Source organism: Talpa occidentalis, unplaced genomic scaffold (assembly GCF_014898055.3).
Source record: "Talpa occidentalis isolate TD23 unplaced genomic scaffold, MPIMG_talOcc4v2.1 talOcc4.16, whole genome shotgun sequence".
NCBI classification, from domain to species: Eukaryota; Metazoa; Chordata; class Mammalia; order Eulipotyphla; family Talpidae; genus Talpa; species Talpa occidentalis.
This window is the reverse complement of record NW_023601653.1, coordinates 76,195,853-76,331,550: the sequence shown is the minus strand read 5'-3', so window position 1 is coordinate 76,331,550 and position 135,698 is coordinate 76,195,853. Positions and strand designations below refer to the sequence as shown.

Here is a 135,698-nt window from a genome sequence, read left to right as displayed (position 1 = left end):
CCTTAATGCCCTGCAGATGGCACCACTGACAAGGAGTTTTCTGACCAGATGAGGTGAAGTCTAATTTGTGAACTTTGCCTTCACTATCACCTTGGAACCGAGCCTAAAAGATACATGACAAACAGGAAGTGACAACCTGACACCCCAACATCCATCTTCTTGTTACTTTTTGTTCTGTCCACTCCTGAAAGCAGCTCAGTCTTGAACTAGGTCATTGTGAATCAGGCAACCACAGGAAACCCCACACCCAAGAACTCGACTTCAGCTCCTGCATCAGGAGTGCTTCCTAGAGTGGGGTGGGTATGAAAAAATGGCGTTGGGGTCTACAGGTAATAAGAGAGAAGCATGTTGCCATATCAACCTGAACTTAATGTTGGTACAAAGTCAATAACCACCTGATGATGATGACATAACCGTGTAGATATTGATAAGGTGTTGTGAGGGCCAGCTTCCTCCTCTCTCTCTCATCTGGTCCATAAATGGAAATAGATGACCTATTCCACCTTTCTCCCAACTGACCAACCCATCTCCCAACTGACAGCCTGCTGTGTTCAACTGTGATGGAATCAAGATCTTCACATCATTTCTGCCTGGAGCCATCATGATTCCCTTTGCCTATAATATCTTTTTAAATCAAAACTGCCCCTGCCAGCTTTGCCACACTATGTCATGTAATTGCCCATAATTTGCCGTCTTTCTCACCTCTTCAAAGGCTTAAAAATGAGGTCAGACTAGGAAAGATAACTTACTAAATATATATAAAGATCTTTTGAATTATTCATAACAGGGGCCTCCCTGGTGGCCCAAGGGGTTAAGCATGGCACCGTGTGAAGCTATCCGCAGCCACTGCAGCATGAGTTCGATCCCTGCCCAGAGAGCTAACCCACATAGCACAGCAGATCTCTCCTGTCTCACCTGCTGCTCCCCTCAGCAGTGTATTTCAGTCAGTCTGCCTATTCTGTTCCCTGCTCTATCTCTGGTGAATCCTCTCACCCCCCACACCTCTGGCCTATACCTCTGTTCTTGTATGCATGAATAAATAAATCTTAAAATAAATAAATAACTCAAAACAGACACAAGCCAAATTCCAAACATTTTACTAGGGTGTCAAACTGGATAAAGAGATACTTTTTTCCCCTTTGATGGGAAAGATTGTTAAAACAATATAAAACCTTGATAATATCACTACTTTCTAGTGTTTGCTAGGCAGTTCTGTCACTGACCTCAAACATCTAAGTTTAATTTTAGGGAGAGAAAAATAATTTGAGTAGAAAACAAAGCATTTAGGGAATAACAAAAAGCCAAAAATTACTTATAATGACAAGCAGTATTGTATATGACTTTCTTAAAAAAAAAACTTTGCCCTAGACCTAAAATAAGTTATACTATTCTGCTTCATAAAATATTGAGTTTTGTAAAAAGCTTCCCCAAACCTGCATCCTTAAGAGCTGAAGAACATCTAGGAGAAAATGATCTCCTGAGGTCCCACAGGGGTGCAGGTGGGATGCCCTCTGCTAAGAGGTGTGGCCACAACACTGGAGCTCTGCAGAGGACAGGAAACATTGGCGAAGCAGAGTGTCACAAGAACATGTTGGCCTTGTCATCAAAAAAAGTTTCTTTTCAGTCTTTTACTTTACTAGTAAAATACAGTCCCGGCATTGGAACCCACAGGGTACTAGCTCACATCAGCCATGGAATTAGGCCAAATATTCCATTTGGGGGACCATCGAGGTTATTCATGGACAGATACCCCAGGCTGGGAGTTCCTGACAGGGGTCCCAGCACTGCAGTCCGTGGGTCCTCTCTTGTAATATATTTTTTAAAGATTTATTTATGCATACAAGAGCTGGGGTACAGGCCAGAGATGCGGGGGGTGAGAGGATCCACCAGAGACAGAGTGGGGAACAGAACAAGCAGACCGACTGAAACACACTGCTGAGGGGAGCAGTGGGCGAGGCAGGAGAGGTCTGCCTTGCCATGTGGGTTTCTCCCTGGCTGTCCAGGGATTGAATTCATGCTGCAGAGGCTGTGGATTTCTTCATAGTGCTGTACTTAACCCCTTGCGCCACCAGGGAGGCCCTCTCTTGTAATATTTAATGTTTTTTAAAGTCTTCTGCTTTTCTTTCAAAGTACTATCATATTTTGGAATTAAATATTTATTCATGTGAATATTTAAATAATATGTTTCCCAACAGATTTCCTAAGTTCCATGTCTGTTTTGTTTACTACTGTCATCACCAACCCAGCTCAGGTGCTCAGTGCATGCTTGGCACTCAATAAATATTGCCCAAGAATGCATTTTGAGCAAGAGAAGAGATTTAATTTTTCATTTCTTGTCCCATTTTTATGTTTACTGGAATACAGGGGATAGGTTGGGAAATGTCACCATGGGACATACCTGACGAGGGGCCTGTCCATTCAATCTTCCTGGCATAGTTTTGGGAATGTTTTCTTTTTCTTGGAGCTGCTGTTTGTGCTGTCAGCAGCCTCTTCAGGTCCTACTGAGTGGCTCCTCCTTGAAAGAGAATTTCCTCTTTTCCTTGGCGATAACCTTGTTTCCTGTCTGTTCCTGGTCACTAACTGGTTCCTCCTTGGGGAACGATTTCTTCCTCTTGGGAAAACTACTGCCAAAGTTCTCTTCAAGATCACTACTAACTAGGTTCTCTTTGGAAAAAGTTTTCATTTTCTTCAGTTTGGAGAAGAAAATGAATGGGTCTAGAGGGCCTCCCTGGTGGCGCAGGGATTAACGACAGCGCTATCAAGCTATCACCAGTCACTGCAGCACTAAGTTTGATCCCTAACTGGCCAGGGAGCAACCCATATGGCTCAGCAGACCGCTCCTGACTCTCCCGCTGCTCCCTTCAGTAGTGTATTTCAGTAGATTTGCCTGTTCTGCTTCCCACTCTCTCTGGTGAATCCTCTCACCCTGCACCTCTGGCCTTTATCCCAGTTCTTGTATACATAAATAAATAAATCTTTTTTAAAAATTGTAGGCCTTTGCACAAGTTATTCAATCTCTTTGAACTGATTCATCAGTTTTTTATAGGGTCATCAGTATTTTATAGGGTCCTTGTGACACTGAATAATCTATGTAAAATATCTGCTGATGTTTAGCACTTAGTAGAGGTTCAATCTGTATGAATTCCCTTCACTGTGTTTAAGACATTGAAATTGAACTGTGTTAAATATTGGGGTTGGAAGGAATTACGAGAATGAGAACCCAAATACAACTTTCCCTTCAAAGATATACCCTTCAAAGAGAACCCAAATACAACTTTCCCTTTATAAATGGTTATAAAAGTAAACACTACAAAAGATTTAAATAATAGTTCAAAATAACGAATGTTAAGACAGTATGTAAATGCCTAATTGTTCATTACCCACTAAACTATATAGCTGGATGTTGCTTTAGGAATTTAGAGGTGGAAATCCTTTCAGGAAGGAATAGAAGAAAAGACAGTATTTGGGTTGAGTCTTAGATGCAGATAGAATCTGGACAAAGGGACATTTGGTAAGTTTAAAGAGGCTGTATAGTATCTTTTTGTGTAGTGCTCTGAGGACTAATTCTGTAAATAGAATTTAAACAAAGGCTCAAGGACTTGTGAGCAGATAATGTGGATTGCTTCTGAGCTTCAAACTACTTTCTCTTGAAAGTCTTTCAGATTCTTTTTCTTTATTTTGAGCTTGAGCTTGTCTTATGCAGTTCCAACCTGTTTTTTTAAATTGACATTTTAGCTTTTAAAGTACATTTGTAAACATTTGTACAATCTGATGATAAGTCTCTAAGTAGAATCTATTTTAACTAGTTATTGTAAGATTAAGGTGTGACTCAGGTGATGTCATAACATTTTGTAAATCGTAAACAACTTAGATTAATAGATTGGGAAGCAATCTGAAGGGTTTTCTAGTTTTGCAGATATGATCTAGTGTAGCCCAGGATGAGAATGCTAGAACCAGAACCCAGTTTTCTAATTATTAGCAGCAATTCTTGCCACCTTTCTCACTATATTTGCAAATATTTGAGTACCCACTTGTATTAGGTACCAGGCTAAGGTTTAAGGAAATAAACTGTGTTCAAGACAAACATGATTCTTTCCCTTTAGGAGCCTATGAAGGAGAGAGAGAAATTGAATTATGCCAACTTGTAATAAATAATATGACAAAAATAGGTTTCTTTAGGTAGAACAGTGGAGGAAGATGCCTCCCAACATGTAACATTTATACTCAAACTTGGAAACTGTAGCCAGCCAAAAGTGAACTGAGAACGAGAGGGGGAACTAATGAGATCTTTTGGGTGAAGGAAACACTGATTGCAGAACCCTGAGGAAGAAAGAGCATGGTGGGTCTACCAGGAAGTGATGAAAGGCCAGCGTGATGATGGTGCCAAGTTGAAGCAACAGAGGGACTACATCAAAGGTCAAAAACTCCAACGCACAGCTGGGCTTGTAACAGGAGCCCCACAGCACCTAGAGACTGTGAACCCAAGGCCAACTGGATTCAAGGTCCAGGGGCCTCCTGAGTGCTGGTGGCATAGCCCTGGGCTGTGCTATGGCAGTTCCCAGGCCAGCCTGGCAGGCTCTGAGCATCAGCCTGTGCACCAGTTGCTTGGACACATGTCCAGTTTTGCTGTAGGGGCCCCCTGCACCACCACACCTGGCCCCCCTGAAGCTGACTCTGGGTGCGGCTCCTTTGAGCCAACTGTGAATGAGACCACCTGACCTTAGCGTGGGTCAGGTCTGAGTACACTACCAGGGTTTCACTTTTGAATACAGCACTGGGATTGTAAACAGATCAATCAAGTTCAAGCTCTCACCAGTGCCATTCAAGGTTTTTGAAACCATTCAGGATTGTAAATGAACCAATCTGAGTGGAGCTCAATCTGCACCAGTCAAACAGCTGGGATTGTAAACAGACTGATCAGGCTTGAAAGACAGGGGCTCTGAAGAAGATTATCAAACAAATCAGCTGCCAGCTGGATTGATCATCAGACCTTTTGCAGAAAGATTCTTCTTTTTTTTAAAGATTTATTTATTTATGCATACAAGATCTGGGATGCAGGGCCTCCCCGGTGGCGCAGCGGTTGAGCGCTGGGTTGCGAAGCTGCCCGCAGCCTCTGCGGCGCGGGTTCGATCCCCGGCTGCTCCCCAGCCACCGGAGGAGGGTCCCACATGGCGCGCAGACCTCTCCTGCCGCCCGCTGCTCCCCTCAGCAGTGTACTTCGGTCCTTCTGCCTGCTCTGCTCCCCGCTCTGGCTCTGGTGAATTCTCTCACCCTCCCGCGCTTCTGACTGTACCCAGTGCTTGTATGTATAAATACAGTGCTTGTATGTATAAATACATAATAAATAAATCTTTAAAAAAAAAAAAAAAGATCTGGGATGCAGGCCAGAGGTGTGTGTGGTGGGGGTGGTGAGAAGATTCACCAGAGACAGAATGGGGAACAGAATAGGCAGATTGACTGAAATACACTGCTGAGGGGAGTAGCGGGTGAGTCGGGAGAGGTCTGCTGTGCCATGTGGGTATCTCCCTGGCTGGGGATTGAACTCGTACTTCCGTGGCTGCAGAGAGCTTCATAGGTTGCGTCTTAACCCCTTGTGGCACCAGGGAGGCCCTGCAGACAGATTCTTTCGGAAAACTCATCAGGACAGAGACTGAGACTTCTGCAGACTTTGAGACCTCATAGACCTTTTCAGAGACCATCACAGAGACCTGACATCTGCACTGCCTTCAGCCCTCTAACATTGTTTGTAGAGAGCACTGTAGGTCAGCACCCAGAATCTAAAAGAGCTGTCTGCTGTTGGCCTATGCTAACAGATCTCAAAGAGCTATAACACTGATGTCTCTGGCACTAACATGTACTGACTGGTGCTGATAGGCCCTGCTAACCTGTATCCAGCCATCTCTGAGAGGTGTCCACTAACTCTCATCCTCTGGCACTGCCTCCTAGTTCTGTTGCATCCAGCACCATCCACTCCAGCATTCAGTGCTGTCCAGCCCTACCTTCAGACTGCTGCTATTGGTTGCTGTGCTGTCACCTCAGCAGCCCCATCTGTGATCACCTTCAGCTGCCACCATGAGTTGAATCCTGAATCCTGATCCTCTGATTACTGGTGTGCCACCAGAAACAGGTTCTCATCAAAGGGATACTGCTGTCTTGCTCAAGGAGTCTTTGTTTTGGACTATAAGACACTGCAGACACAATGTAGGTTAGGACAGCTGGCCATTTGTGGCCTTAGAAACTTCTTTTCCCCAATCTCCCCTTTGCTAGTAAACCCAGCTGTTGTTGCACCCTGAGCCTGAGTAGTGTTTTGCAATTGTGAGCACAGGAGAGAGAACCCACAAATAGTGATGTCTCCTCACCTTGGCACTGTTTTAGTCTGATGATGCAAATAGAAAAAAAATCACTGAGGTCTAAGTGCTTATCAGAGTGATAGGGGCTGTGGAAGACTGGAGCACATCCTACCCCATCCACAGAGTCATGCATAGGTCCTTGCTGCTCTGCTCTGCTAGCTCTTCCATTTATGAAATCTGAATTTTTAAATTGTCATCTCCTGATTTGTAAATGTTCAAATTTGTTTAAAAACGCTGGGAGTCAAACAAAATATAGCATAGTTTAATGCAGTCTAAAGGCCACCAGTTTGCAACCTCTGAAGGCTTACTTTAAGGCAGGTGATTTTTAAGTGCCTATGACTGCTTTTGAGGAATATTGAGCAGGAGCAAGAGCTGAGTTGTGTTTTAACAACATCATTAAAACACGTAGACTGGTAATAAAGATCGGAGAATAGTTAAGCCTCAAGGCTACCTCTCTCACAGAAGCTTGCTGCACTCCTGTTTTTATCTAACACAATCAATAAGCCAAAGCCACACCTCCTCGTAGCTTCCCTTTCTTGCCCCCAGTCAAACCTCCTCCACACACTGTGTGTTGTTTCCTAAGATTTTACTGCAAATTATTGTGAAAACAAAAAAGATAGAAATAACTTGTCCCGAAGAAGTTACAAGGGTACAGAACTCAGTTAATTCTGCCCCTGACCCTAGCTGAGATATTACTTGGACACGGTGTAGACCTTTAGAAGGGCCTCTAGTCTTCACTAGGGGGGACTTTGCAAAACTCAGGTCTTCTTTTGAGTTTCCCTGTACTGCTCCCTCCAGTTTAGAGGAAGGGCTCAAGGGTTGTTGTGATACTAAAATGATTAATTCTATTAAGTGAGCGGCGGCACATCAGTGGCCTGTTAAAGTCTGACTCAGCCCCGCTCGGCAATGATCCCCCGGGGACACCTCCTCAGTTCCAGAAGGGTATTTGTCGTTCTCGCTGCAGTGTCCTGCCGCACACACGACGCCTCCCACAAAAGCGGTCGCCTAAAAACTGGAAGAGGAGGGGCCCCTCCGCGCGGTCGCCTAAAAACTGGAAGAGGAGAGGCCCCTCCGCCCCCCCCCTTCCCCCCCATAAATGCCTTTTCAGGAAAAACGCCGCTAAGGACCTGGGTCACCGGGCAGCGGTCTGAGACCCTCATGGTGCTCTCACACCTGCCGGCTGGCCTAGTGTCAACGGTTCGTGTCACCTAAATGGTTCATGTTCACTGTCAAACCAAAATCTTGGCTGCTACTCAAACCCAGAAATCGTAGCGTTTCCACAGCAGGAGAGGAAGGAGACGTTTGTTTAGTTTTGGCCTGAGCACCCAGAGGCCCCAAGGATCCCGCCTCCTTGCACCGGACCAGCCTATCAGCTTCCTCTCGTGGTGAGTGGCAGCTCTCCGGGAGCCAATGAATTGCTTTCCCTGGAAGGAACGCGCTCACTCCTTGTGACGTCAGGCGGTCGCCCGTGAGCTGGAACAAGGACCCGCGCGTCCCCGCCGAGAGCGCGGTGGCGGGTGTTTGCGTTGAAACGTGACTGGGACCCAGCCTTAAAGGGGAGGGGCGGGGAGGGGGGCCGGAACCCTTAAAACCGGGAGGCTGGTGCCTGCCCCTTTAAGGGCGGGGCGTCGGGGCGTCTGAATCTGAGCTCGGGATTACCCCGAGTTTCCGTCGCAGGCGGCGAGAGGCGGCTTCTTTCTAGGCTGGGTCCGGGTGCTTGGCGGCGGCGGCTTCCCCCCGCTCGTCCTCCCCGGGCCCGGAGGCACCCTGGCCCAGCCATGCTGAGCAGAGTATGGAAGCAGCTGACTACGAGGTGCTATCCGTGCGGGAGCAGCTCTTCCACGAGAGGGTCCGCGAGTGCATCGTGAGTGCGGGGCCGGGGCGCGAAGGGCAGGACGAGGCGGGGGGACGCGCGGGGGTCCCGGCGGAGCTGGAAGTTCGGGTCGGGGGGTGAGCCTTCGGGCTCAGAGCGCCGGCAGACCCGGCCGGGACTCCGGCTCGACGGAGGAGCGGGTGCCCGGGCTGGGAACCCACGGGGCGAGCTGCTGGGGAGCTGCGCGATAAACAAAGCCGGTCGGTTTCCGTTCCTCCCCTCCTCACGCCCCTCCCCCAGCCTCCCGCGGCCCCCCCCCCCCCCCGAGGTTCTGGGCGTGAGTCTCCAGGAGTCGGAGACGCTGGTGAGCGAGAGAGAGAGAGAGAGAGAGAGAGAGAGAGAGAGAGAGAGCGCTTTGATTGGGGGAGGGCTCACCTGCGTTTCCCTTTGAACCCCAGCTGACGTTTCATAAAGGGGAGACACACTAACACCCTGAACTTGATGCCTGGAAAGACGGGAGGTGTAGAGGTGGCGGGCGGGGAAGAACTGGGGGGCTGGTGGGCCTCCCACTTTGCAAGAAAGGATTTCTTACTGAAGTGGATTTTAATGTGTAGAGATGGGCAGCTAAGGTTGCCCCCCTTTCTCCCCCTATTGATGTTTGTTAGAAACCCTGCAACTTCCCAGATTTCTCCTGTAAGTGGGCCCTCATTTTTCCCCTACGCACACCCCCGCCCCCACCCAAGTACTTCAGAGGGCACTTCGATGCCTTCCTTTACTCCCTCACTGCCGCTGAGAGCAACAATTGAACCTATCACAGGCCAGTGGACTTCTCAGTACAGGGCTAGGGGCACCCCGTGGAGGTTAGGGGGCGTCTCCTCTTTCTCAGGCCTGCTTTGAACATCACTCTCCTTTCTTCTCTGACTTCTTCCTCAGAGCTCCCCAGGATAGCCTCACTCAAATACTAAATGGAAAGGAAAGGGGAAAGATTTGGGAGAAGTGTTAGTGAGTGGGGGGTACCCATTGTTGGGGTTATCCTTCTTTTTTCTCAGTTGGAGCCTTTGGACTCTAGTCAGCTCTTGGCAGCCTCAGATTGGAGTAGGGGTAAAGTGAGCCAGGACATAACTAGATCCTGTCAGGACTGAAAATTAGGGCGTATGTCTGCTCATGTGTGGAACTCCAGATCTGCTTTCAGGAAGCCTGCCTTGTGTGTTCACTAGTGGATAATCCACATGGAGGGTTGGATATTCTGGACTCATGCCCAGGCCTTGAGACAGTGTAGGGCCAGAGGCCCACATTCCTAGAGAACAGGGAGAGATGAGACCTTGGACAGAGAAGCAGCCTCCTGTATTTCTCCCCCATCCTGTAATCCTATTAGTTGAGGACATCAGTGCTGGCCAAGGACAGCTTGAAGGCATCTCGTGCCTCCCCCACCTGGCTCTCATCCTCAGCTCTAGTGTATGACCTAACTTCTGGAACTGCGTGGAACTCCAGCCTGACCTTTTGAGCCCTCCCACCTTCCTGACTGTTACGCAAGCCCAGGGCAGAGCACTAGGCTATAACAATCCTGCAGTTACAATCTCACTGGCTCATTCAACTGCTTTGTAAATGTTAAAAAACGACAACATTGTATTAGAGCCATGATTCTCCTGGGGTCTCTGTGACTTCTGGCCTCCTTGAGTAGATAGTTGTGTGCAGGTTCTCTGTGGGGCCAGCTCCTTGAGAACTGGAGGACCCACAAGACTGATCCTACCTACCTTCTTGGCCTACTTCCAACTCAGTAGTATCTCTTCTCAAGACTCTCTGACCATGGAGACAGCCTGATCAGAGTCCCCCCTCCTAGACAGCTGGAGCTGACTTGGGATTGGGTGGGGGCACTTGCATGTGCCAAGTAACCCAACCCAATCCTGCCATAACTGTTGAGTGGAAGTCTAGGCCCAGGTGCATGGGGCAGGCCCTGAGAGGACTGGAAGTCACTTAAGGTGGGAACCAAGGCTTGAGAAAAGGGCTGATGCCAGCTCTAGAAACTTTGTAGATGTCTTGCCAACTAAGGGTGCTGTTAGAGGTAAGGGATTATGAAGTGCTGGCCTGGCCTAGAGTGGGCTTGATATCTCAGGCCATTGAGTAACACAGAGGTGGAAAATCTGACTTGTTCTAGGAACATGAGTCCTACTTAATTCTTGCCTGGAAGGTGAGTCGAGGTGGCAGTGGAGTCAGGGTAAAGGGAGGAAGAGTGGATGGAGGACAAAGCAGACATCCCCTACCTCCCCTCAGACCTGCTTCCCTTTCCAGTAACATAAACCAGAGGTATAAATTCCCTCTGGTTCTGCGGCCTGAGGCATATATGTGCGTCTCTGGTAGTTTTCTGTGCCCGTTTACCAACCAGGGTTTGACTGAAGCGTTGTCTCTTGGGCAGACCCTCATGGGGCTAGACATGTGCTGTTTCCCCAGGTGCAGGGGACAGCCACTGCTTTGTGTTTCTTTCTTTCTTTTTTAAAGATTTATTTATTTATACAAGCGCTGGGGTACAGGCCAGAAGCGCAGGAGGGTGAGAGAATTCACCAGAGACAGAGTGGGGAGCAGAACAGGCAGACGGACCGAAAGCACTGATGAGGGGAGCAGTGGGCAAGACAGGAGAGGTCTGCCTCGCCATGTGGGGATCTCCCTGGCCGGCCAGGAATTGAACTGGCGCTGCAGAGGCTGTGGACAGCTTCACAGCGCTGTGCTCAATCCGCTGCACCACTGGGGAGACCCTGCTTCGAGTCTATGATTAGAAGGAAGTACCAGATAGAAGATGGGACCCCAAAAAGTGTGGGTCCTTTTTTTGGGGAAGTGACCCGGTGGAATTAACAGAGAGACCATCTGGGCTATAGAATGTGCCAGGGATTAGAACTTCTCACTCCAGCTCACACTCTGCCACAGATCTCAACACTTCTGTTTGCGACACTCTACATCCTCTGCCACGTTGCCCTGACCCGCTTCAAGAAGCCTGCTGAGTTCACCACAGGTACCTGTGATTTCCCTCTCTTTCCTGTCCTCTGCCAGTGTTCTTGTTGTCATGGGGCCAGCCTCCGGGGAATGAGCCAGTCATGCCTGCTGGGAAAGGAGAGGTGGCTGCTCTGGAGTCTTTGTCTCTTCTGCTTCCCTTCTGCCAGTCTCGGTGGAAGTGTCTTCCACTAGTAAGGCCATTGGGAAAGTTACGTAACCTTTCTGACCCTCAGTTTCCTCTTCTACAAAATGGGCCTGAAAATCTCTCCTTAGTCCATCATCTTTGTGTGGACCAAATGAGATGGCTCATGTGGAAGCCCTATGTGACCCCAACATGGGCAACTGCAGGTGAATGTTGTCCTGTGCATGAGCTCACGTCTCCTTTCCCTGTGCCTCTCCATCCGGGACCAGAGACCGCCCTGACCAATGAGGTCCCAGTTGCTGGTGATGGTGGCTGTTGTTTTCATAGAGACCCTAAGAGTGCTCAGATTGGAACTTTCCTCCCTGTAGGCACTGTGTGATGGGGTGGGAGAGGGCATATTTGCCTCAGTTCCTGGCTCCAGCCTGGCCAGATCGTCCTGGCCCTGGTCCTTCCCTCCACATGACTTTATAAACCTCCACCAAACCCTGGGGGCCTGATCTATGACTCTCCCCTGTCCCTCCCCTCACTTCCCTTCACTGCACCCAGCCACTGATAAAACCAACCTCACAGAACAGTGTTTTGTATTTTCAGTTTGTGGAGAGGAGCCTGTAATAGGAGAAATTGTGGGAAGGAGGGAAATGGGGGGATTTCTGGCCCATAATCTCTCCACCTAGGACCACTAATTTCTAGGCCTCCACCATGGCCAGAGAATAGGGGTTGATACTGTGAGCACTCTCAGAGCTGCTGTCCAGCTCTGCCTCTGTGGGCCCAGGCCCTTCTCTGAGGGAGCACCGAAGGGGCGGACCACATTATTGCTGACTCCTAGAGCTGCCCACTGATATCCTGCCTCCTCCCTTTTCCTCTGTCTCTTGTAGTGGATGACGAAGATGCTACGGTCAACAAGATTGCGTAAGTGTCACTGCCTGAGCACCTGGCGCCAGCAGCTTTAGAAGCTGGGACCTAGTAAGGCTCCTGGAGATGGGGAGAGAATGGGATGTCACACAGTGAAGACAGAGTTTGTCCTTCCGCCCCACTTCTGGCTTCTTCCGGCTTTACCACACTCTGGGGATGCTTGGAAAAGCTGTTCTTCCTGTCCTCCTGGTTAGGTCAGGAGCAGCTAGGAGCCTCGTGGCCAGGAACTGTCAGCTGTGGTTCCTGAGTCACCCAAAATGGCATTGGGGATAGAGAGGGTCAGGATGCAGATTAATGGAAGCAACCGGGGCTGGGGCAGGTAGACCCCTCAGGGCAGACATGCTGGGTTCTGAGAGGATTATTCACTAGCATATACAGAAAAAAATAGATGACCTCTCTGGGTCAACCTCACCCCCCTTGATGGATCAACTAGATAAATATGTCCCTTCTTTTTAGCTTTTGCAACCTAGGACTCAGGCCTTGGCTGTGAAGCTGGATTTCAGCTCTCCTTTTCCCCACTTTGCCCTTGTGCAGGCCATCGCCACATGGGGTGACCTTGCTCTTACTCAGGGTGAAGAGGCCAGCTTAGAAATTCACATCCCTGAGCAGAGGAGAGAAGCTGGGCCCCTTAGCTTTGGCACCATGCCCAGTGTGCCCTATAGGCATGTGTGGGAGGGCCACATTCCTGGGGGCAGTCTGGGCAATTGACATGACAGGTGACTAGGTTCCGGTGAATGCCTGAGGTGTGCCCATCCCGTGTGCCAAGGCTTGCTTGGAGTGGGAGGAGGGGTGGAGGCAGGGGGCGGGGTGCTGGGTGCTCCTCCCCTATGTCTGTCACTGCTGGTCCTAGGATGAACCACAGGTGCTTGCAGGGAGGAATGCAGCTTCTTGGGCCCAGTGAGTGTCTGAGGTAAACAAGGGCACTGTGTTCTTCCTTTTCCCCATCCAGGCTTGAGCTCTGCACATTTACCCTGGCGGTCGCCCTGGGTGCTGTCCTGCTCCTGCCCTTCTCCATCATCAGCAATGAGGTGCTGCTCTCACTGCCTAGGAACTACTACATCCAGTGGCTCAACGGCTCCCTCATCCATGGTGTGTGGCTCCTGGTTGCAGCTTGGAGCGGGGATAGGGAGCAGACAAGGTCAGGCAGACCCAGGCAGCTGTGGGCTAGTCAGTCACCTGTCACTCCTCTCCCCCCACCACCACAACAGTCAGGGTGGGCTGGGCACCGCCTTACTAACCATCTCTACTTTTTCTTTTTTTTTTTTTTTCAAATTGTGTAGCCTTTTTTTTTTTTTTAAGATTTATTTATTTATGCATACAAGAGCTGGGGTACAGGCCAGAGGTGTGGGGGGTGAGAGAATTCACCAGATACAAAGCGGAGAACAGAACAGGCAGATAGACTGAAGTACACTGCTGAGGGGAGCAGCGGGTGAGTCAGGAGAGGTCTGCTGCACCTTGTGGGTAGCTCCCTGGCCGCTGCTGGGATTGAACTCACGCTGAAAGCTTCACAGCGCTGTGCTTAATCCCTTACACCACCAGGGAGACCCACTAACCATTTCTACTTTGTCTTTTTTCTCTAGGCCTCTGGAACCTTGTTTTTCTCTTCTCCAACTTGTCTCTCATCTTTCTCATGCCCTTTGCATACTTCTTCACTGAGTCTGAGGGCTTCGCTGGCTCCAGAAAGGTGAGCAAGGGATCGATCAAACAATCCAAGTAGGAAACAGAATTCCACTCAAATGGTTCAACTGAAGAAATTTTAATGAAGAGATTTTGTAGAGGTTTAGTGAGAGTTAAAGGGACCAACAAAGAGTTTGAGGTGCTAGTGACAGCAGGAAGTCATAAGGATCTTTAGCCCTATGGGAACAAAGGAAAGAAATAGTTTCTGGAACCCATGATAGTTGATGCCTGGGGGGTGGGGTTACCCAGCAGGGGAACTATTTTCTTAGGGCCACTGCCAAAACCATAGTGCCAAAAGTGGCAGGAAAAATACCCTGACTACCTTTTTCTATCTTCCACACTTCTGCTCTTCCTGTTCATTGGGAAAGTGGAACAGAAAACCAAGGGACAGAGAGATTTATGTGATGCAGAACTCGAAGGGCGGGGTCAACCTCCCAGGGAAAGACAGGGCTAGGGAATGGACCCTGGAAGGGAGGTTGCATGTGAGGAATATCCAGCATAGGGGAGGGCCCTAGGATGTGGGGTGGGAGGACTTATGAGTGTAACTCAGAGGAATAAAGAGGGAAACAGCCTCCCCTGTCTCCCAAATCCAGACCTCTGGTTCCCACAGCTAGGCTGCCATCCCCCAGGTCCCCTTCCTTCCCCACGCTGGCCTAATGTTACCCCCTTCCCTGCTCACCTCCTGTAGGGTGTCCTGGGCCGAGTCTACGAGACTGTGGTGATGCTGGTGCTCCTCACATTGCTGGTGCTGGGCATGGTGTGGGTGGCGTCAGCCATTGTGGACAACAACAAGGCCAGCAGGGAGTCGCTCTATGGTGAGAGGGCCAGCTTCCTCCCCACTCCAGGCTCTGTGGCGCTTCCGTTGATGGACGTCCCCCTGCCTGCAACAGTGGTGTCCCTCGAGGTTGAGAATATTAGAACACTTTCTCTTAGCCTGAAGTTTTGAACTTATAGCCTTTGGGCCAAATCTGACCTGCAGAAATGTTCCATTGGGCCTATGCAATGATTAAAAAATGTGTGAGGGCCTCCCCGGTGGCGCAGCGGTTGAGCGCTGGGTTGCGAAGCTGCCCACGGCCTCTGCGGCGCCAGTTCGATCCCCGGCTGCTCCCCGGCCACCAGAGGAGGGTCCCACATGGCGCGCAGACCTCTCCTGCCGCCCGCTGCTCCCCTCAGAGGTGTACTTCGGTCCTTCTGCCTGCTCTGCTCCCCGCTCTGACTCTGGTGAATTCTCTCACCCTCCCGCGCTTCTGACTGTACCCAGTGCATGTATAAACAAAACAAACAAACAAACCAGCAAACAAATAAATAAAGCATGCCTCTATTAAAAAAAAAAAAAATAAAAAATGTGTGAGTCAGTTGCTGACTTGTTAAAGTTGGGAGGTTTCACATTAATATCCAGATTGCATTTTGCTCAACAGGGTTGAGGATTTGACTGCATAGTCCCTGGTGCTTGGGACCTCTAGTGGTGTACCTTTTAAGAGGGGCTTAAAATCGCCATTTTCTTGAATCCTTCACACCCCATCTTCTGCTGACGCTGCTCAGCTTTCTCTTTTGCATACCTGCCTCACCCCTGTAGTGTATCCTTGTCTAGTCTCTGAGTCCTGTTAACTCCTAGTAAACAGGAGGAGAGAGTTGAACTAATGTATCTTTTTTTTTTTTTTTTTTTAACCCCCTAGACTTCTGGGAGTACTATCTTCCCTACCTCTACTCCTGTATCTCCTTCCTTGGGGTCCTGCTGCTCCTGGGTGAGTGTTCAGATTCTTGGAGGGATGGGCATGGTCCTTAGACAAGAGGGACAGGGTGGCCGAGAGGGACTGGAGAGATGAGAAGTGGGGTGAGGAGGGGAAGGGTCTGGTAAGTGACTGGTCCCCGTCCCCACAGTGTGCACTCCGCTAGGTCTCGCCCGCATGTTCTCGGTCACTGGGAAGCTGCTGGTCAAGCCCCGGGTATGTTGTGCCCCTTGCCCTTTGATCCTGAGAGGTCAGTTTCCTTGAGGCTGGAACCATGAAGCACCCTGTGGCCTTCGTTGGTCCCTGACCCCTTGGCCAGGTGCAGGGACCTGGTTCTCATCTGGAGCTGGTCACCGGACACACAGGGCAGTTGGGGGGGACTTCATGGGTTAGTGGAAAGAAGGGGACAGTGGAGCCCTAGGATGAACAGGATTCTGCCTGGGTCCTCGGGATCGTGTTAGTTAGTCCCTTGCTTAGTGACAGTTAGTCCCTTGCTTCCCCCTGCCCAGCTGCTGGAAGACCTGGAGGAGCAGCTGCACTGCTCAGACTTTGAGGAGGCAGCTTTGACCCGCAGGATTTGCAGTGAGTTGCAGTTCTGCCTAGCTGGAGGGTGGTGGTGGCTTAGGCTGGGCTGCAGGACTGGGGGCAGCACCACCTCTCTGCCTTCAGATCCCACCTCCTGCTGGCTGCCGCTGGACATGGAGCTGCTACACAGACAGGTGCTGGCTCTGCAGACCCAGAGGGTCATGCTGGGTAAGTGGACCGCTGGGAATAGGACACCTAGGTCGTCCCCCGAAGAGCGGCCCTTTGTTTCAGGCCTTGCTAACAGCTTCCTATCCATGTGCAGAGAGGCGGCGGAAGGCTTCAGGTTGGCAGAGGAACCTGGGCTACCCCTTGGCCATGCTGTGTTTGCTGGTGCTAACAGTGAGTGTGCCAGCTTTAGTGGGCATGGGTGGGTGGTAGTCCCTTGAGTACTTCAGGCCTTCTCAGGAAAGTGGGGGGAGGATCATCAATTACAGCTGTTGCCTCTCACTGAGTGCCTCCTTTATGACCTTATGACCTTCTGCGTGTGGAGCACATCCCAGTTTTGTAAATGAAGAAACAGAAGCTAAGGACTTAGTCCAAGACCACAAAGGGCTACTGAGTAGTAATGCAAGTTTGCTTGGGGGTGAAAGTAAGGGTTGAAATCCAGTCCGTGCCTCCGCTTGCCACACCCTGAACTTGGGAGTAAATCTTACTGCTCTGGAGGACGAAGTGCACATTTCTATTTGGCCTTTTTACAATCCTTCCTCCTGGAGAAGTGCATCATGCAATACCCTTGGAGGTGGTCTCTTGCTTGCACCAGTCTTGAGGGGGTCCCACACGACTAATTAGAAACTAAAATTGTTGGACCAGAGTGTCTGCTGGGTCAACTCTGGACAGCTGTGAGTGGGACAGACACGGAGCCTGTGACCTTGTCTCACACAGGGTCTGTCTGTGCTCATTGTGGCCATTCACATTCTGGAGCTGCTCATCGACGAGGCAGCCATGCCACGGGGCATGCAGGTTTGGGGCTGCCTTCATGCTACAGCTTTTGGGGAGGGCCTAACACAGCTGGGGTGAGGGGGGTCAAAGCTGAGGCTCAAGGGAAGGCTGGGTGCTGGGTGGCTCTAGAGGTGCGGAGTGCTCCTCAGTGACCTACTCCATCCCTTAGGGTGCCTCCCTGGGCCAGGCCTCCTTCTCAAAGCTGGGCTCCTTTGGTGCCGTCATCCAGGTTATACTCATTTTGTATCCTTTTGGAAACCCACGGTTGCCTCCATTTGGCAAACATGTCTCCTGGTACTCTGGGCAGGGCTGTGGTGGGAGTGATGGGGAAGGGGGCAAGTCTTCACCAAATTAGGGTTCAGAAAAAAGGATAAGACTGAATTTGAAAGGCGGGCTGGGGGCAAAGGCCCATTTCCTTTGAGATGAAGCTTTTGTCTGGGAGCTGGCCAGTTCTTCCCTAACCACAGCAGCTACCTGATGGTCTCCTCAGTCGTGGGGTTCTATAGCTCTCCACTCTTCCGGGGCCTCCGGCCCAGACGACAGGACACAGCCATGACACAGGTAAGGGGTGGTGGAGGAAGCCTCCCCCAGGCCTGCAAGGGCAGTGGGTGCTAGAGCTCTGTTACTCTCACTCCCCTTTCTTTACTCCCACTCAGATAATTGGAAACTCTGTCTGTCTGCTGGTCCTAAGCTCAGCGCTTCCTGTCTTCTCTCGAACTCTGGGTAAGTAGTGAAAAGAGGAAGGAATTGCCTTTTTTTTTTTTTTTTTGAGTACCTATGGGTGCCAAACTGGTACTTCATGCTCAGCCTTCTCTCATTACCACAGCAAACCATTGAGCCAGTATTGTCCCCAATATACAGATGGAGACACTGAATCTGTCTGACATGCCTGTACTAAGGTTCATAGTGCATTCTTTTTCTGCTTGTTACATCCCACAGCCTCACCCATTTTCATGGTAAAGAAGCATCACTTTTCCCCAAATATTCCTTTGGGGTAGATGATCTAAAATTCTCATTTTCAGGATAAGAAACAGAGACCAATTGATTTATTCAGAGTTGTGTAACTCATTTGAGGCAAGGCCGGGTTGGAATCCTTACACCCTAAACCCCAATCCAGTGCTTTTCCCACACATTGGAGCTATCAAATAATATACTCAGTCATCCCATCTTTAGAGCTATGATCTAGCATTACCTAGTAAGGATGTTCGAGAGTGTAAGTAGCTCTCCCCAAGACAGTTCTGTTTGGTTCTTAAGCTCATATTCTTTCCAGTATATCGTTTGTACTTCGGCCATGGGGACTTAGTGAAACCAGGCCAGTCTGTTCACCAGTGGTTCCTTTAGGTTGGGTGCAAAGGAATATTTTGTTTAAAGGAGGGGAGCGGGCCCCAGAATTTTGATTGATGATATTACTAGTAAGTGCTAGGTGAGCGTTAGAATAGTGCCTGGCACAGTGTCCTATGTGTGTTGTCTCAGTTCATTCTCACACTCCCATTATTTTCTGTACCATATAGTTGAGGAAACTGAGATACATGTGTTTATGGAATTAGCTCCATCATAAGGTTAGGTATGAATACGGAGTTCGGATAGGAACCAAAGCAGCTGGGTCAGAGACTGAGCTCTCTGCCTCCAAACTGCTCTACCAAAAAATATTTGGTAACCAGCTTGTAAGTTCCTGCCCCATGAACAAGTATCAGGCCCAGAGAGCCAGAGGGGACCTCATTGGCAGAGAAGATGCCAGAGCGGAAAGGGAACTTGGCACAAGACTTAGCTGCTGAGGCTTCGGGTCAGAGCTGCCCCTGAGCAGGCGCTTAGGAAGTGGGAGTAGCAACTGCATGGGAGAGACTGACCAGTCGGTTGCAGTGTAGAGAAGTGGCCACCAGGAGGCAGCAGAAAGCTGGGCCCGGAGCCCCTGAGGGTCTGGGGAGCCCACCGCCCATCATGACCTTTGTACTTTAGGGCTCACTCGCTTTGACCTCCTGGGTGATTTTGGACGCTTCAACTGGCTGGGCAATTTCTACATCGTGTTCCTCTACAATGCAGCCTTCGCTGGCCTCACCACCCTCTGTCTGGTGAAAACCTTCACTGCAGCTGTGCGGGCAGAACTGATCCGGGCCTTTGGTGAGAGGGACTAGAGTCCCAGGGTGGGGGGTGGTTGTGAGATGGGGGTGCTCTGGGGCAGTGCTCATCTCTGCAGGGGAGATGGCGTGCCCTGCTTTGTTGGTCATGTGCCTTATTTACCCATTCTGTGGCTTACGGAGGTCTTATCCCTAAGGACTGACCCCACTTTTGACTGGCCATTCCCCTCTTCTCCAGGGCTGGACAGACTGCCATTGCCTGTCTCTGGTTTCCCCCGGGCGTCTAGGAAGACCCAGCACCAGTGATCTCCAGCTGGAAGTGGGAGGAAGAAAACTGGACACTGCCATCTGCTGCTCAGGCCTGGGGGGGCACCCAGGGAGGGTGGACTTCAGGACCTGGAATCTGAGAAGGGTGGGTGGCATAGGGGACCTGAGTCATCTGCACTGTTGCATAATCTGAGCCAGAGTTTGGGACCAGGCCCCTCTGCTTTTCCAGATTTAACTGGGCCTCAATACTGCGGGGGAGTGAGGGGGGGCCCGGGGGACTGGGTATAGCTCCTGGTCCCAAATCCGTTTACACATCAGTCTGCCTCACTGCTGTTCCGGGCCATGCCTGTAGCCATGTTTACATGATTTGATGTGCAATAGAGTGGGGTGGGGGCAGGGGAGGGACTGAGCTGGGGGCAGACTTGGAAGTGAACTGTCTCCCTGGCCTCTGGCCCAGAAGAGCCTAAGCACTGTGTTATCCTGGAGGTGCTTTGAACCACTGGGGAGACAAGGGCACAGGGAGGAAGAACCACAACCGTCAGCAATAAAGTTGACCCCAGGGTTTGTTTGGTTTTTAAAGGGCCTGTCTATATCTGTTTGCACGATCTTATTCCTATCAGTCCCGAGTCTACCAGCTGAGAAACAGGGATCCTTTCCCTTATTCTCCGTCCTGATTCTTAGTGTCCTTTGGGGACTTGGGTGTGGTGTTAGGGCATACGATAAGGCATTGGGAAACTGCCTACCGTGGCCTTAAAACAGATTGGGCCCCTGCTTTTCCTTATACCTCTGGGCTTGTAGCCTTGTTTGGATATTGGGGATAGATGGGCATCTGTATAGGAATAGTAAACCCACACACACCATTAGCCCTCTCCTCCCTGACTTGGCTGTTGGATGTAAAGTAAAAGAAGTGACTGACTCACAAGGGTTTGTGATTTCTAACTCGGAGAAGAACCTAACTCCACCTTTCCTGAGTCTGAGTACCTTGAATACTATGCAAGACCCCCGCTTCATTGGGGGTAGGGACACATTTCTGCTGAAGGTTATGCAGATTGTGCATTGCACAACTTCTAGGGGTACCATTCGCCTCTCCTAGTAGTCACTTAGGTATAGTTCCTGTGGTTTTTCTCGCAAAAGGCGGTCAGGCATTTTGAGGAAAGGCAGCACAGAGTTGCTGAGTGCTAGCCGTGGAACAGAGTGAGGGGTGAGTATGGAAAACGCCAAAAAGTGTTGATTACACAAATACTTACTGAGCACTTCATGCCACGGGGATACATGGTAAACAGGTTTGTGCTTAAGAACCGCCTTGTTTAGCAAGGACAGATAAGTCTCCTACTGTACCACAATGCATGGCAGTTCATTGTTGATTCTCAAGAAAACAGGTTGGCATTAGGAGGACATCATGGAGGCTTCTTAGGGAAAGCGATTTTTAAATGATAGATTGGTAGATGAAGCGTTGTGGGGTCAAAACTTCTGAGATGAGACCTGAGTATCTTAAAGCAAAGCCCCAGGGGGCCCAGGGAGGTAGAAAATAAGACAGTTAGGTAATAGCCTGTTAGACGTTTAGAACCCACTGCCCTCCGCAGTTTCCAGCTGATGGTATTCATTTGAAAAGAAGCAGCTATTGGGGGTCTGGCAAGGATAGAAGAGGCAAGAAAACTTTGAGGTCATAAACCAGACTGTAACTGAAACTTCCTGATTGTGGGGAAGCGCCTAGTAGAAGCCTGCGAAGCTACCAAGGAAGGGCTGGTACCCACCCCTTTCAGTCCTGGTTTCTGGTGAGTGAGGAGAGGTGGAAGTGGGGGAGCTTGGGGAGGGAAAAGGAGGCTCTGATTGTATGCCCAGAGAAATCAATACTTTATGGATGATAGCAGAGAACGCAGCCTGTTAAGGTTGGCTTTGGGAGAGCAATGATCTAGTTGAAGTATCAGGAGGGAGGTTTGGTACCAAGCTAAGGTTTGGGGGGGGAAGGATGCTTATCCAGAGGCGAGGACTGTAAAGCAGGTGTCGGCTTGTGGAACACGCGAAAGGGACCAGCAGTGACCGGCTAGAACCCCCGCCCCAGGGGGAGGGGGCGGGACAGTCCTGGGAGAAGGGCGGGGGGCGGGGCCAGGGGCAACTTAAGGCGGAGCCCAGGCGTTCTGGCGTTGCCAGAGCCAGGCAGCAGAGCCAGGGCTGGGCTGGCACTCACCCACGACCCCCCTTCCCTGCTTTGATGGCCCGCCGGTAGCAGGTTCCAGACCCCCAGGGACATGCGGGCAGGACGGGCGGCCGCCAGGTGCGCAGAGCCACAGGCGCTCTAGGGCACTCGGGGGGCAGCTCTGCCTGCTGCGTTTTCTGGTGCCTGGGGACATGCCCAACTGACGGGCGAGCGGTGAGGACAAGAACGTTCTCTTGGGCCCCAGTCCGCTGCATCCATGGCGCTGCCGGCCAGTCTAGTGCCCCTGTGCTGCTTGGCACTTCTGGCGCTGCCGGCCCAGAGCTGCGGGCCTGGCCGGGGGCCGGTGGGTCGGCGCCGCTACGTGCGCAAGCAGCTCGTGCCGCTGCTCTACAAGCAATTTGTGCCCAGCGTGCCGGAGCGAACTCTGGGCGCCAGTGGGCCCGCGGAGGGGAGGGTGGCAAGGGGTTCCGAGCGTTTCCGGGACCTGGTGCCCAACTACAACCCCGACATCATCTTCAAGGATGAGGAAAACAGTGGCGCAGATCGCCTGATGACCGAGGTAAGGGGGTGCTCTCCCCACCTGGGCTGGGACTCTGCCACTTCTGCTCTCCCCCAGCAGCGGGGGACGGTGAGCCGGGCTTCACCTATAGACTTTAGTTTCAAAGACAATCCCCCCCCCCAAAAAAAAAAAAAAACCAAAAACCAACAAACCTGCAGCTGGATTGAAGTGATCAGGAGGGATCCCACTGGGAGAGACTGGGATGGGAGGAGGAGGAGGGACTAGTGAGAGTGAAGCTGGGAGAGACGGGGAGGGCGGGGATAGGAGGATGGCGGCAGGCGAGACGGGAAATGGCTGAGGCGTGGACCGGGGGTCAGTTACCGAGCCAGGCAGGAAGGGCTGGGGTGAGCTGGGGGCCAGAAGCGGGCCAGGCCGCAGACAGAAAGCCCTACCCTTAGCTTGCCTCCCGACGTGATTGTAGAAAAGCGGGGGGCCAGAGGCTGCAGGGCCTGGGAATGGGGTAGCCAAGGGTCAGGTCATTGGGCCATCCACCTGAGGAGGGGCTGAGTAGGAATTGCCTTTGGTGTGCAGGAGGCATCCTAGAACATCCTGGAACCTACAAGACTATTTTGGAATATAAACAACTGTCGGGGTAAAAAGCAATTTTCTATTAGAAGAATAGACAGGTCCCCCCGAAATTAGAGGGCTCCGTAGCCCTCAGGTTCAGCTTATTTCAAAGGCTTTCTTTGGAACGGAAGCGTTTATAACATTCAACTACCATGTACTGCGCATCTGTCTCCTGCAGACCAGATGTCTCCTCCTAACCAGCCTAGGGTGAGGTGAGAACGCTCTGGGCGAGGGGGACCCTCTTTGGCCAGTGACCTCAAACATAACGGAAGCAGGCTTGGAGGTCACGTTCTTCCACCCCCTCGCCTCTACTCTACAGCTGAGCGCTGGGCCGCAGGAGAAAAGCGATTTAATCAGAACCTCACAGTTCGTGGCGGCGTGGCCGGGACCAGAATTCAGGATTCCTGGTTCTGAGTCCCGTATACACTTTCCATTACACCACCTAATTGTGTACGGAGTGGGGCGGTGGGGGTAGAGGGAGGAGGACGGATTTCCTCTGATTAATTGCCATAGTTTTCCAGGTTACTTTGTTAGGAAAACCTGTCCAGGGGAGAATTCTTGTTCCTGCCCTGAAGACTGTTTCCTACCCAGAAATTGGAAGTGGATCCTCCTCCTCCCTTTGGCCATGGGCTCCTGTGGCCTTTTCCTCTGGCTGCTCCCTGCGACCGAGGGCCAGAACATGGGGCAGGCCCGGGAAGGGCTCTGATAGGCTTGGGAACCCCGTCGGTCCTGCTTATCTCCCACACCCTGCCTGCAAAAGGCCTCCATTGAGTTGGCTCTGCGCTGGGCTACTGCCCCCGCAGGTCAAGGCCTCAGGGCCTCCCTAGGGGACAAGACGACAAAAAGTGGGAAGGAATTACCCCGTTTGCTATCTTCTCCCTCCCCTCTTCTCCAACCCCGCGGAGGTGTAGAAGACTCGGGAAGACGGGCTGGGGTAACGCATTCCTCAGGCGGTTGGGAGAAAACCCAGTCGGAGGTGAGCGGTCCGCGGGGCCGGAGAGAGGAAGCTGTCCTCGCGGGCACCTCCTCCCGCCGGGTCCGCGCTCTGGGGCGCGCCAAGGTCTCGGGCTCGCCGCGCGGAGATAGCCGCGTGCCCTCCCCCGGCGCGGCCCAGCTGCCGCCCGGCGCCTCCTCGCCTCCTCCCCTGCAGGGGGCCCCCCAGACCCGCGCTGGGCCGCCCGCCCTTCTCAGGTGCCGCTCCCACGCCTCTCGGGGCCGCCCCGGCGCGGAGCCGCGGCGCTGGGGCGTGCAGGACCGGCAGGTCCTCGGCCAGAACCGGCGGCCGCGCCGCGGCGGGGGAGGGGCCGGGGCCGGGGCCGGCTTTGGGGGCGCGGCTTTCTGCCCTTTCCTCTGCCCGAGCCGCGGCGGCTGAAAAGCGCCTTTGTGGATGGAGCTGCTGAGTCCGCTGCTCCCGGCGCGTCCCCGGCCCCGGCCCGGGATTCTCGCTCGGTTAAGTCATCCCGGAGAATGGCCATTGTGCTGGCGCGGCCCCCGCCGCCCCGGCCTTTTTCCAGCAGCCTCGGCCCCGGGTGTCTCTGCCTGGGCACCTCGGGGGGCGGGGGGCGCGCGCAGCACGAAGGGGTTAATGCTGGGGGCCCAAAGGAGGCGCAGGAGGAAGGAAGGAAGGGAGGAAGGAAAGAACGGAGGAAGGAAACGGTGCCCGGTGCCAGGGAAGGCCACGAAACAAAGGATGAATCAGGCGGAGGGAGGGCGGCCGGGGGCTGGGGCGGGGGCCGGCTCCGCGGGCAGCTCTCGGGGAGCCGGGCCGCCCAGCCCCTCCCGGCCGCGGGGCCACCCGCCCGCTCCAGCCCCGGCCGCTCCCAGAAGGCGCAGGACGAGCGGCGGGCGCTCAAAGTGGGGGTGGGGGGCGCCAGGTCTGGGCACCCCTCTGGGCCTCAGAAATGTCCCCACAGCTCCCCCTCGGAGCGCCGGGCGGGCAGAGCGGCTGGGCGGACACGCCTATTCGGATGCTCGGCCCCCACCGCGCTCGCACTGGGCGGGAGGAGGGCGGGATGGGGAGGCAAAAATCGACCTGCCCCCAAGGTCCCTCGCGCCTCCCCCGTGGCGGTCGCGGTCGTGGAAACCGATTCCCCTTTGCCCCCCAGCGCTGCAAAGAGCGGGTGAACGCGCTCGCCATCGCCGTGATGAACATGTGGCCCGGCGTGCGCCTGCGGGTGACCGAGGGCTGGGACGAGGACGGGCACCACGCCCAGGACTCGCTGCACTACGAGGGTCGCGCGCTGGACATCACCACGTCCGACCGGGACCGCAACAAGTACGGCCTGCTGGCGCGCCTGGCGGTGGAGGCTGGCTTCGACTGGGTCTACTACGAGTCCCGAAACCACGTCCACGTGTCGGTCAAAGCCGGTACAGTAGTGGTGGGTGGTGAGACCCGCCCAGAGGGGGCCCCTTCGGAAAACCGTGACGCGCAGCCCTCTGGCCACCTTAGCCAGACCAGGTGGGCCTCCGTGTTGTCCATCGCCCCCTTCCGCCCGGCGTGGGGCCGGAGCCTGGGGCACCGCCTGGTTGTCCCCCGCTTGGCGAGGTCCGCGCTGGGTTTGACCCACGCCTTTGAGAATCTGCCCCCACCCCGGGTGGGCACCGCAGCTCTTGAGTCCGCCCTCTCCACGCTTGTTCCCCGCAGATAACTCCCTGGCGGTCAGGGCCGGCGGCTGTTTTCCGGGGAACGCCACGGTGCGCCTGAAGAGCGGCGAGCGGAAGGGGCTGCGGGAGCTGCACCGCGGGGACTGGGTGCTGGCGGCAGACGCGGCGGGCCGGGTGGTGCCCACGCCCGTGCTGCTCTTCCTGGACCGGGACCTGCAGCGCAGGGCCTCCTTCGTGGCTGTGGAGACCGAGCGGCCCCCGCGCAAGCTGTTGCTCACGCCCTGGCACCTGGTGTTCGCAGCTCGGGGGCCGGCACCCGCGCCCGGCGACTTCGCCCCGGTGTTCGCGCGCCGGCTGCGCGCTGGGGACTCCGTGCTGGCGCCGGGCGGGGATGCGCTTCGGCCGGCGCGCGTGGCCCGAGTGGCGCGGGAGGAAGCCGTGGGCGTGTTCGCGCCGCTCACAGCTCACGGGACGCTGCTGGTCAACGACGTCCTGGCCTCGTGCTACGCGGTCTTGGAGAGTCACCAGTGGGCGCACCGCGCTTTTGCTCCTCTGCGCCTGCTGCATGCGCTGGGGGCGCTGCTGCCGGGAGGGGCCGTCCAGCCCACGGGCATGCATTGGTACTCCCGGTTCCTCTATCGCTTGGCCGAGGAGCTGCTGGGCTGAGCGCTGCAGGCCAGGCAACCTCCAGCCGCCCCTCCTCGAAAAGCTGGGCCTGCAGGCAGAGATCCGGGGATGTGGGCAGCTGACGATGCTGATGGGGAGGGGGGGAGGGAAGGGGAGGGGGGAATGTGGAGGCGATGCAGGGAGCACCTGGGTTAGGGACAACCTCCTGCCGAGAAGAGGTGATCCTGGGTCCCAGGTAGGTGAGGGTGATGATGGGCGTCTTTGACGAGCACTGTTTAGTCTCTTCTGCCCCAATGCCTCAGTCCTACCCGATTATTTTATTTTCTATTTATAAATTGTAATATAATGATCTGCTTGCCGAGCCTGGCAAGATGAGGAGCTGGGGCACGGCGGGGTTAATACTGTCTGATAATCAGCCAATCTGACAACTGACATTTTCCTACAGGTGAGCTAATAAAGGGAAGGCTTCCAGAAGCTCGTTGGAAAATATCTCTATTCAGAGGGTGATTCACCTCCAGAAGGGAGGAGAGAAGGGTCTGACCTGGAGTTTATACCCTACTTCCGGCTCCTCCCTTCTTCCTCAACAGGTCTTCCTGCTCTTCCTCCCACTGCAGATGGGGGGTTCCACTGGATCATCAGCAGAGACCAGAAGAGACATGCCCTGTTCTAGGCGGCTGGTCTCTTCTGTCATGCAGAAAAGATCAAGAGTCTGCCCACGGGGTTGCATACGGACTGTCAGAGGCACCAGGGCTGTCCAAAGAGTGAAAGACTCCTGCACATTCCAGTCACTGTTCGTGGGGGCTGGGCAGAGTGGGGGGGATCAGGCCATTGTTGATATCAATGCTCAAAGAATTCTAGCCCCTTAATGTTAGCCTGCAGTCCTGCCCCCTCCCCAGGCCAAGAATCAGCCTAGTCCCCATCCTACCCTGGTGTCAAGGTCTGGATAGGGCTAACTTCCCCCGCCCCGGGATGTAACTGGACCAACCAGTGACCAGCGGGAATCCCTATAATTCACAACGGATGTCCCCACACAGACTGCCAAGAGAAAGAACCTGAACAGAGGTCTGAAACCCATCCGTAAGGACTGCTTGCAGGAGTGTCTTTAGCCCTAATATATTGGGAGCCAGTTGGGGGCAGGAAATTAGCTTTCCAAGCAAAGGCTCCCTTTCAGATCTCCTGTTCTGGTTGTTGTTTCTACTGGCTCCTCCACACCCACACCCCTTCCTGGACAGTTCTGCTTCCTGACCTGGTGTTTCAGGGACCTTTGGGTCCCAACTCAGTGGACACCTATAATCTAGGCAGAATTAGGAACAGAAGCTCCAAGCAAGTTGGACTGTTCTGGAAGGGGACCATCTAGGGTCTGAGGGGTGATAAGGGTGGCGGAAGTTGGTGGCACAACCCAGAGTCCACCCATCGCTGGAGCAGCAGCCCTGTCCCTGCCTGCATATATGCTGACTGCCCTCTGGCGGCCATCAGGATTGGTTTCCTTCAGATCATAAGAAAGAGACCTGCTATAAACAACAAGCAGGCGATGGACTGGGCCTGTGCAGTGTGGAGAGATGGTGGGTGGAGCTTATTAAGCTGTGAGGTCTAAGCTACAGGTGTCAGGCTGGGAGGAACCCACCTGCCTCCGCTTGGGAGGAACCCACCTGCCTCCACTTGGGAAAGCCCTTCCAAACCAGGGCACCTTTGCACTCTTCATGGCTCATTTAGCTCTGTGGCTTCTGGACATTGGAGGTATAGTAGCCTGTAGTCGTCCAGAGTTCCTGTGCATTCCCCTCTTCTCCCTCCCTCTTAAGACTCAGGAGGTGAAAGCATTCTTAGGGTTCCAGGTAGTACTTGATAAAGGTAACATTTGGTTGCAGGCTGAGTTTTTTACCTTTATTGTCCTTTTCCCAGCCATTTGCCTCACACTATGCCAGGAGCTTGTTGCCACCTGTCTCCCCAGTTCCTGATCTCAAAAACACACTCCAAAGCTGTGGACCTTTCCCTACTTTCTTTCTAAACTTGCCTTTTTATCCCTCCATCAGATCTTGATGTCCTCCTGTCATGTCACTTCAGGTGATGCCCAGTAAGATAAACTTAAGAGTCCTTCTTTGTTGGTGGGCTCCTTTGACCCTTTCAGGTAAAGTGTATACTGTAAAGCTCTGCTGAAAATAAGGCCTTAAGCCATAAAACCAGAATAGTGCTGATTCCTAGCACCTTGGTAAGGGAGATAGTTAGAGATAAGAACTAACTGGTTTCCCTTAAACTATATCCTGTAGCCTACTTCCCAGGCCTGAGGCTCACTTCTTACCTTTGACTTCCATTCCTTATTAACTTTGTCCCCTAGAGGCCCTCCTAGCGCCTTTAAAAAAAAAAAAAAAAAAAAAAAAAAAAGGCACCACTTGCCCTCAAGCAGCATTTCATTTCCTTGAAGCAGGCCAGAAGGGCACAATCACTTGGCTACACATCTCCAACTGCAACACTTTTCACCCACCAACTAGGCAATGAGGATTAGGGAAAGGAAAGACCTGGAGACAATATTCCTTGGCAGATTGTTAATGAAATGTGTGTGACTGCTGTGCAATCTGGAAATGTTTTCTATACTCTGCATCCATTTCTCACTGCCTTTGCTGCTTTCTGCTTTTTGCCTCATCACGCTACTAGAAATGTTATCACTTGTTCCCAAACTTTTGGAGAGTTGTGTTGTCCCTATAACCTTTTTTTTTTTTTGTGTGTGTGTGTGTGTGTGTAGAAGAACTTGGGTGTAGGCCAGAGGTACAAGGAGTGAGCGAATTCAGCAGAGACAGAGTGGGGAGCAGAACAGTCAGATCTACTGAAATACACTGCTGAGGGGAGCAGTGAGCAGAGACAGGAGAGGTCTGCTGTGACATATGTGGGTTAGCCCCCTGGTGGGGGTTTGAATTAGCCCCTATGCCCCCAGGGAGGTCCTGTCCCTATAACTTTGATTTCAGAAATGTGCCATTCTTCAGAAAGTGCTATGTGACAGACTAGGGTTTGTTTTAAAACAAGTATAATTTTAAAATCTTGTTTTGAGATAGTGCAGAGTTTCGTTGTAATCCTGGCAAATCCCCTCTGCATCTGGGAAACCAGTTGAGTACCACTACTGAAAAGTTAAGGTGACCTTTTATTGCTTAGAATCCAGGCTTTCCCCCCATTTCTTCCTTCAAGCAGAGTTTATTGAACACCTGCAGAGTAAGCACTGTATTAGACACCGAGAAAATGCACAAAAGGTTAAAAAACAGCGTCTCCCCTGGAATACACATAGAGATACAAGATTGTCAACTACCAAAGCAACACGGCTATTTAGTCAGGATGGGTTGAATGTGTATGTTGGGTCAGCGAAAGTCTTGTGGAGAAAGTAAGGCCTGAATAGGATGTTGAAGCATGTATAGGTGGGGGGTACCTAGAACATTCCAGGCGGAAGTGACATCATGGACAAGGGCTTGGAATCTGGGATGAAGATGTGCAGTCTGGTTATTGCTGGAGACCAAGAAGTATTAACTATATGTTGTCAGTGTTTCCTGGGAACTTACTACCTGCCAGGCCCTCTTCTAGCATTTCATGTGCATTCTCATTTATTTTTTTTTATTTTTTTTTTTTAGAGGCATGCTTTTATTTATTTATTTGTTTGTTTGTTTTGTTTATACATGCACTGGGTACAGTCAGAAGCACGGGAGGGTGGGAGAATTCACCAGAGCCAGAGCGGGGAGCAGAGCAGGCAGAAGGACCGAAGCACACTGCTGAGGGGAGCAGCGGGCGGCAGGAGAGGCCTGCGCGCCATGTGGGACCCTCCTCTGGTGGCCGGGGAGCAGCCGGGGATGGAACCGGTGTTGCAGAGGCCGCGGGCAGCTTCGCAACCCAGCGCTCAACCGCTGCGCCACCGGGGAGGCCCTGCATTCTCATTTAACCCACACAAGAACCCTATGAGATCGTATTCCAGATGCGGAGACTGAGGTAAAGAGAAATTTAAGTCACTTGACGAAGTTACCCCAGCGGGTAAAATGGTGGAACTTGAGGAAGAATAACAAGAAATAAAACTGCCTTGATGGATGGAGCCGCAGCCTATTGGGTCTTTTTTTTTTTTTTTTTAAGATTTATTTATTTGTGTATACAAGAACTGGGGTACAGGCCAGAGGTGCAGGGTGGTGGTGGTGGTGGTGGTGGTAAGAGGATTCACCAGCTCCCTGGCTGGGGATCAAACTCATGCTGCAGTGGCTGTGGATAGCTTCATAGTGCTGACAGTTAACCTCTTGCGCCACCAGGGAGGCCCAGCCAATTGGGTCTTAAACTGTTTTGACTTTTCCTCATTCCTTTTATGGAGTCACTAATAAAGTCCTACCTTCTGACAGTTATTTCTTATTTTCATTGACTCTTTTTCTTCCTACCTGGATCACAGACTTCCCCAACTAAAGCTACCTAGACATCAGTTAAGGAAATAAATAGATAGGTGCAGGTTTCTGGCAGGAATCCATGGCAGGCTGGTGTAAGACTTTTGGTTTCTTGGATAAGAGGAGAGGGGAGATTGAGTTTTGTTATGGGCTGAATGTGTGTGGCCCTAACTTCAGATTCCTGTTGAAGATCTGTGTGGCTATATCAGAGATGGAGCCTCTAAGGAAATGATTAAGGTCAAATGAGATCCTAACAGTGGGGATCTTATCTGACAGGATCCTACCCTCATAAGAAGCTTGCTTTGTGTCTTTACTCCCACTGAGGAGAGACCATATGAGGACAGGAAGAGAGCTTGCATCAGAAATCAGTTAGCCAGAAACTTGATCTTGGACTTTTTTTTTTTAATTTAAAGGTTTTTTTTTTTTAAAGATTTATGTATGCATACAAGATCTGGGGTATAGGCCAGAGGTGCAAGGGGTGAGAGGACTCATCAGAGATAGAGTAGGGAACAGAACAGGTGGATCTACTGAGATACACTGCTGAGGGGAGCAGTGGGCGAGACAAGAGAGGTTTGCTATGCCATGTGGTTAGCTCCTTGGCCAGACGGGGATCGAATTTGTCCTATAGAGGCTGTGGATAGCTTCACAGTGCTTACACTCAATCCCTTGCACTACCAGGGAGGCCCAATCTTGGAGATTTGACTTCCTAAATTCTGAGAAAATAAATGTATAGATGTTTAATACCACCAAGTTATAGTTTGTTATGGTAGTCTTAGCATATTAATATAAGCTTCTAGAAATGTTTGAAATAAGAAGAGGTCAAATCTTGGGCCTCCCCTGGTGGCGCAGCGGTTGAGTGCTGGGTTGTGAGGCTGCCCGCAGCCTCTGCAGCACCAGTTCAATCCCCGGCCACTAGCGAGGGTCCCACAAAAAAAAAAAAAAAAAAAAAAGAAGAGGCCAAATCTAAGATAGGATCTTTACTTAGTGAAAAATAATCAACTCTACTTGAAAAATGAGCATTTCTTCCTCCCTGGTGGCGCAAGGGCTTAAGCACCTCACTATGAAGCAATCTGCAGCCTCTGCAGCATGAGTTCGATCCCTTGCCAGCCAGGGAGAAACCATATGGCGAGGCAGACCTCTCTTGTCCCGCCTGCTGCTCCCCTCAGCAGTGTGTTTCATTCAGTCTGCCTGTTCTGCTCCCCACTCTGTCTCTGGTGAATCCTCTCACCCCCCCCACATCTCTGGCCTGTACCCCAGCTCTTGTATGCATAAATAAATAAATCTTTAAAAAAAATGAGCATTTCTGACCAAAAGCTTGACTGACATGCTTAGCCTTGGCTACTTTTGTGGTCCCTGCTTATATGAGAGGGAGTTTGGAAGCTCTCTTCTCTAGCTGGGAGACTGAAGCAGTTGTGTCTGGGAAGAAAGCTATGACTGGTCAGGGTAATTCCCAGTGAGGGATTTGTGGACATTTGGCACATTCATACCCTCCTCCCCCTGTTATTGTCTGTATATGTGATTTGTGTGTATATTGATGTACACAGATGGACATTCTCATGAGAGCAGTTTCTCTTCAGTATGAGTTTACTGCCTACTGTGTGTCAAATGTGCTGTGCCAGGGGATGGAACAATGAAGTCAGACATGGCTTTTAAGTTTATCTGGTAAGACAGGAATAGGTGGAAAGGAGGCTCTTGGGTGTGGTGAAAGAGATAGGAAGTGACATTGAAACTGAGACTGGGAAGACAGGTCAGAGTTGTCCAAGCAGAGGGAACAGTATGTGCAAAGGCCTGGACTTGGGGGGCAAAAGTAAGATGAATCTGAGGAGCCTCAAGTTCAGGATAGCTAGAGGGATATGTGACACACTTTAAGGATTTTCAATTTTGTTCTGAAGATGAAATACAATTGTAGGATACAATTTGGGGCAGGTGAAAGGAAAATTCAAGCTTACATTTTAGATAGGAAATTGGCAATTGGATGGACTTTTTAGGTTTTTAATCTCTAAACAGTGTGGTCCACAGCAGAGCATGTGAGGATTGCTCATTATTTTTTTAAAAAAGTATTTATTTATGCATACAAGAACTGGGGTACAGGCCAGAGGTGCAGAGTGAGAGGATTCACCAGAGACGGAGTTGGGAACAGAAAAGACAGATTGACTGAAATTCACTGCTGAGAGGAGCAGTGGGGGAGACAGGAGAGGTCTGCTGTGCCATGTGGGTAGCTCCATGGCCCTGCCAGAGATCGAACTTGTGCTGCAGTGGCTGCCAATAGCTTCACAGTGTTGAGATTTAACCCCTTGCACCAACAGAGAGGCTCATATTGCCCATTCTGATCACACAAGTAGGAACTGTCTCCATCCCCACAGAGAACTTGTTTTGGGAGCAGGTGGTAGGAGGCAGTATAGGCAGCATAGCATGACAGTTAGGACAGAAGCATGACAGTTAGGACAGGAACAGAACTGAAGGTGATACACTCAGCCCTGCCTTTGCTTCCCTATGAAACCTAATCCCAAACAGTCTCTCAACTTCACTCTTTGGTACCATATAACCTGTGAACACAAGTGTCTGATTTCAAACCACATGAAGTCTACTAGAAGTTCTTGAAACTGGGGACTCTTTCTGCAATTCTCTTCTGCTTTCTAGCGATTCTTTCAGCAGAGTCTTGCCTTCATTTGGAGCTGGTGGCCCTAAATTGAGACAGAGCTGTGACCCTAAGAGCCAAGTTTGGGCTGAATATTGCAGCTGCCCAGCGAACAGCTGGTTAAGCCTCGAGCAGCTGTAGCAGCTGGGATTCCACCAAACATTTGAGCTGGGATTAATCCCATTTCCTCTACACACATCCCTTCCTTGTTCTAGTCCCTGGCTTGTCTATAGTATCTTGTAGAATCTTTGAGACTAGTCTATCATAAATCTCTCCATGAAATAATGCGGAGCCAAAGTCACCCACCTTCCTCGTCTCTTGGAGGCAGCTGACCCAAAGCACCTTAGAACTACCATAGGAAAGAGGGTGTGAGTCTTCCTCACAGAGGGACGCCTTTCCCTCATTCTCTTCATCCTTTGATCAGCTAATTAGGATGGGTTACTCTTTGAAATTTCCTTTTATTTATTATTATTATTATTTTTAAAGATTTATTTATGCATACAAGAACTGGGGTACAGACCAGAGGTCTTGGGGGTGGTGTTGAGAGGATTCACCAGAGACAGAATGACTGAAATACACTGCTGAGGGGAACACCAGGCAAGTCAGGAGAGGTCTGCAGAGCTATGTGGGTCACCTCCCTGGCTGGGGATCCAACTCGTGCTGCAGTGGCTGCTGATAGCTTCATAGTGCTGCATCTTAACCCCTTGTGCCACCAGGGAGTCCCCTATTATTATTATTATTATTATTATTATTATTATTTTAAAGATCTATCTATCCATGCATACAAGAACTGTGGCACAGGCCAGAGGTGCGGGAGGGTGAAGGGATTCACCAGAGACAGTGGGGAACAGAACAGGCAGACTGACTGAAATACACTGCTGAAGGGAACAGCAGGCCAGACAGGAGAGGTCTGCTGGGAAATATAGGTAGCTCCCTGGCCAGCCCAGGATTGAACTGATGCTGTGGAGGCTGCGGACAGCTTCACCGTGCTGTGCCCAATCCCTCAGGCCACCAGGGAGGCCCTATTTATTTATTTTTTTAAACTTTGAAATTTCTCATTTTCAATAACTGTGGGAATTGTCTAAAGATGAAGGAGCTTCTTTGATGGGGTGAGAAGGTATATTTCCTTTATCTTTGAAACTATACCAAGGCCTGGAAACTTGGTGGGAGTGTTGCATGAGATTCAAACATAACACTGGTGGTTGTAACTTTTAAACTGTCATTGCTTCTCACTTAACTGGAATTCTACAGTTAAGAACAATAAAGCTGTATATTCTTGGTGGTGCTTTTTCACCAGCTGTGTGCCCTTGAGGATATTACTTTGTAAGAAATGCCAGAGTCTACAAAGAGGTGCTTCTAGGGGGTTGGAAAGGAGGTGTTCTGACATTTAAACAAAGCAAATTAACACACAAAGGGACAAAGCTATTCCTCCCAGATTCATAAATGTTTTCACAAATATTTATTATGAATCCTGCATTGTATTATGCTAAGAATTTCCTATGTTTCAATAGAAACAGGGATTTTAGCAGATTCAATTAATTTAATTAGGTTTTAGCTTGGGCTAGTGACCTGATTAAATTTGGGTTTTAGAAAGGTCACCCCTTCCTGCTAATGTTGGCTGAGATAAGGGATGGTGAGGGAGATAGAAAGAAAGGATAACTTCAAAAATACTTACATATGGGACTGATAGGGTCTGATAGTTGATTGGATGAGAGGGGGAGTGAAGAGTAGAAAGAACAAGATTTCACTGAATTTTTATTTTAATGTATATAAAATTAAAGAGAAAGTAATTGATCAGCCAATATCAACCTATTAATTTAAAGTAGAATGTGACAATGCTCAGCTAAGCAGAATTGTTAACGGTGTGCCCAGCATTATCTTGGGGAGGGATCCTGTGCTGAACGTGGTCCCCTTGCTGGGGGAGGGATGCTTTCTCCAGTCTCTACATGACCTTTGAAATGCCGCCCCCAGAGGTGGTCTTATCTTCTTATCCTACTTTCTGCTCATCAGGCAACAATCTGGTACCTAAATACCAGGAAAGGGAGTGCCCTACATACAGGACACATATCCTATCCTGCATGCTGGGAAGGGAAAACAATGGCCACACTTGTGTGGGGGGACCCATGTCAGCTGTGAGACTTCTTTTTTTTTTTTTTTTTTGATAGAGGCATGTTTTATTTATTTATTTGTTTGTTTTGTTTATACAAGCACTGGGTACAGTCAGAAGCGCGGGAGGGTGAGAGAATTCACCAGAGCCAGAGCGGGGAGCAGAGCAGGCAGAAGGACCGAAGTACACTGCTGAGGGGAGCAGCAGGTGGCAGGAGAGGTCTGCGCGCCATGTGGGACCCTCCTCTGGTGGCCCGGGAGCAGCCGGGGATGGAACCGGTGTTGCAGAGGCTGCGGGCAGCTTCGCAACCCAGCGCTCAACCGCTGAGCCACCAGGGAGGCCCAAGAGACTTCTTGAGCACTTGAGCCCTTAGAGGTATTCTAAGCAAATCCAGTCCTTATGTCTGCTAGACTGAGTGCTCTCCCCAAAATCATTTTCTCAGTGACATCCAGGGAAGGGGTCAGATGATCTGTCTTCCTCTAGGGTATCCCTCTAGCTAAACTATGAACTCATTTTCAAACTGCTATTAATAACTATTATAATGGCTTTTATGTAATGACTACCAACTCTTTCTTTTTTTTTTTTTAAAGAGGCATTTATTTATTAATTTATTTATTCGTTTGTTTGTTTGTACATGCACTGGGTACAGTCAGAAGCGGGAGGGTGAGAGAATTCACCAGAGCCAGAGCGGGGAGCAGAGCAGGCAGAAGGACCGAAGTACACTGCTGGGGAGCAGCGGGCGGCAGGAGAGGTCTGCGCGCCATGTGGGACCCTCCTCCTGTGGCCAGGGAGCAGCCGGGGATCGAACGGCGCCACAGAGGCTGCGGGCAGCTTCGCAACCCAGTGCTCAACCGCTGCGCCACTGGGGAGGCCCACTACCAACTCTTTCTTAAGGTGGGATAGGGATATCATACATGTGATCTCATTTATTTCTTACAACAGTTGTGCAAAAATGAGTACTTGAGCACCTCCCTGGTGGTGCAGGGGGTTAAAGTCTCAGCGCTATCAAACTATCACCTGTCACTACTGTATGAGTTGGATCCCAGACCAAGGTGTGGCAGACCTCTCCTGACTCACCCGCTGCTCCCCTCAGCAGTGTATTTCAGTAGAGCTGCCTGTTCTGTACCCCACTCTGTCTCTGGTGAATCCTCTCACCCCCACACACCTCTGGCTTATACTCCAGCTCTTGTATGCATAAATAAAAATAAATCTTTTAAAAAATGAGTACTTGATTCCAGAGGGATTTAAACAGGTCACAGGAAGACTGTGTCTGTGTTCCGAGGCTGGTAGCCCTGGAACTCAATCTTTCTGCAGATGACAAATATCCTCTATCTTATTTTTCTAACTATATTTTATGAGAGAAACGGGCTTAGAACAGTTAAGTAAACTGCCTGAGATCATATAGTGAAAAGGTCAGGATTTGAAGCCAGATCTGATTGATGAAAAGTCCAATGTTCTTTCCCCAATATTTTGCTGCTGTCTTTCTGGGTGGTAGTCTCCCTAACTGTAGTACAGAAAAGTTGTGCTGTGTCAGAGCTTCTCAAAGTGTAGTCCCCAGAGCAGCAACCTCATATCACCTGGAAACTTATTCAAATGCAAATTCTTAGGTCCTGCCTGGACCTCCTGAGTCAAAACTCTGAGGTAGTGCCCAACAACCTTTGCATTAAAAACGTTCCAGATGACTCTGAAGTGGATCCCAGTTTGAGAGCAGTTATACTTGATCATCACCAAGTTCATCTAGCTCTAATAGGTTCAATTCAACTATTTTGTAAGTTGCTGGTTGTGGTCTCTGGATTGAGCAAGTTCCCCTGAGAAGAACTAAGCACTTCCTATTTACACTATTTCCCTGAAATGGGTTGGTTTATCATACCCTGTGCTAGCAGAAAGTCAAGAGTAGAGGAGAGGAGAATCAGACACCAGGAACATGCAAGGAACATGCTGTGTGTTCTGGTTATTTTTCTGTGGCATGGCTGTGGACTCAGGCTAACTGGTCTATCAATATGTGAACATCTCAGATGTGCCTCAAAATCCACCTATCAGAAAAGACCACATTAATTCAATACTCTCTCCACACCATCATTAAAAACGCCTTTCAGTGACTCCCTGGTGGCACAGGGGTTAAAGTCTCAGCACTATCAAGCTATCGCCAGCCACGGTGGCATGAGTTCAATCCCCGGCCAGGGAGGTGACTCACATGGCGCAGCAGACCTCTGCTGTCTTGCCCGCTGCTCCCCTTAGAAGTGTATTTCAGTCAATCCACCTGTTCTGCTCCCTACCCTGTCTCTGCTGAGTCCTTTCACCAACAGCCCCCTCTGTACCTTTGGCCTACACCCCACTTTTATCCCAAGGATGGAGGACATGTGCAGAGAGAAAGAAGCCTGGCAGGTAGCTAGTCCCCAGGCCCCATTCCCAGTGAGCTTCCAGCTCATGGTAGCCATATGAATGAGTCCAGGAGAGACAACAGAAGAATTCTAATTTCACCCAAGGAATCCTAAGAAAGATTACATTACTGTTGTTTTAAACCACCAAGTTTTGATATAGTTTGTTATGCAAGAATTGATAAATATCAAGTCATCTGGGAGATGAATCCACAATTGTTTCTCCATCAAAGCTGGAAAACCAAGAAGCCCTAAAGACCTGTGTAATAGAACCCATAATTTTGCTGCAAACATAGTAAAAATATTTTCACTTTTCACAGAGATACTTGAAACAGTTTTCTGAAGGCATTTCAGGCATTTTTGTCTTAAGTTGTTGGAGACATAGCAATATGGGATGCAGTCACTAGAAATTTTGTTCTAAGCACATTTACCTAATGTTAGGATAGTTTGCTTCCTTTATTTAATGCTACGTTGGTGATCTTTGTATATCTGTCATCTTTGCAAAGTAACCATTTATGCAATACTTTTAAGGTGATTGAGATTTAATGAACAGATATCTTGGTTTCTGGATACACAGGTCCTATAGATTGGTTCAATAAACATTTATTCCTAATCACCTTCTCTTTTATCTTCCCTTACTGTAGAGGTTGGGAAAGAAAACACTACAGTTTTTCAGCTAGAGATCACACAGCTAGAGATCATACAATTTTGTTTAAGGAAATGTAAGTGAAAATTTGCTGTGAAATCTTCTCTTCCTGTATAAAAAAGAAAAAGCCAAAAGCTCTTTGTCTTAGTTCTTTTGTTTTCTTCCTGACTGAAAACAAGAGAATTGGAGAATGATTAAATAAAGAGACTATACAAAGGTATGGGCGGAGTATAGGGAAACCAAAAAGGCCTACAACTGAACTCCAAGGTGAGTAATGGTGAGGTTGTTACTAGAGCAGGCCTGAGGATGAGCAGAGGAGCACTGGAAACAGAAAGAGATATGTTTCCAGAATGTGTGTGTGTTTAGTGATCTTTAGGGGTGGACACAGACACTTTCTTCTTCTATCTGGTCTTCTGTAAGTGTTCCCCTTTGGCTGACCCCCAGGTCTGCCTTCTGGACACAAATCTGGGTAGAAAAGGGTGAAGAGTTAATCTGGAAAGATAAACAGCACAAAAAGCATCTCTTATTTATCTGTATCTTATTTATCTATATGCCCACTGTTTCTAGTGTGCAACATAGTGTAAGAGAGCCTACCACAAAGTAGGTGACGAATACATTTTTACTGAACTTAACTGAATCCAGTTCTTTGTTCTGTTCTACAGAGCTTAAAACCCAACCTGGAATCACCAAAAACTCACTCAGGTCCAATAACCCAACACAAAATTGCTAATCTGCAAGGAATTTCCTTTACTCAATAGAAAAGGTATCTGGGTTCCTTTCTGAGGTAAGATTAAGAAGTGACTCTATTGAAACAGCTTTTGTACATCTGGACTTTTTAAAGCATTATATGGTTCTATAGTTTTACAAAGCCATTCTTCTAGTACAATCTAATTCCTACATACCAATTTCATTAGGTGGCCTTCCAGAAGAAATAACTGGGACTCAATCTGAGTTTCTACACCTGTAAGAAAAGGGTGCTAGAGCTAACATCATTCAAGTATCAGGCAGCAGCAAATGTCACTTTGTCAGGCTTTCTAAGATATTATATATGTAAAAAAGAGGAGTTTCACATCCTAAATTACTCTCTAGCCCATTAATATCTTGTTCCCCCCCATTGCAATTACTACTTTTTAAATTATAATTTACTGTCTACTTCTAGATTGTTAGTGTTCTCCCAAAAGAATATTTGCTCCTTGTCTGTGTTGCTCACTGCTCTATTCCCAGCATGGGAATGGTACGTGGCAGTTGTTTGACAAATATGTGTTGGTAAAGGAATGAAAAATACCAATTATCAACCTAAAGATTGTTGTGAATACTAAATGAGATAATGAAAGGCACCTGGCACAAATCAGCACTCTAAATCTGGCTATTTTTTTCCCTCTCTTCCCATCCCTTACCTCTTATATATAACAAATCCTTTAACAAGTCAGTTTGACCTCAGCCTCAAACATATCCTGAATTTTCTATTTTAGTCAAGTCACCTTCACCAGAAATACAAGTAACAGCCTCCTAGCTGATCTCTGTGATGACCCTTTTGCTCCTGGCCCCATCAAACCTGAATCCATTCTACACAACCAGGGAGATCTGTTAGAAACATAATCCAGATCATGTCACACCCCAACTTCACCATTAAAACTTTCTGAGTACTCAGAATAAGCCCAAACTTTTACATGACCTGGACCCTGCCAGTATCTAAGAGTTCATCTCCTTTAGCCCAACTGGTCTCTCTCTCCCCTGGAAACTAACAAATTTATTTCCATTTTAGCACTTTAGCACTGAAGGAGTCTTCTGTTGGAAACTTCTACTAGCTGGTTCCTTATTGTCATTCAGACCTCAGTTTAAGTGGGGGCTTCCTTTGAGAGGAAGTATAGCTAATCTAAAGTGGTCATGTCTTTACACCACCTTTTATAGTACTTAACTAGCTAATATTTCTTTGTTTATATGTGTGCCTCTCCCCACAAGTTTTAAGCTTCCAGAGCACAGAGAGCACGTCTGTCATGTTTGTTAATCTAGGCCCAAAGCTGGAGCAATGTCTGTAATATACCGTATATGCTTAATATTTGTTGAAAAAAAATGCATTGAGAGATGATAAAACCACATACAACACGGCTACAAATTCTAATTTTCCCAAAAATATGAATTGCAGTCCCGAAGTTAGATCCTGGATGGCTATGGAAACTTGACAATAAAAGATCTGGATCTGGGGCCTCCCTGGTGGTGCAAGGGGTTAAAACACAACCTATGAAGCTGTCAGCAGCCACTGCAGCATGAGTTCGATCCCCAGCCAGGGAGCTACCCACAAGGCGCAGCAGACCTCTCCTGACTCACCTGCTGCTCCCCTCAGCAGTGTATTTTAGTCAATCTGCATGTTCTGTTCCTCACTCTGTCTCTGGTGAATCCTCTCACCCCCCTCAAACCCCGCATCTCTGGCCTGTACCCCAGCTCTTGTATGCATAAATAAACAAATCTTTAAAAAAAAAAAAAAAAGATCGGAGCTGAAGGCGGGGGAAAGAGAAATATTTTGGAATTTTGGCCTTCCCCCCACCCCCAGCCAAGGACTCCAGAGATCTTGCAAAAGAGAGGCCTACAATCTTTGGAACATAAACTCTAGTCCAGCCACAATGGCTATTTTCCATCGACGATTCTTCGCAACCACTTGTGCTCGGCTGCAAACGGCAAACACCTCTAGGACCCCGGGTTGCTTTCTGTTTCTTTATGAATGAACCAGTCCGGGTCTGCGCACGCGCATCCGCGGCTCTCCCACTCCACGTGAGGCCCGCCCTTCCCTCCCGCGGGAGGCCCCGCCCCTCCCCGCCGGCTGGACCAATGGCGGCGGGCCTCGGGGGCGGGGCCGGGGCGGCGCGCGCGGCGGTTCCCGGCGCCGGCTCCTCCGCCCGGGTCTCGCTGTGTTGTGATCACGTGGCCGGCGCCGGGCGCGGCGCTCGTATTGGTTTCCGTCTCCCCGGCCCCCGGCAGTTTCGGGGTGCGCGCCTCTCCCGCGCTGCCGCCTCTGGCCGCCTCTTAGGGCGCTCGGCCGGCGCGTCTGCGAGCCCGGCGGGCCGGCGGCGCCATGGCGCTCGTGCGCTACAGGAAGGTGGTCATCCTGGGGTACCGCTCCGTAGGTGAGGCGGGGCGCGGGCGGGCCGGGGGCGCGCTCCAGGGCCGGGCCCCGGGAGCAAGGGTGGCAGCGCTGGGAGCGGGCGCAGAGCGCGCTGGGGAGGATGGCGGAGGGGGTGTTGGAGTGTGCTGGGGCGTGGAGGCTGCAGGAGGCGGGAGCATGAAGGGTTAATGAGCGCTTGGCTGCAGGAGCATCAGAACGGCCCCAGCATTATTCTGGGAGGTAGGGTCAGGCTTTCCCGACGGGGTGTGGGGAGCAAGTTGCAAGGCGCGGGTGCGTGGCGGTTCTGGTGCAGGGTCGCCTGGATCTTCCCGGGTGGGGCGGGGAAAGGCCCCGCCGTTGTCGCCAGGGTGCAGAGGCCAGGGTGAGAATGGGGGGTGATGGAAGGGTAGGGTGAAGTATCGCACGGGATGCGCCGCCTGGAGTGCTAATTTGGGGTTCCCCCTTAGTTCTGGGTCACAGCTGGAAAAAGACAGAGAATGGATGGCACGGGTACAAGTATCACTGTTTCCCGCAGGGAAGACATCTTTGGCACATCAGTTTGTGGAGGGCGAGTTCCTCGAAGGCTATGACCCTACAGTGGAGAACAGTGAGTGGACTTTTCCTTTAGGGATGGGGTAGGGAGGGTTTGGGGGCCCCATCTCCGACTCCATGATTTGGGAGTTGCCTGGTGCTAACAGGTTTATTTAACTAGACATAAATCTAATCCCTTCTCTCAGTATCCTGTTCTCTTGGTGGAGCTAGAGTGTGGATTTTGAAAGATACTGAGTCCAAGAGGGACACAAGGTACTAAGTCTAAGATTCACAGGCAGGTGATAAGATAATAAGAACCCTAACATGATCTCTTCAGAAAACTCCCTGGAGGCGGGCCATCTCTGTCACTTCCAGGGCTAAGAAAGTGTGGGGGCACACACTGCTGGTCCTGCAAGGCACCTCACAGTGAAGTTTTTTTTCTTTTCAGCTTACAGCAAGATAGTGACTCTTGGCAAAGATGAGTTTCACCTACACCTGGTGGACACAGCAGGGCAGGTACCAGTTTGGGGTAGGGTATCTGATCAGTCCTGGGAGATGAAGTCTGGTAACCTCTGCGACTCATCTGTAAAGTAGTATTAAAAGAAAAGCATTTTAATAGCAGCAGTGTGCAGCACTTTATTGGAGCTACTCTATAAATACTTGTTGAACAGTAGTCACTGGAATAGGATGCATCCCAGGGAGAGTCCCCAGGGTCCCCAGAATAGTCCCACTAACTTGCCATCTGAGTGTTGTGGACTTAGGTGTTGATGTTTCTGTTTCTTGTCAGGATGAGTACAGCATTCTGCCCTACTCATTCATCATTGGGGTCCACGGTTATGTGCTTGTGTATTCTGTCACCTCTCTGCATAGGTAAGTGACGAAGATTGCCAGTAAGGGATTTGGGGTATCTGAGTTAGTTCCTAGAATAAGGCTGTAACTCTGCTTCCTGTGTTTAAAGCTTCCACGTCATTGAGAATCTGTACCAGAAGCTGCATGAAGGTCATGGGAAAACTCGGTAAGTGGTCCTGGGGGATAGAGTCGCAGTGTGGACATGACAGGATAGAAGCAAGTGAAGGGGAGTGTTGGTCCAAGTTTGAGGAGGCTGAGATATACATCCTGTCTGATGGGGCGCTCTCCAGTTCTGATGTAAAGGAAGTTGGAATCCATGGGGAATAAGAGGGAGTCCTGTAGTAACTGTTATTCTCTTACAGGCTGCCAGTGGTGCTAGTGGGAAACAAGGCAGATCTCTCACCAGAGAGGTATGGAAATCTCTGTAGCTTAAGGTGAAGCAGCTGAACTACGAGTCAGTCAGGCTGTAGTTCTGACTCTGGCATTGACTTGAGCAAGTCAGTTCACTACTCTGTTTCTAATTTGAAGGTTAAGACAAGATAACCCCTCTATTGCAGAAGCTAAGATTTTTTTATTTCAACCCTCAGTCCTAGGCTTGATTTCCTATATTTTTCTCCTTCTCTAACCTTCCTCTGAAACCTCAGGGAAGTGGGGGTAGATCAGAGGAAGTCTAGAGTCTAAAGATTTTGCAAAGAACATGGGTTATTGTTAATCTTCCACCTTCATTTCCCATATTTGCTTCTAGGGAGGTCCAGGCAATTGAAGGGAAGAAGCTGGCAGAGTCTTGGGGTGCAACATTTATGGAGTCATCTGCTCGAGAGAATCAGGTGCTGGACCTGAAGATTAGACGGGTGGGGGGCTAGCAGTATTTTTCTTATGGTACTACTTGGTGGGGGAATAGAGAAGGGGTGGGATGTTTACCTTTGGGCTGGGTGTTATTAGTAGTGAACTAACTTTCTTTTTTTGCCCTGAATCTATGCCTTGTAGCTGACGCGAGGCATCTTCTCCAAAGTCATCCAGGAGATTGCCCGGGTAGAGAATTCCTATGGACAAGAGCGCCACTGCAGTCTCATGTGATCCATTCGGCATAGAATAGCTGTCTTGATTTTGGACCTGGCACTTGCTAGGTTCCAGCAGGGGCAAAAACCACAAGACTTCATGGTTATGGTTTCTGGTGTGTCCCTGGCCCTCTGGGCATACCCTCATGTTGCACACTTTACCCAGGCTCCAGGAGTCTGGTTATCAATGTTTACAAAGGGGCAAGGATGTCTCATGGGCACTGACCTCTAACCCTAGATGAGTTGTTATAACCTGCAGGGTTGGAATATGATTCTTGGGCATTGTTTATTTAGGACCCAGTCTCCTATGTAGGTTTTGGGTGTGGTGGGTGAGAGGAGCTTGGATACCCGAAGTGGAGCTGGCTCCCTAGGGTTGACAATGTATATATGCAAATAAACTGAGGAATCTTTTTTTTTTTTTTAAGATTTATTTATTTATGCATACAAGAGCTGGGATACAGGCCAGAGATGCAGGGGGTGAGAGGATTCACCAGAGACAGAGTGGGGAACAGAACAGGCAGACTGACTGAAATACACTGCTGAGGGGAGCAATGGGAGAGACAGGAGAGGTCTGCTTTGCCATGTGGGTTTCTCCCTGGCCTGCTGGGGATGGAGCTCGTGCTGCAGAGGCTGTGGATTGCTTCATAGTGCAGTGCTTAACCCCTTGCACCACCAGGGAGGCCCTAAATTGAGGAATCTTTTTATCATTTATTTCTCTGCCTCTGGGGAGAGCTGTGGCCAATATCCTTGTTGATGGCCTTTGATGGAAAATCAGGATTAATTCTTTCTTCCTACCTCATTTCTATTCCTTACTCCTCACTCACTCCGGATAATTGCCCTAACACTCACTTTTCTACTGGCTTCTTGCTATAATGTAAAGGTACCAGTTGGCTGCCACTCCCATCCAAATTTGTAGGGCTTCAAGGATCCCCTTAACTACAGAAACACCACCCTCTAGTGGCCAGCTCCCACATGTTGCCCTGGCGTCCATCCTGGGGCCTTGGCATTTGCTGGAACTGAGAGAGGGTAAGGTTTGGAGAGGAGGAAGGATGCATCTCATTTCTAATTGAGGAGTGGAGAGTCAGGGACTAAAGTGAATTTGGCTTTCCCACAGTTAAGTAAGAAATAATGCCCCTGCTTTGTATTAGTCTCCCTGCCCCTCCATGTCTCTGGTGTCTTTCATTAAAATGGATGTCTTTTGCTGTCTTTATGCTTTTGGTAATGACCTTTGCATACCTTCCACACCTCTGGAGTTGTGCTACCTTTTTAAGGTATTAAGCCCTTAAAAATTGCTTCTGCCCTTCTTTATTGATCCAGCAGCTCAGTAGAATGGATGGATGTGTCAATGAGGAAGGTTTGTTCTTATCTGCCTCTACTTGTCTTGCCCCTCACCCTCACTCACTCCAGCCCTAGGGTTTATACCTCCTCCAAGGACTTATAAGGGTTACCTAAATAGTAATCATCCACAGGGAAGGCACAGACTTCTGCCAACCACGGAAGTCTGAGGTAACTTTGTTAGGGAGAGCTGACAAAATCTAGGTGTGATTATTAGCTGTGACCTTGTTAGCACTGGGCCCCAGGCTGGTTAGGCTTACAGGTGGGGATGATGGTTTGACATGCTGGTTTTCAAAAGTACTGCCAGCTGCTTTTGCATCTCTGACCCAAAAATCTAAAAAGTAATAGGGGCTGCTGGAAAAAGCATACTCCAGAGATCGATCTCAGTAGTTAAGGAATCTCTTTAGGGTCATCATTACCCCCTCTCCTTACATTTAGATTAAGTCCTTTTGTACATCTGACCTGGATATACAAAAAAAGCAGGAGGGACCAACTCTCCTGCTACCATTTCCATGAGGTCTCAGAAGGGCACATGCCTAGATGTTTTCTAGAAGTATATTAAGCAACATCAGGGTTTGATAGCAGTAAAGAATAGTGCTTACTTACCGCCTTGGGGTAGCTGTGTGACCTTGGGTAGTTATTTAGCATCTTTGAAACTCAGGTCTTTGTTTATGAAGTGCAGTTAAACCTTCTTAATTAAATGAGGTGATCATGAAATACTTAGTATAGTTCCTCATGCACAATAAACCCTAAAGAAATGGTGGCTATCTGGTGAGGGTCTTTTCCCTGCGTCAGAAAGCAGGTAGCACACTTCCATTTTCCAATGTCTCTTGGAGAACTTATTTTACTTCAGCTGGGGCAGGTGTGGGATGACTGCTGGACTCTTGTTGAAATAGATGTGATGTCAGTGCAGGGCACATGCTGTCATTGTGTGGCTGGTGGAGGACAGATCTAATCCTGATCCCTCCTATGACTATGAAGACATTTAGGCCTGTCCAATATGGAAATAGCCTCATATCCAAGTCACATAAAGCTAGTTTGGTGTAAGTTAGTATTAAAACTAAATAAAAGTTCCTTAGTTGCACCACCTCCATTTCAAAGTGTTCAATAGCTACACATGGCTAAGCCATATTAATGTAAATATTGTGCATTTCTATCATTGCAGAAAGTTGTATTGGACAGCCTGAAAGCCTTTTCCCACAAAAACAGTCCTGCACCTGATTTGCTTGTCTCTTTCCATATCTTTCTTTAAGAATTCCCCCCTCATTTATTTATATATATATATGTATGTGTGTCTATGCACATGAGTACACACACGAACACACATCCCTATACACACATATAAATGCTAGGAAAGCACCACCATTTGTATGAATCAGGGCTCAACTTACTAGCTGAGGTTCTCTGGGCAATTTAACCCGTTTTAGCGCAATCTCATCTGTAAAACGGAAATAATTACATGTTACTCATAACGAGGAATAAATAAGTACATGAAATATCTAGCACATGCTCTCCTCCTGTCCACTCCGTGAACCCAGTGGGTAAAGTGAATGCAGAAGGCATTCAGTTTCTTACCCAGATTTATGAGGAGCTGGGTGTTTGGGGATTTTGTCTAGATGCACAGTACCCCTGCCAGGTAGCCTCAAGCTTCCAAGACACATCCCCTCTGTTTACCTAAAAAGGGGCTCGGGCCTCGAGTATCCCGAGAAACTGGGGCTAGGAATAGGTACACCAGGGAAACTCCACATGCACATTGCGATAGGGCGGCGTGTGTGGGGGTGACTGTGGGACACTGACAGTCCTTCTTCCTCACTAAGGGGTCTGAGATTCAGAGGAACGACTAGGGGCTCGTGCCGGTCGGCCCCGAGCCCGGCGGGCGCTCCTCCTCAGCAGCCAGGCGCCCTGCCTCACTTTCTCCATTCGAGGACTCCAGTTCCCAGGATGCCGAGCAGCGGCCAATCTCCAGCCTCTTCTTCCAACCCCCTCCCGGGAAAGCCTGCTCCCGCCCGAGGGAAGGGGGCAGTGGAGTTTCAGGGACCGCTAGCGCCGAGGGAACAGAATCAGAAAGTGGCCGGAGTCCTCGCTTCGCGGCCCGGGCGGCCGGGGCGGCCGCGGGAGCGCGCGGGCGGCGCGGAGGGGCAACTCAGCCCCACGTGTCGGCGCGGCGGCCGGCCCGGCGCGGCAGGGGTTAACCCGCGGCGGAGGGATCCGCGGCGTGTGCGTAGAACTGCAGAGTCACAGCTTTTCGTCCGATAGGGCCGTCCCCCTCCGCCGCTCCGCTCCAACACAAAATAGGGCCGCGTCTTCTCCTTTCTCCCCTTTTCGAGTGGGGTTCCCCGGGCAAAAGGCCCCCCTGGATCTCGCGCCGGAGGCTTCCTGGATCTCCACGACCGCTGCCGAGATCTCGGGCCGGGAACTCGCCCCTTCGCAGGAACCACCCTCCGGCCGACCAGGAGGCGGAGGGGGGAGGCGGAGCGGCCGCGCTGCACTACTTTCCTCTCCGGTTGCAAATGGCTGCCTCGTTCCCCACTTTCCGCTCAGTTTCCTGACCCCCCGGCGCCGGGAGCCGGGGCCGGGCCATGCACCTCTAGGCCCCCCGCGATCGCAACCAGCCGGGGGTCTCGGGGGCGTAGCGGATCCGAGCGGCCAGGCCGGGGGCGGGGCAGCGCCCGAGGCCGGAGGGGAAGGGAGGCGAGCGCGGGGCCTGGCGCGGCCGGCGGGGAGCGGGCAGAGGGCTCGCGCCGCCCGCCCCTTCCTCCTCCGCGCCCACCCGCCCTCTCCCTTCCCGGGGGGGCGCGCGGTGGGGGGGCGCCCAGTCGCGGGGGGCGCGCTCCGGGCCGCGGCGCCCGGGCTGGGTGTGTGTCAGGCGCAGCCCCGCCGCCCCGCCGGCCCCGCTTCGCCGTAGCGCTCGCGGCCCCGGGCGCCGGCCCGGCGGGGAGAGGGGCGAGGGCCCGGCCCCGGCCCCGGCGCGCCCGCCCGCCCGCCCGCCCGGCGCGGCATTCCTTCCGGGCGGCGGGGAGGCGCCTCGACGTTCCATCTGGAGCGCCTCGACGTTCCGCCCGAGCCCGGCGCGGGCGGCCGGGGCGCTGGCCCGGCCTGCGCCTGAGAGGCCGCCCGGCGACGCGGATGCGGAGCCTGCTCGCCCGAGATCAAAGCCGCCGGTGCGCTCTTTGTGTCCGCTCGGGATTCGCCGCCCTGGGGCTGCCCATGGAAACCTAGACTGCTGGACCCCGCGGCAGCGAGCCCCTCTTTGACTTCGTGCCCTTTTTTGGGGGGGGGGGAGGGCGGCCACTCCGAACTGGATTTACCGTTCTTGGCCCCTCCGAGCCCCCCCGTGCGGGGGGCGTCTGGGATCACTCTGGCGGTTGGAGGTCGGGGAGCGGCCCGGGCTCTGGCCATGTTCTCGGATGAAGATTTCTGGACCGCCCTGTGAAGAGGTGAGTGAAGTCCGCCGGCCAGGGCCCAGAAGGGGTTGGACTGGGGGCATAGCCAGATGGACTATCTTGGCCGGAGCTGGCCTTGAGGTTGGAGAAAGGGGTGCCAGAGCAGAGGAGGGCTCCTTTGGCAGGGTCTGTCAAGGGAACCTGAGCCAGTTGCCTCGACAGAACCGAGGCCTGGTGTCGTGGGGTGTGTGCCTCTTTAAAGACGGGGTGACCGGGGGGGGGGGGTGGGGGGTGCTCAGGGAACCAGGGGAGTTTGGGAACCCGGCCAGATCGTCTCTCTGCCGGTTTATTTTTTGTGTTGGGGGGAGCTCTCCTAAAGTAGGACCCCAGCCCTGATGCCAACCCCGACCCCAGGTGACCGCTTCTCTCTCGGGGTTCCTTGTGAGCCTGGGGAACAGAACAACTTGGGGTGGTGGTAGGAAGGTGCCACTGCTAAGTCAGACTTACCGCCAGACTGGACTTTAAGGTTGTTTTGGCCATCCCTGGCAAAAAAAAGTCTTTGGGAAACTCAAGAAACCCAAGATCCCTAACCAGGCCTCGTTTCACCCGGCAAAGGGGAGAGAGTGGAAATTGACTAGAGAGATGAAAAGGGGTGGCTGAGGCAAGAAGGAGGTGGGTCTGGGGGCAGCTCTGGTCTTGTTCAACTTTAAACTACCCGGGTCTGGGCCAAGTGACCCTAGTGAGGCCTAGTGCTGTCTTAGCCTGCTTTGCCTCCCCTCTTTGGATGGACATAATCTCTAGGGGATTATAGAGGACACCGTTGAGATTTGCTCCTGGTGAATGTGGCTACAAAAATGGCTTTTGTCTCCTGCTTTCTAGGGGCCTGGTGGGGAGAACTGGTTGCCATAAGTCCCTGGCCAATCCTGTAGGCCCCTCCCAGACCTCTCCAACCCCTTTCCGTTAACAGGGACTGTTTGTTAACTGACCCTCTGATCCTGTCCCAACCCTGCAGATTAGAGTGGCCAGTACCTCTCTGGAGGAGAAATGATCTGATTAGAGCTGTTTCTCCTGGAGCCCATGTTTCTAGCCCTGGCAGGAAGTGTTAGGGAGAAGGGGTGTGTATGTGAGTGCATGGAGGGTTCAGGATGGACCTCATTCCTCTGGACCCTGGACTGGGACAGCCCCTCTCCCAGCTGTCATGCTGCCCTGCAGGGATTTGACTGGTGTGTTTTTGCTCCTTCACTCCACCCCCTCCAACATATATAGTTCTCTTTGAATCTAGTTGGAAAGGGGAAAATAGGGGATTTGCCCTTGAAAGATTTCTGGGTGGTTACCCCTGAGGTTAGAGGTGGTACCGGGTGATAGACGGAAGCTAGCTGTCACCCATGCTCTGTCCCTGCCTTCTATGGAGAGCCCCTCCTGTTGTCTGTCCCCAAAGAACTTCTCAGGAGGGACCGCTGATTGTTAGCTGGGACTAAGCCAGGATGACCCAGGAATGGACTGGAGGGTCTAGAGGGCCGGTGTTGCCATTTGTTTTCTTCCTGGAGGTCTGCCCCAGAGTGGGGGTGGGGAGAGGTATGGTTTGATTCTCAGGCTGGGAACCAGGAAGTCCTGAGTCCTACAGAGGAGCTGTTCACTCAAGGGCCTGCTTCAGCCTTTCACCTCCCCAAGCCTCCATTTCCCCTTTGGCTGGGAAAACTGAATGAAAGCTGTTAGTCTGGGATGGAGGCAGGGAGGAGAGTGGATTGGGATGAATTCCTGCCTTTCTCCCTGTTGTTTTGGACCCCTTAGACCTAGGACTACAGGAACCAGCAGTTTTACTCACTAGATCTCTGCTTCTATGAGATCTCTAGCTCCCCAAAGGAAGCCTGGCCAGGCATTAGCCCAGTTTAGATCCAGGGGAAAAGAAACCTTGGTGTATAAGTGTATTTGTGGTTTCTGGCTGTGAATGATGGGACGGGGGAACCTGTGGTCTTTATTTGTTTAGATCTCAGGGGCCTGCTAACTGGGACTTGGCATTGGGGTGCAGGTGCCAGACTTGCAGGGACAGGGGAATAAACATCAGGACACCAGGCTTCTTGGAGGTGCCTTTATGTTCTTTTTGGTGAAGCTTGGAGGACACTCTACTTTTCACTTCTTGATCTCTTATCTCCTATGGGCCCACCAACAGCACTCTGGCTTGGAAGATGTTGGTACTCTCTTCCAGGGCTGGGTGAAGGTGGGTTCTGGACTTCCCCAGGCAGTACCAGCCTTACTAGCTGGATAGGCTGTGCCTTGGGGGAGGCAGAGGAATTTGTTCCTTTGGCCTTGTGTGAGGCAGTCCTCCCACCCACTGTATTATCACTGTTGCTTTTTATTTCTTGCTGTTTGTGACTCCTTTAGCCTCAACTTTGAGAGCAGAGCAGGTGGGAGATCTTTAGGGGAATGTGGTGGCAAGATACAGTAAGATGAACACATTTGGGAAACTTTGAAGTCTTCAGGGTGTGGTCAGGCCTTGAATGAGTGAGTAGGAAGAGGGACCTGTCTGGTCTGCAGACCTCCGACTCCTGCTTCCCATAGATGGCTTCTAAGGGTCCCTTGAAGTTCCGGAGCAGCTTTTCTGAGTACTGCTTGCTTTTCAATTGTAGTTATGTGTCAGGTTTGGGAAAGAGTTGCTTTGAGAATGGAGGTAACAGTATCAGGTGATACTTTACTTTTCCACCTAGTGCATGTGTGTGGGGAAGTAAAATAATTTCCTTTCCTGTGACATGTCACAGAAGGTATGTTACCAGTCTCTGAAAATGGAGTGTGAGCTCTGTTTCCCCTCACACTGGGAAGGGAAGAAGTAATATTGTGGTTCTCAGTTAATTGATTTGCCTGTCTTGGGCACTTTTGAGGGTTCCCCATGTCTCATCTGCTCCTGTCACTCAACCCCAAGTGGCTGGCTGAGGTATTTGGTATTGGGTTTGTCCTTACTAGGTTGGTGTGGTACCTTTGGTTAAACAAGATAGGAAAAGGTGAGAAATAAATATCTCAAACTTTCATTTAGCATTTTGTTTTAGAGATCTCCCCACCCCCAGCCCCTCCTGTAGGAATACTATACTTGCTTTCTTTGCCTAAGCTCCTGCCTTTTCTTACTGAGAGCTGCTGGCACCTATTCCTTTTTCCCTTCTATCAGATTTCTTTCCTCTTCCTCACCTCTAATTCTTCTTATTCTTTACTCCTGTCTTTTTTGTACTGTGCTTAGTTCCCTCTGAGGGTTAGGAAAATATACCCAAAGGTTTAACTTTAGTTTGTTGGCATAAGCAGGCATATCTTCGAAGAGGGGACCGTTACCACCGCCCCCCCCCCGCACCTCCCCCTCCACCCCCCCCCCCCCAGTGTGTGTGGAAACCTTGTTTGACAGAAGAGGAAGGAAGCTCCTCTATTCTGCTGTGTCCTGCCCTGTTTAGAACTCCGAGTGGTGGTGTGCTTCCTGAGACTACAACTCCCAGCATGCCTAGCTTCAGGCCTGGTTACACATGCTCAGTAACTCCTAGGGCCCACTTCTGTTAACTACTAGAGACATCTGAGGAAGAAGGGCAGTTGGCGTTGCTAAGGGCAACAGTTAAGGCCTTCATACTGGGTGGAGGTCAGTCATGTCAGGCCAGTGGGTAGACATGAGCAGGATTTGGATAGGCCATGGGTGGAAATTGGGGAGTTTTTTCTGTTGTGATTGAGATAACCTGATGGAAACCAGTAAAAGTAGAAGAGATACATCCATAGACAGGCTTTAGTTCTAATAATGTGTTTTATGTCCTGCAATACCCCAGACTCTGTTTTTGGGAGAGGGATTTGGGCCAGACTACCCCTCGGTTGGCACTGACACGCTTCTAGGATGGTAGCTTGACTTGAGACTTGAAAAAGGCCAGGGGTGTAGGGCCCACCAGAAGCCAAGAACTCAAGAGATGAGGCAAAGGATGATCCTAGAGACAGACTGGGTGTTCTTCTTGATGGGTGCTATTTCCCAGAGAATTCCTACACAGGAGGCTGGCAGTGGGTCCCCTGAGAATCCAGTGGGAGAGGAGAATATGGTCTTTATTTGGGGAGGAAGTAGGTTGTGGGATAAGAGTTAGAATGATTTTCTTTATCATTAGTAGAGGAGTTTGCTCTGATTTCTTTGGGGTATAGATACCATTATTGCCTTTGTTCTAGGATTGTGGGGGAAATGGGGAGACTTTCTAAAAAGATATCTCGACACTGACAGGTCTCCCCGAGAGGGCCCTGCCCAGTCGGAGAGAGGGATGGACAGCCAGAAGCTGCCTGGTGAGGATAAAGATTCAGAACCGGCTGGTGAGTAGGGCAATGTTTGCATTTGCTGACAGCTTTCTCCTCTCCCCAGGCAATCTTAGATCTCTGGTCCTGGCACAAGGATAGGTGTTAAGTCTGTCTAATGTATTGGTAATTGAAGGACTTTGGGGACAAAACTGAAATGCCATCACTGTGATCTCCCAGGGGTTTTGGATAATAACATGGGTCTGATGAGTGTGGGCTAATACTAAATAGAAGATGATGTGTGTTTCTCTGTTCATTCAGCTGATGGACCTGCAGCCTCCGAGGAGTCAGGCACCACTGAGCAAGACCTTCCCAACCCACACGTGGGGGAGGTCGCTGTACCCAGTTCTGGGGGTCTCAGGCTTCAGGAGCCTCCCCAGGACTGCAGGTAACTAGTTTGGGTAACATAGGGTATGGAGGGAACATGATTTGAGAGTCTGGGGCTTTCAAGGAGGAAGGTTTAAGAAAATGAGTATTTGGGAAGCATGGGTATGCCAAATCTTGGGGTTGTTAGGGGTGCCTGTGGGCAGGGGCCCTGGCATGGTGCTGATGCTTGTGTGTCCACAGTGGGGTTCCAGTGCGGCGTTGTGCTCTCTGTAACTGTGGGGAGCCTAGTCTACATGGGCAGAGGGAGCTACAGCGCTTTGAGTTGCCGTTTGACTGGCCCCAGTGTCCAGTGGTATCCCCTGGGGGGAACCCAGGACCCAATGAAGCAGTGCTGCCCAGTGAGGACCTATCACAGATTGGTTTCCCTGAGGGCCTGACACCTGCCCACTTAGGAGAACCTGGAGGTAAGTGAGGGGAAATGGACTGATTTGAGCCAGAAAGGGGGGTTGAGGGTGGTCCTAAGTCAGTGATCATCTTTTTTGTTAATTCTTTTTACCTGCCTCTTTCTCCCTACAAAGGGTCCTGCTGGGCTCACCATTGGTGTGCTGCGTGGTCGGCAGGTGTATGGGGGCACGAGGGCCCAGAACTATGTGGTGTGGACAAGGCCATCTTCTCAGGGATCTCACAGGTGGGGCTGGCGCCGAGGGATAGCATAGGTGGAGGGTGGGCTAATTGGGGCTTTAGGACCTCCGAGTTGGGCTAGAATGAGAAGGGCAGCGCTCTAGTGCCTGTCCTATTGCTCTGGAGAGAATCTGCTGTTGCTGAGGCTTTGTCTCCTCCTTGGCAGCGCTGTTCCCACTGCACCAGGCTCGGTGCCTCTATCCCTTGCCGCTCACCCGGATGTCCACGGCTTTACCACTTCCCCTGTGCAACTGCCAGCGGTTCCTTCTTGTCCATGAAAACACTGCAGCTGTTATGCCCGGAGCACAGTGAGGGGGCTGCGCATCTGGGTGAGAAGTCCTGCTCTTTGGGCAGAGAGCACATGCGGGGCCAAGTGTGTCTGGGGTTTTTCTACGCTGAGTCCTCATGGAAGTTTGTAATTATATACTGTCAGCCTGCTCCACTAACAAAGATGTGAAATTTGTCAGTCCAAGGGGCTTTGACTGTCTTGTTACCATGGTGTCTGCAGTGCCTAGAACAGTGCCTGTTCTAGGCATATCCTAGGCAAACACTCAGTGACTATTTGGTATTTATTCTTTGTCCATGGGTTGTCTGTTATGCAGACAGCACTGTGCTAAATCTTGCAAGGAATCTGTAACTTAGCTGTGTTCTCTGTCCCTTCCCACTGCAGAGGAGGCTCGTTGTGCAGTTTGTGAGGGACCAGGGGAATTGTGTAACCTGTTCTTCTGTACCAGCTGTGGGCATCACTATCATGGGGCCTGCCTGGACACTGCTTTGACTGCCCGAAAGCGTGCTGGCTGGCAGTGCCCTGAGTGCAAAGTGTGCCAAGCTTGCAGGTAAATGGGAGAGCGGGACGGACGGAAGCCTTAGGCAAAACACAGGTGAGCGTTGAAATTGAGGGCAGACACGAGCCTGTTATGTGCCCTGTGCCCCTGCAGGAAACCTGGGAATGACTCTAAGATGTTGGTCTGTGAGACGTGTGACAAAGGATACCATACCTTCTGCCTGAAACCACCTATGGAGGAATTGCCTGCTCATTCTTGGAAGTGCAAGGTGAGTGTCCCCTGCTTGTCCATTTCCCCGATTTTGCCTCTTGTAATATCCTGAGTTTCTTTCCTATGACAAGTCCCGTGCTCTCGTCCAGCCTCGACTGTCTGACCAGTGCCTGTTTTGCCCACTCCTCTCCCCAGGCATGCCGGGTGTGCCGAGCCTGTGGAGCAGGCTCAGCAGAGCTGAATCCCAGCTCCGAGTGGTTTGAAAATTACTCGCTCTGTCACCGCTGTCACAAGGCCCAGGGAAGTCAGCCTATCAGTTCTGTTGCTGAGCAGCATCCCCCTGTCTGTCACAGGTAGGTGGTATGGACTGGAAGAGATTGGGATGGGGAGTAGGAAGTGTTTAGATTGGTAGGCGCCATCTTTAATCAGTTGGACTTCTAGAGGAGAACCCTAAGGCGGGCAGTACAATCCATAGCAATCGTGCCTCGCCCCAGTGTGCTCTCTAGGAGTTGTTAGCTGATGAGAGCCACGGTGCCTGCTCCCCTGTACCCTCTGCAGATTCTCACCCCCAGAGCCTGGCGATACCCCCAGTGATGAGCCCGATGCTCTGTACGTTGCATGCCAAGGGCAGCCAAAGGGTGGGCACGTGACCTCTATGCAACCCAAGGAACCGGGGCCCCTGCAATGTGAAGCCAAACCACTAGGTGAGTAGGGTTCGAGGGTCCCCAAAAGTAATTTCCGTCTATTCTGTGGCGAGGGACAGTTTCTGCTTTGCCCCAGACCCTGTGCTTTCTGTGGACTAGAACCGAGCCAGGTAGGAGCATAGTGTGTTGTGTCTACAGGGAGAGCAGGGGCCCAACTTGAGCCCCAGTTGGACACCCCCCTAAATGAGGAGATGCCACTGCTGCCCCCACCTGAGGAGTCGCCCCTCTCCCCACCACCTGAAGAATCACCCACGTCCCCGCCGCCTGAGGCATCACGCCTGTCCCCACCGCCTGAGGAATCACCTCTCTCTCCACTGCCTGAGGAATCTCCTCTGTCTCCCCCACCTGAGTCATCACCTTTTTCTCCACTGGAGGAGTCACCCTTCTCTCCACCAGAGGAGTCGCCCCCATCTCCCCCACTTGAGACACCTCTGTCCCCACCACCTGAGGCATCACCCCTGTCTCCACCATTTGAGGAGTCTCCCTTGTCCCCTCCACCAGAAGAACTGCCCACTTCCCCACCACCTGAAGCATCACGCTTATCTCCACCACCTGAGGAGTCACCCATGTCCCCTCCACCTGAAGAGTCACCCATGTCTCCACCACCTGAGGCGTCTCGTCTGTTCCCACCATTTGAAGAATCCCCTCTGTCTCCTCCACCAGAGGAATCTCCTCTCTCCCCTCCACCTGAAGCATCACGCCTCTCCCCACCACCTGAGGACTCACCCATGTCCCCACCACCTGAAGATTCGCCTGTGTCTCCTCCTCCTGAGGTGTCATGCCTATGCCCCCTACCTGAGGTGTCACGCCTGTCTCCACCGCCTGAGGAATCTCCCCTGTCCCCACCGCCTGAGGAGTCGCCCTCATCCCCTCCACCTGAGGCTTCACGCCTATTCCCACCGCCTGAGGACTCGCCTACATCCCTACCACTTGAAGACTCACCTGCTTGCCCGCCACCGGACAGCTTACTCATGTCCCTTCCGCTGGAGGAGTTACCATTGCCTGAGGAGTTGCAACTTCATACCCGGCCTGAGGAGCTACAACTCTGTCCCCAGCCTGAGGAGCCACCCCAGTCCCCAGCCCCTGAGGAGCCACACTTGTCCCCTGCCCCTGAGGAGCCACACCTATCCCCTGGCCCTGAGGAACCACACTTCTCCCCTGCACCAGAGGAACCACCTCTGTCCCCTGCACCTGAGGAGTCGCACCTGTCCCTTACACCTGAGGAGCCACCTCTGTCCCCTACACCTGAGAAACTGCATCTGTCCCCCCGACCTGTGGAGCCTCAGCTGTCCCCTGCACCTGAGAAGCCGTGTCTTTTCCCTTTACCTGAGGAGCCACACCTGTCCCCCCAGTCTGAGGAGCCGCGCCTGTCCCCCCAGCCTGAGGAGCCACGCCTGTCCCCCCAGCCTGAGGAGCCGCGCCTGTCCCCCAGGCCTGAGGAGCCGCGCCTGTCCCCCAGGCCTGAGGAGCCGCGCCTGTCTCCCAGGCCTGAGGAGCCACACATGTCCCCCAGGCCTGAGGAGCCGCACATGTCCCCCAGGCCTGAGGAGCCGCGCCTATCCCCCAGGTCTGAGGAGCCGCGCCTATCCCCCAGGCCTGAGGAGCCACGCCTGTCCCCCAGGCCTGAGGAACTGCACCTGACCCCTCCACCAGAAGAGCCAGGTGTATGCTCTGCACCTGAGGGATTGCCCTTGTTCCTCCCACCTGGGGAGCCACCTTTATCTCCCTTGCTTGGAGAGCCGGCCCTGTCTGAGCCTGGGAAACCACCTCTGTCCCCTCTACCAGAAGAACTGCCGTTGTCCCCATCTGAGGAGCCATCCTTGTCACCTCAATTGATGCCATCAGGTAGGGTGATGTTAGTACCCCCTTACTCTGAAAGAGTTTTAGCTCTTAGTGGCACATATAATCTAAGAGCCTTCCTTTTTCTTTCTCTCCAGATCCTCTTCCTCCTCCGCTCTCACCCATGATCACAGCTGTGGCCCCACCAGCCCTGTCTCCTTTGAGGGAGTTGGATTACCCCTTTGGTGCCAAGGGGGACAGTGATCCTGAGTCGCCATTGACTGCCCCCATCCTAGAGACACCCATCAGCCCTCCTCCAGAAGCTAACTGCACTGACCCTGAACCTGTACCCCCTATGATCCTTCCCCCATCCCCAGGTTCCCCCATGGGACTGGCTTCTCCCATTCTGATGGAGCCTCTTCCCCCTCAGTGTTCTCCACTCCTCCAGCATTCTTTACCTCCCCAGAACTCCCCTCCTTCCCAGTGCTCTCCACCTGCTCTGCCACTGTCCATTCCTTCCCCACTGAGTCCCATGAAGAAGGTAGTGGAGAACGCAGATGACGCTGAGCTTCATGAGATGGAGACTGAGAAAATCCCAGAGCCTGAGTGCCCAGCCTTGGAACCCAGCCCTACCAGTCCTCTCCCTTCCCCCATGGGGAACCTTTCCTGCCCTGCACCCAGCCCTGCCCCAGCCCTGGATGACTTCTCTGGCCTGGGGGAAGACACTGCCCCTCTGGATGGGACTGACACTCCTAGTTCACAGCCAGAGGCTGGGCAGACCCCTGGCAGTTTGACAAATGAACTTAAGGGTTCCCCTGTGCTCCTGGATCCCGAGGAGCTGGCCCCTGTGACCCCTATGGAGGTCTATGGCCCAGAATGCAAACAGGCAGGGCAGGGCTCACCCTGTGAAGATCAAGAGGAGCCACGTGCACCAGTGGCCCCTACCCCACCCACTCTGATCAAATCTGACATCGTTAATGAGATCTCCAATCTGAGCCAGGGGGATGCCAGTGCCAGTTTTCCTGGCTCAGAGCCCCTGCTGGGCTCTCCTGATCCCGAGGGCGGTGGCTCCCTGTCTATGGAGTTGGGGGTATCTACAGACGTCAGTCCAGCCCGAGATGAAGGCTCCCTGCGGCTCTGCACTGACTCGTTGCCAGAGACTGATGACTCATTATTGTGTGATGCTGGGACAGCTGTTGGTGGAGGCAAAGCTGAGGGGGACAAAGGGAGGCGGCGCAGCTCCCCAGCTCGTTCCCGCATCAAACAGGTGAGGAGCTCACCAGCCACTGGATGTGATCAGTGCCATGCCACTGTCAGAGGTGGAGCCCTTTGTTACTGCTACCTTCTCCCCGGGCCTGCTGGGTCCTCGGCGCTCGGGGATCTGTTCATCTGTCCTCTTGTTTTATTAAGGCGGATACTGTACTGTACATAGGGTGGGAAGTAATGTGCTCAGATTCGTAATTACTCAGTAATAGAATTGGACCTAGAAACTTGGATCTCTCAAGCCAGTATTTTTTCTCGTTGTACCACATTGGCCACTCTTGGGAAGGGGCATGGTTTGGGGCCAGAGCCGCATGCTGGTGCTTTCCCTCCTGCCCTGGCTGGACTCCTTGGCTTTGCTGCCCATTGTCTTTCCGTTTGTCTCTTCTCTTCCTTCAAGCCTGTGCACCCAACATAGGATCCTTCAGCTTCCCTGGCTGTGGGGTAATCGTCCTTTTTCATCACTCAGGGTCGCAGCAGTAGTTTCCCAGGACGACGCCGGCCGCGAGGAGGAGCACATGGAGGGCGCGGGAGAGGACGGGCCCGGCTAAAGTCAACTACTTCTTCTGTTGAGACTCTGGTAGTAAGGAGACGCCTCCCACCCCCCAAACATACGTCAGCTGCCCCTTCAGAAGATTAAATATACCTTAAACCCTGCCTGTTCCCTACGTACTCACTTGCCTCCCTGCTAGCCCGGGGCCTGCCTATCTGGCTTTGCTCCTAAAGCCCTCCCTAAAGTCTCTGCCATCGGCCTAAGAGCTGGGGTGTTCTGCCTTAGTCCAGGTTCCTGGGCTTCAGGTTAGCCCGGGGGTCACTGTCCTTCAAAACCAAAGAGGGAAAGCAGCTTGGTCGGGGCAGATTTACCTGCCTCACTCTCCGCTGTTCTCGGCTCTAGGTCGCTGACATCGACAGCTCCCCCAGCAAGGAGGAGGAAGACGACGATGATGACACCATGCAGAACACCGTGGTTCTCTTCTCCAACACCGACAAGTTCGTCCTGATGCAGGTACCGCGCGGCTGAGCAGCGTCCTCGGTGGTGACAGGGCAGGCTGAGCGTCGGTGTCATGCTCCGGTGGGAGTGTAGATGGGAAACCAAGGACCTGCCTGTGGGGATAACCGGCTCATCAGAAAACAGTCAGCGCATCAGGATCACATTCATTTGTCCATCCATCAGATTTCTCTTGAGTGTCTCCTTTGAGGTTGGCCCTGAGCTAGGAGCTCGGGATGGAATAGTGAGAAAGGCAGGAATGGGCTTTGCTCTATTGAGATGTGTAGTCGAGGGAGTTTGTATGTTCTCCTGAATAAGCTCAAAGCTGATGGAATTTTGTCACATCCGTACCCTCTCGACCTGACTAGTCTTTACCCAGCTTATCTTCGTTTCACTTCTTACCTTAATCCACGTCAGGCTGTATCACTGCGAGTTACCTGGCCAACAGATGAGCAAGGCCTCCTGGGAAGGAATAGGATCCTGTGATGGCGTACAGAGTCCTAAAGCTTGGGGTGGGCTCCTGGATCCCTGCCTTCCTCTCAGAATAGTGTTGAAGGCATTTGCTGGGGCCGAGTGGGACAAGGATGCTCAGTTGGACATTTGGGTTTCTGTGTTTCTTCAGGATATGTGTGTGGTATGTGGCAGCTTCGGCCGGGGGGCAGAGGGCCATCTCCTTGCCTGTTCCCAGTGCTCTCAGTGCTATCACCCTTACTGTGTCAACAGCAAGGTGAGTTCAGGGCAAGAGGCATGTGCTGGGGATGGTCTTTATCTTGCGTCCCTGTCCTGACCAGACTACTTCCTAAAAGTGACTGTTGGTCATGGAAGTAATTCACTGGTCATCAGTGGTTATGAAACTCAGCTTGGGGAAAAGTACTTTAGAAATGGTGGTGGTCTTTATAGTTTCCTTATGGGAGACCATGACTTACTAATATAAATCAATCTGTCATATAAACTACAAGAACTCTTTTGGTAGGAAACATGATGTGGTCTCGAGGCAAAATATGAAGTCAGAACTATGGGCTTGTGTTTGCACAGATAAAGCTGTGTTTTTGACCCATGTATGATCAGTTGTTTCGGTGTTTTCATTAATATTAACTTAACACTTCTCTACTGCCAGTATTCACGAATGTGCAACAGCAACAGGTTCTAAATGCTCAAGAAAGATTGGGGGAAACCTAATTCTTAACTCCACAATCTTTTGGGGGACTTGGCTAGTGACACGTTGCCATTCTACTCTTGTAATGAGACAATGGCAGGGTGAGGCTGTTCTCTGATCAGCAGAGATCCCTGGGAAGCTAAGGTTAGAGTCCTTGTTTTTGCGGCAGAATGCTCTGCATAGCCTCCCTGGGGTCATGTGGAAGTCTGATCTGTGCATTGGGGTCCTTCAACCCCACCTTTCCCTGTGTAAGTTCCACCCTCCCCTAAGATGTCAGTCCTTCCCTCTGAATCACACCCTGAGGAATTGCCGTCTTCTACACCAGATCACCAAGGTGATGCTGCTAAAGGGCTGGCGTTGTGTGGAGTGCATCGTGTGCGAGGTGTGCGGCCAGGCCTCAGACCCCTCACGCCTGCTGCTCTGTGATGACTGTGACATTAGCTACCACACATACTGCCTGGACCCCCCACTGCTCACCGTGCCTAAGGGCGGCTGGAAGTGCAAGTGGTAAGGAAACCCAGGATCTTCAGAGGGGCCAGGACCTGAGCTGTTAGATTGGATGTGATCTTGAATACGTGACAAGGCTGGCCGCTGGCTTCTCAGTGAGGGTGCCTCTGGTTTCCTTGAGTAGGTTAGGTGCTGAAGGCCTCTCTTTCTGCCCCCACCAGGTGTGTGTCTTGTATGCAGTGTGGGGCCGCCTCCCCTGGCTTCCATTGTGAATGGCAGAATAGTTACACACACTGTGGGCCCTGTGCCAGCCTGGTGACCTGCCCTATCTGCCATGCTCCTTACGTGGAAGAAGACCTACTAATCCAGTGCCGCCACTGTGAACGGTGAGGGCTCCCTTTTCCCCTCATATGGGCCCTCTCTTCCCTGTCCTGAGCTTCTCATTGTCTGGGTTCATATCTGCTATCGCCCTTCTCCAAGGTGGATGCATGCTGGTTGCGAGAGTCTCTTCACAGAGGATGATGTGGAACAGGCAGCCGATGAGGGATTTGACTGTGTCTCCTGCCAGCCTTATGTGGTAAAGCCTGCAGGTGAGTTCTAGGTGATGGAAAGGGGATAGGAAGTCAGGGCAAGGGAGCCTTGCTGAGGGACAGGGCTTCAAGCTGCCTTGGTTTGTCTCCACAGCACCTATTGCGCCCCCAGAGTTGGTGCCTATGAAGGTGAAAGAACCAGGTAAGTCACAGAAATTCTGAATGGCAAAGCCAGAAGTGACCTTAGAAAGAATCTAGTCCAGCTCCAACCCCCAATTTCATCTCCTCAATTTCAGAGGAGGAAACTAAGACCCGGGGAGATTGAGTGGCCTGCCCAACGTCACCCTCTAGGTTAGTGGCAAAGTTGTGACTAGAACCAAGGCCTCCAGTTTCCCAGGCACATTTACTTTCACCAGGGAACGTGGCCTCTATACTGCCAGCATCTTGTCCTAGAGAACATAGCTCTTTTTCCTCAGTGAAGGTGCTTAGCCATCTCCTCCATCATAATGTGAGTGCTGCTCCTGGTGTCAGGGGCACTGGTGTGCTGCATTCAGCAAATAGTGGCCCGCTTAGCCACAGACAGCCAGAGAATGTAGTTAGCGGACCTAGAGTTAATCATCAGTCTGATTTCTACACTAGTGGCCTCTGAATCCCCCTAGGTCACTGGGAATTCGGGTCGCAGCTAGCGCCCTTTGGTGGGCTCTCCTGTCCAGCCCTCAGACCCCAGGCTGGATTTTGGTTTCTCTCATACTGTCCCAGCTGGGGACTTAGGCTGAAACTTGGAGTTCTGATTTCCCTGGTACCGCCATCCAGGGATCACATTCTCTTCCCCTTTGTGCAGAGCCTCAGTACTTTCGTTTCGAGGGCGTGTGGCTGACAGAAACTGGCATGGCTGTGCTGCGTAACCTGACCATGTCACCCTTGCATAAGCGGCGTCAGCGGCGAGGACGGCTTGGCCTTCCAGGCGAGGCAGGGCTGGAGGGTCCTGAGCCCTCAGATGCTCTTGGCCCTGATGATAAAAAGGACGGGGACATGGACACTGATGAGCTGCTCAAGGGTGAAGGTCAGGCTGGGAAATCTTCAGGAAGTGCCATGGTGGTGGACGCCTGGGAGGGTCGAGGGTTCTGGGGGGGCCGGGGGCGGGGGCAGCACCGTCACGCCCAGTCACTTTCCAGCTACTGCCAGTCTTGTTCTAATGACTGGTCAGGCAGCCAGCGCTCAGGTGTGGTTGACAGCATGGCAGGGTGGAAATGACCCACGCCTCTGATTTGCTTCCTCTTATTCCTGTTACACGCACAGGCGGTGTGGAGCACATGGAATGTGAAATCAAACTGGAGGGCCCTGTCAGCCCTGACGTGGAACCTGGCAAGGAGGAGACTGAGGAGAGCAAGAAACGCAAACGCAAGCCCTACCGGCCTGGTGAGGCCCTGGGGTGAGGGGTCAGGCGTGAGGGCAGCTCCGCAGTCGCCAGCAGCGTCTCAGCCTCGGCTCTGCTTCTTCACAGGCATTGGTGGTTTTATGGTGCGACAGCGGAAATCCCACACACGTGTGAAAAAGGGGCCTGCTGCACAGGCGGAGGTGTTGAGTGGGGATGGGCAGCCCGACGAGGGTGAGACGGGTGAGGGCACCAGTGGGGCCGGGGGGGGTGCGGTGGGATCACAGGATCTCTGGGTGCTGCCAGGGTGGGTTGGGGTCAGGGGAAGCTCCCTGAAAGGGCCAAGAGCGTGATGGGCCCAGCTGGTGTGGGAAGGAGAGCTGACAAAATACCCCCAGGCGGAGTTGGGAGCAGCATGCCATGTTTCCTGGAGCACCTGACATCTCCAGTTCTGTCCCCAGTGATGCCTGCTGACCTGCCTGCAGAAAGCTCCGTGGACCAGAGCTTAGCCGACGGGGATGAGAAAAAGAAGCAGCAGCGGCGAGGACGCAAGAAGAGCAAACTAGAGGACATGTTCCCTGCTTACTTGCAGGTCGGCCTTTGTCTCTGAGGGGTGAAGGGCAGTGTCTGTCCTATAGGGCATGAAGAAGCCTGTTTCTCCCTGACTTCTCCCACAGGAGGCCTTCTTTGGGAAGGAGCTGTTGGACCTGAGCCGGAAGGCCCTTTTTGCAGTTGGAGTGGGCCGGCCAAGCTTTGGACTAGGAACCCCAAAAGCCAAGGGAGATGGAGGCTCAGATAGGAAGGAGCTTCCCACCTCACAGAAAGGTCAGTCATACGAGAAGGGGCCAGTCTGATGGGGTTCAGCTTCGCTCTGTGCTTAGGAGCTGGCAAGAGAATTTGGGGAAGAATGGTTGGTGTGTAGGCGTTGAGGCCAAGGGTCTGGCCTTTGCACTGGGAACCCATTCGGGGCCTCAAGTGTAAGACATTTCTGACTGGAGTGGGGAACTATTGCTTGTAGGAGATGATGGCCCAGATGTTGCAGATGAAGAATCCCGCGGCCCAGAGGGCAAAGCTGATACACCAGGTGAGCGCTGCTGAGAAGGCTGGGTCCGATTTTGGTTTTGCCCCTGTCGTCCTGTTTCGCACCTGAGCACCCTTAGGGCTAGAGGCTGGAAACTATTCTGTGTCCTCCAGAGTTCAGGGTGGCCAGTGGTGGTACCTCCATACTGACCTTGACTGATGGGTTTCTCCTGGCAATTGCAGGACCTGAGGATGGGGGCGTAAAGGCATCCCCTGTGCCCAGTGACCCTGAGAAACCAGGCACCCCAGGTGAAGGGATGCTTAGCTCTGACTTAGACAGGATTCCCACAGAAGGTGAGGCTGTGACCCACACTCTGCATGCTAAAGGGCCCTCTGTGGAAGAGGAAGTTCCTGTCTGTGGGACTTGTGTACAGTTACTCTGGTGGGGAGTCTGTAGTATCTTCCCTGGTCATGACCATTTATCGACCTTGGTGCCCCTTCAGTTCTCTGGTCTCCCTCAGTAGCATTCTTTATCAATCCACCACAGAACTGCCCAAGATGGAATCCAAGGACCTGCAGCAGCTCTTCAAGGATGTTCTGGGTTCTGAACGAGAGCAGCATCTAGGCTGTGGGACCCCTGGCCTAGATGGCAGCCGTACACCCCTGCAGAGGCCCTTTCTTCAAGGTGATACAGGTGGGAGTGGCTTGAAGACTGGGTGGATAGAGGGAGCCAAGCTTGGTCCCAGGAAAGGCCATTTCCTCCTCTCCTCTGTGTGTCTTATAGGTGGACTCCCTTTGGGCAGTCTCCCCTCTGGCAGCCCAATGGACTCCTACCCGGGCCTCTGCCAGTCCCCATTCCTGGATTCAAGGTTGGTATCCACTCTTAGCCTCCCTGGGGAGTCCCCATGGCCACTTCCCTTTTATTGGGGCCATGCAGAGGGGAGGGAGGGAACCTTGGACTTCTCCCTTGTTCTCCCTTCTTGTGGCCTTCGGTTAGGTCAGGGCAGTGTCCTGGGGTCTCTGCAGTTTGTCTGGGGTGGGACTTGGCATCCCTGCCCCCTGTGACTCTCTGCCCCTGCGCCCCAGGGAGCGCGGGGGCTTCTTTAGCCCGGAACCCGGTGAGCCAGACAGCCCCTGGACAGGCTCTGGAGGCACCACGCCCTCCACTCCCACCACCCCCACCACAGAGGGTGAGGGCGACGGGCTCTCCTATAACCAGAGGAGTCTTCAACGCTGGGAGAAGGATGAAGAGTTGGGCCAGCTCTCCACCATCTCACCTGTGCTCTATGCCAACATTAACTTCCCCAATCTCAAGCAAGATTACCCAGGTACTGGGGGGATGAGGGGAAGGGAGACAATCTGCTAACATGGTGGGTGCAGGGGTCCCCAAGTCTCTTCTGACACAGTCCCTCTGCCCTCCAGACTGGTCTAGCCGTTGCAAACAAATCATGAAACTCTGGAGAAAGGTTCCAGCTGCTGACAAAGCCCCCTACTTGGTGAGATAGAGGGGAGCTGGGTCGTGTGGGAACAAAGGGGGATTGTCCTTGGGAAGTTCACCTCGGTTTTTCCCATTCCCCACTCCTAAAGCAGCCTGGGCCAGAAGGGATCAGCTTCTGGGTAGGGACTGTGAGTGACATTGTGAGGGATGAAGGCTCGGCTTGGGACTGAGCCCTAGCCCTAAGGCTGTGTCCTGTGTTCCTCAGCAAAAGGCCAAAGATAACCGGGCAGCTCACCGCATCAACAAGGTGCAAAAGGTGATTGGGGTCCCACTGTGGTGGGTGGCTTCATTCAGGGAGGGGGTGGGAGTGCAGGGCCCGCCCGCAGCAGCCTGACTGCTCTGTGCCTGGTCTCCCCCGTAGCAGGCTGAGAGCCAGATCAACAAGCAGACCAAGGTGGGCGACGTGGCCCGTAAGACTGACCGACCAGCCCTCCATCTCCGCATTCCCCCCCAGCCAGGGGCACTGGGCAGTCCGCCCCCTGCTGCCGCCCCCACCATTTTCATTGGCAGCCCCACTACCCCCGCCGGCTTGTCTACCTCTGCGGATGGGTTCCTGAAGCCGCCGGCGGGCACCGTGCCCGGCCCCGACTCGCCCGGTGAGCTCTTCCTCAAGCTCCCACCCCAGGTGCCCGCCCAAGTGCCTTCGCAGGATCCCTTTGGACTGACCCCCGCGTACGCTCTGGAGCCCCGCTTCCCCTCGGCACCCCCCTCCTACCCTCCCTATCCTAGTCCGACCGGGGCCCCCTCGCAGCCCCAAGCGCTGGGCACCTCATCTCGTCCTGGGACTGGCCACCCAGGGGAATTCCACACTACTCCCCCTGGCACCCCCCGACACCAGCCCTCCACGCCTGACCCCTTCCTCAAACCCCGCTGCCCCTCGCTGGACAACCTGGCAGTGCCTGAGAACACAGGGGGAGGGGGAGGCAAGGCTCCTGAGCCCTTGCTCTCGCCCCCGCCTTTCGGGGAGTCTCGCAAGGCCCTAGATGTGAAAAAGGAAGAGCTTGGGGCCTCCTCTCCTAGCTATGGTCCCCCAAACCTGGGCTTTGTTGACTCGCCTTCCTCAGGCCCCCACCTGGGTGGCCTGGAGCTAAAGGCACCTGATGTCTTCAAAGCCCCGATGACCCCTCGGGCATCTCAGGTAGAGCCCCAGAGCCCGGGCTTAGGCCTAAGGCCCCAGGAGCCGCCCCCCGCCCAGGCTTTGGCCCCTTCTCCCCCCAGCCACTCAGATATTTTTCGCCCTGACCCCTATGCCCAGCCCCCACTGACCCCTCGGCCCCAGCCCCCACCCCCTGAGAGCTGCTGTTCACTGCCCCCTCGCTCACTGCCTTCCGACCCTTTCTCCCGAGTGCCTGCCAGCCCCCAGTCCCAGTCGAGCTCCCAGTCCCCGTTGACACCCCGTCCTCTGTCTGCTGAAGCTTTTTGCCCATCCCCTGTTACCCCTCGTTTCCAGTCCCCTGACCCGTACTCCCGCCCACCCTCACGCCCTCAGTCCCGTGACCCATTTGCTCCATTGCATAAGCCACCCCGACCCCAGCCCCCTGAAGTTGCCTTCAAGGCTGGACCGCTAGCCCACACTCCGCTGGGGGCTGGGGGCTTCCCAGCAGCCCTGCCCTCGGGGCCGGCAGGTGAACTCCATGCCAAGGTCCCAAGTGGGCAGCCCCCTAATTTTGCCCGGTCCCCTGGAACAGGTGCATTTGTGGGCACCCCGTCTCCTATGCGTTTCACTTTCCCTCAGGCAGTAGGGGAATCTTCCCTAAAGCCCCCAGTCCCCCAGTCTGGTCTCCCTCCACCCCATGGGATCAACAGCCATTTTGGGCCTGGCCCTACTTTGGGCAAGCCTCAAAGCACAAACTACGCAGTAGCCACAGGGAACTTCCACCCACTGGGCAGCCCCCTGGGACCTAGCAGTGGGTCCACAGGAGAGGGCTATAGGCTGTCCCCACTACGACCCCCATCAGTCCTACCACCTGCACCCGATGGATCCCTCCCCTACCTGTCCCATGGAGCCTCACAGCGGGCAGGCATCACCTCTCCAGTCGATAAGCGAGAAGATTCAGGGACTGGAATGGGCAGTTCTTTGGCGGCACCTGAGCTTCCAGGTACCCAAGACCCAGGCATGTCCAGCCTCAGCCAGACAGAGCTGGAGAAGCAGCGTCAGGTAAGTTAACATCCTAGCACTGAGCTCCCGTATATGAGCTGTCCTGCGCCAACGTTGTAATCGGAGGAGGATGGATTCACCCTCTTTGTTGTCCGTGCAGCGCCAGCGGCTGCGGGAGCTGCTGATTCGACAGCAGATCCAGCGCAACACCCTGCGGCAGGAGAAGGAAACAGCTGCAGCAGCTGTGGGAGCAGTGGGGCCCCCGAGCAACTGGGGCGCTGAACCTGGTAGCCCTGCCTTTGAGCAGCTGAGTCGAGGCCAGGCCCCCTTCGCTGGGACCCAGGTGGGTAGAGTGGCAAGGGGTGGTGCTGGGTCTGATACGGAGAGTGGTCCCATTCACCTACTTCTCTCTCTCCCAGGACAAGAGTAACCTTGTGGGACTGCCCCCAAGCAAACTGGGTGGCCCCATCCTAGGGCCTGGGGCTTTCCCTAGTGATGACCGACTCTCCCGGCCGCCTCCACCAGCCACCCCTTCCTCTTTGGATGTGAATAGTCGGTGAGGCTCTAGGAGGTTCCATGGGGGGTACGCCAAAGGCACAGATTGTACTGCTGTTGTGTGCTGCCTCTGATTTTCTGTCGCTAATTCTTGTCCAGTGTCATTCAGTTTCCCCACCCTCACCATCATTAACTATCCTGCTCACTGCCCTAAGCCCAGGCTCTAATTTCATCTTACTAACTTCTGCATATTCTTCCAGGCAAATGGTGGGAGGTTCCCAAGCCTTCTATCAGCGAGCACCCTATCCTGGGCCCCTGCCCTTACAGCAGCAGCAGCAGCAGCAGCAGCAGCAGCAGCAGCAGCAGCAGCAGCAGCAGCAGCAGCAGCAGCTGTGGCAGCAGCAGCAACAGCAACAGGCAACAGCAGCAACCTCCATGAGACTTGCCATGCCTGCTCGCTTTCCACCAACTTCTGGGCCTGAACTTGGCCGCCAGGCCCTAGCCTCCCCTTTGGCAGGAATTCCCACTCGCCTGTCTGGCCCTGGTGAGCCAGTGCCTGGTCCGGCTGGTCCTGCCCAGTTCATTGAGTTGAGGCACAATGTACAGAAAGGACTGGGACCTGGAGGGGCTCCGTTTCCTGGTCAGGGGCTCCCTCAGCGGCCCCGTTTTTACCCTGTTAGTGAGGACTCCCACCGACTGGCTCCTGAAGGTCTTCGCGGACTGGTCGTGGCAGGTCTTCCCCCACAGAAGCCCTCAGCCCCGCCAGCCCCTGAGTTGAACAATAGCCTCCATCCACCACCCCACACCAAGGGTCCCACCCTGCCCACTGGCTTGGAGCTGGTCAGCCGGCCCCCCTCAAGCACTGAGCTTGGCCGCCCCCCTCCTCTGGCCCTGGAGGCTGGGAAATTACCTTGTGAGGATCCTGAACTGGACGATGATTTTGACGCCCACAAGGCCTTAGAGGATGACGAGGAGCTTGCTCACCTGGGCCTGGGTGTGGATGTCGCCAAGGGAGATGATGAGCTGGGCACCCTGGAAAACCTGGAGACCAATGACCCTCACCTCGATGACCTCCTCAATGGGGATGAGTTTGACCTGCTGGCCTATACTGACCCTGAGCTGGACACTGGGGATAAGAAAGACATCTTCAATGAGCATCTGAGACTGGTGGAGTCAGCCAATGAAAAGGCTGAGCGGGAGGCCCTGCTGCGGGGTGTGGAGCCAGGACCCTTGGTCCCTGAGGAGCGCCCTCCCCCTGCTGCTGATAACTCTGAGCCCCGGCTGGCATCGGTCCTTCCTGAGGTGAAGCCCAAGGTGGAGGAGAGTGGGCGCCACCCTTCCCCTTGCCAATTCACCATTACCACCCCCAAAATGGAGGCAGCACCAGCCGCCACTTCCCTAGGTCTGACACTGAAACCAGGACAGACTGTGATGGGCAGCCGGGACACCCGGATGGGCCCGGGACCCTTTTCTAGCAGTGGGCACACAGCTGAGAAGGGCCCCTTTGGGGCCACAGGAGGACCACCAGCTCACCTGCTGACCCCCAGCCCATTGAGTGGCCCAGGAGGATCCTCCTTACTGGAAAAGTTTGAGCTAGAGAGTGGAACCCTCACCTTGCCCAGTGGACATACAGCACCTGGGGATGAGCTGGACAAGATGGAGAGCTCACTGGTAGCCAGTGAGTTACCCCTGCTTATCGAGGACCTGCTGGAACATGAGAAGAAGGAGCTGCAGAAGAAGCAGCAGCTTTCGGCACAGCTGCAGCCTACCCAGCAGCAGCAGCAGCAACAGCAGCATTCCCTATTGTCCACACCTGGTCCTGCCCAGGTCATGACTTTGCCCCATGAGGGTTCTTCTCCCAGTTTGGTTGGGCCCCAACAGCAACTTGCCCTGGGACTCGGAGGTTCTCGACAGCCAGGCTTGACGCAGCCACTGATGCCCAACCAGCCATCAGCTCATGCCCTCCAGCAGCGCCTGGCCCCATCCATGGCCATGGTGTCCAATCAAGGACACATGCTGAGTGGGCAGCATGGAGGGCAGGCAGGCTTAGTGGCCCAGCAGAGCTCACAGCCAGTCCTGGCACAGAAGCCCATGGGTGCCATGCCACCTTCCATGTGCATGAAACCCCAGCAACTGGCAATGCAACAGCAACTGGCCAACAGCTTTTTCCCAGATACAGGTAATCTCAGCAGGGAGCACTGGCTTAGTTACTCAGGAGTGGTCACTACTACCACCAAATTGGCACTGAAGCTACAGACCTAAAATAATCCCTAGTTTCGGGAGATGGGACACAAAGAACCTTGTAACCACTATGCTAGTGGTATAGGCGGAAGCACTGCAGCTTTCAAAAAGGGAGGAACCAGTTCCCAGCATAGCTGGCATTGAGATAGTTGACTGAATGAATGGGCTGAGTGTGTGAAATCTAATTAGCAAAGACCTAGGAGCTGTGGTGAAGCTGACAGTTTAGGACTTGGAGAGAAGCGGTGCAAGAAGCAGACCAGGTAGATGAAGTGACTTGTGGGCCTGTCATCAGCAGGAAAATACTTGGGGACAGTGAAGTAGATAGGCTGGAGGATACTTTGTTGCAGGGGAGTAGAGTGAATGGGCATGCCATAATTTTGGAGAAGAAGGAGAGCCATACTGAGTAAGGTCTGGCCTAGCATTTATTACAATAGCGTTTATATATAAATTATAGTATTTATTGAGTGATTACTGTTTGCCAAGCAGTGTGCCTGGCACTTTACATTTATTGTCTAATCATCCCAACAAACTCATTAAATCAGTACTGCTATGATCTTTGATTTTAGAAAAGGAAACTGAGACACGGAAGATAAGGATCTTGTCCAAGAATACACAACTAACACCTAGTTTGCACCCTGGTCCTCTGATCCTCTTAACTGTTTTACTTCCTCAAAATACCAGGAGAGGGAGTTTGGTTAGTCTGTTTGTTCATTTATTTATCTGTGTATTTATTTATTTGGCAAAGTACCACTTTCTTATATCTATATTAATTTTTTGATAGCATAGGATTTTTCCCCTCAGGTGTGGTCACCATAGCTCTCCTCCCACCAAGCACCCCTAGTCCTCTCTGCTCTAGAGCATAGTCCATTATGCTCTTCCTCTCCCCCACCCCATTGGTCCCTCCTGCTCCCCTCCTAGAAGCCTCAAATCTTTGTTAATCCTTTCAAAAACAGGGAGTCAGTAAACTTCTGAGAAGTGGAGCAATGTTCAGTGTATACAACTTCAGGAAGATTTACCTTTTTTTTGGTGATTACTTCTCCTTTTGTAACCAGCATCTTGGGCAGGCAGGAAAGTCCGCTGTAGGTGATGCTCAGCCCTGGCATCTCAGGTTGTGTCAGAGTGCCCACATTTTGGGTTCTTGGGAGGTACCAGTTACCCTAAGAACATTACTTCTGAAGAAAGCTTTCTAGGTCATAATGTATACTCATATTTTTGTACGTTTGACCCTCTTGATAGCTCCATGAGGTAGGCAGAGTAGGGGTCATGATCTCTATCAAATAGAGGAGTAAACCGAAACCCAGAAGTGAAATGACATGGATATATTGGCTCAACAAATACTGAATACCTTTCCTGGTACGTGCAAGTGGAAATGGGGCCACATACCCTGTGAATGGTAGAGCTGAGTCACACCCCAAGCTGCCCGGTTCCTAGTCCAGTGGTCTTGCCACTGTGCCATGCCATCATTCTGCTCGCCTGGTGGAAGTCAAGGTATGGGAAGGAACAGCAAATCGAGAATTGATCCAATGCCCACTTGCTCACTTGACTTTCCTTCCCCAGACCTAGACAAATTTGCTGCAGAAGATATCATTGATCCCATTGCCAAGGCCAAGATGGTGGCTTTGAAAGGCATCAAGAAGGTGATGGCTCAGGGCAGTATTGGAGTGGCACCTGGTATGAACAGGTAAGACTTGGGGGCTGGAGGGATGGCCCTTTGTTTTCCCAGTCCCTCCCCTTCTTGTCCCCCTCTCTATTTGTCCTTCCTCTTTGCCATTCACCTTTCCCCACCACCAATATATTCTCTCTGCTTTGGTGGACTGCAGGCAGCAAGTGTCCCTCCTAGCCCAGAGACTCTCAGGAGGCCCTGGTGGTGATCTGCAGAACCATGTGGCAGCTGGGAGTGGCCAGGTAAGGAATGAAGTATCCCATGCCATCGGGCCACCTTCCTTAGGACCTGGTGTGGGACAGTGACCCTCTAACAGTCACTCTTATTGCAGGAACGGAATGCTGGTGACCCCTCCCAGCCTCGTCCCAATCCACCCACTTTTGCCCAGGGGGTGATCAGTGAGTATGGGAAAGGGAAGATTGTGCAGGAAGTGGCTTGAAGCATTTGGAGGAAGAGGGGTCGGGATCACCATTTTGTTGGCCTGATCTGACAGCCCGCTTCCTTTCCCAGATGAGACTGACCAGCGGCAGTACGAAGAGTGGCTGTTCCATACCCAGCAGCTCTTACAGATGCAGCTAAAGGTGCTAGAGGAACAGATTGGTGTGCACCGCAAGTCCCGGAAAGCTCTGTGTGCCAAGCAGCGCACTGCCAAAAAGGCTGGCCGTGAGTTTCCAGAGGCTGATGCTGAAAAGCTCAAGCTGGTTACGGAACAGCAGAGCAAGATCCAGAAACAGCTGGATCAGGTGGGGAAAGTAAACTTGAGCCTAGCAACCAGGAACCTGGGAAGAGGGATGACATGGGTGGGCAGGCTCTGGGTTGACCTCCCTGAACCTCCTATTAGGTCCGGAAGCAGCAGAAGGAGCATACTAATCTCATGGCAGAATATCGGAATAAGCAGCAGCAGCAACAGCAGCAGCAGCAGCAACAGCAACAGCAGCAGCAGCAGCAGCAACAGCAGCAGCACTCAGCCGTGCTGGCTCTTAGTCCTTCACAGAGTCCCCGGCTACTCACCAAACTCCCTGGTCAGCTGCTCCCTGGCCATGGGCTGCAGCCACCACAAGGACCCCCGGGTGGGCAAGCTGGAGGTCTTCGCCTGCCTCCAGGGGGCATGGCATTACCTGGACAGCCTGGTGGCCCCTTCCTCAACACAACCCTGGCCCAACAGCAGCAACAGCAACATTCTGGTGGGGCTGGAGCCCTCGCCGGCCCCTCAGGGGGCTTTTTTCCTGGCAATCTTGCTCTTCGAGGCCTAGGACCTGATTCGAGGCTTTTACAGGAAAGGCAGCTGCAGCTGCAACAGCAGCGGATGCAACTGGCCCAGAAACTGCAGCAGCAGCAGCAGCAACAGCAGCAGCAGCACCTCCTAGGACAGGTGGCAATCCAGCAGCAGCAGCAGCAGCAGCAGCAGCAGCAGAGTTTGGGAATACAGGCAAACCAGGCTCTGGGTCCTAAGTCCCAGGGGCTTCTGCCTCCTAGCAGCCATCAGGGCCTTTTAGTTCAGCAGCTATCTCCACAACCACCCCAGGCATCCCAGGGCATGCTGGGCCCCGCTCAGGTGGCAGTGTTGCAGCAGCAGCAGCAGCAGCAACAACAACACCCTGGAGCTTTGGGCCCCCAGGGCCCTCACAGACAGGTGCTTCTGACCCAGCCCCGGGTGCTGAGTTCCCCCCAGGTGGCACCGCAGGGTCACGGCCTTATGGGACACCGACTGGTCACAGCCCAGCAGCAGCAGCAGCAGCAGCAACAGCAGCACCAACAACAGGGATCTGTGGCAGGACTTTCTCATCTTCAGCAGGGTCTGATGCCACACAGTGGGCAGCCCAAACTGGGCACTCAACCCATTGGCTCCTTACAACAGCAACAGCTTCAACAGCAACAGCAGCAGCAACAGCAACAGCAACAATTACAGCAGCAACAATTACAGCAGCAACAACAACAGTTTCAACAGCAACATCAGCTTCAACAACAGCAGCTGCAGCAGCAGCAGCAGCAGCAACTGCAGCAGCAGCAGCAACTGCAGCAACAGCAACAACTTCAGCAGCAGCAACAGCAGTTTCAGCAGCAGCAGCAGCAGCAGCAGCAGCAGCAGCAGCAGCAACAGCAGCAGCAGCAGCAGCAGATGGGTCTCTTGAGCCAGAGTCGAACTTTACTGTCTCCTCAGCAACCGCAGCAGCAGGTAACGCTTGGCCCCAGCATGCCAGCCAAGCCTCTCCAACACTTTTCTAGCCCTGGAACCTTGGGTCCAACCCTTCTCCTAACTGGCAAGGAACAAAGCATTGTAGAGACAACTCTTCCTCCAGAGGTCACTGAGGGGCCCTCCACTCATCAGGGAGGGCCCTTAGCAATGGGGACTATGACTGAGCCAGTGGCTGCTGAATCAGGAGAGGTAAAGCCCTCACTCTCTTCGGACTCTCAACTCCTGCTTATCCAACCCCCGGCCCAGCCTCAGCCCAACCCTGTGCAGCTGCAACCACCCCTGAGGCTCCCAGGACAGCAGCCTCAAGTTAACCTAATCCACACAGCAGGTATGGGAAATCATGGGCAGCCAGGCAGTGGATCATCTTCTGAGGTCTCATCTGTGCCTCACCTGCTCACCCAGTCCTCTGTTTCCTTGGGGGAGCAGCCTGCGTCCATGACTCAGAACCTTCTGGGCTCACAACAGACCCTTGGACTAGAACGGCCCATGCAAAATAACGTAGGGCCACAGCCTGCCAAACCAGGACCTGTTGCGTCGTCTGGGCAGGGCTTGCCTGGGCCTGCAGTCATGCCCACAGTGGGTCAGCTTCGAGCACAACTCCAAGGAGTCCTGGCCAAAAATCCGCAGCTACGGCACTTGAGCCCTCAGCAGCAGCAGCAGCTACAGGCACTCCTCATGCAGCGGCAGCTACAGCAGAGTCAGGCAGTACGCCAGACTCCACCCTACCAGGAGCCTGGGACCCAGCCCTCTCCCCTCCAGGGGCTTCTCGGCCGCCAGCCCCAACTTGGGGCCTTCCCTGGATCCCAGACAGGCCCCCTCCAAGAGCTAGGGGCAGGGCTTCGACCTCAGGGCCCACCCCGGCTCCCCGCCCCACAAGGAGCCTTATCCACAGGACCAGTCCTTGGCCCTGTCCATCCCACACCTCCACCATCCAGCCCCCAAGAGCCAAAGAAATCCTCACAATTATCTTCCCCCAGCTCCCAGCTTCCCTCTGAGGCCCAGCTCACCCCTACCCAGCCAGGAACCCCCAAACCCCAGGGGCCACCCTTGGAGCTGCCTCCTGGAAGGGTCTCGCCTGCTGCCGTCCAGCTTGCAGATGCCTTCTTTGGCAAGGGAGTAGGACCTTGGGACTCCCCAGACAACCTAGTGGAAGCCCAGAAGCCGGAGCAGAGCAGCCTGGTGCCTGGGCATCTGGAGCAGATGAATGGACAGGTGGTGCCTGAGTCACCCCATCTCAGCATCAAACAAGAGCCTCGGGAAGAATCATGTGCCCTGGGAACCCAGACTATGAAGAGGGAAGCGAATGGAGAGCCAGTAGGGGTGCCAGGTACCAGCAACCACCTCCTGCTGGCAGGCCCCCGCTCAGAGGCTGGGCATCTGCTCTTGCAGAAGCTTCTACGGGCAAAGAATGTGCAACTCAGCACTGGGCGGGGGCCTGAGGGGCTGCGAACTGAGATCAACGGGCACATTGACAGCAAGCTGGCTGGGCTGGAACAGAAACTACAGGGTACCCCCAGCAATAAGGAGGTGAGTATTCTAGATTGAGTGGAGCAGATAGAGGGGCCTGGAGCCCATGGACAGAGTGAGCACTTCTGGGTCAAACAGAAGAGGCAAGGGCTCTGAGGACGACCACAGCCTTCACTGTGGGTTTCTCTGGTTTAGGATATAGCAGCAAGGAAGCCTTTAACACCGAAGCCAAAGAGGGTACAGAAGGCGAGCGACAGGTTGGTGAGCTCTCGAAAGAAGCTGCGGAAGGAGGACGGGGTCAGGGCCAGCGAGGCCTTGCTGAAACAACTGAAACAGGTAAGCCCCCCAGGAGCTATTCCCCTGGTCCCATCTCAGGATAGGGAGGCACCCTGGCCCCCACTGTGCGGTGGCACATGCTGCACTTTGTCAACCTTGTCATCTTGCCCCTTTTAGGAGCTGTCCTTGCTGCCCCTGACGGAGCCTACCATCACCGCCAATTTTAGCCTCTTTGCTCCCTTTGGCAGTGGCAGCCCAATCAATGGGCAGTGCCAGCTGAGGGGGGCCTTTGGAAGCGGCGCGCTGCCCACTGGCCCTGACTACTATTCCCAACTGCTTACCAAGGTCAGGAAAATGGCAATACTTTGGGGGGATAATAAAGTTCTTGGGAAGGTGGGGGTGGGAATAGGAGATTTGAGGGAATTGCTGATGTACTGTGGGGCCTGGAAATTATGTCAGTCTCCCTATGCCATCTTGCACACAACACCCCACCCCACCCCCAGAATAACCTGAGTAACCCGCCGACACCACCCTCGTCGCTGCCCCCCACCCCACCCCCATCGGTGCAGCAGAAGATGGTCAATGGTGTCACTCCATCTGAAGAGCTGGGGGAGCAGCCCAAGGGCGCCGCCTCTGCCCAGGAGACCGAAGGGACACTGAGAGGTATGTGAAGAGCAGAGTGACCCTCTCCAACCCTAGGATTTGGGGGTGGGGGTCAAAGCCAGTTGGTGTGCCTTGGCACAGTTTCAGAGAAGAGTAGGTGGCATGTTGCCCCTTGTGTATGCATGATAGGATGCCTGAGATAAGAAGCCCCTCTTTTGACCCACTTATTGGAGATAAGGATAGACTTCTGGTATCTAGAGCAAGGGCAATGATGAGGTGGGGGCAGGGCGAGTATAAATTAAGTTTTGCTTATAAGGAGCACCCAGCTTTAGTGGTTATGGAATTACAGTCAGATGAGGATTTGAATGCTGGCTCCTGCGTTGGTTTAGCTGTGTTACTGTGGCCAAGCAGTGGATTGACTGGTGTGAACCTCAACTTCCCCACTGTAAAAATAGGTATTTTAATATTCAACCTAATAAATAACAAGTGTACCTAGAGTCTGGGGCTGGCACATTAGGAAAGCTCAATAAATGAAACCTATTTGCCCCAAACTGGCAGGGCAGTAGCAGGTGGTAAGTTGTCCTCGTGCCTGTTCTAGATTTTGGAGGCCTGAAATGTGAGGGGACAGCACTGCCAGGTCTGTCTACCCTCAACCCAACTTTTCTTCTCCTTACCTATCCCTCAGATGCTTCAGAGGTGAAGAGTCTAGACCTGCTGGCCGCCTTGCCTACGCCCCCTCACAATCAGACTGAGGATGTCAGGTGAGGACGGGAGGTGAAGAACCGGGGTGGGGGATAAGCGCTTGCGTTTTTCCTTTGACCAATGACAGATTTCAAGTAAGGCTACAATATTGACTAATCTAGATTTGGGAAGGGCTGTCTACAGGCTGTTAAACAAATGTCTGTTTTTTTCCCTCAGGATGGAGAGTGACGAGGACAGCGATTCTCCTGACAGCATTGTGCCAGCTTCGTCCCCTGAGAGTGTCCTGGGAGAAGAGGCCCCTCGTTTCCCTCAGCTGGGCTCAGGCCGGTGGGAGCAGGAAGATCGGGCGCTTTCCCCTGTCATCCCCATCATTCCCCGGGCCAGCATTCCAGGTAGGGGCTGCTCTGAGCCTGAGCCAGGCCCGGCTGGGCCGAGTTGTCAGAGGCTGGGGAAGAGAGGCCACGGGAACTTACTGGAGCCCCTCTTTTTTGTTCAGTTTTCCCAGATACCAAACCTTGTGGGGCCTTGGACTTGGAGGCCCCTGGAAAGCTGCCTGCTGCCACATGGGAAAAGGGCAAAGGAAGTGAGGTGTCAGTCATGCTGACAGTCTCCGCTGCTGCAGCCAAGGTGTGTCCGGGGGGTGCCGTGGAGGCAAGGGAATGCTGGTCAGAGCGTATCTGGATTATTGACCATTCAAAACTATGCAGTGAGGACCTACTGTGTGTGAAAGCCTGGGCTGGGGACTCTGGGGTTAGGGTAAATGAAGCATGGCCCTTCCCCTCCAGGGCTTCATAGGCCAGTGGTAAAGCACAAGTCAGCGAGTAAGGAAAGTGTAGTATATGACAAATACTGTAAGACAGCATGTCCCCAGGCACATTAGGTGGCACTCTGTTTTTCAAACATTAGCAGGGTTTTGTGGAACTAGGAAATCCCAGTTAAAACAACCTAAAGGTTTCTTTACCATGGGACCCCTCAGGTTCTTTAATTTGCTAACGTGTATGTAAATCTTTTAGTGGGTGTAATGTACACCATTTCCTAAACTCAGTTGACATGGGTCCCTTTTTGTGGCACTCCTATCAGTGCCCACAGCAGTTTGGGAAAGCCGCTATAAAGGAAGTCTGTGGGAAGAGCTGGCTGGCACGGGGCAGGCCTGACTGGCCTTTTGGCTATCCTTGTTTCCACTAAGCTGGTGGCAGTGCCCACTCCACACACTTCTTTTTTTTTTTTTTTTTATAAAGTTTTTTTTTTTTTTAAATATTTATTTATCTATTTGATACAAGCACTAGGTACAGTCAGAAGCGCGGGAGGGTGAGAGAATTCACCAGTCAGAGCGGAGAGTAGAGCAGGCAGACTGACGAAGTACACTGCTGAGGGGAGCAGCGGGCGGCAGGAGAGGTCTGCGCGCCATGTGGGACCCTCCTCCGGTGGCCAGGGAGCAGCCGGGGATCGAACCGGCGCCACAGAGGCCGCGGGCAGCTTCGCAATCCAGTGCTCAACCGCTGCACCACCGGGGAGGCCCCTCCACACACTTCTGACACAGCTCTCCCATCTCCTTCCCTGCCCTGGCAGAACCTGAATGGTGTGATGGTGGCAGTGGCAGAACTGCTTAGCATGAAGATCCCCAATTCCTACGAGGTGCTATTCCCAGAAGGCCCTGCCCGAGCAGGCATTGAGCATAAGAAGGGGGACGCTGAGGGCCTTGGTGAGTGTGGCAAGAAAACAACTTGGGATCTGAGGGCAGTGATTCTGGTGGGAGGCTCTGACCCCTTCCTTCCCGCAGGTGGGAAAGAAAAGGGTCTGGGAGGCAAGAGCCCCGAAGCTGATTGGCTGAAGCAGTTTGATGCAGTGTTGCCTGGCTATACGCTCAAGAGCCAGCTAGACATCTTGAGCCTCCTGAAACAGGTGGGTCGGGGGGAGAACAGGGGGTGGATATTAGGAAAGAGGTACTGGCTAGGGCAAAGAATGCAGAGGGCTTTGGGGAGAGTGTATCTGGGTGGGAGGAGAGGGAAGGGGCTGGTTAAGTGAAGAGCTGGCACTAATGATACAGGGCACGTGCCCTCCCATAGGAGAGCCCCGCCCCAGAGCCACCCACCCAACACAGCTACACCTACAACGTCTCCAATCTGGATGTGCGACAGCTCTCCGCCCCACCACCTGAGGAACCCTCCCCACCCCCATCCCCCTTGGCACCCTCTCCTGCCAGCCCCCCTGCTGAACCCCTGGTTGAACTCCCAACTGAACCCTCAACTGAGCCACCAGTCCCCTCGCCTCTGCCACTGGCCTCATCCCCTGAGTCAGCCCGGCCCAAGCCCCGAGCGCGGCCTCCCGAAGAAAGTGAAGATGCCCGCCCCCCTCGTCTCAAGAAGTGGAAGGGAGTCCGCTGGAAGCGGCTGAGGCTGCTGCTGACCATCCAGAAGGGCAGTGGGCGGCAGGAGGATGAGCGGGAAGTGGCAGAGTTTATGGAACAGCTTGGCACAGCCCTGCGACCTGATAAGGTGCCTCGAGACATGCGGCGTTGCTGCTTCTGTCACGAGGAGGGTGACGGGGCTACCGATGGGCCTGCCCGCCTGCTGAACCTGGACCTGGACCTGTGGGTGCACCTCAACTGTGCCCTGTGGTCCACGGAGGTGTATGAGACCCAGGGCGGGGCGCTCATGAACGTGGAGGTCGCCTTGCACCGAGGCCTGCTAACCAAGTGTTCCCTGTGCCAGCGCACTGGTGCCACCAGCAGCTGCAATCGCATGCGTTGCCCCAATGTCTACCACTTTGCCTGCGCCATTCGTGCGAAATGTATGTTTTTCAAGGACAAGACCATGCTCTGTCCAATGCATAAGATCAAGGGCACCTGTGAGCAGGAGCTGAGCTCTTTCGCCGTCTTCCGACGGGTCTACATTGAGAGGGATGAGGTGAAACAAATTGCCAGCATCATCCAGCGGGGCGAGCGGGTGCACATGTTCCGTGTGGGAGGCCTTGTGTTCCACGCCATCGGACAGCTGCTGCCCCACCAGATGGCTGACTTCCACAGTGCCACTGCCCTGTATCCTGTGGGTTATGAGGCCACGCGCATCTACTGGAGCCTCCGCACCAACAACCGCCGCTGCTGCTACCGCTGCTCTATTGGCGAGAACAACGGGCGGCCAGAGTTTGTTATCAAAGTCATCGAGCAGGGTCTGGAGGACCTGGTCTTCACCGACGCCTCTCCCCAGGGTGAGCACTGGGCCCTTGAAATAGTAATATGGAATTGGGCAAGTTTCTCCTGGAATCACCTTTACAGTGTTGAGAAGAGATCTCTGCAGGGTGCTTGTGAGTGACCATCCTTCCCCCACCTCCGGCAGTCGGAGGTCTCTTGAAGATCCCCTGAGAAAGTCTTTTAGCCTCACTTAGTCACCTTAAGTTCCCTTGTAATTGAAGATATTTTTGCTGTCTAATTTCACATGTTCTAGCTCTTTCCTATATTCAGTGGAACGAAAGGCGTTCTGAGACCCTGTCACCTGGCTCACCCAATCTGATCCTGACCTTGAGTTCCTTGTGGTTGCTTTTCCCTGGAAGAAATTCTTTTGTCCTTTGTCTTAGCGTTAACGATAAAAATAACAACAAGAGCAGTTTCCTTTTAGCGAGCATACCACAAACTAAACTAAGTGATTTTTATAGATTATTTTGTTTGTGCAACCCTTTGAGGTAAGTACTGTTGTCATGCCCAGTGTATACATACACTGAAATTTAGAGAGACGTCAGCATTTGGCTTAAGGTCCCATGGTCAGTACTAGAACCCGAACCCAAGTCTTCCCAACTCCAAAGCATAGCTGGACTGGGTCTCCTGGGGCCTGGGTTCACGTTTCTGTGATGCTGCTCCAGGGTTGGAAGTCTCTTGGCTTGTTGAGGGAGAGTGGGCCTGGGGTTCCCTCATGAGGGTCCTGAAGAACACACACCTAATGACAGGGAGCTGTGCAGGCTACAGAAAACAGCTGTTGCTCTGGATCAAGATCAGGAGCTAGAGGTCAGTGAGCAGAGTTGCCTCTGAGAGCTGCTGTCTCCTTTACCTTTCAGCTGTGTGGAATCGCATCATTGAGCCGGTGGCCGCCATGAGAAAAGAGGCCGACATGCTGCGGCTCTTCCCGGAGTATCTGAAAGGCGAGGAACTCTTCGGGCTGACGGTGCACGCTGTGCTCCGCATCGCTGAATCAGTAAGTGAGGGTCAGGGACTCAGGGGCCAGGTGGACACGGGGAACTGAGGTCCTGTCCCAGAAGCGCTCATGCTAAGGCGAGCACAATCTGCCCACAGCTGCCTGGAGTAGAGAGCTGTCAAAACTACTTATTCCGCTATGGACGCCACCCTCTGATGGAGCTGCCCCTCATGATCAACCCCACTGGTTGTGCCCGATCAGAGCCTAAAATCCTCACACACTACAAACGGTGAGCTTGTGGGTTTGGGGCCAAGGGATATGGGAGTGGGGGTTGGTAGGGGTGCTCTGACCAATTACAGGAGTTTAGGGTTACATATCAAGAGTTTCCTTGGAGAGACGGGGGCTTCACTCTAGGCCCTCTGGATAGAGGGTGCACAGGTATTGCTAGGGTGTCCCCTAACCTGCCCAGGTGTACAGGGTTCACTTGGGCTTTAGGACAGACTTCTTTTGGGGACCTTGGGAATGGTTGCTGGGTGGTTCTGGGTAGACACTGGTAAAACTTTATGGAATATATAAGGAATCCAGTGACTCCTGCTCTTGTTTTGCTTCAAGGGGGTGGGTGCCTATGAGTCTCCCAAACCTCAGACACCCCATGAGTGCCCAGGGTCACCTTCCCTTCCCCAGGCTGAGTTGGTATCAAAAATAAATAGAAATATAATAGAAAAATATTAAAACTTTACATTTGTATAGCACTTTATACTTTTTTTTTCAAAGCGTTTTCACATCCATTATCTCATTTGATCCTCACAACAACCTTATGAGGTAGGTAGGGCAGGTGGTATGACCCCCATTTTACAGCTGAGAAAACAGACCCAGAAAAGTTAAGTGACTAGACCAAGGTCACACAGCTGGGACTAGAACCTTACCTCTTGACTTGTGGGTCACTGTTCTTTCTGTGTTCTGCAGTGGCATGACCTTGGCCCCTGGGCAGAGGGAGGCAGAGTCCACGGTAGCAGGGCTTTCTTGAAGGCCTTCGGTTGCTCCTCCAGCTGCTGTAGAGTGTCACACTCTACCCCAGTTCTCCCTAGTCCTCGATACTCTACAGCAGTGGTTTTCAAACTGCTTTTTGGTGTGTTCCAAAAAGCCCTGGAACACATATGAGTGGGCAGAACTTGGCACTTCCTATGCATAACTCCCCCTTCCCCAAATTGGATTCATCTAGAAGAGCTCCATTCTTATCTAGTTTATGTATTGGAGTTCCAATAACATTTTGTTATTAAAAAGATTTCTGCTAAATAAAAAAGAAAGGAACAAAAATGTTTGAAAACCACTGTTCTGGGATGGGCAAGAATTTGGCTGATGCCCTAGGGTGGTGAAAAGGCATCTTGCCAGGCAGCAGTTATTCCCCTGCACTGAGCCATCTGCACAGAGCCCAATGTTATGTCCAAAAAGGGACGGTCTGAAGAAGGGAAAGGATCCCACCTTTTGGCTGTGAATTCAGAGCCAGTTTTAATTCAAATCTAGCCCGATGTGCTAAACACAGTCTCTGTTCTCAGGGCTACTAGTTTGTACCAGAGGGTAGGTCTCTGACATTTGAGCAAACCATGAATTTAAATTCCAGGCCTGGGCTGCTTGGGGAAGACCTCCCAGAGGAGCAAGGCCTCGAGTATGGTTTGGCAGGAGGGTGGTGTGGTAGGAGGCGGGGAGATGGGAGAGCAGGCTCAGTGTAGGGGAATTGGTGCCCCCCCACCTCCTCCACTCCTTACCCCCTACCCTGGGCTCTCTGTGCTACCCAGCTGTCGGAAGGGTCCCAGTAGCTAGTTGCTGCCTCACCAAAACCAAGACCTAGATGCCCCCGATCCATTCCCCAGGCACCACACACCCCTGACTGGCGTGTTGCACCTCCCAGGGTGGGTGGCTTGTGCTTGGTCTGAAGGAGAACTATCTTGTCATGGACTGTGTCACCTCCCAGGCCCCACACCCTGAACAGCACCAGCATGTCCAAGGCATATCAGAGCACCTTCACAGGCGAGACCAACACCCCGTACAGCAAGCAGTTTGTGCACTCAAAGTCATCTCAGTACCGGCGGCTTCGCACTGAGTGGAAGAACAATGTGTATCTGGCTCGTTCCCGTATCCAGGGCCTGGGGCTCTATGCAGCCAAAGACCTAGAAAAGCACACAATGGTCATCGAGTACATTGGCACCATCATTCGAAATGAGGTGGCCAACCGGCGGGAGAAAATTTATGAGGAGCAGGTATGGGCTGGCAGAGAGACCGTGGGGGTGTGTGGTCCACGCGCTCAGTCTAAGAGCCGGGGCAGGATCGGGGCCACAGGAGCAGGTGAGGGGGGGAGGGAGGGAGGGAGGTGAAAGGAAGAGTGACAAGTGAAGACAAGCCCGCTCCCAGAGTCCCCACCACTGCCGCTCTCTGATTCTCTTGCTCCGTCCGCACCCTTTCTAGAATCGAGGCATCTACATGTTCCGAATAAACAACGAACATGTGATTGATGCTACGTTGACTGGAGGCCCTGCCAGGTGAGAGTGGGATGGGGACAGAGGGATTTAGGGGTCCTTGAGGGTGGCACTTTTGGCCAACAGAGCGCCAGAATCCTCCCAAGTCAGTTCTGCCTGTCCCCCTGCCTAGGTACATTAACCATTCCTGTGCCCCGAACTGCGTGGCGGAAGTTGTGACATTTGACAAGGAGGATAAAATCATCATCATCTCCAGCCGGCGAATCCCCAAAGGAGAGGAGGTGAGAGGAAGCATCCTGAGTGACGGAGTAACTCCCTCTGTGCTACCATTTACCAGGAGCTCAGTTCTAAGTCCTCTGCCCTCCTCACTCTCTCTAGGGGGCTGGCATTGATTCTGCCCTCTTCTCTTTTCAGCTGACCTACGACTATCAGTTTGACTTTGAAGACGATCAGCACAAGATCCCCTGCCACTGTGGAGCCTGGAATTGTCGGAAATGGATGAACTAAGGAGCATTTGAGGCTACCAGGCAGGGGAATCCCCCTACCCCAACCTCTTCCCTGAAAGGGATGAGGGGAAGAGAGGTAGCAGCCAGAGCCAGGACCCAGGGTTGGGGCTGCCGGCTGACCGGAGCCCCTGGAGCAGGAGGCTGGGGCGGAGGGTCCTAGGCCAAGCCCACCCTGGGCACCAGGGACAACCCTCTTCCCCGCTACCGGCCCCTAGGCTGGCATCTCTGCCCCCAGCTCCGGGAGGGGCCAGACAGAAGCAGCCATTGGGCATCTCAGGTTTGAGGGGGATATGGGCCGGGAACTACCCAGAAGCATCTGGGAGGCAGCAGGGAGAGGGGAGGAAGATGTGTGGCCGGGCCTCACAGCCCTGCTGCTCCCACCGACCTCTCCGGCCCAACTCAAGGCTGCAAAGAGACTTGACTAAGCTTGACAATCCCAAAGGCCGGGACCCACACCCGGCCCTGCCTGCCGGGTCCTGCCCCCACCCTCACCCCCATCCCCTTACCTTTCGATCCGTCTTTGTCTCCCTCTTCTCCCCTGTGTTCTGTCTCTCTATGGGTTGTGTTTCCTTGTTTTCCACTCTGACAAATGCAACATGAACGGGAAAGAGGCACCAGCTGCCCAGGAGGGCAAGCTCGGCAAGCCAGGCAAGGAGACCCCACACCCACACCTACCTCATTTAAATGTTGGATTTTTTGCTGTTTTGAAATGTGAGACCCTCTCTGAACCCCCTACTGCCCCAACCCTCTCCCCCACCTCACTGCCCTCTTCTGAGTGGGTGGAAGGGGGGGTAGGAGGAGGAAGAAAAAACAACAACAAAAAATCCATCTTTGTTTTTAATTATGGGCATGGGATAGTGGTTGAGGCTAATGGTGGTGAAGATTGGGGATGACTGGCCCTTCGTTGCTCTCGGACTTCCTTCTCCATCTGGACATGGGGGCAGGAGGAGTGTGCTAAACCTAGGACCAGGATATCTCTTTCCTGTTTCCCAACCCCATCATGAGCCCATTTGCCCTCCAACCCTTAGGTGGGGTAGGTGGGTGGTAGGGTGAGGGCTATCCCTGAGTGGCATGCCCATACCCAATGAGGCAGGGTGTGTGGCCCGGAGCTCCCATTTTCCCTCAGTCACCAAACTGCTGCTGGTCTGGTGGGAAGGGGTGGTGATGTGGGGGTGGGGAGCTTAGTGTCAGCACGGGGAGGGTGGGGGGTATTTATCTATTTATACATGGGATTGTACATAGTCTTGTGGGGCATGGGGGAGCCGGCTGGAGGTGAGAACCCTCTCCTCTCCCCCCACCCCCGGGGAGAGCAAATGTAAAACTACTAATTTTTGTGCTTTATATATTCTATATAAATATATCTATTTTCTTTTTACAAAACCAGTTTATAAATGGTAGGGGGGCATGGGGCGGACACATGGAGCTCCCCTTGTGGGGGGGCCCCCTCCATTACCCAACCTACCGCCCTTTCCTCACCCCCTCCTCCCCACCCCTTGGCTGTGACTGCTGTATGGTGGGGGTCTTGAGGCTGGGCAATTCCCACCCCCTGTTGTATAGTTGGACTATGTTATAACGCACAAAAGTGAGCTGGCCCCGCGGGAGCCAGAGGGTGATGGGTTCCTTGCCTCCCTTTCCTTCCCCTTTCTGCCCAAGCTTGTGCTGCAGTTGAACCTCTTCCTGGGGGTAGGGGTAGGTCAGGGGGTGGATGAGGCCCCAGACCCCTTTCTGATAGGGAGCCATGGGGGTGAAGATGAAGCTTATATGCAGTTCTTTCCTAGGGGCTGTGGGCAAAGGGCATTTTGTAATTAATATTTTCAAGAATCAAATGTCTGGAGTGTAGTGGTGGGCTTGGTGATGGTGGATGGGCAGGCCTGCTGGAGGGGGAGCATGGTTGCTGTTGTGATTTTAGGTTTGTTTTGTTTTGTTTTTGAATTTGGGGGGTTGCGGATTGATGGGGATAGGGAGTTTTTTTTTTTTTTTTTTAAAGCTGCTTCCTCAACTGTTTCAAGCTGCAGATGTTTAAGAGAACATCTCCCACCCCCACAGAAACCACTGTAATAAAATTTTACAGTGGGGTAACTGGGCTGCTGCCCCCGAACCATTGGACGTTCCTTTTCCAAGAGCAAAAGGCCTAGGCTACAAGGAGGGGGAGTCAGGCTCTGGTTGGGGCTTGGGCCTTGGGCCTGGGAAAGGGGATGGGGCAGACTTTGTAAGCATATGCTAGGTATCCGGTAGTCCTGTAGAAGTTAGAGAAGAAACCTTATACAGTTTTTAATTTTTATATAAACTAACTCAGACCCAAGCTACAAGGTTGGAATTTTGGTTGTTGGTTTTTTTTTTTTTTTTTTTAAGTACCCCGCCTGTATAATTGCATCAGAATTCCCTCCTCCCCTACCCCCCCCCACCCCCGTGTTTGTATTTTGGGTTGGTTTACACTTGCACATACTCAATTTTCAGTTTTTCCCCTTTACAGTCCTCTACTCCTCACCTCCAGGACCCTTCCCCCTTTTTAAAAAATAAATCGCTGACAAGTGTGAATCCCGTGAAGACTTTATTTTGTGTTGTGTGTATCCTGTACAGCAAGGTTGGTCCTTCGTAACAGCGGATGAAATGATTACCTTTTTTAAAGCGCCCTCTCTCCCTCCGCCCTCAGCGCCCCCGTCCTTGGCATGTTTTGTATCAGCGATCATTCTGAACTGTACATAATTTATGTTGCAAGAGGCAAAGGGCAAGTTTTGGATTTTGCTTCTTCCAAGTTTGTTTTTAAACGACAAATAAAAAAAGAACATTTTAAATACAAGCGGCTCCGTCCCGTCACCCTCCTCCCGCCACCTTCGCCGCCGGCCGGACGCGTGAGATCCGGGAGGACCCGTCGCGGGGTCGGGGGGGGGGGGTCGGGGGGGGCGGCCCAGCCCGGGCGAGGGGGCGGGGCGGGGCCTTCCGCCCTCGGCTTGCGTCCGTGCCGGCGCAGGCGGAAGTGGCGTCGCGGCGCCGGGCGTGGGGCGGGGCCTCCGCGCCCCTCCGCCAGCGAGCCGCCGAGAGCGGGCGAACTCCGCCAGGGCCTCTCGTAATGGAGACGGTGAGGAGCGCGGGAGGGCGGCGGGGGGCGCTGTGGAGCCTGCGACACCCCCCAGTCCCCGTTAGAAGGCCGGGGCCGCCGCCGGTAACCAGCAGACGAGCACCCCGAGCCGCGACCCTGCCCCTCCGCCTTCGGCGGGGCGCCCCTCCGGGAGCTGGGCCGCGCCGGCGCGCGCCTTCCGCCCGCGCTCCTCGGGCCGCGACCCCGCCGCCTCCGCTCAGCCCGCGCGCTCCTGGCGGCTTCCGGCCTCCGGGCGGCTTAGCGCCTCAGGCCCCGGAGGTTTGCCTGAGAGTAGGGGTGTGACCCGGCTTTCCTGGGCGAGGGCGGGGTCCGAGGGCGCCCCGCTTGCGGTAGCGCCCGGCCCCGGGAGTGGGACCCTGCAGTTCCCTGCAGAAGGAGCAGTTGGAAGACCACTTAGGCGGCATCGAGGGCCAGTGAGGTCCCGTTTCCTTAATAAAACAAGTGGGGTTTGCCTGAAGGTGGGAAGCTTTCCGTTTTAGAGGCTGCTGTGTCTCTGGACAAGTTTAGGTCATGCCCTGCCCCGCGATTCTGAGAAGGAATGTTGGCCATAGCTCATTCTTGGCAGGCAGGCATTGGCCATTGTAGCTGGTCACCACCCTCTCAGAGATATGCTGCAGGTTGCCTGCTGCATCCCCACCACTAGGATCCTTTTTCTAATACTCTAAAACCTCTCCCATTCACTTCCTTCTCCAGCAACCCTAATTGTGCATCCGCTGGCGGACAGAGTGACTCTGCCCATCTTGGTTAACATCTGCGACTGTAGTTGTGAAGGGCTGTAGCTTCACCTTTCTTTGGATGGGTTACATGCCCAGAGTAACTCCTTTACCATCCATCCCCTTTCTCTGCCTGCAGAGAGTTCATGCCCCTGAGTTTATAAAGGAAACAGACCAAAGTGTCAAGTGACTTGCAATTATTCACTCAGACAAGGGAGTCAGTTCTTACAGGTTAAGAGAATGTTGAGCAAGAATAAAAGGTGTGATTTCATTAAATTTAAAATAATATAAGTATTTACTTGTAAATGTGTTGTGGTTTACAAAGAATTTTCAAATTTAGCCGTCATGTTTTATGTACCGGATTAGGTTCTTGGAATGGAAATTGCTTTAAAAAGAGGAGAAAACATCAGCCTTAAAAATGCTCAACATGACTAAAGTGAGAGTAGGGGCAAGTCAGTGACTGCTGTCATTTAAAGTAGACAGTAATAAATGCTATTGAGATGCAAACAAAGGATTGTGGAACTCGGGCCAGGGAGAAACCATCGCAGGTTGAAAGAAGAGAGTGAGCAAGGGGATAGAGATGTGGGTATGGAGAAATTCACTGAGGGTGAATCAGTGGTTTGAGAGCGCTGGAGCTTTGGATTTTGGTCACCGTGGGAGAAAAGACTGGAAAAATAGGCTGAGAGCAGGGTGAGGTTATTACATACCATGCAAAGTTTGAACTTTGTTTTGTAATGAGGGATGATTTATAAGGAAGGCAGTGAATAGCTTAGGGAATGTTCTTAACAGCTTTCTGTAAATGAATGGAGCTACTTCAGGAAGTAGTGAGTTCCTGGTTGCTGGAGATGAAACCTGAACTGCTTGGAGTGAGAACTTGGTGACCACATCAAAGATAAATTGAGGGGGCCTCCCCGGTGGCGCAGCGGTTGAGCGCTGGGTTGCGAAGCTGCCTGCAGCCTCTGCAGCATCAGGTTCGATCCCCGGCTGCTCCCCGGCCACCGGAGGAGGGTCCCACGTGGCGTGCAGACCTCTCCTGCCGCCCGCTGCTCCCCTCAGCGGCGTACTTCGGACCTTCTGCCTGTTCTGCTCCCTGCTCTGGCTCTGGTGGGTTCTCTCACCCTCCCGCGCTTCTGACTGTACCCAGTGCTTGTATGAATGAATGAATAAATAAATCTTAAAAAAAAAAAAAAAAGATAAATTGAGGCCATGGCTTAGGGCAGAAAAACTGATTTAAAGAACGTTGCAGAAATGAGAGGTGAAAGCTAAGTTTTCGCCGAGATGAAGTTGAGACATCCCTCACAGATCAGATTAGCTGATAGATGTTAAGGACAAGTTTAGGTGATACCCTCCTCTGTAGTTTGAACCAGACATGTTGGCATAACTCATTCTTGGTACCTGGGAACACAGAAAAGCAAAAACAGAACAAAGGTGGGGAACCATGGAAGAAGAAAGGGGTGGGAGGACATGCGCTATTTTGTTTTGTGTTGAATCATTTGCGGAGTCTCTCTGACTCTGGTTGTTGAACAATGAGAAACAGGATCAGGAGGCACAGCAGACCTCTCCTGTCTTGCCTTCTGCTTCTCTTAGCAGTGTAAGTCCATCTTTTTTTTTCCTCCAAAAAAAAAGAAAGAAAGAAATGTGGATCAGGAGTTTGGAAGGAATTGTGAGTCTATGTGTCACATCTAGCCATGTCTCTAATAATATTTTAGACTTATGTAATATAGTGGTACTTTCTCCAGTCCCCTATGTTACTAGAAATAGAGAGGGACAGTCATGATTATCCCACCCCGCTGTGGAGAAATGGGTAGAAAGACGAAGTCACATTTTCAATTGTGTCTGACTCTTTAAGTTATCTGTATCTCAAGCTGTACAACTCTTCTTTTCATTCTGTAGCTGAGTCTTAGGTGTCTTTGTTCATATTAGAGTACATTATTATCATTATCCATTAGAAAGATTAAAAAATTAAGAAATATATTGAAAACTCCATGCTCAGTGTTATGAGTGATATATATAAAGAAGTATAAGATAGTTCCAGGCTTCCAGGAATTTACCATCTGTTTGGTTAGATAAACAAAATAACTGTTGCACAGCACAGTGTATCTTTGGGTGGGTATTGTTTCTGTATCTTTGCAGAGATGTCTGTGAGACACTCCTGCATCATTATGACTGAACAGCCCTGTCTCCCACTTGTAAGTGGCTAGGCTGTTGTTCCCTTAGGCTTGCCAAATTACGAGGCCCAGATGATAGTCTTATGCAACCCAGAGAGAAGAGGAAGATTATTCCTCCCTCTTCCCCCTGTCCCCATCCTGGCCTGTTAGGGGAGAAAATTTAGGATTGTCCTGCCAGCTTAACCCTGTATACTAGCCACCCTCCACCGTTCAGGCTAAGGCCTTCAGCTTCTTATTCCTACAGAAGCTATGGGGGTGAAGCATGACTTTAAGTTAGTTTTGGGATATTACCCAGAGCAAATGGATCCCAAACTGTAAATTCCAGTGGGTGAAAATGATGATCCCTCCAGGTTTTCTAAATAACAATGAAATTTCCAAATGTTCCCACTTGAGGGAGCACAGAGATGATTCTGAAGGTTTCTCTGTACTCAAAGCATTCTCTAATCTCAGGCTGTTGTGGGTAAGTAAACTTGGAAAACCAGTATCTTCTAGGCTTAGCAGCCAGCTGAGGACCTGAACAACCTATTTTATGCTCCGTATCTACCCCTCGGTTATTCATGCATTGACTTTCTTTCTGACAGACAGCTGCTGGATTCCTACCCAGGTGTGGTCCTCCCTCAATGTAAGGGACGTGTCAATGATTCTAGTACCCATGACTATGCTTAGTGAGTGAGTGGGGGAAAGCAGTGTTGTTTCTCTGACTTCTATGTTTTTATAAAGTAGATCTGTAGGAATCTTGTGCTTTCTAATCTCAGCTTTTAAGTTTCAGTAGGCAGTGTAGTATAAAAGGACATGAGCTTTACAGTCATGCAGATTTATGTTCCAATCTCTCCTCCACCCCTACCAGCCATGTGACCTTGGGTAAGATGCTTAATATTTGTTGACTCTCAGTTTCCTAATCTGTGAAAAAAGGGTGAATAATTTATGTCAGGACTGTTAAGAAACTAAATTAGATAACATTTTGAAAGGGATTTAAAGTGCTTTAAAGAAAGAACTTAATTCGGCCCTCCCCCGAGGCTGCCTGCAGCCCTGCAGTGCCGTTTCGTTCCCCAGCCACAGGCGAGGGTCCCACCAAAAAAAAAAAAAAGAAAGAAAGAAAGAAAGACCTTAATTCAAGACTAGGCTAAAATGGACAGAACCTAGGATAGACTGAATCCTTGCTTTTCTTGTCTGTCCAGGTCACTTCTTCAGATAGCTCCCCAGCTCTAGAAAATGAGCATCCTCAAGGTAAGTTTCCTAAAGAAAGGAAATGGGTATGAAGTTAGTAGCCGGACCCTATCTTGTCTTCAGCAGTGCTTTTGAGTATCTCCTGGGGTCTCCCCAGGGAAAATCAAAGCCAAACCATACAAATCAGAAACAATAATTTGGCAAGATCACCTGGGAATAAATCTTGGGCAGAGTGGGGATGATTTATATCTTCACCTATCATACCACTTGAGGGGAAACTTCCATGGGCAGCTCTGGGCTGGCTGACCATGTTTTGAAAGTCTCTGGTTACTTTCTGAGTAACTCAGAAGTGGTGCCTCTAGGATTTTTATCATCCTAGCTAGCATTTAGTGAGCTCACTAAATCGTGTGTACTAAGTGTACATAAGAAATTATGGGAGGGGTGCGGGGAGAAAAATGAATAGGGTCAAAATAAGGGGGGTGCAATTGTATGGGGAATATAACCAAAATGAAAATGCATACATTGTGCAAAAATGAAAAATGATGTAAGAATTATATAAAATAAACTATTTTTTAAATAAAATGGAAGAAATTATAGAAAGGCCTTAAGAACCCTTGGGATAAGTCTAGAAATAAAGGCATTAACCCTAAAATCCAGGGTACAGGAGAAGGCAATTCCAACACTTGCTTCCAATACTTGGTTAGGATGGAATAGCTTACCCAAGTCCATCTAGAGAGAACCAGAACTTACAGGCATCTCTGCTAAAAAAATATTTCCCAGGAACCCTCCTAGGTCTTTGTAGGACACATTTATATCATTAGGATATACACTTTCTCAGAGGGTTGATGTATAGGCTGAAATGCTAGGACATGTTATTAAGGGTCTGTGAGTTCTTCGCAAGAATTTTTAAATGTTCTGTTTTCATTTTGTCGGTATCCAAGAAAGTTAATGTAGTCATGTTTTGAATTATCTGGATGACCGTTCATGCTGTAGCATTGCCACGTAATATCAGTGCCTGTTTTATGTTTCTGAGTGCATATGCATTAGAACCAAGGCAGGGGTTAAAAACGCAGATTTTCTACATGGATCCATCAATGAAATGGGCTGCATATGCCTGTGATGTCTGAGAGGAGACAGCAGCTAGGCTTGCCTAGTCAGTTGTTACTACTCAGGAATTTAAAATCTAGTTTCGTCAGATGTTCTGATATTTAAAGGAAACTTGGGAATTTAGATTTTTATATAAATCTCCAGATTTTAAAATTTAACTCATTTGAATTATTTTTAAATACTGGGAAAGCCATTTCAAGTATATTTATAGCACTAAATATATAAACATATAGGACTATATTTATAGGCCTAAAATGATAGTTTTTAACTATTAAGGTAGCATGACTTAAACTGGAATCAAAAAACAATTTCTTAGGAGTCTGAGTTTTCATTGTTTGAAAAACAATGCTGGGGGCTTTCCTGGTGGCGCAGCAGGTTGAGTACACGGCACTGTGAAGCTGTCCGCAGCCTCTGCGGGTTCAATTCTTGATCAGCCAGGGAGATTCCCACATGGCATGGCAGACCTCTCCTGTCCCGCCCGCTGCTCCCCTCAGCAGTATATTTTGGTTATCTGCCTGATCTGCTCCCCACTTTGTCTCTGGTGAATCCTCTCACCCTCCCATGCCACTGGCCAGTACCCTAGCTCTTGTATAAAAATAAATAAATCTTTAAAAAAAAAAGAAAAGAAAAGAGAAACAATGCTGGGCTTCCAGTTAAAGGTGATGCACTGAATACACACATCTACTTCCATCCCTTCACAGAAAACTACTAAAACTACTATAAAGGAATTTAGGAAAAAAGTCACAAACCCACCAGAATAGGGAAAACAAGAGAAGAGACAATAGCAGTGAGTTTTTGGAAGCTGGAAAGCAAACAGAAGAGCGGTAAATGACTTGGCAGACCTGAGAAGACCAAATTACATACTAGCAGTAGGTAAAGCCAAGCAGCATTGATGGCCTAAGAAGCGGTCAGATCGCAAGACTCCCTGTTGCACTGAGAGCAGCTGGGCAATTTTGCTCCCAACTTGGCAAAAATGGCGGTGTTGGAAAGGCCTTAGAACTGTTTGAGGGCTGAAGTATGTACTAGAAACGGGAGTATGAAGCAAAACAAACTACTAGATGCTGAGATCCCACTTCCCCCCATTCAGTTTCCAGAATGGTGACAGAAAAGACTTTACCCTCCAAGAGCAAATTGAATTTTCTTCAGAATGCCCTTAAGCGGAAAGACTTAGTATTGGTGTCCCATCTAAATAACAGGCAATGAAGTTTACTTACATACTTAGAGGTTCTAATCAGCTTTAAAGATTGCGCTGTTAAATATGTTTTGAATCCTCCTTAAACCATGGATTACCCGACATTTAAAGAAAATCTCTAACATGAAAAGAGTGGTCTAAACTGTACTCCCATACACACATTTCCCCCCCCCCAAAAAAAAAAGGGAAAAAAAAGCAATGGAGAGGAAAAGTTAATGCATAGAGAACAAAACTTTTAAAATTAACATTATTTTAGGGCCTCCCTGGTGGCACAGGGGGTTGAGATGCAGTACTGCGAGGCTATCTGCAGCCACTGCAGCACGAGTTCGATCCCCGGCCAGCCAGGGAGCAACCCACATGGCGCAGCAGATCTCTCCTGACTCCCCTGCTTCTCCCCTCAGCAGTGTATTTTGGTTGATCTGCCTGTTCTGTTCCCCACTCTGTCTCACCCCCCGCCCAATGCCTCTGGCCTGTGCCCCAGTTCTTGTATGAAAAATAAATCTTTAGAAAATAAAATAAAATTAACATTGTTTTATACTCAGAAGAACATATTTTCACCATGAAACAAGTACAGGATACAATTTTTTAAAAAGAGAATTTTAGAAAAACAAAAAGGAGCTCTTAGAAATTGAAAATAGCATAAATGTTTGAAAATAAGCAGAGAAAGTCTCCCAGAAAGTAGAATTAAAAATCAAAGAAATGGAAAATAGGACAGAAAAGACATTTTTAAAACAAAGACAAAGGAACAGTCTAGGAAATCCAGTATCTAAATAATAGGAATTACAGATAGAGGAAAATGACAATACAGAGGGAAGAAATAATCAAGGAAACAATTCAAGAACATTTCCTGAGGGGTATTAGTTTCCCTAGTGAAAAGACTCGTGATTATTTAGCACAGTGAATGAAACTGACCCAACCAAAGCACAATCATCAGATTTCAGAACACTGGAAAAAGAAGACCCTAAGTCCCCAGAAAGAATAAACCAAGGATCAAAATTGCCTTAGACCCTCCGTAACACCCAAACTAAAAGACAGTGGAGCAATATTTTTAATACTCTGCAGGAAAATAAATTGCAACCTAGAATTTTATATCTAGCCAAATTATAAAGATAAAGGTAAAATAAAAATACCTGCAGGCACAAGTTCTCAAAAAATTTCCTTTCCATGCACTGTTTCCTAAAAAGCTACTGGAAGCTTGTTTTGCTCCACCAAAACATGGGGGTTGGAAAAAAAAAAAAAAAAAAAAGATGAAAACATGGGCCACAGAGTACAGGAGCGTCAGTACTGGAGGTGTGCATGGGCTTCCTGGGTAGTGACCAGAGAAAGCTGTCAGGGTGATAGCAGTGCTCACCAGCCCGACAGCCCAGATTCGAGCAGGTCAGAAGACTCCAGAGAAGACTTTGGTAGTTTAAATTGGCAGGCTAATGCTTCTGAACTTCTTGAAAGGAGAGTTTGGGGGTTGAATTAGTTATAAGTATTAATGCATAGAGAATTAAGCAAATAAAAAGATAAAATAATTATTAACCCTAGGAAGAAGTTGTGGAAGAAAGAAAAAAATGAGAATTTACTATTTGGTTTAGCTCTGAGCAATAAATACTTAGTCGAAATTACTGAAATAATGATGTAACCACCATTGTAGTTGAACTTCTGGAAAAGTGTGGGTAGAGGTGGTGGGAGGTTCATGTTTGTGGAGTCCTGGTAGAAAGAGAACTAAAAACTCTAAGTACCAAATAATCAGTTAAAAGAGGACCCATCTTTGATTAGGAGTAGTACAAGGAGGTGGGTGCCAGGGATTGCAGTTTTTTAAAACAGTATTTGTAGAACTGTTTGACTTTTTAAACTGTGTAACTATATAACCTTGGTTATACTTGGGTAAAAAATTAAAAATAAACAACTGATTAAAGAGCATGAACTTCAGAATCAAGTAAATCTGTGTTTGAGTCTTTCTTGTCATACTGATGGTAGGTGACCTTGAGTAGTTTATTTATAACTACTTTCCACCAGTTTTCTCATATGAAAAATGTGGACAGTATTTACCATACAGATTTGTTGTAAGGATTAAATTATGTAATATTTTTAAATACACATAGTAGGGGGCCTCCCTGGTGGCACAAGGGGTTAAGTCTCAGCATTATGCAGCTTTCGGCAGCCCCTGCAGCATGAGTTTGATCCCTGGCCAGTAGCTAACCCATATGATACAGCGGACCTCTCCTGTCTTGCCTGCTTCTCCCCTCAGCAGAGTATTTCAGTCAGTCTTCCTGTCCTGTTCCCCACTCTGTCTCTGGTGAGTCCTGTCACCTCCTGCACATCTGGCCTGTACCCCAGCTCTTGAATGCATAAATAAATAGATCTTTAAAAAAAAAAAAAAAAAGTACACATAGTATGTAGTACATTCAGGCTATTATGGGGGAGGGGTGCTTTTCCAGTTTAGAGCAAGCAATTAAAATCAGAGGAATGGAAAGGTAGCACATCCATGGTCTCCCATTTTTCTGGAGTATGTAGAATGGAGGCTTCCCTGATTGTCTAGGGGTTAAGTCTCAGCACCATCACCCCTTTGGCCTGAGTTCAATTCCTGGCCAGGCAGCTAATCCACATATGGTGCAGCAGACATCTCTTGTCGCCTGCTGCTCCCCACTTTGTCTCTGGTGAATCCTCTTACCCCTCCCCACCTCTGGCCTGCCCCCCAGTTCTTCTATGCAAAAATAAATAAAAATAAATAAGATGTGCTTAAAAACATAGAGCATATAGAATGATTTCTGATTCACAAGGCCATCCCAAGATGGATTCTCAGGGTCATCTTGGCCAGGCTGATTAGCTCTAGGCTCCAGTCTAGTTTGATCTGAAATAGCACAACTTGGACTATGACTCACATCTTTGGGTCTCAGAAGAATTTAAGAAACAACTACATCTTAATTGAGAAAAGAGAACAAGTGAAAATATAGTGACTATATGAAAAGGAAAACTTTAGTGAGAGGTAAGAAAATACTTAAGGCTAGAACAGGCTAATGAGGATAGTACAGGTTTTGTGTTAGCAGCCATCTTTGGCCTACGGAGCCGATAGATATAGTCCCACCTGGAGATCAGGGTTGGAGGAAGTGATTTCTAAGGAGTTTATCCAGATTTTGTGGGGACAATAATAAAACCTTATTTTATTTATTGACCTTATTTTTAAAATTTGGCAACTATTTTGCAACTATTTCAGCAGCTCTCCAGCACTTTTGTGTTCTTTGATTGTGAGTTGTTACATGGAAGGATGCTACTAACTATCCCACCCTATGCAGAGACCCCAGAGTCCAACAATAGCGTGTATACTTCCTTCATGAAGTCTCATCGCTGCTATGACCTGATACCCACAAGCTCCAAATTGGTCGTATTTGATACTTCCCTGCAGGTAGGTGACCGTCCTTTCCTTTCTCCCTCCTTGAGAGCCTGTGGTTCAAACCTCTCGTCATGTCTCTCTCACCAAGGGTAATATCCTTGTCCTTCTTTGGGGTTAGTCTTGCGTTTTCCCCAGAACACCCAATCCTGATATTTTGAAATCTCCCAACTGAATTTCCTTTGTGATTATTACTCTTGTTGGCTCTCTCTAGGTGAAGAAGGCTTTCTTTGCTTTAGTGACTAATGGAGTACGAGCTGCCCCTTTGTGGGACAGTAAGAAGCAAAGTTTCGTAGGTAAGCAAAAGTTTTTGGAACACCATATTATCAGCATCTTGTGCTAGTAGGGGAGGGAAGTTTTGAGCAGTGCTGAGGACTCTTTGTCTTGGCCTCTAGGCATGCTGACCATCACTGATTTCATCAATATCCTGCATCGCTACTATAAATCAGCCTTGGTAAGAAATGTTAGCCCAGTGACCAAAATGACTGCTCCTCTCCAAAGTTACCCTCTCACATCTCTCTTCCTTCAAGCAAGCCGCAAGGGTTAATGGAGGAGGGATAGCAACTCTTAAATTTTGTTGCTGCTTCTTCCAGGTACAGATCTATGAGTTAGAAGAACACAAGATAGAAACCTGGAGAGGTGCGTTGAGAATTGGGGCTAGGAATGGATAAAGGGATGGAGAATTCCTGGGAAACCGTTTTCAACACTTGTAGTTTATGAGCCTCCCTTTTCTCTTCAGAGGTGTATCTACAGGACTCCTTTAAACCGCTTGTCTGCATTTCTCCTAATGCCAGGTGAGTTCTAGCTACCCATTTTTCTAGAAGGGGAAGAGACTTATCAGCATAACTAAAGCTGTAAACACCAAAAGATCCAGGGGCAGAAGAGAGAAAATTCTCTTCTCAAACACACACACACACACACCCTCTCTCTTTCTCTCTCTTGTGCGCTCGCTCTCTTTCTCTCACTCTCTCTCACACACGCACACACACACATTGTTTAGTTCTGTTCGGACCTCTGCCCCCTTCCTTCAACCACCAGTTTTCCCTGTTTCTAAACATACTCTAAAGAGCTGTTTAACCACCCTTAGCCCCAGCACTATGGAACTTACTGCCCCCCACCTTCCCACAGCTTATTTGATGCTGTCTCTTCGTTAATTCGAAACAAGATCCACAGGCTGCCAGTTATTGACCCGGAATCAGGCAACACTTTGTATATCCTCACCCATAAGCGCATTCTCAAGTTCCTCAAATTATTTGTAAGTGTTCCTTTCCCCAGTTTTTACTTCTTTTATTCTGGATTGGAGGGATATTCAGGAGTGGTTTGGGGGAACCTTAAAAATCAAGCTGTTGGCTCTTTCCTCAGATCACTGAGTTCCCCAAGCCAGAATTCATGTCTAAGTCTCTGCAAGAGCTACAGATTGGCACCTATGCCAATATTGCTATGGTCCGCACTACCACCCCAGTCTATGTGGCTTTGGGCATCTTTGTACAGCACCGGGTTTCAGCCCTGCCAGTGGTAGATGAGAAAGGTGAGACATTGGGCAGGAGAGGGAGGTCTCCAAGGAGATTCGGGGGGGGGGTTTGGGAAAATCTGTCCCCTCAGCTCAGCCTGGAGGGTGATTCTGTGGAAGGAGGGGAGGGATCCTTGGATGCCAGATCCTCCTCGCTGAGCTGCCTCTGTCCCCCTAGGGCGTGTGGTGGACATCTACTCCAAGTTTGATGTTATCGTGAGTGATCGTGGAGGGGCGGGGAGGTAGGGAAAGGGGCGGGGTGTTGCGTGTGAAGAGGGAAGACAGTCTTTGTGGGAAGAGAGTCTTTGAAAACTTGCAGGTTTTCACGTCCTATTTGAAAAGGAATTGAATGAGCTGATTGTGGCTTGTGGGCTTGGCTAATAACTACCCTGAACGCCTCTGGGGAGGCTGGGAGGGCTTGGGGCTTGGGGGCCCAGCTTCCTGCGTCCCTGCAAGCATCCTCCTCTCCCGCCCCAGAACCTGGCTGCAGAGAAGACCTACAACAACCTGGACGTGTCTGTGACCAGGGCCCTGCAGCATCGCTCGCATTACTTCGAGGGCGTCCTCAAGTGCTACCTGCATGAGACCCTGGAGACCATAATCAACAGGCTGGTGGAAGCAGAGGTAGGGGGAGCAGCCTACAGAGTGGGGTTTGGCAGGGATGGTAGGAGCACCTGAGATTGGCACTAAACATCCTCTTTCTCCCTTGTTGCTCTGTGCCAGGTGCACCGGCTTGTAGTGGTGGATGAGAATGATGTGGTCAAGGGCATTGTATCGCTGTCTGATATCCTGCAGGCCCTGGTGCTCACAGGAGGAGAGAAGAAGCCCTGAGGGGGGGGACAGGCCAGGTAGCGCTGAGGGAGATCCCCACTCACTGCCTGCCCACAGCTCCGGGAACCACAGATGAAACCTTGAGAGAATTGTGACTCCATGCTCTGCACAGGCGCCACCTCGCCTCTGTCTGCGGCCGCGAAAGAGTGTGGAGGAAAGAGAGTGGATTCTCAGCTGTTCTTATCCTCACACACAGGGGAACAAACGGTGGAGTCTCGCCCACCCTAGCCCCTGTCCTCTTAGACATCGCCCCCTTTCTGGGTAAATGATGGACTCTTTCCCCCTCAGGCAAATCTGATCTCTAAGAGATCCCCAGGCCTCACCCAGCCAGTCCCTCTCTCTCTGCCCTTGACTCTGCCCTGAGATAATATAGCACAACAAACGTCTTTAAAAGATATTTTTATTCATTCTGTTTCATGCTGTATGGAGGAGGCTGAGTCCACTTAGAGACATTTCTTCCCATAATGGGAAGTGGGGAGGGTTGTAGGGAGGAGGGCCTTGGGTTCCTGTGCCGTAGGCATTTGAGGGGAGACTTGGGTGAGGTGGAGGAGGACCGAGTGGTTAGCTGAGGTTATTGCTTTTTATGGTAAACCTAATTAAAATGACAGGAACCTCTTCATGGTATTGCGGTGTTTGTTTTTTGTAGTTGATAGACACTGCTGCTCTCACCTTTCCTGCTTCGTATGGCTTCTTCAGCAGCAACAGCAATAAGAATAGGACACACATCTCCACACACGAAGCTGTGAGCACCAGTCTCAGTGTTTTATGTATATTCATTTAATATTAAACACTGACTGCTATTAATAATGATTCATGTTTAAGTCTTTTAATCTTCAGAACAAGGGTAGATATTCCAGTTTTATAGATTTACTTTTAAATTCAGGCACAGAGACTAAGTGATTAGCCCAAGATCACACAGCTAATGTAAAGTAGAGCTTGGATTGGAACCCAAACAGTTTGGCTGACTCCACAGCTCATGCTCCTTTTTTTTTTTTTTAAATTTTCTAGAGGCATGTCTTATTTTATTTATTTATTGTTTGTTTGTTTGTTTGATACATGCACTGGGTACAGTCAGAAGCGTGGGAGGGTGAGAGAATTCACCAGAGCCAGAGCGGGGAGCAGAGCAGGCAGAAGGACCGAAGTACACTGCTGAGGGGAGCAGCGGGCGGCAGGAGAGGTCTGCGCGCCATGTGGGCCCCTCCTCTGGTGGCCGGGGAGCAGCCGGGGATCGAACCGGCTGCAGAGGCTGCAGGCAGCTTCGCAACCCAGCGCTCAACCGCTGCGCCACCGGGGAGGCCCCAACAGCTCATGCTCCTTTATCACACTACACTTACTGCTTTTCTAACACTCATTGATGAAATGTTTCTTACTCTGTTCCTTGCAATTCTTATTACCTCATTTTGCCCTCTGCCTGTAGCACAGCTGGGACTCCAGAAAAATGCCGTGAAGTATTAGTTCTCCAAAGAGTAGACAGATTGAAGAGCTCCTTCAGGCAGACCTGCCATCATCACCTCCTCTTAGAGGAGATTGGACTCTGTTTTGCTAAGTTGGCACTGTCCTTGAACTTGCAGATTCCCGGCCTTTCTTCCAAGGGGAGAATGAGCTAGAGAGTGGGTGTGAAGGAGCAGCAAGACTATGGTCAGCCATCAGACCTTTTCCTGTGCTGACCATGTGGATCAAAATGGGATTCAGCACCCAACTCCATAGGACTGCTAGACTGTTGGGGATAAGCTGAATTCTGGGTAACGTCTCACCACTGCTTTGTAGGATATCATTTTCTCTCCAAGACATGAAGCAAGTGACTCCTTGCCCCTACCTGCACAACACGAGAGTCCTGAGGAACCTAGCCACACCATACTGATTCCCCCAAAGCAGGCTTCCTGATGGGATTTGGGGAAAATACTAAGGCACTCATCAGGGTTCAGCTTTCTGTAGGGCTTCTGGGTTTCAAAGAAGCCCCCGCTTCTGTGTTCACCTCTTCACAGCTCTCTCAGCACATTCCCAGACTTGCGGGAGGAGGTTTCCAAGTTATTGGAGCATGTTTATGTATGTGGGGGTGGGTGCATGGTGGAAAGGACAGATGTCTCCTTATGTCACATTCCATCCTGAAGGTGGGTTTGTACAGGGAGAAGGCAGGGACTTTAAAAAGCCTTAGGACTCTGGCAAGCCCTGGAGTGAAAGGAAGGACTTCAAGAGCTGTCAGTGCAGCTGGTAGGTGTGTGGCGGCGGGAGGTAAGTGGATGGGATAGGGAATGTTCGGGTTCTGACTATAGGTCTGTGTGTTAGGGGGCAGAGGGCCTGGGTTTTGTTACTTTGGTTCTTAGTATGTCAGTCTCTACCCCACAACAACCTTCCTCTCTCCACCCCTTGTCCCCAAAGCATTGCCTTGCATGTTCTTTACTAGAAAACACATTGGGGTTTCTTGCTTCTCCCATTCCCCCTAACCAGCCTCAAGACTGAGGATGGGGCAGAAAAGGAAGACAAGGGACAAAATTAGGACCCTCATAGCTTTCTATTCTTACATATTCCTCTCGGGCAAATTATCCCTTCTTCCTCCAGAACCATTACCATACACTCTCCCCCTCTCCTCACACCCCTCCCGCCCCTCCACTGGAGCTGCTGCCATGGTTGCCAGGCATGGTTGCTAAGTCTCTGCTTGGAAGGGTTGGCGTGGGCTGTGCTGCCACTAACATTACCATGGTGAATCAGGGGACACCTGGTATAGGCTTAGGAGGAAAGAATCATGTGGCTGTAAGCAACAACCTCCTAGGACAGAATGAGTCTGAAAGGTGAGCATCTTGAGCACCACTTGGGGTGGGGTGGGGGTGCTGAGTGACCCAGGCCTGTGGTAGTGGGGATGGAGAGCTCTGCAGACAAACAGGCGCTGCTTACTATTTCAGTTGCTAGGGGATTGATTTTGGCCAGGAAACACCATTCCTCGTCACCTCAGAAAGGTTGCAAGTATATAAGCACCCTAGTCTGTCCTCTAAAAGGCTGAGCAGAACTATGTGGGCACACAAAAGCCAAGCCCTGGCTTCTGGAATGGGGAAGAGAACCTGCTGCTGGGAGAGGGCTCCATGCTTGCCCAAGGACAAACACCTGGAACGGTAGTTGTGGGGCAGCTTCTGTGGCCAAGACAGAGGGTGTGGGGGGTCACTCTTTTTGAGCTTGGAGGAGGTAGCTTTCCCCCAGAGTCACACAAAAGCAGAGAAAGCCACCGCCTCCTCCCTCCCTACATGGAAGCTGGTTACTCATCTCTGCACCCGAACAGCCGCTAAAAATAGCCCCCCTGCCTGGACCAGCCCCTCCTGCACCCCAACCCCATGGAAACCAGCAGAGTGGCAGGGAGAGACCTTGAGTTCCATTCCCATCACCTCTTTATCAGAGAAGCCGAAGTCCGGGGCAGGAAGTCTGGGGCAGAACCCCGGTGGGTAAGGCACCCTGACAAGCAGGAGAGTGAAGGGTTAAAACTGGCAAGAAGGCTCAAGAAATGGGGGCGGAGGTGGGGGGCCCTGTCAGTTTGTTAAGAATAATAAGTCCTGCACTTCCCATCCGCTGGGGGGAAAGCGCTGTGGGAAGGGGCGCCCAGTCCTGGGGGGGGGGGGGCTTGCACATGGGGGAGGTAGCAACGCGGAGCCATGCCGCTCCGTGTCACATGCGCACGCACACACACACAGGCACACACGTGTGCCCGGGTATATATAGTCCCCAGTTACTGGGTCCGCCGCTCTGCAGTGGGCGCCGGCTCCCAGGGCTGGGAGGGGGCTTTAGGGGAGGGTGGGAGGGTGGGGGGCCGGGGTGGGGTGGGGCAGGATGCTGGATGGCCAGCTCTTCTCCGAGGGGCCCGACAGCCCCCGGGAGTTCCAGGATGAGGACTCTGGCAGCTGCCTCTGGGTGCAGAAGTCCAAGCTGCTGGTGATCGAAGTGAAGACCATCTCCTGTCATTACAGCCGCCGCGCCCCTCCTCGACAGCCCATGGACTTCCAGCCCGGCCACTGGGCCCGCGCGACCCAGAGCCGCACGTGAGTGAGCGGGGTCAGGGGAGGGGGAGGGGGGCGGGGAGTGGGGTCCGGACCTCCCCGCAGGCGTCAGCCAACGCCGCCGGTCCCCCTTCTCTTTCCCAGGCCCTCCCCCCAAGTCCTCACACCGAGAGAACCAGACTCAACGCGCCCGTTTTGGGGGACAGGCGTGGGTTGAGGAGGGGCAGGAGGGCAGGTGGGCAGACGCTGTAGAGTGTACGTGGAAGGGGGTGCGGAGCCCCGCTCCGACTTCAGCCCGAACACACGCACGTGCACACACGCCCGCGCACCCACACACCCCCCGCCACACGCAGTCCTCGGGGGTCCCCGGGCTCCCAGCCGCCCGCACCTCCGCTCCCTTCCCTCGCCAGCTGCTCACCTGGGTTCTTGCTCGTTGTCCCAGGTGTGGGCCGCCCCCGGGATCCCCCGAGCCGCCGCCCCGCCGGTCCTGGGCCTCCAGGGTGCTGCAGGAGGCGACCAACTGGCGGGTGGGGCCCCCGCCGAGGCCCGAGTCCGGGAGCAGGAGAAAAGGAAGGCGGCGTCGCAGGAGCGGGAGGCCAAAGAGACGGAGAGAAAAAGGCGCAAGGCTGCTGGGCCCGAAGGAGCCCCCCGGGTTGGGCCGGCCCGGAGCCCCGGAGCGCCCCTCGGGCGGCGCCCGCCGCGGGACTCCCCGCTCTCGCCCGGCCGCCGCGCCTCGGGCTGGTGGGGCGCCCCGCGCGTCCGGGCGCGCAGCCGCAGGGCGACCCGGGGGCGGCGTGGGCGGGGCCCTGGGCAGGTCGGCGCGCAGGGCCCCCCAGCTACGAGGCTCACCTGCTGCTGAGAGGCGCCGCCGGGATGGCCCCGCGACGCCGCTGGGACCGGCCGCCGCCCTACGTGGCTCCGCCTTCCTACGAGGGCCCGCACCGGACTTTGGGGGCCAAGCGAGGCCCCGAGCCCCGCCAGGCGCCCCCCTCGCCGGCCCCGGCGCTGGCTCCGGCCAGGACAGAGGGAGGGGGCGCGAAGAAGAGGCTGGACCCTCGAATCTACCGGGACGTCCTCGGGGCTTGGGGTCTTCGCCCCGGCCGGGGTCTCCTGGGGGGATCCTCAGGCTGCGGGACGGTGAGGGCGAAGCTTGGCCGCGGCCAGGCGGCGGCGGAGGAAAGCCCGGGCCGGCTGCGGCGGGCGGGAGCGGCGGCAGCGACGGGCCCCCCCAGGCCACGGCTGCGGGGCGCCCGGCCTCGGAGACGGCGCCTGCGGGGCTCGCGGCGGCGGCTCCCGGCCTCCCGCGCCCGGCCCCGAGGTCCAGGCCCCCCGCCAAGAGCTCGGGGGACGGGAAAGAAGGTAGAGAACAGAACTGGCCCCCCAAATGCTGGATTCCCTCCATTAAAAAGCAGCCACCCCAACATAGCCAGACCCTTCCCAGACCCTGGGCTCCCGGGGGGACGGGCTGGAGAGAGGCGCTGGGGGTCGGGCCGGAGACCGCGGGGAGCTGGACGGCGGCCCGCCGCGCGCACACGCTGCCCCGCAGCTCCCGCGGCCCCGCGGGCGCCGGCGGCGTCTTCGTCATCGACGCCACGCGCGCGGCGGTCCGGGCCCGGTACGTGGCGGCCCCGCGAGCCCGGCAGGGGCAGCTCGCGCCCGGGGCGCCGCGCGGGGAGGGGGAGGCCCCGGGCCCGCCCCAGCCCCGCGCGCAGGAGGGCGAGCGCGCGCCGGGTCCTCCCCGCGCCAGAAGCCGCCGCCGCGCGGCCGCGCGCCTCCCCAGCCCGGCGGGGGCCGCGAAGTCGAAGCCGAGGGCGGGAAGCCGGGGGACCCCTCCGGGGCGGAGCGCGCCGCGGGTGTGCCGGGGCTCCGGGCCGGCGAGGCGAGGCTGCAGAAAGGCCCCGCGCGGCCGGGGAGCCCCGCGCGCTCGGCCGAGGGCCCGGCGGCTCCGGGAGGCTCGGGCGAGGCCGCGGGCTGCGGGGCGGGGGCCGCAGGGCCGAGGCGCGCGGGGCGGGGCCGGCCGCCGGCCCCGGGCCCTACGCGGGCGCCCTGCGCGAGGCCGTGTCCCGCATCCGCCGCCACACGGCCCCGGACTCGGACTCGGACGAGGCTGCGGAGCGCAGCGCCCACAGCGGCTCCTCGGATGGCAGCGACACGGAGGCCTCGGGCGCCTCCTGGCGGACACGGCGGCCCCCGCCCGGGCCTGGGGACGCCCCGCGGCCCGCGCCGGCCGGGAAGACCGCGGAGCGGGGCGAGGACACCCGCGAGATCCTGGGGGTCATCGGCCAGACCGACGAGGCCCTTTTGAGGGCGAGGGACATTAAGGGGACCCCGCAGCGAAGCAGAGAGTGGCAGTGACAGCCCTTTCTTGTATTTATGCCCCTGACCTGGCCACCGCCGGGCCTGCGGGGCCCCTTCCTTCCTTCTAGACTCCCCGTGGCCCCTCCATACCTGTGCCCGTCCACGCAGCAGGAGCCGCCCGAGCGCAAGGAAGGGAGAGGTGAGGGTGAGCAGCAGCCGCTATGCCGGCTCCATCCAGACCACACCTGCAGGGTCGTCAGCAGGAGCCAGGCACTAGGTGAGCAGGTGAGCAGAGCGGCCGGGCCGGGGCGGGTGGCAGAGTCTGGGCAGGGAAACCTCAGAGCAGGAGAGGGACAGCGATGGAGGAACTTAGGGCTAGAGTGAGCAGGTGCCAGGCTCTGGGCAGAAGAGGAAGAGGTCCGGACAGATCAGCGGGCGCCTCCTGACTGTGCTGCCACAAGTCTGGGGTTCCAGGCCCAGCTCTGACGCTGAGTTGCTGGGTGGCCTTGGCAAGTCACTTCCTCTCTCCAGGCATCCTCGCGAGGAAAACGAGGGCGTTGCAAGGTGCATTCTTGACCTTTGGGGTGTCGTGGGGGAGGCATCTAGCTCTTCCTCCCCTCCACAAGCCAAGAGAGTTCGGAGTCACTGGACAGAGCCTGAGCGCCCCTGGGGGGCTCCTTGTCACCCTCCTTCTCAACCAAGACAAGGTTTAGAGTTTGCAGAAGTGAGCGGGAGGGTCAGGGCCCCTACCCCAGTCTCTCCGGCTTAGGTGAAGCCGAGGCAGGGCAGGGCGGCGGCCTCGTCACTGTCCCTGGCCGCGCGTCCCAGCTGCAGAGGGAAGGCAACCAATGAACCAGCTCGGGACCTTTTGAGGCCTCGCCCCTGCCCCCGCCCCAGTGTCCTCTAGTGAGCCTCTGGATCGTCACCGCGATCTCCCACCTAGGCGGTATCCCGCGCCCGAAAAACTCCTGGGAATTTTTTATATTTCTCCCTCTTACAGAAACCTGCCGGGGAAGGAAGAGGGAGGTCGATACCCCAAAATGTGTAGGTGCGGGGGTGTGATACTCTCTGTAGCCACTACGGGGCGCGCGCAGGTCGCGGTTCCCCCGGAGTTTCCACCACCGCCCCCCCCCCCGCCCCCAGCTCTACCAGTCAATCCATGGATCCCCAGTTGCAGCGAGCGGGCTCCCCGCCTTGTGGCGGCAACTTAGGGGAGCAGGGACCGCCAGGCCTCGGGGCGCGCCCGGCCCCTCCTCCGACGCGCCCACCCCGAGCAGCTGGGGCCCCAGACCCCGACGTGTGTCTCCCTCCGGTCTTGGCCACGTCTCCGCCTCTGCTCTGCACAGCCACGCGGGCTTGGCCAAGTCACTTCACCTCCCTGAGCCTCAGTTTCCTCATCTGTCAAATGGGGGTTTAGAAACACCTACCTCACAGGGTTGTTGTGAGGATTTCACGCGGTCATGTATGTACAGCGCCCAGCGCGCAGCAAGCGCTCAATAAACCTCTGCTCCCGGGCGTCCAGGCCGCGGTCTTCCTGCCCCCACCCGGGCCCGCGTCCCTCCGGGCTCCCCGCTCCTTCCGCGCGGCGAGGGCCTGGGGAGGACTCCAGGCGCACCCTGTCGCCCCCCGTCGGGATTCTCCTTTGCCCCCCACTCACCCCACCCCGCCGCACCCAGGCTGGCTCTTCCCACTGCCCGGTGCACCCCCCACGCCCCCATTCCGGGCAGGGACTGAGTCACCTGGGTAAATTTAGCCACCGGCTCTGGCAGCGCGGGGGCTTCGCCCAGACTCCGTCGCTCCGCAGGGCCTCACCCCCACCACCACCCCCACCCCACCCCACCCCACCCCACCCCACCCCCACGGAGTCCCGCCGACTCCTGCGCCCTCTGACTGGCTGCGGAGCCCCAGTCCCTGCTTGCAAACCACTTACGGTTTTGGTCTCCAATTATCTCGACCTCACTCTCCACCCACCCGCAGGCCGGCTTTCGGTTCAGCGGGGGGTTCGGTAGTGTAGAGTCAAACAAGGGAGTTCGCGTGGATTTTATGGCACGCCGAAAGCCTCGGTGGAGGAGGTGGCAGCTGAAAGAGAATTTGGGGAAAGGGATTCCAAGTGGCGGGCACAGCAAAGATGGGGCCACCGAGTGGGGAACCAAGGTCTGCTTAGGACATTATCAAATGGTCTGGCTTGACTGCTCTTGGGAATCTGAAACTGAGAGGAAACCACTGGTCAGGGTCACCCAGTAAGATCCATCCAGAACCTGCCTGGAGCCCAGACTCTTGCTGGAGGAAGTAAAGAAAGTGGGGGCTCACTTTGGGTAGAGATCAGAGGTGCCTGAAGTCTGCCTGAAGTCTGCCCTCCACCTACAATTCTAATTACCATCCATTCTAACAATTGAGCATTTACTGAGCACCTGAGAGGTATCAGACTCTAGTCTGGGCTCCAGGAAAGACATGAGTAGGGGTGAAGATGAAAACACACCAAGATGATAGCACTAAAAAAAATTTAAGGGGCCTCCCTGGTGGCACAAGGGGTTAAGACGCAGCCTATGAAGCTCACCACAGCCTCTGCAGCACAAGTAGTTGGATCCCTGGCCAGGGAGCTGACCCACATACTGCGCAGCAGACCCCTCCTGACTAGCCCGCTGCTCCCCTCAGCAGTGTATTTCAGTCAGTCTGCCTGTTCTGTTCCCCGCTCTGTCTCTGGTGACTCCTCTCATCCCCCAAAACTCTGGCCTGTACCCCAGTTCTTGTATGCATAAATAAATAAATCTTTAAAAAGATTTTTAAAATGTAAGTGGTAGTATTGAGCAGTGACTGTTAAGTAGCATAGAGTCAAACAAGGGAGTTTGCATGGATTTTATGACATCCAGAAACTCTCCGTGGAAGAGGTGGCAGCTGAGAAAGAATTTGGGGAAAGAGACTCCAAGTATTGGAAACAGCAAAAACAGAGGCACGGGTGTGGGAACCAGGTCTGTTAGCACCTTATCCAATGGCGGACTGGAGCGCACAGGCAGGGGTGCTGTTGGAAGACAAAGGCGGGAGTGAAAACTGAGGCCAGGTTGAGGTGAGCCTGGGCCAGCTGAGAAAGTGTGTGCCTTAGCCCTCTGGGTTGGAGAAGAGGCTAGGCTTCGAGCTATGGGGAAGATGGAGGAAGGCCAGGGCGACACTGAGAACATCTGCCTGGATTTTACTACACACAAGGGGCTCCAGAGCTCCGGGGCTGGTGCAAGAGGAGCTGCGTGCAATCATAAGGTGACTGGGGGTGGCTCTTTGACTGAACACCCCTACTATGTTTTTTAAAGATTTATTTTATTTATTTATGCATACAAGAGCTGGGGTATTGGCCCGAGGTGGGGGGGGAGGCAGAGGGGATTCACAAGAGACAGAGGGGGGAGGATCAAACCTGTGCTACAAGTGGCTGCTGATAGCTTCATAGTGCTGAGACTTTACCCCTTGCGCCACCAGGGAGGCCCTACTATTGTTTTATTTATTTATTTGTTTGTTTGTTTGTTTACACAAGCACTGGGTACACCAGAGCCAGAGCGGGGAGCAGAGCAGGCAGACAGACCGAAGTACACTGCTGAGGGGAGCAGTGGGCGGCAGGAGAGGTCTGCGCGCCATGTGGGACCCTCCTCCGGTGGCCGGGGAGCAGCCGGGGATGGAACTGTTAGGGGGAAATGATGTCCTGAGTTAATCCCATACAGGCTTTGTGGACCCAACAGAACCGGTGCTGCAGAGGCTGCGGGCAGCTTCGCAACCCAGCGCTCAACCGCTGCACCACCGGGGAGGCCTGGGAGGCCCTACTATTACCTTAGATTATGGACTATGGGGTCTGGCAGCCTGGGTTAAAATCTTGCCACAACCTCATACTCACCTTGGGCAAGTTATTCACCGCTCTGTGCCTTGGTGTACAAACATGGGCATTAATGGTGCTTTTTTCATGGGCTTGTTGGGAGGATTAAATGCTTCAGCGTGTAAGGCACTGAGAACATTGCCTGGTATATAATGAGTGACATATAGGTTTACAAGCTTTGATTATCTCTCCCTAGGACTATTTCTTTAGTGTTGGGGTCTGGGAATAGGAGAACGGCAAAGCGAGTAGAGGGAGGGAAAGAGAAGGACTAGGCAGAAGCAGCCAGGCTGAGCAGTGGGGGGGAGCCCTGGATGAAAGAAAACAGCCCCCTGACTGGGTATATGGGGAGCACTGGGGTGTTTAGGGTGTCAGTGCAGCAGCCCTCCTTCCCAAGACTTCCTCCATCTTTGCCTAAGGGTGGAGTCAGCACCAACTACTAACGATCTGAGGGAAAAGGGGAAGAGCAACTGCAGGCCTGGGGCCCGGCTCCTGGTGAGCCATATCTCAGACTGGCCCCGCAGGACCTTGTGGGTGGGAGGCTGGAGGCTCCCTGCTGCGAAAATGACTTCTAAGTCTGGCCGAGTCTGCCAGCCAGTCAGCCTCAAGGCAGAGGCCACAACCCTCCCCCACCTTGGGACAGCCTCAGAGGTCGGGGTAGGGACACCAGATGCGGGGAGGTGATCAGGGCAGGGCAGCGGCCTTCAGAGACCAGCACAAGGCCCGGCTACTCTCTCAATACCCAGGTTCTTCCCACCTGCCTTTCTTCTGGCCCTCCCAGGCCCGGTGAGGATGGCTCTAGGGAAGCTAGGCATCTGCTTCCCTTTTAGAGCCCTAAGACTCGTCTAGATCAGCCACAGTCATTTGTGAAATGAAGAGCCAGGCCATCATTCTGAGTCTTGAGGCATTCCGCATCAGGAGAGTGACTGCGCACGTGTGTAGAGGACAGCACCAGGAGCGTGGCTGAAGGGGAGCCTATGGGGAGTGTGCAAAGTGCGCCTATGAGAAAAAGAGTCGGCATTTACTCAGTTATCCATTTGTTCACCTATTAAACATGCGTGCCAGGCCCTAGCCACGCCAGACGCAGACATGGGAGCTGTTTTCAGGGAGCTCACAATCTAGGGTGTTATGAGATAGGGAAGGGGATGTGGAGGAGAAACCGAGAGTGGCTATAGTGCAGGCAGCACAGCGTAATATATGTTAGTGGAGTTTTTCCTGTGGGGCCCAGGGGAGCATGAAGGAAGGGGCAGCTCCTAGACTCTGTCTTTTGGGGAGTGGGAATAAACCCAGACCCGTGGGGAACCTGTTGCTGAGGGTGCATATGCTAGTGAAGGAAGCTGGAGGCTGTTCCCGCCTCTGCATGTTTTGACATAGAGTGGGCTCCCTGTTTTTAAAAAAAATCCCTGGTATTGGGCCTCTGTGGTGGCGCAAGGGGTTAAGCACAGAATTATGAAGCAATCCACAGCTTCTGCAGCAGGAGTTTGATCCCAGAAGGCATCCCTGGTATTACACAGCTTTCTGTGATTCCTTCCTTTTTTTTTTTAAACATTTGTTTATTTCTGCATGCAAGAACTGGGGTACAGACCAGAGGTGTGGGAGAGGAAGGGTGAGAGGATTTACCAGAGACAGAGTGGGGAGCAAAACAGGCAGATCCACTGAAATACACTGCTGAGGGGAGCAGTGGGCGAGACAGGCGAGGTCTGCTGCACCATGTGGGTAGCTCCCTGGCTGGAGATTGAACTCGGCTGCAGTGGCTGCAGATAGAGCTTCATAGTGCTGAGACTTAACCCCTTGCACCACCAGGGAAGCCTGTGAATCCTTTTAGAGAAGAGATTATCCATCTGTCCATTATAGAGTCTTCATCCGTCCATCCATCCATCCTTTCCTCCATCCTTTTGTTCACCCATCCATCTATCCATGCGTCCTTCCATCCATCTACGCATATATCCCAGCCGTTACTTATCCATCCAGCCACCAACTCATCTGTCATCCATCTGTCCGTGTCTCCATCTCTCCATCATGCGCTTATTCACGCATCCGCCCACCTTCACTTAACGAGGACATATGATGTGTCTAGGTCAGTTCTTCAAGGGATGCCAACATGAGCAAAACACAGAGCCCATGTCTTCAGGAAGCTGGAAGCCTGGCACCATGATGGGTAACATCAGATGACCACCCATGGGGGGTCCAGGACGTGCTGTCTGCACACCCTGCCGAGAAGAGGCTTCAGGAGCTCAAAAGGGGCAATTCTAGTTTATGAAGAAAAATTGAAGAGCCTTCATGGAGGAAGGAACATTTGAGATGGTTTTCAGCAGTGGGCTCTAGAGAGGTGCCTTCCAGACTGTGGCAGAGGTGGCGAGGTGGGAAAGCTCACAGCTTTCAGGGGGAACAGAGGCTCTAGATAATGCAGAGGTGCAAGCAGACGGGGTCCTGGGAAGACGTGTGGGAGGCAATCATGAAGGTCTCTGGAAAGCAGGACCACACACCTTCTGGGCTTTAGTGGAAGGAACTAAGGGAGGGGTGAGGGACAGAGGGTTTTGCTTCCTTAACATCTATCAAACTTTTTCCTACTCCTTGGTTAGAATCTCTTTTAGTCCTTACCTGGGGGAGCACGTGTTACTCAAGGGTCCTGCCTTCGATTTAGCTCCGTATCCCCTACGAGCTTGCCCTGGAGCAGGATCTCAACGAATACTCCCAGAAGGAAGAAATGATAAAACGGTGCCACAGAAATGGGCAATTCAGCGTCAGCTATATAAGAGGAGGGGTGGCTTCTGCCCGATGTGACGCCCCCACCCCCTTTGACCTTGTTTTCTTGGCTGGGGTGTCTCCAGGCGCTCTCCCAAGAGACACCACAAGGTGGCGCTGTCCCTACCCGCTCTGAGTTTGCAAAGGTCCTTAACGTTTGCAGCTGGTGCAGAGCCTGCCCATCAAAGAACAGTGCGTGGATGGTCTAGACATTTCCTTCCCACAACTCCCGAGACAGAATGAAGAGCCCAAGGACAGCTGTGTAACAGAAGAACAAACAGACCAACCCCAGTGCAAGAACAGGCCTCATAGTCATCCATTCATTGGATGGTATCTACACACATGGCCGCCAGTGGCAGGTTCTTGGAAAAACAAGTGACTAAGCCACAGTGCCTGTGCTCAAGGAACTCACCACTGAGTCGTTGTCCAGCTCTACCTCTCCTATGTTTCTTTCTCTTTTACACACACACACACACACACACACACACACACACGCATGCACACATACACACACACGCGCGCACGCATGTTTCCCAAAGCCAGTCCCCTTGATCTGGGAAGCTATCTCCAAAAGAATAGTCACTTTGGCACTGCTCCCCATCCTAAACTAAGTTTCAACCCAAGATTGCCGCCACCTGAGCGTGCCCCTGAATGATGCGACTGTAGGTGTTGCTCCCTGGAACAGCTCCTCTTGCCCTCCCCATGAACCCCCTGATGACAGACCCTTCCCTATTTTCTCTCACAGCCTCCTCCCCCCATCATACCCACAGCTGCTCTGCCAGCCCTGGGATCTTCAGGGGCTCCCCGGAGTAGGCCTGCTATGGGGTAGGGCCACCCGCTATCCTAGAACTCTGGAGACCTCAGGAACATGAAGGTGGATTCGCAGAATGGCGTGGTGAGCCCCTGGTACCACCTGCCTACAGAGGAGAAGCTGGAGAGTCCAGAAAACCGAAGACCTGTGAAGCCTTCCTCTCCGTGGGCTGAGGGGTCTGCCAGCTGGACCTGTCTCTGGACGGGCCGCCTTTTTCCTCACCTACTTTGGGCAACCTGGCCTCTTCTAGCTGCAGCTGCATTGCGGCAGTGGTGAGAGACACTGGTTGAAGGTGAAGCATGGTGGGACATTGTCCACTTTCCCAGCATGCTCCAGGGCCCAACTTAGCCCTCGGTAGGTTTGGGAGAGGAGAGGAGGGAGGGTTAGTGCTGAGAGTGGGAGCCAGGCCCAACGAGGTCCCCGGGAGTGAATGCCGCATTGTTGGCCAGGCCAGAGTCACAGATAATTACCTCAATTAGTGACAATGGGAGAGTAATAAATACAGGCTTAGTGTCTCCTACCCCACCAGGGCTCCGAAGATTAATCCAGCCTGACGGGCGGGCCCTGAAAGGCATGATGGACAATTCATTAAACTCCCCAAATGCCGCACAACCTGGGCGTGAAGGCTGAGTTAGCCCCCTGGGGGCTGTGTCTTTGTCCCAATTGTGTGTCTCCGACACAGCAGAGCCGGGAAGCCCCCAAAGAGTGGGGAGGTGAGTGGGGCTCCCCCAGCCGGGCCAGGCGGCTGGGGGATTAGACCTCAGTCAGGCCCTGGTTGCCCTGGCACGCCAGCACGGCCTGGCTGGAATGTCCGTGGGGGGAAGCTGGCCGAGCGGAGGGGCGGGGCCGACAAGGTGGGGTAAAGGGGGCACACAAAAACAGGGGCAGGAGGAGTTAATTAGACGCCAGCCGAGGAGGGTGAGGGGCCACAATGGGGCTGAGGGGCAGCCGGGGACAGCCCCTTCACTTCCGAGGATTAATAGGGAGGAGGGAGAAGAGACGGGAGGGGATCAGCACCAGGGGAGAAGAGCTGGAAGCTTCCCAGGGTGGCACCGCCTCCTCCTGCCCAGCTTGGCACCTACTTGGCAAAGGGACGAGAGACAGGAGGCTGTGCCAGCCGAGCAGATGCGCCCCAGCATCCCACGCAGTGGAGCGGCCCTTTCTCCCTCACGTGGGCCCTACCTCGGAGGGTGACTGGGGTAGAGAAAGGCCCTTCTCCATTATCAGGGAGGTAGTGGAGTCAGGAATGTTCAGGGCCCTGTTCTCAAGCCCTACCCCGACCTCCTCGGAGGGAAACCAGGAGTCTGAGGCTCACCCCTCCTGATAAGGCCGCCAGATTAAAGCCAAGGGTCTGTGGTGGGGGCTGCACCCGCCTGAGTGCGGGAGCCGGTGGGCAGGTGGGCAGGTGGGCAGGTGCGCCGCTTGAGCTCTCAGATGCTGCGCAGGGGCCTGGCCTGGCGCTAGGCAGGGCCTCGCAGACGCCTGCGGAAGGAGCGGAGGAACCTCAGTTTTGCTGAGAAGGAGTGATGTCGGGAAGAGAGCTGGTGTGGGGCTGCCCCCGGAGCCAGCGTCCTGGCTTTGGCTCTTTCCTGCTGAGCTGCAGCCCAGGCGCGGGGAGGCTGGGGACCCCACCTGTGGGCAGATGAGCAAATGTCCAGAAAAAACAGAGTGACATGGTTCCTTCCCTTTGAAAAGGGGAAAAAAAGCAGTAGACTCTGGAAGCCCCACTTCCTCCTGGGCCTCAGGGAACAGGGCAGCCCTGGCTCCTCCCTGGGTGCCACCCCGCCCTATCCCCTCCCAGGGGATGACAAGAGAGAGAGCTGGCCACAGTGCCTCGGGCATATTTATAACCTGGGCTCGCTCACCAGCTCTGCTTTTAGCCCAGACGGGGGAGGGGGCAGGGGGGTGGTCTGTCTCAGGCCGGGCGCCCCGCTGGGTGTGGAAAGAGTGAGTAAGGGTGAGTGGTGGGCAGCTCTGCACGGATATTCCTGCTCACACCACAGCCAAACAGCTTATTTTCTCCTCATTTTGTTATTTTTCTCGCTCTGGCCTGGAGAGGAGGGCTGAGCCAGCCTGGGGGTGGGGTGGGGGAGACACCTAGACCCTGGGGTATTTGCAGCCCCACTGACGGGGTTTTTCCAGGGTGCTGTGGGCAGGGTGCGTGTGCTACCAGCTCACTGACCCCCCGGGGCTGCTCGGGCCTGCCGGCTCAGTGCTGTCAGCTTTTCCACTCCCCCTCCCGGGGATATTTTAGGACGAGCGTGTCCCTCACTTGCTGAAGTCAACCCTGTGCCCGGGGTCCCTGCCATTCCCCCACAGCGTGAGGCCACTCGGGACCTGGAGGTCTCGCTCTAGGCACAACAGCTTTGCTCCCCAGGATTTGCCCGCCCGAACCCCTTGTGCGGAGGATGCAGATGATCACTAGAACAAAATAACTCGTTCCTACGTAACGCTCTGCAGACCCTGCAGCGCCTCTGGTGTATGCCCCACTGAGGGCAGCCACGCTCTGCTACTCCCTACACCCCTTCAAAGCCCCAGCCCCTGGGGGTGAAGGGCCCCATTACAGGACCTGCTGGGAGAATCTGTCTCAAACCCCATGCAGGGGTGTTGCTCCTCACTGCCCCTCCCTGACTCCCCACTGCACGGGCAATAGCACTGACAGCTTCATCCGGGCCCCAGCTAAACTCACCAGGTGGGCACAGCTAGTATAGGACCCTATTCCCAGCACCTGGCTCAGGAGGGTGTCAGCACGTGTCCCAGTGACCCATACGCTCATATACATGCTCTCGGTGAACCTCACCTCCTTCCTGCAGGAGAAGGCCATGGATCACCGTGCCTGTTTAACACAAGGCAACCGAGGCTGAGAAGGATAGAGGTTTGTGGAGTCTATTTAGGCCACAGTAGGGTTCGTTGCTCCTTCGTGTCAGCCCAGACCAGCAGGCCTACCCGAAGCGTCACCCCTCGCCTGTAGTTTCCAGGACTGAGTGCAGGTGCCCGTTATGGTGCCTGGAGTTGGAGGTTAGGTGAGCCGGTGTGCTGCGGGGCCAGCTCCAGCCCTTCCAGTCCCGGCCCTGCTGCTCCTCCCGCCTCAGCGTTGTCCAGCAGAGGCCACTGCCCTCCCTCCTGCCTCTGGCAACCCATTAATCTAATAACTCACTGGATCATAGACTGGGCATTCTTTCTGGAGGGGGTCTCTGCTAGGAACCCAAGACTGTCAGGTGCCTCCCACCCAGCATCTATTCCTTTCCTCAGCAACCCATCAGAGCCACGCTGGCTGGGGCACAAAGACAAAGGGGGGAGAGGATGTCCCTTCAGGGTTGAGCTGCTCTGGGCTCACTTCCTTACCCCCACTCGTATCCCAAAGGCCAGTGGGGGGTCAAAGTTCACAGATCCGGGAGAGGTGGGAGGCAGTAACAAGAGCTAAGAGCCTCAGGGTGAGAGGAAAATTCTCCAGCAGTTGACTTTAGGGTGAGGGGTCCGGGTGCTTCATAGCTCCCTCTACCCTCAGGTCCTGCCCCTGGGGGGAGGGCTAGGCTTAGGGGCAGCATTAGCTCTCAGGAAGGGGCCAGTGTCTGTCTGGAGATAGGGTTAAGGTTCGGCTTAGCGCTAGACCTCAGGCCAGGGAGAGGATTAGAGTTAGAGACAGGTTTAGGGCTGTGGGCAGGATTAGTGTCCCGCTGGCCCAGGCCAAGGCACCTGCAGAGGTACCAGTGTTGTGAGCCTCAGACCCGCACCCTCTCTCCACAGCTGGCTAGCTGGGGCTTTGGCTGCGGAGCACACTTAGGTTCCTCTAGGCTCTGCTGGGGTGCGCCTCGCCTGCATGGGGATTCTAGCCCTCCTGCTCCTCTCCTGCCCCATCATCATCTCTGAGTTTCTGGGTTCAGGGCTAGCTCCCATCCCCTGTTATTCGTTATTTGGCGCCTCCTGAAACCAAGGTGGGGAGCTGGGGTCCTAATAAAGTGTTTCCTTGTCATGTCAGGAGAGAGGGGAGAGCCTCCCCCACCACCCAGTGCCCTGGCCAATCTTGCAGCAGATAAACTTCAGGGACCTCCAGCTCTACACAGGGTTGGGGGTTGGGAGGGTGGGTACAGCCACCCCCTGTGCTTAGGTTTTCTTTCCCTTTCTCCTTTGGTTTCTTTTCAGAACACAGTCTTGTTAATTGCCACTGTTTTCACAACAATTCTTCTAGGTAGGAAGGGCAGCCTGAGTGTGTTAACCCCACTGGACAAGGGGAGACCCCGAGGCAGTTATGCACCTGCCGGGTTTCACACGGTTGTCCTCTGTCAGGAGGAAGCTCCCTGCACTGTGTTGTGGCCCCTGGTCAGGTGCTCCTGGGTCTGCACCTCCTCAGGCCCAGGAGAGTCACTGAGAGGCCAGAATTTCAAGGTCCTCTTGCAGGGCCAAGAAAATAATCCCCAGGCAAGGTGTCATTTCTGTTTGAGAGAGGTAAGCGGTGTGTGCCCTGGATGCGAGGAAAAGTCACCAAGTCTTTGATAAAAATAGAGATTTTATTCTGCAAAGGAAGATACTACATTGGTGGGGGCGAGGAGCCACTAATAGCTCTAGTGGAAGGAAATGCTGATCCCCGTAGGCAAAGGCATCTTGGAGACGCGAGAGAGCTGGAGAGAAGGGTCAGAAAAGCCTGGAGAGGAAAAAGAGAGCAGGGCAGTGGGGCGGCGGCGTGGCAATGGTCTCTGCAAACCAGCACAATAAATAGTTTTTATTTACAACAACCAAATTCGTGGCTTTGGAGCCACGTTTCAGTGCAAATTATTTACACACTGATGAGACAGGACAGGAAGGGGTAGGAGGCGGCTGAGGGAGGCCTGGGTCACAGCTGTTCAGTGGCCCGCGACAGAGACTGGGAGAAGGGGGGGGGTTCTTCTGAGTCCCCAACCTCACTTTCCACTTCACCACAGCTGCCCTTTACCCTGGACCCTCCGGCTTCTGCTGTAGGGGGGACCAGAAGGGCCCTGACGCCCAGGTCTGTCTTCAGGGTCTGCACTCCTGGCCGGGTGACCAGAGAGGGCCCGAGGGGCAGACAGGGGAGAGGCAGGGAATTCGCAGGCCCGACGGGGAGGCAGAGTCACGGAGCAAACCCCTTCAGGGCTGGGGAGGCTCCTTCTCTCACCTCCTGCCCGAGCAGGGGCCAGTGCAACTAGGGGTCCCCGCGCAGAGGGAGGGAGGTGCGCCCCGGGCAGGTCCATCTGGACGGCAGAGGGTGCACGCTGCTGCCCGCCAGGGCAAGTGGTTTCAGGAGTGCCCAGGTAGGAGGAGGTGGAAGAAACGATCCAGAGGGTGGCTGGGGGGACTGAGGGGGGCGGGGTGCAGCTCGGCGTCGTAGGGGCCGGACAATGTTCGGGTCGGGGGTGGGGTGGGCTTGAGGAAAATGTTCCTGGGGCGAGTCCGCGCGGCGCCTCACAGGCACTCGTGCAGCACGCGCGTGTGCGTGCAGTTGCGGCAGCTGACGTGGCAGCACCAGTGGAAGGTGCAGTTGCAGCGCTCGGTGACGCGCTGCGTGCGCGTGCGGTGGCCCCGGCCGCAGCAGAGCAGCTCGCAGCCGTCCAGCGCGGGGGACGAGCTGTTGCAGGCGCGCCCCGCGGTGCCCGCGGTCCCCAGGCGGCCGCTGTACGTGCAGAAGTTGGGCGATTTCTCGAAATAGACGAGGTCGTGGGGCGAGGGCGGTTTGTGCGCGGGGTCCTCGGGCTCCAGGCGCAGCAGTTCGGCCCGCGACGCGCGGTTGCTGCCGCGGTTGCCGTAGAGGACGCGGGAGGCGCCGTCGAAGCGGTCCCGCAGCACGTCGCCCACGGCGCGCAGGGTGGGCAGCCGCATCCAGCACGTGCGCACCGTGCAGGAGCCGGACATCCCGTGGCACTTGCACTCCTGGCGCATCTCGGAGAAGACGGTCTGCGGGGGGGGGGGGGGGGGGGAAAGTTGTCCCGGGGCGCGAGCACAGATGCCGCCCCCAGCCTTAAGCCGCCCGGAGCCTCACCAAGGGCCCAGACTGGCTGAGCCCGAGCCGAGGGGGTGCACACTACTCTGCAGAGATCGGGACACCCGGTCCGCCTCTGCTGCGCGCCGGAGGGTCTGCATGCGTCTCTCAGCCTTAGCGTTTGGAACCTGCACGGCGTGAGCAGGTGGGCAGCGCATCCTCTGCGGCGCTTCTAACCCCTTTGGCGCCACCTGCGCTCAGCCCAGGCATCCCCTGACCTCAGCCGCCGCCCTCCCTCCTCGGGCCTCCGGCAAGCTTCCCGGCTCCTTCAGGACGCCCCCTCCTGGTTGCCTACCCTAGCCCGGCCTTACCGCTGGCCGCCACCTCCCCCGCCCGAGGTCAGGCCCCGCGCAGGGTCCAGGGATCCCGCCGCTGCGCCCAGGGCGCGGAGCCCGCAGGTCGCTCACCGTGCGGCCCGCCTCGTTGTTGTGAAGGTTCATGAGGAAGCGCAGGTCGCGCCCCTTCTCCCCGGAGTCCACGAACTCCCGACCGAAGAGGCGGCCGAAGTCGATGTTGTCGCTGCAGCCCCCCCAGTGCCAGTCGGGGCCCCCGGGGCCGCGCCGCCTGTAGTCGCACGTGCAGGACTCGATGGAGCCCTCGGAACAGGAGCGCGCGACCGAATGGGTGACCCCAGCCGAGGTGATGGCGAAGATGAAAGCTGTTTCCCGGCAGCCTGGGGGCGGGGGAGGGAGCAGGGATCAAGGAGGTGCCACCTGCACCCTCAGGAGAGGGCCCGGGGCCCCTGAGTTCCGGCTTCTGCGCCTCTGAGGTTCTGAGAGGCCGGGCAGGCAGGGCTGGGAAGCTGGTCTCCGAGGAAGCACGTGTGTAGGCGCGCGGCCACAGCCACACTCCTAATCGCGTCTTGTTGAGGCTCAGCATGCATTTTGGCTCCTCAGGGAAAGTGGGGCAACCCCGGACGGAGAGAAAAATTAAACATGTGGGGAGCAGAAGAACTCTGCACTCCCAAGACCTCGCCACAGCCCAGCCTTTCAGCCGCATCATCCATGCAGCCTTGCTGGGACCTCAGAGAGCAGCTTCCCAGGCACCTTTAAGGGGCTGGGGGGGGGGAGGGGTGGCTGGGCAGCGTCCACTACTCCTAGCTCCCTTCTTGGGGGGCAGTGGCACAGTAAAGTTAATTTCATGCCCAAGGTGCGTGGTTTGAAAGCAGCTGCGAGAATGAGTCTGGATGAGCTGGCGCTGGGCAGGAAACTCTGGAAGGGCTGATACTGTGACCCCGCGTTCCCCGGGTCCTGGAAGCGTACCCACTTTCCTGGGTACCCACCTCGGTTGACGATCTTGCCGAAGAGGTGGGGCCCCGAAGCCGTGGGGCAGTTCCAACGGCGGTTCCGGAACTGCCACTTGCACTCTCGCACGGCGCTCTGCAGCCCCCCGCTCACGCTGTGCAGGATCCCCGGGTTCTGGCGGATCAGTCGCCGCTGCTTGCGGCTCAGCAGCTGCAGACTAGGCTCAAGCACCAGTTGCAGACTCTTGGAGTCGGTCAGCAAGTTCGTGGAGGAGGCTACGTTGACAATCCCCCTGGGGAGATGCAGGATAGGGGCTCAGCCTCTGCCAGGGACCTAATCAAAAAGGCCGCGCCCGCCCTGGTCTCTTTCTGGGGCTCTCTGCCTGGGAACAGTGGTGGGGGTGCAATAATCAGGTAACCACTCTTCCATTCCAGGGCTCGCTAGTTCGAAAGGATTGGTCACCCCAACTTTTGTCTGACAAATCTGTTGATAAAAGATATTGTATGAGGAGCCTGAGGCGTACTAGGGCTGCTGGGGGTGGCATGGCCCATCCAGGGACTGCATGGAGGAGGCATGCAGATGAGGTGTCCACCTTGGCTCTCAGAGCCTGCTTCCCGGCTGCCTGCGTGAGGAAACCCCGGCCTGCAGTCCATGCCCACCCAAGGCATGAAATGCGGAGGCGTCCCCCCTCTTCTTGCCTCCTTCCTGCCTGCCCCTTTGCTTCCCGAGTCAGGGAACCTTGTGGTGTGGCCGCCACCCCGAGGTTGAGTCTGGGGCACCAGCAAGAAAGGCCTCAGGAGGTGGCAGTGGCTCCCCGCTTGGAGAACCGTGCACCGCTGAGGCGGGACCATTCTCCCCACTTCGGCAAAGCTGCATTCTCTGGAGCGGCTTCTTTCCAGAGCGCCCCTGGGTGGTGTCTTGGCGGGAAGTCAGCGCGGTGGAGGGGACCTGTTTGCAGACCGATCCCGGCGCTGGGAGCTGGGTGGGCTGGCTCCTGGCGCTGCGCCCCGGGCCAAGTGGCCGCCCGACCTCGCTCACTTACCACCATCGGCCACTGCTGTTGGCGGCCAGGGCTGCGGGCAGAGCGGCCAGCGCCAGCAGCAGTGCAGCAGCAACCCAGCCGGGCAGCAACGCCCAGCGCCCCATGACCTGCCCGGCCCGGCCCGCGCTGCGCTGCGGCTGGGGCGGCTTTGGCTGGGGCCCGCTGCGGTGCGCGACGCGGCGGTGGTCGGCGGCGGTGGCGCGAGGTCGCAGTCTGGCTCTACCAGCCCGGGGGCGGGCGGCGGGCAGCATGGCTCTCGGTCCCCGCTGCTGGGCTGAGGCAGCCCCGGCGGCCGGCACCGCCTCTTATAGTTGCGGCTCTGGCTTAAGTGACGCGAGGAGGCTGCCCCGCCGGGCCGCGCTGGGGCACCAGGGCGCACCGGTCAGGGACGCAGACAATGGGGCGGCGAGCGGGGCCGTGGCTCCCGCCGTCCGAGCCGAGAGCTGACGGGCTGGCCGTCGGGGCTCACCCCCGCCCCCTGCCCGGTGGCTCCCGCCTCCGGGCCTGCACTGGCCGCCGACCCCTCCCCTTGGGACGCCCTCCCACGCGCGCTCGCCTCGCTCCTCGGCGCGGCCGGAGGCCGTCGGGGACCAGCGTCCGCCAGGGGGCGCGGAGACCGTGTGCTCCGGGGAGGCTGTGCCCGCAGCGCAGGCTCCAAGCTGTCCTCCGCGGGGCTGGCCCCTCGACGCCACCCGGGCCCGGCTTTTCCCCAGGCGGAGGAGAGGGAAGCTGCGGTTCTGGGCAGCGACTCTGCCCAAGACGCACCCCCAGCCCACCCCCCACCGCCGCTGATGCTGGACTGGGAAGTAAAGGTGGGAGTCCAGGGGTGGAGAGGGAGTTGTGGTCAGGGAAATCCCAGGGGTAGGAGAGAGAGAGAGAGAGAGTGTGTGTGTGTGTGTGTGTGTGTGTGTGTGTGTGTGTGTGTGTGTGTGTGTAGACCAAATAGTCGGCAGTGGAGAGGAACTGAGGCAGCGGAAGTTTGTGCCCGTGGGCTTGAAAGAGTGCACAGTGGCTCTGTGTGTGTGTGTCAGTGTGAAAATGTGAGTGCACAAGAGTGTGCTTTAAGGGCGTATTCTGAGGTGGGAGAATAGGAATCTTTCCAAGGAATCTGGGAATTTAGCTCAGGTCAGACATCAAAAAGTCCCCTTATCGTAGCCACGCCCTGTGGTAGTGCGTCATCCCTGCGAGTCTGGATGGAGGTGGCAGCTACTGGTCAGGAAAGGCCCAGGAGGTTGATTGAGGGACAGAGACTGTCTGGGACAGTGTGTGGAGGTGGATGGATGAGTGTGCATGTGGGGGAGGGGGCTAAATATGCATATATGTGTCACTGTCACCCTCTGTACCTCATGTCATCCTCAGTGACATGAGGCCTGTGTCGACCTGTGTGTGTCACTGGAGGAGAAGCCTGAACCTACAGCCAAATGGCATCAAGATGGACGAGGTCTGGAGTGGCTGAGTGTGTCTGTCAGCTCAGAAAGGACGGGCAGCAGAGTGGTTGTCAGATGGGGGCGGGCTGGGAAGAGCAGGGCTGCTAGCTGCACTGAACACAGAACAGAGAGCTTGTGTCTGCTTCTGGGATTTTCCCACTAAGTTCTGTCTCCCCCCAAACTCTGGCCTCTCCTGTCTCCTGTCCCACCCTGCTTAGGTCCTGCACTTACACTCCCTTGCTCATCTCATCAGCTGTTCACTTTTCTCCCCCGCACACTATTCAGGTTAAAGGCCATCTTGACGTCTGTTAAAGTGGCTGCTGCTCCCTGTACAGAGCCGAGGGGGTACGGCCAGCCTGGATATCAGGCCTGATCACCCAGACAGGAGCTCTCCCTTCACTCTTCTCCTCTCCCCCCACTTCAGAATAGACACTTGTTAGGTCACACACGTCTAACAAGGTCCACGCAGCTAACAATGAACAAATGCTAGAGTTGGCTTAAACCTAGAACATGCACCTTACCAGCTGCTATGAGTGCACATAGCAGAGAGCATGCTGGGGGCTCTCCTCAAAACTGACAGATAAATAGAAATGATCTTTGGGGCCTTTCTGGCTCGCTTTTAGATCCCTTCTTTCCCCTCCCCTCTGCTTTCCGGCTGCTTCTAACAGAGTGACGTATCCAGGCCCAATCCAGGACCCAGAAATGACCAATTCTCCCCTTCAAGGGAGGAAAATCACTCTAAGGAGTAAATACTTTGTAAGTGTGATATTTCAGGGGCACTTGCATTTTAAATGAAATGCACTTTAAGTTAAATGAAACCAAAGGAGGTTATTTTTGAGGGGTGTGTCCTTCCCTGATCCAGCTCAGTGAGTCTGGCACAACCACCAACGCCCCCACCCCCATGAGGTGCACTGCCCTAGGAATCCCCATGAGTCCAAAAGTGAGTAGTCTTTGCAGAGGGCGCCCAACACAAGTGGCTCAAGTTCCTTGTCCCTCAAGAGTTTCTCCCCCACTGGGATCTGGTTCCATAATTTGGTCTGAGAGGTTGATAAAACCCCATGGAGGTGAGAAGTGGACTTGACAGTGAAGCCCTATCTGAGGCCACTGGTGATAAATAGAGGTGGAAAGAAAGAGCCAGCATCCTTTGTTCCACCATTCGATCCTCGAGGAGTAAGTGGGTTCTTAGTGGGTTCTTAGTCAGGATCACACTATGTATGAACTGGCTCAAATTTCTATTTAGATCAGATCACCATTCTATCAACTGTTCCCTCATCTCTGCATCAGTTTACCTCTCTACTGGGCCTATACCCATCAGCCTGCAAATACACTGCAGTATCTTCCATCTAAAAAAACCCAGAAACTTCACTTGACTTTACTTACCACCCAAGATGGTCCCACTTCACTGCTCTCTTTTACTGTAAATCTGAAAACTGTTGCTTTGCTCACTAGCGTTACTTCCTTTGGTATTCTCTTTCCACCCTAATCACACATCTAAACCCACCCCTTATCAAAAGCATCTGAGACTTTCATGTTGCTCTACAGCTAACCCTCAGTTCTCGTCCTGATCTACCTTTCAGGACCAGCAGACACAGCTGAACACATCCTCCTTTTCTCACTTGGCCTCTGGAACACCATTCCTACCTCCCTGACTGCTTGCCTGCTTATATGATTGCACCCAGCTTCTAAACATTGGCGTGCACCCCAGCTAAGTCTGGGGCTTCTCAGTCTGCACTCACTATTGAGTCTCAGGCTACGGAATTTATATCTTTGGTCCTGAACTCTGGACTTGCATATCTAACACTCGAATGAGCACTTAAAATATACATCTCCGAAGCTGAGCACCTGCTCTTTCTTCAATCATCCCTGTCTCAATAAATGCCAGCTCCATTCTTTCAGTTGTTCAGGACAGAAATCATCCTTGATTCCTCTGTTTTCTTATACTTTATGTCAAAACAATCAATCAGTTTGCCCTCAGTCTTCAAAACATATGCAGAACCTGCTCTTCCTGCCCAGTCAGTAAGAAAGATCTGCTACAATCCCAGTCAGAGTCACCACCATCTCTCTCTTGCATTATTGCAATAGCTTCCCAATGTTCTTCCTGCTTCTATACTTACCTGCCCCCAGTCAGAGTTCTTCTTTCTAAAACAGAAGTTGGATCATTTCATTCCATTATTCAGAATTTCCACTTCTCACTCAAAGGAAAAGCCAAAATTTTTACTGTGGCCTACAAGGCCTATGTGTTCTGACTCTGTTCCTTCCTTGACCTCCAATTTCATTACCTGCTGCTCTCTCCTCTGCTGGTTCCTTCCCCCTCCCCAGCTTCCTTGTTAATTCCTTAAGCATGCTCCAGTCTCAGGGAGCTTTGTACCTGTTTTTCTCTTTTCTGGAATATTCCGATATCTCCATGGTTGTTTGTTCTCTTATTTCCTTTTCCCTCTTCCCTTATCACTTACGAGCATCCTTACTTTAAAAGTTCGAAGAATAAAATCAGTTGCAACCCTCCCCTTCGGAACAGGAATAAGGGAGATGTCTGAGGGGACTTAACCTTGATGCCAAAGTGGGGAAGGATACAGGAGACCAGGCTGACAGTCTGCGGGCAGAGGGAACTACCTCCCTTTGAAGCACCAGCAGGCGGCACTGCCTCCTTGGGCGGGGAAGGTATCCGCCTCTGGTAGAAAAAGGGACAAAATTCTGACTGACTAGGGTAATCCCACAGTTTGGTTGGTGCCAACTGCTGGATGTGAGGGTTTCCTTGATAGTCCAGCACTGTTGGGCTATAGACACTTTGGCGCCTCCTGGTGGTGGCCTGTGGTGCTGCAGCAGGCGGCAAGAGGCAGAGGGTGGGCAGCGTAGCTGAGCTCACCGCTGCAGGCGCATCCATCCCTCCAGGGCCTATAATTTGGGTTCTCTGGGCCTGGCTCCCCCTATCAGCAGCTCAGCAATAGATGAGTCACCCAGGACCCTGGGCCAAGGCAAACACGGAGGGAGGGGGAGAGGAGGAGGTTCCCCAGGCAGTGCTCAGCTTCAGCCACCGCCTGGGTTGCTCGATCCCCCAATCTCTGGGCCCCCCCCCAACTCTTTTCTTTGACCCCCACCCTCCAGGACCCAGTATTCTTCCTAGATTGCTCTGCTACCCCCTTCATCCCCATGACTGGAAGGTGGCCCTCTGCTCCTCTCACAGAGGGAAGGAGACCCGCTAGCTTCCATTCCCTCCCTGAAGTAATGACAGCTCCTTGCTTTCCCCCTCCTGCTACGGCCCCAGCCCTTGTCAAGGTCTCTCTGGTTCTCGCTCCTCCCCTTTCCTGGAGCTGGCCGCGTGCTTGGGGTATTAGGCAATGGGTGTGTACCCACAGCCCTCTCCAGGCCCCGCCTGCCCCACCAACCTCCAGGCCCGCGGGTCAGAGCTCAGGCCAATCGGTCGGGCAGAGGGCACTGTGGGCCAACTGAGGCCACCCAGTCTGCCTGCCTGTGGCCTCCTGTCCCAGATCTGCGCTTCTGCAGGGAGAGGGAACACAAGTGTCAGTCCTGAGATTTGAGACAGGCCAGCTTGGAGAGCCCTGGGGGTCACTGAGAAGTTGAAATCTACAGTAGTACTTCAGACCCTGCCCCTTCCTTGGCACTTGACTCTACTGCAGCCTGCCATGGATAGAATTTTTTTTAAAAAAAAAGGTACTTAAGGAAGACCTGAAGATACGTAGAGAAATATATCCAAGAGGTCCCTAAGAGAGAAGAAGGACATAGGAAACCTCTCCTCCTAGGGGCTGGCTGGAGTCTCAGGCTATCATGTGTGAAGGACAAGCACACTGGCATGGATTCCTAAATCCAGGTGCCAGGACAAAAGCTGCTGAGATAGGACTTGCAGATTCTGGTGAGCTCAAAAGTCACACATGGTTTGCTTCTTGCCCCTTAAATGGGAGGCAATGGCAAGAACTAGAAGGCTCCTTGTCCTCCACCTCCCCCTGCCCCCCAGAGGTGGGGAGGCAGAGGAAAGCAATCTTCTGTAGTCACAGGTGTGTCAGGAGCCATGACACTTGCACCCCCCCCCCAGCTTGCTCAAGGCCTGGCACTTAAAGGTGCTCAAGAAATATCCCAACAGGGTGTCCTATCACCTCAATTAAAAATAAATAAATAAATAGAAAAAGGAGAAATACCGCAACAGACCAGTGGCTGATCTCTCCCCGACTATGCCACCTAGACAGCAGTGCCCCCTGCAGCCCGGGGCGGGCCCTGCAGCAGCGCGGGCTGGAGGCCGGCTGCCTGGTAGAGCTGCAGAGCCACCACCAAGGAAGAGATGAGTATGGCTGTGGGTTCTAGCCCCGTGGCTCTGCTTCCCTGGGGGCCCGTCTCTGAGTCAACACGCCAGGCTTGGTGAGCGGGGCTAGTCGTGCCTTGGGCTGCGGTCTGGCAGGGGCGGGGGTGGGTGGTGGTGGCTGGGAAGCCTGGGGCCCCTCTCTGGCAAAAATAGCCCAAAGTGGTTAGAACTGGGAGGGTGAGTCAGGCAGGAGTGCAGCGGCGCCTAACCCCTTCGCTGCCGCCCTATCTCCTTAAGGTGGTGTGCCTTGGTCTGCGTACCCCAAGATCAGACTCTTTCCCTGCTGTCCTTGGGCTAGGCTCAGCTTGGGGCCCGGAGCTTCTTCTCATCCCTTGCGAAGCTGGTCGGAGTCTGGAGGAGGAACGTGGGCCACCTGGGGTGCAGACCTGGCACCCCGGGAAAGGCGCGGACACCTGTAAGCCGCCGGGACCACAAAGGCAGGGGCAGGCTACAGATCGCTAGGGCCGGACTCTGAGGCTGGACCCGACCCCTCCCGCGGGGCAGGCGCGGGGTTCAGAGGTGGGCGGATGCCGAGCCTCGGGGACGAGACCTTCTCCTGCCGGCTCCGCGCCCGGCCTGGCTCGCTCGGCGAGGGCGCTCCGTGCTGCTGCCCCGTGCCCGAAGTGGGCCCTCGGCTTCACCTTCCTCCTTTCAGAGGTTCCCTCCGGCCACCCTGTTCTCGGTGGGAAAACCGAGGCAAAGAGAAACAATGAAAGATTGGACCGTGGGGCGGCTTTCTGGCTCCCCAGTTGGGGTGAGCGCACCCCCCTCGCAGCCGTGGCCATCCCGGAGCAGGTGAGAGGCGCTCCAGCCACCTCCCCCTGCAGCGGGGCCGGGGCCGGGCCGACCCGGGCGTCTGGGGAGAGGGTGTGTGTACTCTGGGAGGAGGGGGGGCCACGGCGCTCCCCGGGTCAAGGCAGGGGTGGGGGTGGGAGCAGCGGGGTGGGGATGCCGGGGCCCGGGGAGGGGCCGCCGCTCTGACAGCTGGGGCAGAGACGCCGGAGCTGGGCGCAGCACCGCCCGAGCCCCGCTTCCTCGCTCGCCGGCTCCCGAGCGTTCTCGATCACCCCCTCCCTGCCTCCCTCCCTCCTCCCGGCGGCCGCTGGGGACGCGGCTCAGAGGAGCGGCCCTGCCGGGGAAGAACGCAGCTCCGCCGAGGGGGCAGACGCCCACGCAGCCGCCCCGCCGTCTGAGCAGCGCCGGCCGCGTCCAGGCGACCCGACCGGGCGGGTGTCCGAGCCGAGCCCGGCCACTGGAGGTGATCAGGGCGGGAGGCGGCCGGGCCGCGGGCGCACGCGGGGGTCAGACACGCAGACACGCACCGCCCAGGGCGGCGATGCGGAGGGGAGCAGAGGTGGCCAGGGATGGGCGCAGCGAGTAAAGGAGCGCCCCGGAATGGGGGGGGCGAGGAACAGCAGAGCCTGGGGGTGGGGACCCCGCTGGGACCTGGGGGGACTACTGGGGTGGCTGGCGGAGGAGGGGGCGTGTGGTGGGCGAGGTGGAGGGAGCGCAGGAGGACGCCGCCTGCCCCGGGTCCCGCTCAGGTGGGAGCCGGGTCCCCTCCCTGCTTCTGCCACACCTGGAGTCCCTGCTCGCCCCCTTCCTCCGCCCTCCGAGGGAGGCTGCCCGCGCGCCACAGGCACCTGGAAGCGACGGTCCCCACCCCCACCAGCTGTAGGTGGTGGGGAACCCCCTCCTGATCACACCCCCTAGCCGTGTGCGGGCAGAGCTGCGCTCCGCAGGGCGGCGAGCCGGGGCCCTGGCGCAGGGAGCGGGGGGCAGCGTGGAGGAGCAGGAGCTCGTGAGTCTGTGGGTCTGGATCTGCATGTGCGCGGCGTGAGCCCGACTTCTGGTCTGGCTGGGGGGCTGCGGAGGCGCCCACGGACGTCTCAGCCGCCTGGTGGACTTTCCTCCGGGGCCCAGGGACTCTGGGCATGGAGGGGGCATTCTTGTTTTGTTTGGGGCAGGACGAGAAAGGCCAGTGGCATGGGGCAGAGAGGAGCCTGAGGTTGGGCGTCCTTGGAGGGGGCCTGGGGGATCCCGCTCCCTTGGGAAACCTTCAGCCTCTCTGTCCCGCAGGCCCTGACCCATCTGCCCACCCGGGCCTTCGGGTGGGGGCTCTGACATGCCCACGCCGGAGGAGCCGGGGCCGCGGCCTCTGCCCCTGGGCCTCGCGGGTCTTCTGCTGCTGGCGTTGTGCAGTCGGTGAGGAGAGCCCCGAGCCCAGCCCGAGGGGAGGACAGTCCTGGGCCAGAGGCTCCCACCCTGGGTGGGGGAGCAGTCCGAGGGCGCGCCGGGCTTGCCCCAGAGCCCCCCAACCACCCTCTCGGTCCCCAGGGCCCTCAGCAATGAGATTCTGGGCCTGAAGCTGCCCGGAGAGCCGCCGCTGACCGCCAACACCGTGTGCCTGACGCTGTCGGGCCTGAGCAAGCGGCAGCTGGGCCTGTGCCTGCGCAGCCCCGACGTGACGGCGTCGGCGCTCCAGGGCCTGCACATCGCGGTCCACGAGTGTCAGCACCAGCTGCGCGACCAGCGCTGGAACTGCTCGGCGCTCGAGGGCGGCGGCCGCCTGCCGCACCACAGCGCCATCCTCAAGCGCGGTGAGCCGGGGCGGGGGGTGGGGGCCGGCCGGGGCGAGCGGGGGAGGGAAGGGACAGGTTCACGACTCGGGGAGGGGCCTGGGCGGGAATTCCCCCTGGGAGCCGCCCCGAGCCGGGCCGGACCGCTCGTCTGGGCCGCGGGGCTGCCGACTTCCACCTGCGCGCTGCGGGCGAGGCAGCTGGGTCTCTGCTCCCCCACCCGAGGGCCCCTCTTTGCCGCCTCCTCCCAGCTCGAGCTGGCTTGCACCTGTGAGCCAGAGATGCCCCCAGTCCTGAAAGTTTCAAACGCCACCCCACCTCCTCCAATTGCCTCCCCCCTCCCTCTTCTAGGGACAAGCCCAGACTGGTATCCCCAGGGCCTCAGCGGGGGTGGGGTGACGCCCCCGACCGTTTAAGGGTTAAACCTACTCCCCTAATTGCTGGGGTTCCCAGGAGCCAAAGCTGGGAACAAAGACCCTGATGGCTTTGAAGCTGGGGAGCAGCCCCCTCCTCTCTGCTGTGGGGGCCCCAGCTGGCTCTCACCTGAGCAGGTGAGGGATGGTTGGAGGGGCTGGGAACAGGTCATTTGGGGCCCCGTCTGGGAGGCATGGTCTGGGCGACATCGCTGCCCTTTGCCAGGCTATGCCCAAGTTTACTCCTTGGAGGAATAAAGATCCCTCCCAGGCGCAACTCAAGGGTGGGGGCAGTACTTCGGGGACTATAGGGTTAATAGGCAGCTGCCATCTGCGGGGGAATTCCCAAGACGTGTGCAAACAGCTTCACCCCTGGAGGCTTGGGGTTGGGGGGATCAGGAGGCTGAGCCAGGAGCCCTGCATCCTGGGGTGGAAGAGGCCTGACCCCTAAGGAGGTACTGTCTCTCATTCTCTCTGGGCCCAGGGAGCCCCCAAATGAAGGGAAGTCAGAGACCCCCACCTACTCCACAGGGCCTGGTGGGGGAGAAGGCTTTGACACCCACATGAGGATGGTGTCTGTCTAAGCTTGAGAAAGGCTTGTCATCCTGAGCCTCTGTGACCCCCCAAAACATAACAAAGAAGTCAACATTTTAAGAGGGCCTTAGGGAAAATCACTCCACCTCTCCCCCCCTCCCAGGCTTTTATAGAGTAATAGCAGGTTAGGATAAACATAAAGGGCAGTCTTGAAGGGCAAATATAAAACAAGAAACTGGAAAGGGGAAGGACAGCTCCACAGTGCTTTTGGGGGTATTGGGATGTTGGAAGGCACATTGGCTTAGGGACTGATTAAAATAAAGTGGGGGGGGGGTGGGCACGGATCCCAAAGGCCTCCGTTTTCGCCCTACCCAAGCTCCCTGCAGGTCTGGGGAATTTCTAAGGCTTTCAGATGTAGAGCTCCGAGAACACACCTTCAAAGCTCTCAGGGATTCCCTCTTAGTCATCGCCCAACCCCAGGGGTCCTTCCCTCTAGGCGGGCGCTTTCATCCACACCTGAAAACCCCAGACTGAGAGAGAACAGGCCTCCGCGAGCTTCTCACCCATCCTCTCCCATTATAGATGAGAAAACGGAGGCTCTGTGCTGTCTATTCCCTCTTTCTCTCAAGATTTTCTCCCCAATTACTCCGCTGGTACATGGCAGGGGCAGGATTCAGCTAGGAATTTCTGGTATTGGAAGGTAGAAGTTGAGTTCCCTCTGCTTCCCTACTCTGGGCTGCCTGTCAACCTGACCCCCACCGTCACACCCTTCTCACCCCCAGGTTTCCGCGAGAGTGCTTTCTCCTTCTCCATGCTGGCCGCCGGGGTCATGCATGCGGTAGCCACGGCCTGCAGCCTGGGCAAGCTGGTGAGCTGCAGCTGTGGCTGGAAGGGCAGTGGCGAGCAGGATCGGCTGAGGGCCAAGTTGCTGCAGCTGCAGGCGCTGTCCCGGGGCAAGAGTTTCCCTCACTCCCTGCCCAGCCCTGGCCCTGGCTCAGGCCCCAGCCCTGGCCCCCAGGACACATGGGAATGGGGTGGCTGTAACCATGACATGGACTTTGGAGAGAAGTTCTCTCGGGATTTCTTGGATTCCAGGGAAGCTCCTCGGGACATCCAGGCACGAATGCGAATCCACAACAACAGAGTGGGGCGCCAGGTACGTGGTGCAACTTGTTCTGGGTCTCCCTAGCATTTGGAGGCCTGGCTAGAGTGGGAGAGGCACAGCAGAGGACGAGGATGAGAGTGGTGGGCGCCTGCCTCTCCCCATCTGGTTGGCCTCGGGCAAGTCACTCTACCTCAGTTTTGCATCTGAAAAGTCTAATGCGACCTACCTCACTCCGAGGAGAGCTAGCACAGGGAGCACACCGCACGGTATCTAGCCCTTGGCAGGTACTCCTTACAAGGTAGCTATTATTATAGTTGTCCGACCTACAGAATTTAGGGGTCGTGTGGGTCAGACCCCCCTTTTAACCATGCTCATTCTGGAAAGAGCACTGGACTGGGAGTCAGAACAACTGGAGTTGAGTCCTCTTCCCACCCAGCTACCAACTGAGTCTCCCTTATCAACTAGCGACTGACGGTGAACAAATCCCCTTGCTCTGGCTTCTGTTCTCTCACCATAAAATGAGGGTGTCGGGTTGTTGGCCGCCTGCGCAGTTGCCCTTTCTCTTCTGATGTTCGGGGTCATTCTTGCCTCCATTCCTCGCTCTGGTGATCCTCTCTCCTGTGCCTCTGCGCTCGGTCCTCTTGCTGCCCTCCCTTTCACCTGTCCCCCGTGACCCTCCAGGTGGTAACAGAAAACCTGAAGCGGAAATGCAAGTGCCACGGCACGTCAGGCAGCTGCCAGTTCAAGACCTGCTGGAGGGCGGCCCCGGAGTTCCGGGCCGTGGGGGCAGCGTTGCGGGAGCGGCTCGGCCGGGCCATCTTCATCGATACCCACAATCGGAACTCCGGAGCCTTCCAACCCCGCTTGCGTCCCCGCCGCCTCTCGGGGGAGCTGGTCTACTTTGAGAAGTCTCCTGACTTCTGTGAGCGAGATTCCGCGGTGGGCTCCCCCGGCACCCGAGGACGGGCCTGCAACAAGACCAGCCGCCTGCTGGATGGCTGTGGCAGCCTGTGCTGTGGCCGTGGACACAACGTGCTCCGGCAGACGCGAGTGGAGCGCTGCCACTGCCGCTTCCACTGGTGCTGCTACGTGCTGTGTGATGAGTGCAAGGTCACGGAGTGGGTCAATGTCTGCAAGTGAGGGTCAGCCTCACGCGGGACTGCGGAAAGGAGGGGCACCTCTGCAGCCTTTTGCTCTGTTCCCCCCCAACACACCATGGTCAATCTTGGCCCCCGGCCACTCAAGGTATCCACCTGGAAACAGCTTTGCAGATGTAGGAAGTCAGATGGGGTCTGTGACATGTAGCCTTCTCATTCACAGTGGAGGGATTTGGGGCAGAAGCTGCCGCCCCTCTTTTGCTCCTGAAAAACCTGAATGAACTAAGAGGAAATACACTGTATTACCTCCCTCTCCCCAGCTCTGGGGTCCCTTGAACTGATTCATCGTCCCGTAGGCTGGGAGTCCCTGCAGTCTGACCACGCCTCTCCTTTGAGGGATCGCCCCAGGCATCCGTCGGAGCCTGGAGACCTGTATCCAGAAAAAGATTATAGACTCCGCTGGCTGTTCCCCGACTCCTCCACTGCAGCCTGGACTCCCTGCAGCCTGGACTCCCTCTGATGGGGCAACGGGAGCCGGTGAGAGAGAGGTTTTTCTTAGGGAAGGAAAGAGGTGCGAGGGATGCGCTCCCCTAGTCTGAGTCTTCTGTTCCGGCCTTTTAAGGAAGCCTCTTCCTCCCATTTAGATGTTAAAGAGAACCCTCTAGGGGAAGAGTTTTACCTAAAACTCTCGGAGCCTCCTTTTCTTTTTTTTTCAGCAGGAGGCGTGGGGATGGATAATTTATTGTACTGAGACGTGTTCTTGGTTCCTGTTTGTAACTAAAATAAATTAAGTTACTGGACCAGTGGATTCAGAGGGTGAAATTTCTTTTTATTTATTTATTTATTTATTTATTATTGTTATATTCCCCATACAATTGCAGCCCCCCCATTCTGACCCCAATCCCTCCCCTCCCGCCCCCGCCCCCCTAAAAGTGTCTCTGGTTCATAGTTTTTTGTTGATTTTGATTTTCACTTTCTTATAGTTATTCATTTTCCTGGTCCCTTATTTAAGTTTTCTAGATTCCTGCTATGAGTGAGACCATCCGGTATTTTTCTTTTTCTTTTTGGCTTATTTCGCTGAGCATGATCCCTTCCAGCGCCATCCATGTTGCTGCAAATTGCATGTGTTTATCTTTTTTGAATGCTGAGTAATATTCCATGGTATATATGTACCACATCTTCTTGATCCAGTCATCTCTTTTTGGGCATTTGGGTTGTTTCCAAAGCTTAGCTATTGTAAACAGTGCTGCTATAAACATAGGGGTGCAGGTGTTCTTTGGAATTGATGTTTCTGTGTCCTTTGGGTAAATACCTAGGAGTGGAATTGCTGGATCATATGGAAGCTCTATGTTTAGTAGGTCCAGAAATCTCCACACAGCTTTCCACAGTGGTTGTGTTATAGGACAGGGAGAGGGGCAGCCCAAACCCCGCAAACCTGCCTATTCTAAATGGGTTCTGCCATCCGCCGCATCAACACAAAACATATAAGACTTTAATGGGAAGGAACTTTAATAAAACTAGGAAACAATACAGGTAAGGCAAAGAGTCTAGTTTCTAAATGAAGCACCCAAAGTTACCCGTCCCCTCGTGGGTAAAAGTCCATCCATATGGGATCGGCCCAGAACAAGGCCCCAAAGCCTGCTACAAGTCTAAAGCATCTTCCAGTGGGGACCCACAGAAAAGGGTCACAAACAACCAGACAAGCCCGGAAGGAAAAGAGCAAAATCAACATCAAGATAAAAGCTGCCATTGTCACCTCCCCACAGGTCTCACCCACATCTGTGTCACCCAGTCCACGACCAAAAGACAAGCGCAGCTTCTTCACGTGTCTCTAGGCTCCATGCGTCTCCTCCAGGTCTCCTGGCTCCATCCTGCTTCCTTCCTCCGTCTCTTCCTGCAGCTTCTCCTCTTCCTGCTCAGCTCCACCCTCCCTTGGGTGGGGCAGGGAACCTCCCCCTTTCCTGGGGACCACCCTGTTGCAATTGGACCAGTTTGCACTCCCACCAACAGTGCAGAAGAGTTCCTTTTTCTCCACACCAGAGGGTGAAATTTCTGCTCACACTTGGGGTCCCAGTTTATGGCTTCTTTTCCAGTTGAATTATCCTACCCTCTTGCACTTGGTGACTTTATGTATATTTTCTGTGGTTTCGCAGAGGATTTGAAATGATCTTCAGTGACCTTTTTGGCAACTTTTAATATGAAAAATGAGGGGGGACTTCTAGACACGACTGACTAGAGATCTAAACCTAGGCCCAGTTTACTCAAGGCTAGATTTCACCTTGGTCACCGCCCTCCAACAAAGGTTGACTTCCCCTCCTCCCCTGGAAAGGGCTTGATAGTAAATATATTAGGCCTACAGACCTTGTCGCAACTACTCAACTCTGCCATAATTACTCAACTCTGCTGTTGTAGACCAAAAAGCAGCCATAGGCCATATATAAGCAAATGGGCATGGCTGTGTCAAATAAAACTTAATTCACAAAAAGACTACAAGCCTAGATTTGGTCCTCTGGCTGCAGTTTGTTGATCCCTGCCCTGTACCCTGAGGTCACCTCTGTTTTGGGGTTTTCAGTCTTGACTAGCTCAACATTGAATTTGAACCCAGAAAAGCAGGTATTTTTCATCTTGGCTCCAACCAGAGAACCTGGGAGGTAATTTGAAGACTAAGGGGAAACATGTAATAGGGGAGTTTCTTTTGCTCTGGAAATCAGCAAAATCAACATGTTCTCCCACTCAATTATTTGCTTATGTATTTTGTTCTTTTTTTTTTTAAGGATTAATTTATTTATGCATACAA

General features: G+C 53.6%; 8 protein-coding genes across 15 annotated transcripts; 7 read left to right on the top strand and 1 right to left on the bottom strand.

The window, feature by feature from the left end:
* The first annotated feature begins 7,843 nt into the window (after window positions 1-7,843).
* LMBR1L (limb development membrane protein 1 like) lies at window positions 7,844-20,051 on the top strand. 2 transcript variants are annotated; one of them, XM_037514673.2, is made up of 17 exons: window positions 7,844-8,214; window positions 11,083-11,167; window positions 12,166-12,199; window positions 13,152-13,291; window positions 13,783-13,886; window positions 14,568-14,694; window positions 15,556-15,624; window positions 15,761-15,825; window positions 16,119-16,191; window positions 16,279-16,362; window positions 16,457-16,533; window positions 17,077-17,154; window positions 17,303-17,376; window positions 17,604-17,694; window positions 17,790-17,856; window positions 19,090-19,251; window positions 19,447-20,051. In XM_037514673.2, exons 1-17 carry the CDS (start codon window positions 8,143-8,145, stop codon window positions 19,512-19,514), a joined length of 1,470 nt encoding a protein of 489 aa, XP_037370570.1. In that variant the 5' UTR covers window positions 7,844-8,142; the 3' UTR covers window positions 19,515-20,051. The 2 variants fall into 2 exon arrangements, with proteins under 2 accessions (XP_037370570.1, XP_037370571.1); XM_037514674.2 differs by having other exon boundaries at window positions 7,959-8,214; window positions 17,363-17,444; window positions 17,576-17,694.
* A 1,576-nt stretch (window positions 20,052-21,627) lies between these two features.
* DHH (desert hedgehog signaling molecule) lies at window positions 21,628-26,122 on the top strand. Its single transcript, XM_037514672.2, has 3 exons — window positions 21,628-22,192; window positions 24,865-25,126; window positions 25,404-26,122. The coding sequence occupies exons 1-3, from the start codon at window positions 21,890-21,892 to the stop codon at window positions 26,027-26,029; spliced, it is 1,191 nt and encodes a 396-aa protein (XP_037370569.1). The 5' UTR covers window positions 21,628-21,889; the 3' UTR covers window positions 26,030-26,122.
* Window positions 26,123-41,211: 15,089 nt separating this feature from the next.
* On the top strand, window positions 41,212-45,035 carry RHEBL1 (RHEB like 1). The gene is made up of 8 exons (XM_037515360.2): window positions 41,212-41,275; window positions 41,789-41,860; window positions 42,233-42,300; window positions 42,572-42,654; window positions 42,743-42,799; window positions 42,996-43,043; window positions 43,379-43,460; window positions 43,621-45,035. The coding sequence occupies exons 1-8, from the start codon at window positions 41,224-41,226 to the stop codon at window positions 43,708-43,710; spliced, it is 552 nt and encodes a 183-aa protein (XP_037371257.1). The 5' UTR covers window positions 41,212-41,223; the 3' UTR covers window positions 43,711-45,035.
* A 3,108-nt stretch (window positions 45,036-48,143) lies between these two features.
* KMT2D (lysine methyltransferase 2D) lies at window positions 48,144-85,474 on the top strand. Of its 6 annotated transcripts, none has more exons than XM_054696592.1 (57): window positions 48,144-48,463; window positions 52,635-52,720; window positions 52,964-53,090; window positions 53,270-53,493; window positions 53,608-53,717; window positions 53,877-54,039; window positions 54,381-54,546; window positions 54,649-54,763; window positions 54,901-55,058; window positions 55,264-55,409; window positions 55,548-57,254; window positions 57,347-58,455; window positions 58,918-59,028; window positions 59,344-59,454; window positions 60,059-60,163; window positions 60,918-61,099; window positions 61,261-61,425; window positions 61,520-61,629; window positions 61,724-61,771; window positions 62,411-62,632; window positions 62,869-62,988; window positions 63,074-63,187; window positions 63,406-63,536; window positions 63,622-63,769; window positions 63,963-64,028; window positions 64,208-64,318; window positions 64,512-64,658; window positions 64,749-64,833; window positions 65,051-65,292; window positions 65,387-65,460; window positions 65,668-65,718; window positions 65,824-66,058; window positions 67,421-67,620; window positions 67,721-67,903; window positions 67,980-68,116; window positions 68,316-70,234; window positions 71,854-71,977; window positions 72,117-72,201; window positions 72,291-72,357; window positions 72,470-72,702; window positions 72,801-75,683; window positions 75,819-75,959; window positions 76,077-76,244; window positions 76,403-76,562; window positions 77,188-77,263; window positions 77,421-77,596; window positions 77,701-77,831; window positions 78,774-78,906; window positions 78,985-79,106; window positions 79,271-80,411; window positions 81,252-81,388; window positions 81,487-81,617; window positions 82,103-82,150; window positions 83,301-83,586; window positions 83,792-83,865; window positions 83,975-84,083; window positions 84,217-85,474. In XM_054696592.1, exons 2-57 carry the CDS (start codon window positions 52,672-52,674, stop codon window positions 84,307-84,309), a joined length of 15,609 nt encoding a protein of 5,202 aa, XP_054552567.1. In that variant the 5' UTR covers window positions 48,144-48,463; window positions 52,635-52,671; the 3' UTR covers window positions 84,310-85,474. The 6 variants fall into 6 exon arrangements, with proteins under 6 accessions (XP_054552567.1, XP_054552569.1, XP_054552568.1 ...); XM_054696594.1 differs by having other exon boundaries at window positions 58,918-59,031; window positions 65,072-65,292; XM_054696593.1 differs by having other exon boundaries at window positions 58,918-59,031; window positions 65,827-66,058.
* Window positions 85,475-87,312: 1,838 nt separating this feature from the next.
* On the top strand, window positions 87,313-100,087 carry PRKAG1 (protein kinase AMP-activated non-catalytic subunit gamma 1). Of its 2 annotated transcripts, XM_054696590.1 has the most exons (13): window positions 87,313-87,387; window positions 90,871-90,911; window positions 91,468-91,516; window positions 97,037-97,146; window positions 97,346-97,427; window positions 97,527-97,585; window positions 97,725-97,770; window positions 97,871-97,925; window positions 98,260-98,386; window positions 98,494-98,659; window positions 98,820-98,857; window positions 99,119-99,265; window positions 99,365-100,087. In XM_054696590.1, the coding sequence occupies exons 4-13, from the start codon at window positions 97,075-97,077 to the stop codon at window positions 99,470-99,472; spliced, it is 900 nt and encodes a 299-aa protein (XP_054552565.1). In that variant the 5' UTR covers window positions 87,313-87,387; window positions 90,871-90,911; window positions 91,468-91,516; window positions 97,037-97,074; the 3' UTR covers window positions 99,473-100,087. The 2 variants fall into 2 exon arrangements, with proteins under 2 accessions (XP_054552565.1, XP_037370566.1); XM_037514669.2 differs by lacking the exon at window positions 90,871-90,911 and having other exon boundaries at window positions 87,355-87,387.
* A 3,198-nt stretch (window positions 100,088-103,285) lies between these two features.
* Window positions 103,286-106,884, top strand: DDN (dendrin). The gene is given in 7 exon segments (XM_037514668.2): window positions 103,286-103,494; window positions 103,895-103,986; window positions 103,989-104,084; window positions 104,087-104,632; window positions 104,635-105,225; window positions 105,228-105,464; window positions 105,467-106,884. Coding segments are annotated over 7 exon segments (2,112 nt in total). The 3' UTR covers window positions 105,808-106,884.
* An 11,643-nt stretch (window positions 106,885-118,527) lies between these two features.
* Window positions 118,528-121,863, bottom strand: WNT1 (Wnt family member 1). Its single transcript, XM_037515359.1, has 4 exons — window positions 121,435-121,863; window positions 120,431-120,684; window positions 119,556-119,821; window positions 118,528-119,063 (listed from the first exon to the last, which is right to left on the bottom strand). The coding sequence occupies exons 1-4, from the start codon at window positions 121,683-121,685 to the stop codon at window positions 118,575-118,577; spliced, it is 1,260 nt and encodes a 419-aa protein (XP_037371256.1). The 5' UTR covers window positions 121,686-121,863; the 3' UTR covers window positions 118,528-118,574.
* A 7,389-nt stretch (window positions 121,864-129,252) lies between these two features.
* WNT10B (Wnt family member 10B) lies at window positions 129,253-133,553 on the top strand. Its single transcript, XM_037515358.1, has 4 exons — window positions 129,253-129,378; window positions 129,511-129,773; window positions 131,482-131,855; window positions 132,486-133,553. The coding sequence occupies exons 1-4, from the start codon at window positions 129,299-129,301 to the stop codon at window positions 132,942-132,944; spliced, it is 1,176 nt and encodes a 391-aa protein (XP_037371255.1). The 5' UTR covers window positions 129,253-129,298; the 3' UTR covers window positions 132,945-133,553.
* Window positions 133,554-135,698: the final 2,145 nt, after the last annotated feature.

Coding starts and splice junctions, on each gene's coding strand:
- KMT2D (XM_037514671.2), top strand. CDS start 52,672: ATGGACAGCCAGAAGCTGCCTGGTGAGGATAAAGATTCAGAACCGGCT. Junction 61,100..61,260: donor GGCGGCTGGAAGTGCAAGTG/GTAAGGAAACCC, acceptor TGCCCCCACCAG/GTGTGTGTCTTGTATGCAGT. Junction 64,834..65,050: donor TCCCCATTCCTGGATTCAAG/GTTGGTATCCAC, acceptor CCTGCGCCCCAG/GGAGCGCGGGGGCTTCTTTA.
- DHH (XM_037514672.2), top strand. CDS start 21,890: ATGGCGCTGCCGGCCAGTCTAGTGCCCCTGTGCTGCTTGGCACTTCTG. Junction 22,193..24,864: donor CAGATCGCCTGATGACCGAG/GTAAGGGGGTGC, acceptor TTTGCCCCCCAG/CGCTGCAAAGAGCGGGTGAA. Junction 25,127..25,403: donor CCACGTGTCGGTCAAAGCCG/GTACAGTAGTGG, acceptor TGTTCCCCGCAG/ATAACTCCCTGGCGGTCAGG.
- RHEBL1 (XM_037515360.2), top strand. CDS start 41,224: ATGGCGCTCGTGCGCTACAGGAAGGTGGTCATCCTGGGGTACCGCTCC. Junction 42,800..42,995: donor GAAGGTCATGGGAAAACTCG/GTAAGTGGTCCT, acceptor ATTCTCTTACAG/GCTGCCAGTGGTGCTAGTGG. Junction 43,044..43,378: donor GCAGATCTCTCACCAGAGAG/GTATGGAAATCT, acceptor ATTTGCTTCTAG/GGAGGTCCAGGCAATTGAAG.
- LMBR1L (XM_037514674.2), top strand. CDS start 8,143: ATGGAAGCAGCTGACTACGAGGTGCTATCCGTGCGGGAGCAGCTCTTC. Junction 16,534..17,076: donor TGTGTTTGCTGGTGCTAACA/GTGAGTGTGCCA, acceptor TGTCTCACACAG/GGTCTGTCTGTGCTCATTGT. Junction 17,445..17,575: donor CTGGTACTCTGGGCAGGGCT/GTGGTGGGAGTG, acceptor TTTGTCTGGGAG/CTGGCCAGTTCTTCCCTAAC.
- PRKAG1 (XM_037514669.2), top strand. Junction 91,517..97,036: donor AGAAAATGAGCATCCTCAAG/GTAAGTTTCCTA, acceptor CACCCTATGCAG/AGACCCCAGAGTCCAACAAT. Junction 97,147..97,345: donor TATTTGATACTTCCCTGCAG/GTAGGTGACCGT, acceptor GGCTCTCTCTAG/GTGAAGAAGGCTTTCTTTGC.
- WNT1 (XM_037515359.1), bottom strand. CDS start 121,685: ATGCTGCCCGCCGCCCGCCCCCGGGCTGGTAGAGCCAGACTGCGACCT. Junction 120,685..121,434: donor AACAGCAGTGGCCGATGGTG/GTAAGTGAGCGA, acceptor GCATCTCCCCAG/GGGGATTGTCAACGTAGCCT. Junction 119,064..119,555: donor ACAACGAGGCGGGCCGCACG/GTGAGCGACCTG, acceptor CCCCCCCCGCAG/ACCGTCTTCTCCGAGATGCG.
- WNT10B (XM_037515358.1), top strand. CDS start 129,299: ATGCCCACGCCGGAGGAGCCGGGGCCGCGGCCTCTGCCCCTGGGCCTC. Junction 129,379..129,510: donor CTGCTGGCGTTGTGCAGTCG/GTGAGGAGAGCC, acceptor CTCGGTCCCCAG/GGCCCTCAGCAATGAGATTC. Junction 131,856..132,485: donor ACAACAGAGTGGGGCGCCAG/GTACGTGGTGCA, acceptor GTGACCCTCCAG/GTGGTAACAGAAAACCTGAA.